This window comes from Myxocyprinus asiaticus, chromosome 42, assembly GCF_019703515.2.
Source record: "Myxocyprinus asiaticus isolate MX2 ecotype Aquarium Trade chromosome 42, UBuf_Myxa_2, whole genome shotgun sequence".
NCBI classification, from domain to species: Eukaryota; Metazoa; Chordata; class Actinopteri; order Cypriniformes; family Catostomidae; genus Myxocyprinus; species Myxocyprinus asiaticus.
Window position 1 is genome coordinate 21,733,163 of NC_059385.1, and position 144,179 is coordinate 21,877,341.

Below are 144,179 nucleotides of genomic sequence, written 5' to 3' on the forward strand. Positions count from 1 at the left end.
CATTGTAAGTGCTTCAATGTAACCCTGTTTTTACCTTTTTCAAGAAAAGGATGGACCAGTTGAATTTATTTTTGTGGTAATCAACATATTACCACAAATGCTGTGGATTGAGTTTAACTTGGGTTGAACACAGAATATTCCTTTAATAGCTGCACAGAACTACAGCGAGGGACATGTAGTGATTCCAGACCTGTAGTCAGGAAATCCACAAATAAATAATAATTTGAATAATAATTACATAATTAGCCAGTCAAACATTTTGATATTTTTTCATTGTTGACCATCAAAACGTATTCTAGGCTAATATTTATTATTATTATTATTATTATTATTATTATTATTATTATTATTATTTACACATATTGCACTAAGCAGTGGAGGTGTATTTGTTAGCATATCCCATTCTATTTGCTGGACATGTATTTCCAATTGTGCTCACACAACTGTCACTTTTCAATTGCAAATTGAACACAAGGACGTCTCACAGTAATGACCGTCCTATGGGGTACGTCGATGCCCTTGTTGCACTCCAGCCGGTGCGTCGCTGTTAGATTCGTGTGGTGATATGTGGAAAGCCGGGCTATTTTCATTGCGTCCGCTCTGACGTAAAGAGCGACAGAGCCCCGAGGGTCGGACATGTAACTTCAATTCCGTGGGAGAAAAGCATTTTTCTCCGCCACAGAAAACAGAGAGGACGATAAGCGGAACTGGAAGTGCTTTATTTCTTCACTATCATAGAGGCGATACACTCGGATAAACTACGGCAGTTCTGAAGCCACAGGCACGCGGGTGGACACATTCTTGAGTGAAGGATTTCTGATTAAAGTCAAGGTTGTCCAGTTTAAAGTCGAGGCTATCAACCGCGGAGGATTGATCTTTTCTCACATAATTCCACACAGAGATTTGAGAGATGTTTAGTTTCAACTCATGTTTGAAATATGTGTCTGCACAATACAGGGATTGTCGGGAATAATATTAAAGAAAACAACTACTTGTGTTTTGTTTATATTATTTTGCCTTCGAAGTTTTTTAGTAGGTAGTGCCGTACTATTCCTGAAATAAAAGTTGTGCGTGCGTATTTTCGAGGTTATCTAACGCTTGTAATTAAAACAGTATTATTCACGTTTTGAAACGGGGACTTCACGTGCTCGTGCACTGTTCGTTCCAACTCGGAGAAATGCTTCGACGCTCTCGTGGAAAGTATGACATGTTGGACAATTTCTTCAAATAAACATCCATTCGTATTTTTTCACTAGCTTGTTTCTCAGAAGTTGCAAGTGGAGCTATTCACGTAGCTATTGGATTTGTGAGGTTTCAACCACATTTTGACTGACCAAAGGCTGACTGACTGTTTGTTGGAAATGAACCTGTGATGTGAAAAAGACATCCGTTAAATAACCGTTGGAATTGTGCTTGAGCGTACCGGAAATTATCTGCTTTAACGGCAGACGGATCGTAATACCTAACCGGTTGTTCGTATGGGATCTATCATGGTTTTACTGAATATTCTGAGCGTCCTGTTTTTATTGGGTGAGTATTAAAGCCAATGTTTCATAAATGACACGAGGAACAGAAAGTAATAACCCGAGGAGAAAATGGTGTTTCGTCATAAAAGAATGATGAAAAGAGTATACAGACAAGCATACATCATCTTGAGAGAGTTGCATACAGCTTAAGTACCGATTTGACGGTAAAAAAGACGCTTCACATAATGCACTCACTAAATTCAAATATTGTCATTGTCTTAAATGCTTAATAGTCTTTAAATACAACATCACCAAGTACGATGAAAATGACTAAATTAACGGTATAATACTAGAGAAAACATTTTAACATTTTACACAGAACCCCTACAATGAACTGTCCATGGTGCTGAAAACATGAGGGGGAAAGCGCGGGAAGCTATTTATACAATTAAATCACGTTCTGGATTTCACGTTTCTAGGTTTTATTGACTGAGGATGTCTTGTCACATTGCTTTAAAACATTTTTAAATATATTTTTTCTTAACAGGATTCATTAAACTGATTTCCCCACAGTCACTTTAGCCTACAAATTCATTATGAACTGCGCATAGCGAACGAGGCTTCGAGACATGTTTTTTTTTTTTTTTTTTTCCTAGAAATGAAGATGGATCGTGTTTGACATGTCTTCAAACGTAACTTAAAGCTGTCATATCCAGTCGTGTTGAGTAATTCAATTTACTGCCAGCTGGAGTAGTTCTTTGCCCAGCAGACAGGAGTCGCTCTCAATAGACTTTATGACATTCGCTTATTGCTTCAGGCATTTATATAATATATCACTGTGAAAAAGGCTTGGGAGTCATTTAAAATATGCTGAGGCAAAATAATTTTAAAAGACAGTTCCTCTCTTCCCCCCTAAAATTAGGTCAGAATTGAAAAAAAAAAAGAAAAAGAAAAAGAAAAATAAAAAAAAAGAAAAATTGCAATTCCCAAAATATCATTTCCACTCCAAAAGCTGATGGACAGATGTTATGCATGGTTAAGCCATAGAGTGCATACACCAGACATGCCTGTGTATACCCATTTCAAGGCTTCATGTGTATGTGTGGACTTATTACTCAGCAAAAGTCTTTCACACTGTCTCTAACCCAGTCTAATGATGCCCATGCCCTTCCCACAGATGAGGTGGTACTTTCCATGGCCAGCCATTCTGCCTTGTCAGGGCTGGGAACGCATGGATGGAGAGCCCCCATGGACTGTCTGCGGGCCAGCGAGGTGTGCAACCAAAACTCACAGTGCAGCTCACGCTTTCGCATCATGCGCCAGTGCTTGGTAGGTCGTGACCGGACTACCATGCTGGCTAACAGGGAGTGTCAGGCAGCCCTTGAGGTGCTGCAGGACAGCCCCCTGTATGACTGCCGCTGCAAGAGGGGCATGAAGAGGGAGCTCCAATGTCTGCAGAGCTACTGGAGCATCCATATGGGTCTTAATGAAGGTAAGGTTGCAAGGCTGATAGGTGGATTGGGAGGTTGACATCATTTGGAGTGCTACTAAGGGTTAATAACTAGAGGAAAAAAAAAAAAAAAAAAAAAAAAAAAAATATATATATATATATATATATATATATATATATATATATATATATATATATATATATATATATATATATACTGTATATATATATAAAACTATCACAAAAACTTTTTCGACTCCCTCCTTTTCATTAAAAAAGCAAAAACCGAGAAAAACAGTGTGGCATTCACAATGGAATGGGACTGATTTTTGGAGGGTTTAAAGGCAGAAATGTGAAGCTTATAACTTCATAAAAGCACTTACATTAATTCTTATGTTAAAACTTGTGTATTTTTTGAGCTGTAAAGTTGTTTAAATCATAATTTTTAAGTGGTTTAGGGTTAATGGCATTAAATTGGCATGGCAACGAAGTTGTAAATTTAGATATAACTACACTGAAAAGGTTAGCAAGTGATTTTATAAAAAAATCATGTTAACACTTACGTACATGGCCGTATGCAGGGTTTAAAAAATACAGAGGTCCAAAAACTAAGTTTGCTAGTGGGGTTGGGGGCGAAAAATATTGATTTCCCTGATCGACATTGGAGACGTTGGATAATAATAGCTTTAAAACCATGTCAGTGTGCAGTAGCATAAATTATCTTTTTGGATTTGAATTATAAAAATGTGTCTCAAGTAGTACATAAATGTAGGAAAAATGTGTTTTATACAAAATGATATCTATATAATAGTACTATACTGTATTATGACACTATACTTATGAAATTAAATTGAACCTATAGGCTTCACTGTAATTACCAAAGAACATATATCTCTGTGGTAATTAGGCCTACATTGTTTGAATGAGATCAGGTCAGTTTTTGTTTGTGTTAAACAGCACAGTAACATAATGCTAATCATATTCTGGGCACAGTGGGTAGTACCTGCTCTTCCTCTCTCATCTCCATCATCTTCTCTTTTTCTTTTTCTCTCAGTCTCATCTTGTCCGCTGTTGCTTCCCTTCCCAAAGCTGAGCTTTAATTGATGCAGTCTTTTCATTTTCGTCTGTGTCAGTAAAGAAAGTAAACACAGGGTAAATTGATATTTATTGGCAAATGTTACCAGCCTCTGCTAGGATAATCTTGCAATGAAAATAAAAATATATAGTGGTACCTCATCATTTTAACATGCATTTCAACCCTACACAAACTGATATGAAAGAAAAGCATATCATTATCAGTACGTTTCTCTAGTTACCTCATAACGCTTTAGCGGATTAAGGTGCCTGCCCTGCCCGGTTTGTTGACATAGTCCAGCACAGTGGAATGCAAAGCCTGTCCCCCAGCCGATTTCATTGGTCAACTCAAGCAAGCAGTCACCTGAGAAGGTCGGTTATCTTTGCAGCACCAAAGAGTTATTATTAGGCAATTATTTTTAATATACACCTCAGGAAAAATACCGAGGTCTGGACATATATTGTTTACATCTTGTGGCTATACTTTTGAAAAAGTAAATATTTTAATGTTTATGGATTGGCCCCATTCACTTCCATTGTAAGTGCTTCAGTGTAAATCAGAGTTTTATTTTAAGAAAAGGAGTGACAAGTTGAATTTTTATTTAAAAAAAATGGCATTCAACGTTATGCCACAGATGCTGTCATTTGAGCTTAACTGGTATTGAACCTCCTTTAAAGGTGATTTGTGTATTTTTTATATGTTAGCTTAACTTGCAGAGTCATCTATAAGTAAGTAATTCACAGGTTCATTCCTCTGAAAAGTCTAAACTCTGTGGCTCTGTGCAATTTCTAAACATTCTTCTGTTTGTTTGAGCATCTCGGTCAATACAACATACTGTAGCAACATTGGCCTAACCAGTGTTGTGAGTCTAGGGGTGGGTCTATCTGTTTACTTGACCAATGGATGATTAACAAGAGTTTTCAGAAAACCTGTTTGATTATTGCATTATTTATGCAATTCCATTTGGTGATGCTATTGACATAGAAATTACACACGTCACCTTCAGAATATATTTGATATCAATGAATAGTGTTTTTCAGAGGGTTCTTGATGGATTCCTGTAAACAAATGGCTATGGGTTGCTTTTGCAAGTGTTGCATAATAGATTATTTGGTTTTTACTTGGCATGAGAGAGAATGGTGTTGTAGATTTAGGGCATTAAAACAAAAATTAGGCTGTTTTGTTGGTGTGTAAAGCTGACAATTAGCTTGATTGTGTGGAAAGTTAACATGTACCTGCTCTCTATGCAGTCAGTCCAACACGGAGTGTTCAGACTTCTGAAATGGCAGTTAGTGTTTGCCTTTGGGAGTGTTGGGGAATCATTATAGGATTTAAGCAGTGCAAATCGGCCTGAATTATAACCCATCTGCTTTGGCAGTTGCTGCGGGAGCCACAACAAATAGGGTCCTATTGATGCGAGTAATCAGAGAGTGCTTTTAAAGCAACTGGCCCTCTCAAGCCTGGCATTTCAATGAGGCATTGTGGACTGCTGGGCCTACTTACTGCCTGCTGAGGTAAGGGGAAAAAAATAAAATTCACACAGCTTCCTTTCATCAGAAGCTATGTACAAACAGATTAGATACTGCAGAAAGTTAATTCCATGCAAATGGACCACATACTGACCGGTCACATTAGAGGAAATGGAGACAGCCACTAAATAAACCATGCAACTGAAATGTTGTCTTAGATTGTTTATGTAAAGTTATAAGGGTACATTTTGGGAATTAAATGGATATTTGACCCAAAAATGAACATTATTTCATTGTTTACTCAGCTTTATGTTGTTCTACACAAAACATGTTAGGCATAATGTAAGCCTCAGTCACCATTCACTTTCATTGCATCTTTTTTCCATAGAATCAATGGTGACTTAGAGTGAACATTCTGCCTAACACCTTTTTTTGTGTTCTAAAGCAGAAACAAAGCCATACGGGTTTGGAACAGCATGAAGGTGAGCAAATGATGATAGAATTTCCATTTTTGGGTAAACAAGAACTTGTTGGTTTGTTGAACACAAGGCATGAACACAAGGTGAGTCCCAAGTTCTGCACGATTCTACGTCATTTTGTAGTGCAAAGGCGGTTGCAAACCGCACGCAATGTGCTACGGCACATCTCAGGAAGGACAGGACGTGTCAATGCAGTGCAGATGGCAGTCCAAAGTTGTGAATCTAGTCTCTAGTCACCATACACACAAAAGTTACAAAGGTTTTTGGACATCTTCAGGAATTAACAAAGTGACACTGATGAGTTTGCAGGTTAGTGTATGAAACTGGTATAACTGCGCAAACTAATGGTGACGTTTATTATGCAGTTTCTCTGTATGTAACCTTGAATAGGTTTAATTCACACTGTTGTAAGAGGCCAATCCGCTGGTCCGATGGCGTTTTCCAGCTGGATGGCGAAGGTCTGCACATGTTCATCTTTTCGGGCGCACATTTGGTTTTATGTCTTAAACTTTAATTTAGTTTAGACTTTTCTGATGATGATACGACGGTGGTTGGTCTGATCACTGACAATGATGAAACAGCCTACAGAGAGGAGGTGCACACTCTGACATGCTGGTGTCAGGAGCACAACCTCTCCCTCAATGTCAGCAAGACCAAGGAGCTTGTGGTGGACTTCAGGAGAAAAGACAGAGAACACAGCCCCATCACGATCAATGGAGCACCGGTGGAGAAAGTCAGCAGCTTCAAGTTCCTCTGTGTCCACATCACAGAGGAACTCACATGGTCCATCCACACTAAGGCCATTGTGATGAAGGTTCACCAGCGCCTCTTCTTCCTGAGATGGCTGAGGAAGTTTGGAATGAACCATCACATCCTCACATGGTTCTACACCAGCACTGTAGAGAGCATCCTGACTGGCTGCATCACTGCCTGGTACGGCAACAGCACTGCCCTCAACCGCAAAGCCCTGCACATGGTGGTGCGGACTGCCAGACACATCATCTGAGGTGAGCTTCCCTCCCTCTTGGACATATATACCAGGCGATGTGTGAAGAAAGCTTGGAGGATCATCAGAGACTCCAGCCACCCGAGCCATGGGCTGCTCTCACTGCTGCCATCAGGCAGGTGGTATCGCAGCATCAGGACCCGCACTGGCAGGCGGTATAGCAGCATCAGGACTGGCACCAGCCGACTCCATGACAGCTTCTTCCCCCAAGAAATCAGACTTTTGAACTCTTGATCTCTCACGATTAAAATAATCAGCACTGCACTTTATTAATCTTAATCTTACACTGGATTGTCATAAATTACATTCTCTCTTAACAACACACTGGCAACTGAATATCAACTGACAGCCTGAATGTCAATACAGCACAATACAACCTACTGTATATTTTATATATACTATTTTTATTGTATACTGTGTATTCTATATTGTGTGTATGTGTATTCTATATTGTGTGTATTGTATACTGTACATTATATATTATTATTATTTGTATATTGTGTTGTGTATAATTATGTGTATATTAGATATGTAAATTGTGTTGTGTAAATCTGATGTTTATTGTAAACTGGTATATGTCTCATCACTGTCACGACTGCTATGTTGCTCGGAACTGCACCCAAGACTTTAACCCACTGTTGCACTTGTGTATATGGTTGACAATAAAGGGATTTTATTTTGATTGATTGACTTGATCTGACTTCAGTTATTAATTTGATCTGATTCCAATTTAATAGACCTTCAATTTGGACTAAAGTTCCAATCAGTTTCTGATCATCATTTTAGATATAATCATAATGTAGTGTTTTTGATTACTTTGTCTCATTATTCGTTCATTAGGTGGCAATGTCGCTTAGGGTCTTATGCTGGCCAGATAATATGAGGTGCGAGGTTTACTAATATCACTGAATTAGGCTGGCACACAATCAAATGATAGTTTATTAGTCACGTACATACAGCTTGCTTAAGTTAGGGACATGATGGTTTGCTCGCACTCATTGTCCGCAGTAATAATGGTATCCTGACCTATGTTCTTACGGTAACATCCTTTTGCTTAATTTACTGAAAATAATGAGTTTAGAAAGATTCAGAATAATCAAAATAACTATTTATTAGTCAGGTAAATATGTTTCATGCCTATTACATAATTTAATCAATTCAGAAATAATTAATACAAAACGTCCAATGCTCAAAGATGAATCAAGAGTAAGAGATGCATACCTGAATTTATAATAGAACATTGTGTTGTTGGATTGTCACACACAACACCATGGGGTTCAATCTGGCTACAGAAATCCCCCTTACTTCAGCAAAGTATGTAGTATTGGCACTACAGGGACTTCTGGCTACAGAATATTCTACTGATAAATGTGCTAAGTTTTCTTAAATACCCAGACCAGATAATCAAATCAATTTCATCAAACATCAAAGGTCAAATGATTAACAGTAAGAATTTGGGGATGATTAGGTATGGAAGTATGGATTAGGTATGCACATCTTATCTGCATACAGGCGGTAAAGACCAAGGAGGGGTGCATGCCCCCAGGAGTGATCAGAATTCCCCTAAATTCTTAAAAAGGCCTTATTATGCTTTTTGGGATTTTACCTTTCCTTTAGTGTGTAATATAGCTGTTTGTGCATGTAAAAGGTCTGCAAAGTTACAAAGCACAAAGTCCACACCAAAGAGAGTTACAGTCTCCCACAGAAAACACTGCTCCTGAACTGCCTGAAACGCCTGGTTTGCAGTCCAGCCATTACTTCCGTGACATAGCATTCCGTGACGAGTAACACATTTGCATAATGCCTGCCTCAGGAATGCGCTGCTCAGGAAGCCTCGGGAGCTGAAACACGGTTTTGGTAAGGGCTGTTACATTTCCGACACATGCTCTAAGTGGTTGACCAATCACAACAGACTGGGCCAGCTGACCAATCAGAGTAGACTGGGCTTTTCGGAAAGGGGGGCTTTAAAGAGACAGGAGCTACAACAGAGCGTTTCAGACAGAGGATGAAAAGAGGTGCTGCAACAATGTACAGTTTGAGAAAAATAATGTGTTTTTTGAACATTAAAGCATGTAAACCTATTCTAGTAGACCCCCAAAATAAAATTATGTACCTGTAAATGAGCATAATATGGGCTCTTTAAAACGGTGTTAGCATGTATTTTACAGCTGTGGGAATGAGACCGTAGTACCACTCACACTGAGACCTTTTGAATGATATCAGACATGAATAGTTACATTTTTTGTATACTTTAGATATGGTATTTTTGTTCATACAGATCTTAGGTGGGTTTGAGGTAATTCTGTGATGAGAAGGAGAGAATGAGAGGGGGTAAAGGTAAAGGACAACAACGAGGCAATTCTTGCTCAGTTGGGTGTGCTTTGGGATAGAGATAGTGTCTTTGCGAGAATGTTTGTATGCAGATTTTCTCAAAAGTTCAATGTTGACTGTCCCAGGCATTCTTTTTCTCAGAGGGTTGTGCTCCCTGGCTCCAGATGACTTGGCACCACCTTACACTGTCAAAATACTAAAAGACATATTTGAAACTGAAAATACATTGTGTAGGCTATACGAAAGATACATACACACAATATATCATCCAGTGATGGCTAGAGTAAACAATCTCTGTCCTTTTATAATGATTTGGGTTGCGTTTAATGGAAGACTTTGTGAGTTGTGCTGCAGGATTTTGAGCAGGCAACACATCATATCCGTCAGCTGTTAAACGGCGAATGTTTCCATGTAGTAAATTTGTAGAATTCATACACTACATGGCTGAGTGCATAGTGTATTTTGTAAGTGCATAGTGTATAGTGTGTCATTTGGGATACAGCTACAGACTTGCTTGCATTAATGTAGTTATGGTGATCATGTAAAACATATTCAAAAATAAACTCAACATCAGTACATGGACAAACAATCTTTCTTTGTTTGCTCAAGAGTATTTCTCTATTGAAGTTGCTATGGCACTTGAAAATGGATGGACCTAGTTTTGTGTCCTACTTTGGACAGCACCACCAGCCCTCATTAAGATGTTTTCTTATGACTTTGCTCTTCAGTCCACTAAAACTATTTTTCTGTGCCTAAGTTCAGGAAAAATACAGATTGCTCTCAAGTTGCAAGGGACCATGCAGCAATGATTGCACCTTGACAGAACTCTATCAAATCCACTGAAGACTGAATTGGATGGTCCAACAAACACTCCCAATAATCACCCAAACTAAGAACAGTCTCATCACAGGTTTGTCTTTCTGTCATTCTGTTTGAATAGAGTGGTAGGGATTTTCTACCTCTAAAGAAATAGGCCTACTTAAAAACAAAACAAAAAAGGCCAAACTTGCCACATTGTGATAGGACATTTAAAGAAAGGGCAGATAAAAAGAAGCAGAAACAGTGAGAGTGTAAGAGAAGGGTAAGACCAGCCATTGGATGTAGGTAGGGAGAGAAAAGGACTGACAAAGCAATAGAAAGCATGAAGTGGGATACACTTGCTCTTTTTCAAAACCTATTGAACTCCCTATAGGAATTCTAAATGTGCTCCTAACATGAAAGCAGTTTCAAAAGGAAGACATCTTAAATGGTTAGTTCACCCAAAAATGAAAATTCTGTCATCATTTACTCACCCTCATATTGTTCCAAACCTGTATGACTTTCTTTCTTCCATGGAGCACAAAAGGAGATAAGCATAATGTTAGATACTGACAATAGCCTCAGTCACCCTTCACTTTTATTGCACCTTTTTCCAGACAGTGAAACTGAATGGTGTCTGAGACTGAACATTCTGTCTAGCATTTACTTTTGTGAACCAAGGAAGAAATAAATCATACAGGTTTTGAAAAAATTGAAGATGAGTAAATTATGACAGAAATGTCATTTTTGGGTGAACTCTCCCTTTAATTGTGTTGTTTAAGCCTAATTCTTAATTAAAGGTGCAGTATGTAAGATTCAGAAACACTTGTTATTAATGACACCTGTGGCTGTTAAGTGAACTGCAGCCAGCTACCTGTTGCTCATGCTCGTGCACACACTCCATAGGGATGCGAGCGAGCGAGATTCACCGACATCATGCTGACAGATGAGGTAGCATAATTAAAATTACATAGTTATGATTGTTTTACTACAAACTTTGAGACTGTATATTATATTTGACTCTCCAGTGCTGGAACAGGGCTAAAACAAAGTGTGGATATAGGTCTGACTCTGCGAGACTGTAGTTTGAAGTAATCACTTTTCTTTGCATGATACATTGACTGCATTTATATGATAGCCTATGTCGGCGTTAGCTAGCTAGCCAGCTTTATCAATAGCTGTTAGCTAAATTTGGTGGATGATGACAGTAACTGTTTATAAAATAGACTGTACAATATAAATATGTTGACACAATTCAGTATTGATGTGATTCCATCAAAACTGTCATTTTGATATATTGCGCTATTGTTTTATAATAATAGATTGTATATATTTTCTGTATAACCAAGTTACGTTACAGGGTCTTTTTGCATTATCTTGAACATTGTCTAGCATTCATTTCATGTGTTATTGTAGTTTACCTTGCTGAATAATTACAGATTAACATTGTTTATGTCAGATACTGGGAATCAGCATACCTGACTTTTAGTATAAAGAGAAGGTCATTGAAATGATTTATAGGTAGCTTACAATTCGTCAGCATTAGCAGGCAAGATCAAGTTAGCTAAAATTACACAGATCAATCCTTATGGCACTATATTTCACATGCTTTGCAGTTATGTAAGCTTACCTGTCCAATAAGAAGAACGCCAATTCAGGGTCAGTTTTGATCCCCAAAACCGAATGAAGGTCCCTCCAGGAATCAAATGCCCTGACAATGTTCACTCTAATTTTCGCTCGACCACGATCACGGTCCCGCTTAGCCAGACTGGATTCAGTAGCTTAATGTTTTTTTTTTTTTTGGGCTGGTGTTGGGCTGGGAGCCAGACGTTTGCTGGATGCCATCTCTAAGATAATGTTACTTAGTGTTGCAGTTTGTTGTCGCTGTTGAATAGTGGAAGAGAAGCACTGAGGCAAGGCTCTCGGGAGCACGCATAAACGTCACATCCTTTGGATTTTCCCGGCAAAAGCGACCCACTCCCTTCGCATGAAAATCAGTCTACAGGCTTTAATAGGCAACCTAGGAAGTCCGTGAAGGGCTTATTTTTTAAGTTGCATTACAAGCCGTTCACACGTTGGCAAAAAAAAAAAAAAGCAGAATATTACATGAAAATTGTTACATATTGCACCTTTAAGGGGAACAAATCCATCCAAGTTCGTGGACTAAGCAAGATACTTTTTTATAAATATTCTTATATTTCATTTAATATTGAAAAGTATGGATAAAAATAGTGCAGTGTAATACAAAAAGGTTTGTGGGTTTTGCCAAAGCAAGCAGGACGCTAGAGAGATCCTCATTGTGATCCTGAAATGACTTAGCGCTCTGTTGGAGCATAACCCCTTCCACTCTATCACTCCCTCTTGCAGTGTCAAAGCCCTCTCGGCATGGGCAATATTCAGGCTGATCCATGACACAGACAAGCATATTGTGGCATTGAGAGAAAATCACCAACAGACACTCTGCCAACTAGGATGCCTGGGATGTCTGCACCAGATTTAGAAACGCAAGCCTCGGTTGTGCTTTGCAATTCACATGCAGCTCTCCATCTCCACTAAAAACTCCTGTTGACCATTAATAGTCTGACATATAGGATTTACGAAACCCACATGCATGCAGGATTTGTGAGGCCAAATGTCAGGTGGAGAAAACTGCACCCTCGAGCAAGCATACGTATCAGCATTAGAAATCTTTCTGATGTTCTGTAAATGTGAAATGACCCATGGTGTCCACAGAATCTCAAACTACACTTGCTTTGTTATTTCAAATAACAAGCATGTGTTCGTTGTACATGTTATAGTAAGCTGGAGGCCTTGTTTGCACTCTCAGCAACTACGAACCTAAAGGAATGCTAATGAATACATTAATAGGAAACATTGAGGTGTAATGATTGGTCTTTGCTAATGGATAGATAATGGATGCTGTTATAGAAAATAATTCAGAGTAATTAAGCATATTTGTTCTTTTTATTGGAGAAGCATTGCACTTTCTGCACTATATTTCTTTATATATGTATTTTAAATACATACAGGTAGCATATAGTCCAGACAGAACATAGTATTTTAAATAGCATATGCATATACTGTATCTTTATTTTATAGAAATATATATGTATCTAACAAACATGGATTGCAATAATAGAACATCATACAATGCAAGTGTGAATTAAATATACCTTATATAACAGCATTGTTATATAGACAGTACTATACACTGAACCTAGTGAATTCCCCCTCTGCCATGGTTTCATGACAAAATTTTGAATGCACATTTTTGCTTGCAAGTATTCTGCCTGTATCTCTGTCAGTGAACATCAAGGGCAATTATGTAATTACAGAGAGATCTGCAGCCAGTGACCCTAGCCTGAGCCTATGCAAAGTTTTATTATAGCTGTCCATGTTAATCAGGTGATTATAATCCACCCCCCGAGCCTGCAACTACTCTTTAATACCAAGACTATTAAATTACATTTAACTTACTGTATAAAGCCTATAGAAACAAAGTAAATTGAAAATAATAATAATAATAATAATAATAATAATAATAATAATAAACATGCTCCTGGTCTTGCTGTGCACTATTAACTGGAACACATTATTTTAAATAAAGGTAAATGTTTGTAATAATGTATTTAAATGTAATATCTCGCTCTGCCTCTGAAACAACTTAATGTTCCACTGACATCACAAATCCCTTTGACTTTTCAACCCCTTCCCTCCAACTACTTGATTTCATTTTGGTATACAACAACCACTTTTCATGATCCAATGAAATACTGATGAAAAAACTAAATTCTTGCCCTAAAAATATTCTCCTTGAATATCCAGTTTCACTCAGAAACACATCAGAATACAGATGTTTCCCACTGAATATGCAGTCTCATTTCTCAGTCTCATTGTTAGTGATCTACCATAATAGTATCTGCATTCATAAGTGCTTCAGTCAATAATTACATTGGCAATCAAAATATTGACATATTGTCATATTGTTCCAATAAAGTACTCATTTGAACAACATTCTCTATGAAAATGATTCATCAGCAACCCCATTTCATTACTCAGAGTCAATGAGTCAAACAAAATAAAAAAAAACATAAAAAATAAAAAATACCATCATTATGAATTTAACCAGCTTTGCTTGCTGATTCTGTACTAATTACACTCCTACAGCTTATCAGAAGATTAGCTTTAACCAACCAAACATTTTATATGAGCTAAATTGATTGAAGAAAATTAGCCAAGTACCGTAGATAGTCCAACATTTAACCGCAGTGGAGGTGCGTGTTTTAAACAGCATGCTTAATCAAATATCAATGTATTCCACCCTCTCTCAGAGCTTTAATTAAACAAGCGTGTAGATATGAGGATGGGAAAAGGGCAGAATTCATTAGCTATTGTGCACCTGACAAATTTTGAAGCAAAACCGGGCCCTCCGCTGCCAAGTCATTTGGTATTTGCGGATTAATGAATATGCTTAGACTCCACAACAGATTTACTTTGTTCCATAGAGGCAATGTATCAGGCAATTGTTCTTTGTCTGCTAATTGCATCCTTTGATTTCAGGCACAACATGGGGGAAATATAAGCCTACCTTCCTCATGAAAATAAGATAATAACTGTCCCCTGACTCTTTGGAGCGATTTTTATTATACATCATACCATAACTAACCATTTTTCATTGTACCCACCTTGAGCAGCTCACTTTGGCTTGAATATTCAGTTGCCCATGCCATGCAAAATTACATTTACAGTGCATTCAAGTATACATTTTATCAGTTGATGTGTTCCCTGGGAATCGAACGCCAACCTTGGAGTTGCTATTGCCATACGTTTCTAGTTGAGCTTCAGCAACAACATTTAAACCTTCAAAGAGCATTGAGGTCAATTGTTTTTATATATACTGTAAATAAATATACTGTATATATACTGTATATATTGAAGACCGGGGCTAGTTGTCATACTTTTTCTCCAGTGAATATTTCCGAGGGTAAGTTTATTTCTGAAAGTCAATTTCTGTATAACCACATATCTTGACATCTTGGCAACACACACACACACAAAAAGCTACTGAACATTTTCACCGTTATAGACCAGGTTATAGACCAAAAAGATACTGTTTATTGAACACACATTGACATTTTCTGACAACCTGCCCCAATAGTAGGGCATAATGTCAGACTATATTGGTTAAGCTGTAACATTGGAACCTACCATTAAACTAGTGGCATTGGGTTCATGTGAACATTTATGATTTTGCATGTCAAAATCGATGCCTCGCTTTAAAAATACACCTGTTGTAAAGAACATTTCATAAGCTTTTCAGCAAAAATCAAAGATTAAACAATAAGGCACAAAAGGATTTATGAAATAACAAACAGAATAGGTAACGTACAAAAATATAAAAATATTGTTTTTTCCAACAAATACTGTTATTGATAAACTGGATAAATTAATGACATTTAAAACACGTGACAACCTGCCCCAATAAAAATGTGACAACAAGCACCTGAATTTCATGAATACATTTATACTTAGAATACATTAACTTCTGTACAAATCTGCCTTTATAATATAGTTGACACATGCCTTGATGTATACCAGTGTGGTTATTTATGTTTGCTTGTTTACCCAAGAGCTATAACAAATATATGATAATAGTGAAAATTTACTTGAGGGTAGAATTCACAAAATTATTCAAATTTAAGAGGGATTTGAACTAGGTGTTTGAAACCAACTGTAACATTGGGTGTCTAGGAGTGGAGTAGAACATTCGCTGGAGTGGAAACAAACTATAAATCTAAACATCAAGACTTAGCGCAACATAACACTTCACAACTTAACACTTCAAGGACTGACAAAGGAGTGGATAAGGGTACGTTTACATGACAACGATGTACTAAAAACGGAAAAGTTTTTCCTTTGCATTTTTGAAAAGTTTCGCGTACAGAGGACAATGTTGTCAAAACGATGCCCGTTCACACGAATCCGCGAAAACAACTAAAAATGCTGTATTATGCATGCCAGGCCAGTAGTTGTGATGCCACTTTGTAAAGAAACACTACGCGCCTGCGCACATAAGCATTCTTCCAGAGCGGTGAATACAAACAATGAAGATGGCGAAAGCATCGAGCAATTTTGTCTGGACAGACGATGAGGTTGCTTTATTACTATAATTACTTTGCTGGAGAAGCGTCAATAAACTCAAAATCTTGAGCAGCACAAACACAGTCCTGTAGTCTGCCATTGTAGTTTTGAATGTCTCGCACGTTGTTTTGAAGTACTCGCGCGCATGCTTATAGACTGAACTCTCAAGATTATTCAATAAACTCTGCTCATTTTTACCATCACTTCATCTCCTGCCTTCTTCTGTATTCCCCCTGCTGACTCTTGGGCTGGTAGGAGAGTTAACATAACAAGCTGTTGATGTTGACTGGTTTTGGATATCAGACAGAACTCTGATATATGGGTATCTTCTGATGGAGAGAGAGGTCTTGTGTACACTGGATCTAACATAGATTTTCACTGCCTCATGTTTTCATATTCTAAGCATATCATTGAATACATAGCATCACATCTCTGTCTATAGGGTATATATGTATATATATATATATATATATATATATATATATATAAGCGGTGGGTGAATGAATTGCAGGGTAAAGGTACATCAAATAAAATTAAGTAAATAAATAACATTTAAAATACAAATACATTTTTACAAAAACACTCCAAATGAATAAATTGTTGATTATTGTTATTTGCACAGACACCAGTATTCATACTGATAATTATACATCTCAAATTGATGCCTATCAATCCATCATTCTTTATATAACACGTAATAAGCGTGCGTATTACATTGTTTTAACAAATTCACGTTTTTGTATGTTTACACGGAGATGATAACGGCATTGTTTTCAAAAACTTGCACTTTGAAACCCGTTTCAAAAGTTTGCATTTTCAGGCCCTAACGCATAAAAAGTTTTCCGTTTTTAGTTGAAACATTGTCGTGTAAATGGCCCCCAAAACTAGAGGACATTTATACAAAATGAACTAATGAGGGAATAGGATATGTTGTGGCTTCTGCCATTTCTATGAAATATCACTCTTGAAGTCTTGGGGTTTTGATGCCAGAAGATAGACATTATTATCAGAGATAACAAAGCCGAGTTGCTCCCAGCACAACTAACTTTCTGTATTCAAATAGGCCTATATACACATATTCACCAAGGGCGTGACCAATACACCCCATACATTTTGTTCTGTGTCTTCAGTCTGTTTAGAGAACATGAAACTATTTGAGGGGCCCCTCTCCATCTGGAACCTATTTACGGGGCCTTATCCTATATTTTCTCTAGTGATAAAACATGAGACTCAAGTTTACCATATGTGAGGGGCCTCCTTCCCACAGGCCTCTACACACACACACACACACACACACACACAGTAAAATACATGCTATACCATCAGAAATAATTGTAGAATAAAATGTCTATATTCACATTGATTATACTTAATTAATTTATATTTAACTTGATAAAAATATTCCACATATCCCCCCTCTGTGACTTTCAGAAGTCACACCTTCACTTTTTTATTCAGAGTGCAGTTTCATTTACATTTATGCATTTGGCAGATGCTTTTATCCAAAGCAACTTACAGTGTCCTTATTACAGGGACAATCCCCCTGGAGCAACCTGGAGTTAAGTGTCTTGCTCAAGGACACAATGGTGGTGACTGTGACGATTGAACCAACAACCTTCTGCTTACAAGTTCAGTGCTTTAGTCCACTACGCCACCACCACTCAGTTTCATAATTCAGTCACCTCAGCTATGCTATCTAGTAACTAAGTTAAGTCACACAGCTTCTTTACCAATGACCAGATTATGCAACCGCACTCCGGTGGAGATTTGCAGAACCAAACGTCACCATTCAAGTTTGATTAAGAACGGAGTAAAAATATTCTGCCTCCTTATATCTTCATTCAATAAATGAAACCTATAAGCATGTTATACTGTAATCATGAGCATGCAATTGGTTCAGCCTTGCCTGTGGTTGTCACAGTCATGTAGAGTATATCAAACATAAAACAAATATTCATCATCATATTAAGAGTTCTCTTTTGTAGTGTAGATATCTTCAACCCAGATACTTTGCACATCGTAGAGGGTCACCTCCGGGGAGAGGTTAGGCTAGCACTTTCATCCCGGGGCATGGCTCATCATTCATTTCATCATAAATATTCATTGGAGGAATCAATTTCCTTTCTGTCCATCCAGGGTAGCTGTAATTGCATTGCATTGGATCATTCACATTGACCAGTGTCATCTGCTTCACTGTTGCTTGGATCAAGAATGATTTTACTAATGGTAACACACAACAGAATATTATTCCTCCCACAAGGATTGTTATTACAATCATTATATTAATTTTAGCCAACCATGCACCCCATTTTTTTAAACAATTCTATTTAAATTTATAAACAAACAAGATAAGCAATGTTAATCTTTAGTCATCACCATGTTTTATTTTTCCATTCTTCATTCATATTAAAATGTACATGAGTTCAATAAAAGCATAAGTAACAGTAATAAATCATATTTCAATCTTAATTCTTCATCATACAAATATTCCCAGGTTTGTTTAATACTTCTTTAATAAATCAGGCACTCGTTTGTCTGCAACGGTTCTCAAAACTTTACCCCCAAATTCTATAATTTATCTTCCACACAGGGTATGATACCCTGATGGCACAGTGACAGAATGCTTGGTATTTAACACTATGATAAGATGTTTTAATAAAGCGGTTATTAAAATGCAGCCGGGTTGAGTGGAACTCAAATCTTCTGGCAGGTTTCTTCTATACCTCCCTTTTGATGCTTCCGACCTAAAAGCATTCATCCACTTCCTTAAACCTATATCACCCCTTCCAGGATGGTGATGCCCTGCCTTAGGTTGCCCCCCCCCTTCTTGCCATTGGAGAGTCTTACCCGTCATTGGGCCATCACCTCTTGCCACTGATCTTGATACCGCTCAGTCCTATTAGCCAATCCTTAATTATTTGGTATCAGTAAACAGATATTTTCTGTTGTTTCAGGGAGTATCACCTGAGAACCATCACAGCCAATGGAACCATCTACAACTGCTTAAATATGGATACAGTTCAAAACATGGTTCAATTCACATGGTTAAAAAACATTATTCAAAATTTAACAATCTATTAAAATTGTCCAAATTAAAAGTAAAAGTAAGAATGCTAAAATTGAACTCATTTACAGATCATTAATTTTCATTCAGGTTGTATTTCTGCTCCTTTAGCAAACTTCACAAAAGGCCATGTATCATGGTGGGGACTAACATCAAAACAAAACAAAATAAAGGGTAGCCTCTGTCAAACTTCTAGGAAGCTTAATTAAAAAACATCACCTTAATTCAATAATAGTCTCTAGATAGTTTTTGAACATACATTTATTCTTTCAGATGAACGTTCAGCTGAATCTCTTATCTTTAGTATAAACACAACTTCAAATTGCCCTCTGAATATATAAAATCTTTAATCATAATGAGGAAAGCTGTTTGAACCTCTCCTTCATATCACTGTATCTAACATCATTGCCAAATCACATCATTTTACATATAAAAATAAAAGAAAATAAAGCAATTTAGAGATGTGCCTTTAACACACACTTCAACGTCTGCTTTTGTGTTTCTGTCTCAAGCAGACACTTATCAAACTTAGACTGCGAGTGTGAAAGAGTGCCAGGTGAGGGAGGAACTCGGAGGGGACACTCCACTCCCCCACACTGTCTCCACTGTCATTACAGTCACTCCTTCTTTTTCATTTTACATCTCACAATAATATATTTAATTTACTCTTCAACAGTAAAAATAGTGATAATTAAAATAATTCATTATATTAACTGCTTTCAAACTTTCCCAACTTAAACCATCTTCAAGAAAACTTCTTCCAGAACTTTCAATCTACTCATTCCCTACTTTCTTTTGTCCATTCATACAACATACATCTAACATTTTAGAACCTTTTGGTATTCCGAATCTACAGTGCATCCGGAAAGTATTCACAGCGCTTCACTTTTTCCACATTTTGTTATGTTACAACCTTATTCCAAAATGGATTAAATTCATTATTTTTCTCAAAATTCTACAAACAATACCCCATAATGACAATGTGAAAGAAGTTTGTTTGAAATCTTTGCAAATTTATTAAAAATAAAAAAACAAAACAAAAATCACATGTACATAAGTATTCACAGCCTTTGCCATGACACTCAAAATTGAGCTCAGGTGCATCCTGTTTCCACTAATCATCCTTGAGATGTTTCTACAACTTGATTGGAGTCCACCTGTGGTAAATTCAGTTGATTGGACATGATTTGGAAAGGCACACACCTGTCTATATAAGGTCCTACAGTTAACAGTGGATGTCAGAGCACAAACCAAGCCATGAAGTCCAAAGAATTGTCTGTAGACCTCCGAGACAGGATTGTATCGAGGCACAGATCTGGGGAAGGGTACAGAAAAATGTCTGCAGCATTGAAGGTCCCAATGAGCACAGTAGCCTCCATCATTCGTAAATGGAAGAAGTTTGGAACCACCAGGACTCTTCCTAGAGCTGGCCGCCTGGCCAAACTGAGCGATCGGGGGAGAAGGGCCTTAGTCAGGGAGGTGACCAAAAACCCAATGGTCACTCTGACAGAGCTCCAGCATTTCTCTGTGGAGAGAGGAGAACCTTCCAGAAGAACAACCATCTCTGCAGCACTCCACCTATCAGGCCTATATAGTAGAGTGGCCAGACGGAAGCCACTCCTCAGTAAAAGGCACATGACAGCCTGCCTGGAGTTTGCCAAAAAGCACCTGAAGGACTCTCAGACCATGAGAAACAAAATTCTCTAGTATCTTTGGCCTGAATGGCAAGCATCATGTCTGGAGGAAACCAGGCACCACTCATCACCTGGCCAATACCATCCCTACAGTGAAGCATGGTGGTGGCAGCATCATGCTGTGGGGATGTTTTTCAGTGGCAGGAACTGGGAGACTAGTCAGGATCGAGGGAAAGATGAATGCAGCAATGTACAGAGACATCCTTGATTAAAACCTGCTCCAGAGCACTCTGGACCTCAGACTGGGGCGAAGGTTCATCTTCCAACAGCACAACGACCCTAAGCACACAGCCAAGATAACAAAGGTGTGGCTACGGGACAACTCTGTGAATGTCCTTGAGTGGCCCAGCCAGAGCCCAGACTTGAATCCGATTGAACATTTCTGGAGAGATCTGAAAATGACTGTGCACCGACGCTCCCCATCCAACCTGATGGAGCTTGAGAGGTCCTGCAAAGAAGAATGGGAGAAACTGCCCAAAAATAGGTGTGCCAAGCTTGTAGCATCATACTCAAAAAGACTTGAGGCTGTAATTGGTGCCAAAGGTGCTTTAACAAAGTATTGAGCAAAGGCTGTGATTACTTATGTACATGTGATTTTTTTTTTTTCTTTTTTTATTTAATAAATTTGCAAAGATTTCAAACAAACTTCTTTCACGTTGTCATTATGGGGTATTGTTTGTAGAATTTTGAGGAAAATAATGAATTTAATCCATTTTGGAATAAGGCTGTAACACAACAAAATGTGGAAAAAGTGAAGCACTGTGAATACTTTCTGGATGCACTGTAGGTATTACCTCTCTTGTTATAAATTTGATTAGTGTTCCTGACCCCTGATCTGCTGATGGCACTGCTTCCAGCCATCTGCTAAGTCTGCATATTACTACAAGCATATAATTCTTTCCATGCACTTTCTTTATTATGTCCACATAATACATAACCAAATGCTTGAATGGTCCTTCTGGCACTGGTATGTGACCTATAGGTGTTTTTATTTATTTTCTGACATTGTTTTGAGTACAGACTTCACAAGTGGACAGATAATCGTCTATAATTGTATATAAGTATGGAGACCAATATCCCTGCTCTTTAATTTTCCTTATCACTTCCCCCCTCGCGCAATGGTCAAACCATGCACGTCGTAAATAAAAACATTGAGAAATGTAGTTGATGCAACAATCTGTCCTTCATGAGAATGCCATATACCTTGTGAATTTTCTTTGCACCCCTATTTTCCCATGTAGTATGTTCATATGGACCTTTATTTTGAATTTGAATTATATCTTCCTATTGTGGCTGTGATTCAATAATACTTCAATTGACAGCCAGAAGCCTTCTTGGCTTCTAACTCTACAGCATTATTTCCCTTAATGACAAAGTCATTGCCCTTTTTGTGGGCTTGACATTTAATGATAGCCAATCTTTTAGGTAACATCATTGCAGAAATCAACTGTTCAATCTGTTCTGCATGTTAAATTAGGCTTCTATCACTTTTTCTAAAACTTCTTTGTTTCCATATTGCTCCAAAATAGGTGTCAAACACCATGAGCATAAGCCAAGTCAGTGAAAATGTTAACTGTTTGTCTTTTAGGTAACTGACATGCAGCAGTCAGAGCTTTTAATTCTGTTAGTTGAGCAGAACAAGGTTGAATGCAATATTGTAAAATACAATACACATTTTTCACAACTGCTTATCCTGCATGATTTCCCAAATGATCCCTAAAACAAAAATGGTCAAATCTTTAATAAAACACAAACTTTGCCTTTCTTTCCCCAACATTCTCTTTACATTTAATACAACTTTCTTTTTCCCTTCATTTTCTTATTTATTTTTTTAATATCTACTGTTTCAGCATCATTTAACAATAAGATTTTTCAAACCCAAGAAAAAGCATCACAATGTTGGTAAAGTTGTCACACATAAAGATCATGAGAACAGATATTAAGAGCACAACTTCAGCAAATTGAAAAAACAGAGAACATGAAATGATCCAAATTATTCTTAATGTTCTTTCCTTTAATTTTAGTCTCAAAGGCATCTTCTCAGTGTACCCATGATCAACCAATGCCTACACTGTGTATATAAAACAAGAAAATAAAAGAAAAAATATCTAATCTTAACTAAAACAATCTGCTATCTATTTTTAAATTTGGGGCACCCCTGTCTGAGTGGAGACACCAAGAGAGATGAGTTCTCCCATTCAAAGTCTGCAGACGCCATCCTTAAAGAGTAAGGGGTATAAACCCTCCGGCTCACTATTCTTTCAGAGCATGGGGTCATAGGTCCTTGTTTATTGAAGGCTCTAACAGGTCCCACTCAATCTCTCCACCAGACAGTCCCTAACAAAAATAATAAACTCTACCTATCTTAGTTTTGTTGGTTGATCAAGTTTACACCGATAAAGTTGCAACTCACATGTAAATTTGTTCTCCAGACATATTTAAACACATAGAAAATCAAAAACAAAACAAATAATCATGGGTTCTTACATTTAGATATCAAGACTTTATAGTGTTTAATTTAATATTGTTAAAAATTGTATTCTCTCATAAACTGGACCAGACAGAACATAAAACAGACACATGAATGTGAAGTTTTCACATTTATGGTTTACTTTTCATACTCAAGTTACAAAATATAATTTTCTTATTAGTCATTTTCACCCTTATTTTTAATTTCTCTTCCTCATTTTCTTGACATCTTGCATTTCCATTTGCTTAACCGTGGCTTTGATAACTAGTGACCTCAATAAAGGAAGTACACAACAAAACAATAGCCCTCCTATCATTATTGCAATTCCCAAAAACATTCTCAATTTACATAATGCATCTCTCCCTAACACATTAACAGGAGTCTGATTTGTAGCCTTTTTCTCTTCCCTGTGCCCACCTTCCTCCATCAAATGATGACTCCTTTTCACTTTTTCTCTCCCTACTGTCTAATAGTCTACTTCTATTTCTCACCAATTTATCTGTGTCTCGTATTCATTTTTCTGTTTCTAAAATTTTTTTCTATCCTGTCCCTTCTTCAGCTCCCCAGCCCTGCCTGTTTCCCTTTCCTTTTCTAACTCCACATGCCCCTCCATCTGCATTTCTCCTAAAACTTCTACAGTTTCCTTGAGTATTGGGAACTGACCTTCTGAGGGCACATATGGAGGTGATTTGACAAGAACCTCTCCTTCAGTATTTTTCTTGCCTGTCTTATATTTTTCTGTGAATTTTCTCCTTTCAGTGCTAGCACTTTTCTCTTTTTCCTTTTTGTTTCTCTGTTTTTATTTTTTACTCTTATCTTTAGTTTAATCTTTTTTTTTATCAAAGTTTCCATTTCCTCGCACAACTCTACATCAAATGTCCCTTCCTTTGGCCATTTTGTCATCATATCTTTGGTTCTTTTTTGCCATTTGCTTGAAAGCTCATCTATAAGTTCTTTACATAATGGATATTTTAATCTTAATATGTCCACAGGAGTGGCTGCCATGATTTTTCTTATAATACAACAAACCCTATCTTCAGGAAAAAAATTATCACTGTATCAATATTTGTGACAATTTTTATTTTTGGATTTGTTTATAACCAGTTTTTTTTTATCTTCTTTTATATCCTGCACTTTAATTTTATTAATTATTATACCACATACATGTACAAATTTCCTATATATTGTCAATTTACTTTTAGGATCATTCTGCATCCAAATAGTGCCAAACCACTATAACAGTTACTTTTTCTTAGAGCCTTTATTTCTTTCACTGTTATTTCTACTTGGCATACAAAGAATGAAAAATTATTTTATCAACATTCATTTAGATAACTCATTAAATTTAAAGGATAAACGTAAATCTTACTATATTAGTTTATTTGCTACTTCAATAATCTGCAAAACCAATATCTTGAAACAATTTTTCTAATTTGTTTCACCTTCACTATTCAATACATAATTTCATAAAAAGCCCTTTATTGTTGTGTGGGGCTCAAATTTCTCATACTTCAAATTTCTCATTCATATATGTTCTCAAATATACTTGTCCCATTTATTTGGGCTCATTATTTCTCATACTCTCCTCTCAAGTGTGACAATAAATTGTCCACAAGATACAGAACTCATTTTCTCATACATCCACATTCACACCAACACTCTCACAAACACAGAAACTTTCACACAAACACAAGGCCTTTATAAACACAGAGCTCTCAAAGAATACAATAACATTCTAAAATGCAACTATTCTACCACCCCTCTTAGGTGACCTGCAGGATTTGCCTCTCTTGCCTTCCTGGCTTTCTGCTTTCATCTGCTTTCATTTACTGCTATCCATCAAGGCCCCCTTAACAGTAAAAACAGATAATTGCAGGATTTGCCTACCCGGTCAAGAACCTGTCTCTCTTGCCTTCCTGGCTTTTTTATTTTTTTATTTTTAAATTTTATCTGCTTTCATTTACTGTTATCCATCAAGGCCCCCTTAACAGTAAAAACAGATCATTGCATGCAATTATTTCTTCTGGAATCAGAACCCTTTATTCTTTTTGTTTTTGTTCTTTGAATTTGGAGGAGAATTTGAATGTCCTTACCACCACGGCCAGATTCTGGCAAGCAACACAAACTAATTATATAAGCAAAAAATGCTTACCTTTTTAAGTTGCCACTGTTTGAGTTGCTCATCCAGCTAGCCCATTGTGGCTTCCACTCTGCTCCTTTCCAGTGCCCCACATTGGGCGCCAATTTGTTGTGGCTTCTGCCACCTCTATGAAATATCACTCTTGAAGTCTTGGGGTTTTGAGGCCAGATGATAGACTTTATTATCAGAGATAAAAAAGCCGAGTTGCTACCAGCACAACTAACTTTCTGTATTCAAACAGGCCTATATACACATATTCACCTAGGACGTGACCAATACACCCCATACATTTTGTTCTGTGTCTTCAGTCTGTTTAGAGAACATGAAACTATTTGAGAGGCCCCTCTCCATCTGGAACCTATTTACGGGGCCTTATCCTATATTTTCTCTAGTGTCAAAACATAAGACTCAAGTTTACCATATGTGAGGGGCCTCCTTTACACAGGCCTCTACACACACACACACACACACACACAGTAAAATACATGCTATACCATCAGAAATAATTGCAGAATAAAATGTCTATATTCACACTGATTATACTTAATTAATTTATATTTAACTTGATAAAAATATTCCACATATACAGGTAAGGATAATAAGGAACAGATGGAAGTGATTAGGGCAGTGAACTATGGGAAATGCAGTCCAGTGGAAAACTTCAAAATAAGAGTCCTTGAAGAAAATGAAGAAAATGAGGGAGAAAGACTGTGACACCAACATACAAAACCACAGCTGGAGAAGACACACATTAATGCAATTGGACTTTTGACTCCAAAATCTTATCGTTCCTGAGAAATGGCCCTTGTGAAAATGTCAACGAGCCACGTATGACAACATAACCTGGTCTCCCTATATAGTATCTAAACGTCCTGGTTACTTTCGTAACCTCCGTTCCCTGATGGAGGGAATGAGACGTTGTGTCGATGTAGTGACACTAGGGGTCACTCTTGGGAGCCCCAAACACCTCTGCTTTTTGAAAAATGGGAATTGGCGAGTGGAATTTGCATGCCACTCCCCCGGACATACGGGTATAAAAGGAGCTGGTATGCAACCACTCATTCAGGTTTTGTGCTGAGGAGCTGAGACAAGGTCCCAGCCATTTCAGCGGGTAGTTCAGTGTTGTGGTAAGAGGGACACAACATCTCGTTCCCTGATGGGTTATGAAAATAATCTATCTGTAGTCCCTATCTGTCACTCACTCGACAGTGTGTTGATGTAGTGAAACTAGGGGTCCCTATACAAAATTCCACAACTAGCTGAACTGTGTTACATGGACTGGCGGTGCGAGACGGGCAGACCGCTGTGTGCCTCGTAGCCAGCGCACCAGGCCATCACGTAACCTCCCCCAATGCTCTTATGAGCGTTGAACGGTCCTTCGGGAACAAGTCGACTGCCCAACAAATAGGGACAGGCTAGCCCAGCCATGGCCTATTTTCCTCTTTTTTTCTCCCCAAAAAGAGTGGAATTTGTTAACCGACTGAGGGCCATAAATGTCTACATTGGGGGGGTGTCCCTCCCAAGGGGAAGACACCGCGGAGATCACAACCCGCCCAGAGAAGGGGTATTTTGAGTGGAAATACGTCACATGGTCTTACCGAGTCTTGTCGGAAGTATGTCATGTGGAGAATTCTAATGGTAGGTCCTACCCAAGGGGGGAGAAGTTTCTACAAGCATGGTGACCGGGGGCAGAGGGGCCTCTGCCCAAGGAAGATGCAGTTTACCGACAGGGAAACGATTTAGTGGAAGATATATCACATGGGGTCACCTATGGGGAACCAGTGCATTTTGGAACACCTACCCCAGTACAGGGTTTAGTTAGCACATGTACTGGGCCGGCAGTGAGTTTCTCCGCAAACTCGTCTGCCACAGGGCTAAGGAGGAAAGTCATCCAGGGATCACAACTTGTGAACATGACTGGGAGTCAAAGGCGCACGTCTTCACCTCTTGGGAGGGTAAAGGCACTATACGCAAGCGGTACATCCGGCCAGCTGTCCCGGAACTTACCTGTTCGGACCTGACAACACACGGGACGAAACCAGCTCAACCCGGAGATTATAGAACCTCACAAAGGTGTTGGGTGTCACCCAGCCCGCTGCTCTACAGATGACTGCCAAAGAGGTGCCACTGGTCAGGGCCCAGGAGGCGCTACACTCCTAGTAGAGTGGGCTCGTAGCGCCATGGGGGGCGGCACGTCCTGAGCGTGATATGCCATCACAATGGCATCAATGACCCAGTGGGTGATCCTCTGTTTGGAGACAGCGCTTCCTTTCCGCTGTCCACCAAAGCAAACAAAGAGCTGCTCGGAGCTTCTAAAGCTCTGTGTGCAATCCAAATAGATGCGTAAAGCACTCACCGGACACAGCAACTCCAAGGCTGGGTCTGCCTCCTCCTGGGACAGTGCTTGCAGGTTCACCACCTGATCCCTAAATGGGGTCATGGGAACCTTGGGCACATAGCCCAGTCGGGGTCTCAGGATCACGTGAGAGTAACCCAGACCAAACTCCAGGCACGTTTCGCTGACAGAGCATGCCTGCAGGTCCCCTACCCTCTTGATGGAAGTGAACACAGTCAGGAGGGCAGTCTTCAGTGAGAGTGACTTAAGCTTAGCTGACTCCAGGGGCTAGAAGGGGGCTCCCCGTAGAGCCCAAATGACTACAGAGATGTCCCATGAGGGGATGAGACGTGGTCTGGAGGGATTCAACCTCCTAGCGCCTCTCAGGAACCTGATGATCAGGTCGTGCTTCCCTAAGGACTTATCGTCCACTGTGCCGCTATAGTGGCTACATACACCTTCAAGGTGGAGGGAGACAGCCGCCCTTCCAGCCTCTCCTGCAGGAAGGAAAGCACCGATCCGACTGCACATCTCTGGGGGTCTTCGCGTCGGGAAGAACACCACTCAGCAAACAGACGCCACTTCAAAGCATACAGGCGCCTCGTAGAGGGAGCCCTAGCCTGAGTGATCATGTCTATCACCGTGGGTGGTAGGCCACTTAGGTCTTCCGCGTCACGTCCAAGGAGCTCACGCTGGGTGGGCCAGTAGGGTGCTACTAGGATGACCTGCTCCTCGTCCTCCCTGACCTTGCACAGAGTCTGTGCAAGTAGGCTCACTGGGGGAAATGCGTATTTGCGTAGTCCAGTTTGCCAGCACATCTATACTGAGGGGTGCCTCGGTCAGGGCGTACCAAAGCGGGCAGTGGGAGGATTCCCGGGAAGCAAACAGGTCTACCTGTGCTCGACCGAATCAACTCCAAATCAGCTGGACCACCTGGGGGTGGAGTCTCTACTCTCCCCTGAGCGTAACCTGTCATGACAGCGCGTCCGCTGCGGTGTTGAAGTCGCACAGGATGTGAGTGGCTCATAGCGACTTGAGGCGCTGCTGACTACAGAGGAGGAGACGGCGGGCGAGTTGTGACATGCAACATGAGCGTAGACTGCCTTGACGGTTGATGTATGCTACCATCGCCGTGTTGTCCATCCGGACCAACATGTGCTTGCCCTGGATCAATGGCCGGAACCTCCACAGGACGAGCAGTACTGCCAACAACTCGAGAGTGAGCTAGGATCAGCCAGTCATTGAGGTAGTTGAGTATGCGGACGCCCACTTCCCTTAGCGGGGCAAGGGCTGCCTCTGCGACCTTCATGAAGATGCGAGGGGACAAGGACTAGCTGAAGGGAAAGACCTTGTACTGGTACGCCCGGCCCTCAAAAGCAAACTGCAGGAAGGGTCTGTGTCGAGGTAAAACCAAGACATGGAAGTACGCGTCCTTCAGGTCTACTGCCGTGAACAAATCTTGATGCCGGACACTCGCTAAAATGCATTTTTGTGTCAGCATCTTGAACTGGAGTCTGTGCAAGGCCCAGTTCAGAACTCGCAGGTCCAAGATTGGCCGCAACCCACCGCCTTTCTTCTGTACGATGAAGTAAGGGCTGTAAAACCTTTCTTCATCTCGGCTGGAGGGACAGGCTCTATCGCGCCCTTGTGCAGAAGGGTCGCAATCTCCGCCAGCAAGGTAGCGGCGCTCTTGCCCTTCGGCGGGTGTGAAGATGCCGTGCGCACCTGACATGTGACCCAGAGAACAAGGAAACCACTCTTTTGTAGAAATTTTGGGTACCGCAGCCTCTTGGGCATGCGGCGAAAAATGAAACAAAAGATTCTCCTCCTGGCCCTCCACTGGGGGATGGAGTGGTCTGTCTACCAGCTCTGTAGAACCGGATCTCCTCGTCCCTGGGTCGCCCATCTCAGGGGTGCTTCGAAACCTTCCTAGGGTTCTTGGCGGCCGGCCGTGAGACGGGTGGCATCTGCTTCCTGCGGTGGGATCCACGCCGGGGCCAGGCCACGGGGGTGGGCTGTGGCTGAGCCGGTGCTGTTGCTGCAGGAGGACACCCTTGGCGACGAGCAGATGGGGTGCGGGGTCTTGAGCTGCGCCAGGGCAGGATGTGCTGTATAGCCTCCGTCTGCTTCTTCAGCACCGAGAACTGCTGGGCGAAGTCCTCGACGGTGTTGCCGAACAGGCTGACCTGGGAGATGGGGGCGTCAAGGAACTGTGCCTTGTCAGCCTCTCTCATCTCGACCAGGTTGAGCCATAGGTGGCGCTCCTGCCCGAGAGACTGCACCATGACCTTCGTCGCCTAGAGAGTGAGGTCGGTCACCAAGCGCAGCTCCTGCATCAATCCCGGGTCAGAACTACCTTCGTGCAGTACTCTTAGCGCCTTGGCTTGGTGCACTTGCAGGAGAGCCATGGCATGCAGGGCTGAGGCAGCCTGTCCAGCGGCACCGCAGGCCTTAGTCGCCAGAGACGACATAACCTTACAGGCGCTGGACGGGGGTCTCCGGCGGCCCCGCCAGGTGGCGCGTTTTGCGGGCACAGGTGCACCGCAACCACCTTATCCACCTGGGGCATTGCCAAGTACCCCCTTGCAGCCCCACCATCGAGGGTAGTGAGAGTGGAGGAGCTCAGAGACCGGGTCCAGGCAGTGAAAGGTGCCCGCCATGACCTCGTGAGCTCCTCATGCACCTCCGGGAAGCGGCGCTCTGGGCCCAGGAACCAATTGTCAGGCTGCGAGGGTTCAGGGGGGATGGAGGGTTCCACTCCAGCCCGACACACGCAGCCGCCCGGGCAAGCATGGCTGCCAGCTACGCGTCAGGCTGCGACTGGGCGACCACACCCGAAGGTGGGAGCCCAGTAGAGTCCTCAATGTTAGACTGGACAGCCTGCTCTCTGATGCTGTAATCGAGAGCTCATCCACTTCGCGAGCGCCGAAACGAGATCACGAATTCGTCCTGAGACGAGCCGGCGGTCTCATCCCAGCGGGGCAAACAAGCGTATTGGGAAATGGGAGGTCTGTGGGGAGTTACCTGGCGGAGTGGCTCCCATTGTGGTCCCCAAATTGCCCCCAGTGCTAACTGATGCGGCCTCAAACCCGTAGGTAGAAGGACCAAGTCGGGGAACTGCTGGGGTGGTCTTTCCTTCTAATGAAGGAAAAACCATGACCGCAACGTTGCCATGGTCATGCTCTCGCAGTGAGAACATGACCCGTCCACAAACACTGTCTCTCCGTGGGCAGTGCCCAAGCACGTAAGGCCGCGATCGTGGCCATCGGAAGCAGAGAGGTAACGACCGCAACCAGGAAATAAACAAAAGGAGAGGCATCTTTAAAAATATTCTCTCCGTTAATGCCACTCTTTTAAGAAGGGAAAATATACTCTTTTAGTAGGAAGAATATACTCTTTTAGCTGCTGAAGCGCCCAGGGGCATTCTCTGCACTTCACCAATGCAAGAGGGGGAGAAGCTGCTGTAATGCACCATAAATCCAACAGCTTTTCGAGGTGAATGGATCGGCAGAGTAATTCAGCTCGCTGAACACAACCGCTCGGCTCCGAAGAGAAAATCTGAATGAGTGGTTGCATACCAGCTCCTTTTATACCCGTATGTCTGGGGGAGTGGCATGCAAATTCCACTCGCCATTTCCCATTGGCCTTTTTTCAAAAAGCAGAGGTGTTTGGGGCTCCCAAGAGTGACCCCTTGTGTCACTACATCGACACAACGTCGAGTGACAGATAGGGAACTAAGATGTTTTTCCACTTAAGGATATTTAATATGAAACATTAGAATATATTATGTGTAGTAAACATATATTTATGCATTTGGCAGATGCTTTTATCCAAAGCGACTTACAGTGCCCTTATTACAGGGACAATCCCCCTGGAGCAACCTGGAGTTAAGTGCCCTGCTCAAGCACACAATGGTGGTGGCTGTGGGGATTGAACCAACAACCTTTTGCTTACCAGTTCAGTGCTTTAGTCCACTACGCCACCACCACTCCCAAACATAATGCAAAGTTTTCATCTACCAGATCAGTTAGAGGACATAATTTGTTGTATAATTTATTTTCAAAGAAGAAAGTAATTTCAAAGGCAACCCCTTAAGTCCTCATTTTGCATAGCGTTCTTGTTGTTCTGATTACTGCTGACTTGTTTGGTTCATATCAGGGGGTGGTAAGAGAAAAGAAAAGCAGTGACAGAGTCATTGCCAGTGCTCAGCTAGACTGAACTAGTTCTGATAGTGATAATAATAGATCAAGATTATATATGCACAAACACTTCAACTCAACACCACAGAGTCCTCTCTTGCTGTTTGTGATAGACACTACACTTTCATTGTATACACCCACCTGATAATAATGCATACTTTGGTCAGCCTGATATAGTCCAAATGTGACTTTGCCTGTTTTGCATAAAATCTAAACACAGTGCATGTAGTGGCAGTAATTATTCATTGTAAGGTTTCAAAAGCTGAAATGCTTTATTCAATCAGGCCCTGTGCTTCTCAATAATGGCTCTGAGTAATGGATTCCTTTTATAAAATCATAACAGGGAAACATTTTCCTAATGACACTTACTGTTTTTGCTACCCCATAAGTGGTCATATAATGGAGTTATGTGCATTGCATATGTATATTTCGAAAGCACATATAAGAAAGTAAAATCTCAAACGAGACCTCTTAATATCTCAATATCACAATTTCTCTTAGGCAGCAATAGGATTAAATGGATAGCTAAGGGGTCTTTTGTTTAAGTCTGTTGTCTCTCAGATTGTTGTGTCTCCTCTTGATTTTCAGAAGAGATCTGAACGATGTCACAGTCTGTGCTCAGATTTGCTAAGACACCAAATTCAGCAATTAAAAAATCAAAGATTTCACTATGAACTCAAACATTTCTCATTCAGTTTTTCCAAGACAATTTATCTGAGCCTGAAATACTCAGCTTAATACTTCAGTGAAACACAAGGACTCAATTTACTCCAGAATATACATTTAATGTTCTAGACATCAGTTCAAGTTTAATATGAGGCAAAAATACAGAACAGACATTGGCAGATCAGAGGACTTTTCTATGCTGTTACATCTCTGTCTCTTCGGAGGAGAAGACAGAGGGAGTTGAAACCCTGAGATGGGGCAGTCTTTATCTGAAAGCTGTGCTCCCTGAGATAGTCTCAGATAAACTATTGAAGATGTTTCCCCAACAAAGGCCCTAGCTTTGGAAAGAGGAAAGCAGGAAGTGTGTTTTATGATGGAGAGGTTAATTAGAAATTATGCAAACTTTATTGTCTGAGGTAATTAAAATTGGGGACACAAAGACAGTGTAAAAATGTAATTACACTTAATCAATTTGGTTGGGTTGTTATTTAACTCATGTCTGAGGACAGCATCCATCCAAGATTAACTTGAATCTCAACTTGGCTACTAAAAACCCACAACCCTCATTGGCTCCTTTATCTTATTGAAGTGACTGTAAAATATGGAAGAGAATACAGTATATATTGTATATTGTGTGTGTATATACACTGGTGGCTGAAAGTTTGGAATAATGTACAGATTTTGCTCTGATGGAAAGAAATTGGTACTTTTAATCACCAAAGTGGCATTCAACTGATCACAATGTATAGTCAGGACATTAAAAACGTGAAAGATTACTATTACAATTTGAAAAAAAAAAAAAAATCAGAACTTCGTAAACTACTTCAAAGAATTCTCATCAAAAAATCCTCCACGTGCAGCAATGACAGCTTTGCAGATCATTGGCATTCTAGCTGTCAGTTTGTCCAGATACTCAGGTGACATTTCACCCCACACTTTCTGTTTTCATAGATGTGGCTGTCTTGTTGGGCACTTCTCACGCACCTTACAGTCAAGCTGATCCCACAAAAAGCTCAATGGGGTTAAGATCCATAATACTCTTTTCCAATTATCTGTTGTCCAATGTCTGTGTTTCATTGCCCACTCTAACCTTTTCTTTTTGTTTTTCTGTTTCAAAAGTGTCTTTTTCTTTGCAATTCTTCCCATAAGCCCTGGCATTCCACATCTCTTTCTGTCCTTGTTAGAGCCAGTTGTCCTTTGAAGACTGTAGTATACACCTTTGTATGAAATCTTCAGGTTTTTTTTTTTTTTTTGGCAATTTCAAGCATTGTATAGCCTTCATTCCTCAAAACAATGATTGACTGGCGAGTTTCTAGAGAAAGCTGTTTCTTTTTGCCATTTTTGACCTAATATTGACCTTAAGACATGCCAGTCTATTGCATACTGTGGCAACTCAAAAACAGTGAAAATGTGCAGTTGTTGCCATAAGGAGCTATCTCTACCTGATCTGATGAAACATTACTTTTATTGATGTACTGTTACCCAAGGATTCAAGGTTTGGCTGGTTCACATGGTGTACTTAGCTCCTTCTGGTTGATGCCGTAACTACACTATGGTTGAATTGTAGGGCTTGGGACCATGTGTTTCATACTTTGAAACCTAAAAAATGGGCTCCACAAGTGTAACAAAAATCATAATTTTCGATTGCTGCCCTTGATATTGTAATTGCAAATTTTAATGTTGATTAAAAGAAGTTACATTAAATACTTATGTTCTTCATGCCATATTCTTAATGTACTGTAGGTTAAAAATCCAAAACAAGCTGATAACTGTTAAGCTGAATTATGTTACTGCTGTTTTATACATCAGTCACTTCACATTGGGCTACTTAGTAGCATGACAACATTAAACTGTTGTTCAATGTTTGAATAAATTGTACACAGAATTTGAGCAATGCGACAATATTACAACTCTCCCATTTAAATCAGAGTTCTGTACTCTCATGAATGCTCTCACTATAAATGAAGCTGTCTACAAGCAGTGCTTGAAGTGAAAGAAAAAAAGGGCAGGTATTCTCCTTTTTAGTATTAAACTTGATTTTTTGGAGAAATACCTGTAAAATATACTCTGAGACTGTTTTTGTTTACAACATATGTTTGTTTAAAAATAAGTACATAAACTTGGGGTTTTATACTCTAGGCGCGGTTCTTCAATTATTCAGATGAAAACTGAACTGGGGCCAAACTTTTTTTCCCATATTAATCTTTAATAACACTTTTACTATAACTGTTAATGTAAAAAAAAAAAAAAAAACGAAAAAAAAAAAAACTGTTAATAATATGCGTTTATTTACATTAAAATAGTATTTAATTACAATAAAATAGGTATTTAATTAAAAATTTCAAGTTCTGGCCATAAATTCCTGGAATTTATCTGATCTGGCTGAAGAACAAACATGACCTCCCACCCTCAACTAACAAATAGGTTCCCTTTCAATTTCGGTCACTTACATCGCGTCACTGACGCTTATGGGAAAAACTCCTTTTCTCCGATTTCTGAACTCCTATTGGATCACGCCAATTCAAATGCAACTGAATTGAGCCAATGGTGTTCATGTCCACTCAGCCAATGACATTGCGCACGCGGCGCTCAGCTTTCTATATAAGCGGGCGGCATAACGCCATCAGTCAGAATTTATCTCCTATAGCGCAATGACCTGACCGCTCTCGCTCCATTGCCTCCCCGTCCCTCAAGTACCTGGGGAACGACCATGCTCAATGTGAGGTTATTGAGCAAACGGATTGTGAGGCTGTACCGCTGGCTCAAGTCCCGCATGAACCCACACCCCCACACTCTTCTTCCCCCGTGCCATGCCAGCTTACTTCAACACTAGCGGGATGTGCCTATAATACAGCTTGGCAAGCTGGTGCCACCTTGCACACGATGGCAGTGCTCCAAGTCTACCAGGCCAAAATTCATTAAAAAAATGGATAAATCCGGTCCCGACCCGACCATGTTCAAAGAACTTCGTGTCGCGACCGATTTGGGCTAAGAGCAACAAAGGCCACCGCCGGAGTGATTGGGCACTCCATGGGAAATCTGGTCGCCCTAGACCATCACCTTTCGCTAACGCTGACCGACATGCGCGATGGGGACAAGTCGGCCCTCCTCGACACACCAGTATCCCCCGCTGGTCTCTTCGGCAACACAGTGGAAGCCCTATCAGAGTACTTCCAGACAGCCCAAAAACAGCAGCAGGCTATGAAGCATTTCATGCCTAAACGAGGCAGTACCGTTGCTCAACCCAGCCGTTCATGCTCCGCTTCAACGCAGCGCCCCCCGAAACGGCAGAATTCTACTCCCCAGGCCCCTCAGGGTCCATCTGAGCCGGCTGTTCACCTAAAAAAGCCTTTGCCGAAGCGCCGCTATCCACAGCCACCGTGCCAAGGGCCCCGCCCATCGGGAAAACCTTCCTCTGATCAGCCTCAGCATTCCTGACGGCTTCAGCAGCGTGAAGAGGAGTCCGTGTTGTTCATCGCGGGGAAGCCCCGCCCCCAAGTGGACTCGCACAGAATCCCTGTTCTCTCCTCCCGCCGTTCCTGTTTGGGAGATTGTTCACAATTGTTTATCTGTGCCAATAAAGTGTATGAAAAATGTGCACTCTGCCCGCCTTGCTGGCAGTGCAAAAAAAGAAAAATACACAAACACTCACGAAAAGAGATATGTTCCTCTTCACGCACCAACACACATCCCGACAAACCGTCAGCCCCCGCCCCTGGGCCGGGCGCCGTGTTAAGCTCTTCAGTGATCTCGCTATCCCCGCTGCCCAAGTAAATTAAAGCATAGGAATCCCTTCCTGGCATGTCAAATTGGGTGTTAACAACTCTAAAGCACGGTTACACACTTCAATTTGCAAGACGGCCACCGCGCTTCAGTGGCGTAATGCCGTCCACAATGTCATCTCAAAACGCTCACATTCTGCTTGCAGAAATCTAAAGCCTGCTAGCAGTACAGGCAATAGAACCTGTCGAGCTCAGTGAGCGTCAAAAGGGCCTTTACAGCCGTTATTTTCTTGTCCCGAAGAAAGACGGTGGGTTGCGTCCAATTCTGGACTTAAGGCTTCTGAATCGCGCACTGTCAAAGCACCCGTTCAAAATGTTGACACAAAGCCAGATCATAGCACACATCCGTCAGAATGACTGGTTTGTCTCAATAGATCTGAAAGATGCCGATTTTCATATCCTGATCGTTCCTCATCACAGACGCTTCTTGAGGTTCGCATTCGAGGAGACGGCATATCAATTCACAGTCCTGCCACTCGGCCTTTCCCTCGCTCCGCGCACATTCACGAAATGTGTGGATGCAGCTTTAGCCCCCCTGAAAACAGAAGGGCTGCACATACTCAATTACCTAGACGACTGGCTCATTTTAGCACAGTCAGAGACTGTGGCGCACTGGCACAGGGACAGGCTGCTCACGCATTGAATACACTTGGCCTACGGGTCAATGTGAGGAAGAGCTCATTAATTCCCAGTCAGGAAATATACTTCCTGGGGTTGCATTTGAACTCTGTAACAATGCGCGCTTCGCTCTCGGCCAAGAGAATACACTCGATATGCAGCATGGCAGTGAGTTTCAAATTGGGTAGGGCTCTGCCTCTGAAATGCTTTCAGAAACTCTTATGGCAGCTGCAGTAGCAGTCACTCCCCTTGGTCTGTTACACATGAGACCTCTGCAATGCTGGCTCAACCACCAAGTTCCCCAATGGGCATGGCGCTACGGGCACCATCACGTTGTAGTCACCAACCACTGTCTACCTGCGATAGCACCATGGACAGCTCCAGAGTTTTACCGGCCTGGGGTCACCTTAGGTCAGGTTTCCAGATGCAAAGTAGTTATTACAGATGCGTCCAACACGGGCTGGGGCGCATTATGTGACGGCCTCCCGGCATTCGGGGAATGGACAAATGTAAACAGACCTGGCACATCAACCGCTTGGAGATGTTGGCGGTTATTTTAGCCCTAAAAGCATTCGAGTCAGAGGTGACGGGGCATCATATTCTGATTCGCACCGACAACAAGTCGGTAGTGGCATACATCAATCACCAGGGCGGTATGTGATCTCCAGCAATGATGACACTCACGCGACAGCTCTTCAAATGGAGCGGCGAGCGTCGCCTGTCGTTCCGAGCAACCCATGTGCCCGGAGCCCTGAATTTCAGAGCGGACATGCTCTCTCGACAGGGAGTGATAGCAGGGGAGTGGAAACTCCACCCCCTGATGGTCACGGAGATCTGGAACAGGTTTAGGTTTAGGGCAACAATAGATTTATTCGCCTTCCAGGAGACCTCTCATTGTTCCCTGTGGTATTCTATAACAGCACAGGCCCCGTTGGGGGTGGATGCGTTAGCTCACAAATGGCCAGCGGGTCGAAAGTATGCATTCCCCCCACTGCGCCTCATACCTCCACTCCTCTCCAAAATCAGGGAGGAAATGGAAACAGTACTACTGATCACGCTGAGATGGCTGAATCAACCGTGGTTTCCAGAAATAGTGGAGCTCCTTTATGCGCATCCGTGGGAAATCCCACTAAGACGAGACCTTCTTTCTCAGGCTCGTGGCTCAATTTGGCATCCGCGGCCAGAGTTATGGAACCTACATGTGTGGCCGTTGAGCATGTCGCATCGGATGATGAAGACCTCTCACAGGCAATAAAGAATACAATTTTGCATGCTAGAGCCCCATCTACAAGACTGCTCTATGCCTACAAATGTAATGTTTTTGTGAAATGGTGCAAAACGCAACATGACGATCCTGTTAATTGCCCTATTTCTGTCATTTTGGAATTTTTACAGGAGCGCTTAGACACAGGTCTTACTCCGTCTACGCTAAAAGTATATGTAGCCACTATTTTGGCAAATCATGCAGCTGTAGAAGGCATGCCAGTAGGTAGACACTGTTTCGTGGTCAGTTTACTCAGAGGCGCGAGGCGATTGAATCCTCCCCACCCAGCTACAATCCCTACATGGGACCTGGCCTTGGTGCTGAACACGCTGACTAAAGCCCCCTTGAACCGATCGAGACTATCGATCTGCGTTCTCTTTCCTTTAAAACAGCTCTCTTACTCGCCTTGGCGTCCGTTAAGAGGGTGAGTGATCTGCAGGCGTCTCAACGCACAGCTCCTGTTTGGAATTTGGTCCGAGCGAATCTAGAGGCACGCTGAGACTGAAAAAAGGTTATATTCCCAAAGTGCTCTTTACCCCCTTTAAGGCGCAGGTAGTCACTTTACAAGCCTTTTACCCCCCTCACTTCCAGTCGGAAGAGCAACGCTCCCTCCATATGCTCTGTCCAGCCAGAGAGCGCTACACACCTATGTGTCCCGCATGAGCCAGTTCAGAAAAATGGACCCGCTTTTTGTCTGTTTCGGAGCTCGCTCGAAAGGCATGCCAGTCTCAAAGCAGAGACTGTCACATTGGATTGTCGATGCTATAACACTGTCGTATAAATCTCAGGGAACCCAATGCCCTATTGGAATTAAGGACCACTCAACGAGAGGTATGGCCACCTCTTGGGCATGGGAAAATGGTGTTTCCATACAAGAAATCTGCCTGGCGGCGGGTTGGGCTTCGCCCAGCACCTTTGCACGGTTTTACAACCTTGACGTGCATTGGGTGGCTTCACAGATATCGTCTGTGCAGCAGCATTAATTCATTGTGTTCTAAGGTCCGCTTCGAGAACTCGATGAATTCACTTCGTTCCCAGACCGTACGCGCTTGTGCAACAATGCAAGACTCGGCCCTTCATGTTAAGCGCCATCATACTTCGTTTATACTGCCTAATTACATTACATGCAGTGTACATATGTAACCAGTGATGTTTTTATTAACTTTACTTTGAAAATAAAAACATACAATGTAGAGTCATTGTTTATGAAAACTGAGGAAGAACATTTAGATCTGCTAAAGTCTATATCTTTGACATAACTACCCACATAAATGAACAAAGGCAATCTAATGTAGAACTATCTTTATACACAAAATAAATGTAAAACTGAAAAAAGAGCATTATGTCTGTTTTTATTTTTTATTTTTTATTATTATTATCCTCCCATTAAATGAGGGCAAAATTAGCCTTTCCTTGTCCTGCACACATTAATTTGCACACAGCAGCCGATAATAATCATTAGAAACGGTGAAAAAACGGATTTGATGATGTTCAGGACAGGATTGTGAACGCTGTCCCACATCGGTATATAGAACTAAACACAATCAGTATATATGCATGTTTGCCGGTTCAGCTTCACATAATCTTTTTACGAGGACTACAGAAAAGAATGGAGAATAAAAAGCTTGGCATCACTTCTGTAATGCCGTGTTCACACATCCTCCGTGAGCAGGGTGTGAGCGGCGCATTTTCATTTCGGCGCCTATATTATCAGATGACCAGTGTTGGGTAAGGTTACTTTTAAAAGTAACTCGTTAGAATATTGCGTTACTCCTTAAAAAAGTAATTTAATTAATTAAAAAGTTATGTTTTATGAAAAGTAAAGTGTTACTTTACTTTTGTGTTACTTTGCGTTACTTTTTTCTCACAGCCACTTTCTCCTCTGCAATGCAATGCATTCCATACAAATAAGCCACGCATTGCATACAAGAGATATTACAGGTCATGCTAGCTACTGTACAACACTCATGTCAAAACTACATAGTAATCAAACAGATATTTAAAAAGAAGGTCTTCACATCATATTTATAATAAAAAATCAATAACATGAATATGAATGATTTGTTTTTCCATCAACATGGCAGCCAATATGAATAATGAAGAATAACTACTGTCTTACCTAAAACAGCAAAGTCCAACACTTGAACCTACATCATATCTGTCATCATGTGCTGTGCTCCTCAACAATGCCAGAAACAACTTAAGATGTTCTTCAGAAGTCAGGATAAAATTCAGTGGGGAATGCCATTCTAACATGTTCAAGGAATAAGTCTGATGAATAAATAAATATGTTTCACTCAGTGCACGCTTGTTTTGAGTTGATCCACGGTGCGTACAGATGCCACAACTTCAAAGGCGCATTTTGATACAACTTGAATGGAATAGTTTTTAATGCTACCAAAATGTCATTTTTTTTTTTTCATGAATCAAACTACATGTTTATTATAAAACAAAAATGTAGAATATTTTTAGAAACTAAGACATTTTCTCCATACACAATCGATGTAGAACGTTGCTCGGAGCCACTGATCCAGAGTCTTTTCTCATCCCATTCTCCTAGATACAGGGAGCTGTAACAAAGGCTGCATAAGTCAGTGAATTGAGCGAGTATTTCACCCTGTGTATCATGTAGTGTCCAGTGGAAGACTAGTCTTATAATCCCTCTGCCTAAATGTGTTTACTGATTTTTTAATGCAGTGTGTATTAACACATGAATCAACCACGTTTCACTCAACCGAATGTTGACATCATATTACTTTAAAACACAAAATGCGCATGCGCGTTAGCGAGTTGATTGACAGGGGATGTCTGTATGTAAAAGATGATTGGCTCTATTATCTGCAAGGCAGGGCTTCCATTCTGCATCCATTGACTGTTGGGTGCTAGAGCTTCTTGGTTGGGCGTTCCAATTTCTCCCATTCATTTAAATAGAAGTGACTTGTCTCTCTGCTAAATAGTGTCTGGCTTCACATTCTATAGAAATACAATGGCAGTCATGCACTACGTCTCCTACCCGAAGTTTGCACACTTTTACTCTTGATTTCTCACAATACAGGGACAGTAGAGGTGTACAAAAGCAACGCGTTACTTTATTTAAAAAGTAACTCAGATATTATGGTCTAAAATAAAAAATATTGCATTATTTACTGATTACATAACACCCGTTACTTTTATCGCGTTACCCCCAAAACTGCAGATGACACGTTTACACTGCAAGCGTGAGTCACGAGGTGATGCGTCCCAGTGAACGGATAGTTTCGACTTTGACCCTATTTTTGCCACATGGCTCATGCTGAGCTCAGTTGCTCTGGGTGCAGTACAACACTAAAATGATCAGAAGATTACTGAAAAGACACAAAAGCAAATCAAAATGATTCAAACCGAACCTATAGTACACAACAATGTATATTTCTGCATGCAAGTAAACTCAATAAAATAACTTAATAAAGGAAAGAATTAATAAACTGCCAGACCTTTTGCCATTCTGTGTATATAGGTCTACAGTATAGACACAACATTAACCAATCACAACAAAATGTGCTGATAAAGATGAAGTGCATGTGACTGCCAGCTGTTGTCCTTGAAGCAGCAATAACCTCAGCTCATTATGACCTTATTAAAGAAAAAATGTGGTGTAGGACCCCATAGATAACTTTATTTTCTGCGCAGAGGCACTGCTATTTCTCATGAAAGGGATGTGGCCAATGTGAACGTCCTACACAACCACCCCGCTCACGCGCTGCTCGTGCCTCGCTCGTGCCTCACTCACGGAGGATGTGTGAACCCGGCATAACTGCTTTGAATTTTTTTTTTAAGTCTGTAGTTTTGATTGCACCCAGCAGCTAAACAATTTGCATAAATACATTTAATACAATAAGATGCAATAAAATGTGCTCACCCAAAAATTGCTGGTTCATGTTTTTGAGAAGTGTAACTTAACTATGCCCAGACAGGCTTATACATGCATGCTCCTCCGGAACTGGACCATGGATCGCTTGATGACCACTGATGCTGTTGCACGTGTTGAGTGTTGTTAAACTCACCGCTGAGTTTTGCGCAGAGAGCACTCGGATGTTTACTGCAATTTTATCAAAATCCTTTGGAAGGTCAGATAAAAGTGAATGGCGGGCCTTATAAAATCACTGACTTACATTAAATAAAAGCATTACATCGTACTGGGAGACTCTGAGAAGTGGTGGTATGCAAGAAAAACTGCAGATATTCTGTAGAATAAATTAGAGAAGTGCAGGTACTGCATACCGCTAAGTAACTGCCCACTTTAAGCACTGTCTACAAGGCACAGTAAATTGCTTATTTACACCGTGTCTATGTCTTAATTACAGTGGGTGCATTCTTCTTTTTGAGTGTCAGGTGATGTTTCTTCAGCATCCGTTTTCGTGTACCACAGCAAATAGAGGTGAAACAATTTCGGGCATTAGACTGTACTTAAAACTTGCGCATTATGATCATTTGTCATTACTGATTGGACTACAGACTAATTTAAGCATCTCTGATTCGTCATTGCCATTTCATTGCTTAATGGACTTTTCGGAAATTAGTTAGAATACTCGACCACTGCAAAAACACATTAAAAATAGAAAAAATCAAAAAACTTCTTTTTGTGAAATGGCTTTCTTGAAAAGTTTACTTGTGCTATGTTTCTTAAAACCAAATGCCATTTGTTTTATATTTTGTTATATAATAGCAAGACATTCATACATTTTTAAGTGTGGCTTAAGTGTCCAAATAATTTTCTTAGTCACTATGGTTTTAATTTCTTGTAAATATACTGAGTAAAAATACTTATAGGTCATTTGTATGACTCTAAAATATGGCAGTTTGTGTATCTGACATTTTTCCAGCATCCCAATGCTGAGTCTAATTTTGGTATCTTCGGAGCTCTCTCCATCTGTTAAACTCTTCAAATGTCCATAGACAGCATTTTTTAACAGTGCAATGGACAAAGTCAGCAACAAGGACATTGTCAATATATGTTTGTGTTCGCTGCATTGGCGAGGTGCAATTGTTAAATCTGCTTACTTGAGTAACTCCCAGCCAATAACTGCTCTTTTGCATTTATCACGTCAGCATTTGTGTTCTCTAATGTCCAGCTAAAAACACTCAGTGGGGTCAAGCTTTTTTTTTTTTTTCAAGATTACACTCACTTAATTTATGCTAAATACATGCTATAATATTCCAAGAATGTAACTGGGACAAATGCCTCTATCTCAAGGTTCCTGTGACAACTTATTTTATACCACTACTGGTTCCCCCCTGGAACTTTGTACTATTTTCCCAAAGCATCCACAGTGGGGCTGGCATGGCAGAGATTAATGCTGTGTGTGCAAGAATAACTCATTGAGGAAAAGCACATGAAGGTGGCCACACAGCATCAGAGCTGGAAGCCAGATAGCACAGAGCTTTAGTGACACAGCAGATAAATTCTTGATCCCGGATGATCCTTTAAATGAATGCCCAGCCAAGGGGTACATTTTGGGTGCACACAAAGGCACTGCTGAGACCAAAGGGCCTTTGAGCCCAATGAGCTGGGAATAGGGAGGAATGAGTTGGCACTGATTATGTTGAGAGCCCCAGGGTGCATTACAGGGCGACAGGAAAGGAGTGAACCTGGCATTACAGAGTGGAGCTTTGACAGGTGAACGGCAACTTATCCTACAAATGCACACTAAGAAGGTCATTAATGACCAAGTTTACAGTTTATTCCAGGGTTTTAGCAGAAAGCTGCATTCTGAAACATCATGTAAACAACAACGCTGATTTCCTTATGGTTTAACACACCTAGGTTTCTCTCCAGAACACGGCTTAATGTGGCCATGTAAACGCATAAGTGGCATTCTGATGAGTGTGTGAAGAGTGTGCGTGCGTGGAACAGACCAGGATAACAAACGTCAAAGGATAGAGCCCAACAACAGTGGAAAGAATTCAACATTTCTGTGTGTACAGTGGGAAAATCACATACACAATAAATTATACCCATTTATACACACCAGTGTTAAATATTGACTGTCTCTAACGGCCGCGTACATGCTGGTACATTGGAGGAATCCCGTAGTTTTACATAAGAGGAAAACTCCACTATTACATCGCAATTCAGCTGCAGGTCGCAGTAGTAAGTGTAATGTGTAGATGAGATGGCTGGTTGAGTTCAGGGCACCCACTTGGTTTTTGGTAACGGATTTCATGTGGCGCAACTGATTGCTTGTTACATGAGCAGCCTCCGAGACACAGGTTCTTGTCCAATTGAAACCAGTAAGTCTAAAATAAAAATAAAAATATTTCACTGACGGTTAGGTTCAGGGTTGGAGTTTGGGTTATTGGGTAGGGTTAATAAAATGTACATTGCTGTTGACTATATTACATCATTTACAACTAAAAACAACTCTCTTTTGGCGCCACTCTGTGCACATGATTGCTGTGGTGAAATAATGCTGTACAGTCCCTGTAAAGAATGCCAGATCTTGGTAGTCTGTTGCATCCTTCACAACCAAGCACTCAGAACCAGCCTGCAAAATGACACATTGCACCATACAAATTTTGCAGATACAGGTTCACAATGGAGAGTGAAATTGGGAGATGAGAACGGTAAGGATCATCACCTGTCAGTGATTGTCTCTAACAGCTGTTTGTCATTGCAGTTAGTGTGGAGGCGGAGTTAAAAGCAAGCCAGACACCAGTAGAGGAGAGAGAGAGAATCCCGTCACACACCTCCTGGGCCTGTGTGGCATGAGAGTGTTGCGAAGAGAGTGTTTTTTTTGTTTGAATCGAAAAGAAATACCTTATTGAGTTGAAGTTCACCATTCCCAAATCCTCCTTTCCCACCACAAGAACCCGATTCCTTTACACTGGTGCCGAAACCCGGGATTAAAAGGAGGAAGAGTGTTGCCATGGAGTCCTCCCTGTTGGGTGAAGACATCCGTGACCTTAAGGAGATTCAAGAAACTCACCACCAAGCCCTCCTGGCTCAGGAACAGCAATTCCAGGAACTCCTCCGGGACCAAGCAGAGGACCGGCGGGTGTGGCGAAGTGTGGTGGCCCAGGATCGATCTTCAGCCATGGACCCAGAGGCAACGATCGTGTCTCATCTGCAGCTGGCAAAGATGGGACCCCAGGATGAGCCGGAGGCGTTCATTAGGCTACCTGAACAAGCGGCTACTGCAGATCTGCTGCTGTGGGTGTGGGCATGGAGTCTGGGCCAGTTTGCTGGCACTGAGGGGAGCCTGGGCATTTCCAGGACCAATGCCCACTGATGCAGGTGGGGACCGTGGTCCGGCTCCCTGACGTGCCACAAGCCACCCCCGATTGAGCTGGGATGTACTGCATACCTGTGAGTATCAAGGGGGGTACATACCAGGCCTTGGTGGATTCGGGTTGTAGCCAAACCTCCATCCATCAATGTCTGGTTCAAGACAAGGCTTTGTGTGTGAGTCACAAGGTGAAGGTAAGGTGTGTGCATAGGGATATCCACAATTATTTGGTAGTGACCGAATCGATTAAATTCCAAGGGCAAAAGCATAGTGTCAGGGTGGCGGTTAGTTCCCACCTCGCCCATCCACTAATCCTGGGTACGAATTGGCCAGTGTTTCCTACGTTATTAAGGGAAATTTCTGTGGATGGGTCCTGTAACAAAGCATCAAACTGTCTATGTCAGCTCCGCATCAGGGTGAAATAAGGGAGGGGAAAGTCTCGGCTTCCCCAACAGACATGAGACGAGACCCTTAGGCACACCTTCAACCAAGTAAAAGTGATTGATGATCAATGTCTTCAGTCAGACATCATGCTCTCATATCCGTATTTTTCTATTATAAATGATCGATTGTATCGAGTGTCGCAGGATGCTCAGACAAAAGAGGATACAACCCAGTTGTTGATTCCGAAGAGCCGCCGGGAAATGTTATTCCAGAGGGCTCATCATAATCCAATGGCTGGTCACTTAGGGAGAGAAAAAACACTAAACCGTCTAATGGCCCAGTTTTATTTGCCGGGCATTCACGGGGATGTTCACAGGTGGTGTGCGGCATGCCATGAATGTCAGCTGATGAATCCGCCGGCCACCTCAAGAGCGCCTTTCGCCCGCTTCCTTTGATTGAGGTCCTCTTCTAAATAATTTGTATTGACCTCGTCAGGCCATTAGAGCGGCCGGCACGTGGACATCGCTTTGTGTTGGTTCTGGTGGACTACACAACGTGATATCCAGAAGCAGTGCATCTACACATCATTTCAGCACATAGTGTTGCGGAGGCACTCTTCAGAATTATCTCCTGAGTGGGGATTCCAAAAGAAATACTCACTGATCAAGGCACTACTTTCATGCCACGTACGCTATGCAAGTTGTATGGATTATTGGGAATTAAATCGATTCGGACAAGTGTGAACCACCAGCAAATGGACGGCATGGTCGAACGGTTTAATAAAACCCTGAAAAACATGATTCGCAAGTTTGTGCACGAAGATGCTCAGAATTGGGATAAGTGGCTCGAACCATTATTTGCAGTACGAGGGGTCCCGCAAGCCTCCATGGGATTTGTGGGGATAGGGGGATGGTTGTGTGTCTGTTTGCAGGAGAGAGGGAGTGGTGTGGCTTGTCAAGCTGGTTGGCATAATGTCTAACAGCTGTTTCTTATTGCAGTGATAGCAGGGAGAGACCTCAAAAGCAGCCAAAACAAACATGCCAGAGAGCTGAGAGAGAATGACACATAAGTGCAGCGACTGGCGTGCCTTATTGTGTGTTTTATTGTTTTGTTGTGAAGCTGAAGATATTGAGAAGTTGATGTTAACTGAGAGTTTTGTTACATTAAACTGACTGAACTAAGAAAAGCACAGAGAAGGCTGCACTCAGGTATACTTAAGGCAGAAAATAAAAGCCTACCTGAAGCGTGCCACTGCTTCCCATCTCCTCCTTCTATACCCAAACCTTAACATGTGTTACAGGGTTCTCCCCATTTGAATTATTGTATGGGCGTAAACCTCGCGGTGTCTTAGACGCCGTGAGGGACAATTGGGAGGAAGGACCTTCAAACAGCCAAAATGAAATTCAATAAATTCTTGACCTGAGAGCAAAATGCCACATGTTGGGGCAGCAATCACAGGAGAATTTGCTACAGGCTCAAGAACATCAAAGCTGGCTAAATAACAGGGGAGCTCGGCTATGGGAATTTACACAGGGAGATAAAGTCCTTGTATTACTACCCACATCAAGCTCTAAATTACTCGCAAAGTGGCAAGGGCCTTTTGAGGTCACACGGTGAGTCGGGGAAGTTGATTATGAGGTTAAACAAACAGATGGGGCGGAGCATGGCAAACTTACCACCACATCCTCTTAAAACTGTGAAGGGAGGCGGTCCATGTGTCTTTGGCGAGGGTGGTTCTGGAGAGGGAGGAGCATGGGCTGGAGGTGAATGTAAAAGCCAATCGAGGCACCCCGGTCACTTGCGAAGAACACATCTCACTGTTACAAGTCACGGACGTGGCCCGGATGCATAGAGAATTCTTTGACATGTTCTTGCCTCTTCCCAGTCGTACGAACCTCATAGGACACCATATCGAAACAAACCCAGGGGTAGTGGTATGTAGTCATCCCTATCGATTACCCAAACACAAAAAAAAGGTGGTTCAGGAAGAATTAAAGGCCATGTTTGATATGGGGGTAATAGAAGAATCCCACAGTGACTGGGCCAGCCCGGTGGTGCTGGTTCCGAAGAGCAATGGCTCGGTCCGGTTCTGTGTGGATTATAGAAAGGTCAACGCGATGTCTAAATTTGATGCATATCCAATGGCTCGTATTGATGAACTGCTCGATCGGTTGGGCACGGCTCGTTTTTATTCGACACCGGATTTGACAAAGGGATATTGGCAGATCCCCTTAACATCAATGTCCTATGAGAAAACAGACTTCTCCACAACGTATGGCTTACACCAATTCGTGACCATTCCATTTGATTTGTATGGGGCCCCGGCTATGTTTCAGCACCTTATGGACTGAGTCCTCTGTCTGCACTCCGCCTACGGCGCTGCCTATCTGGATGACATCATTACATACAGTAATGATTGGCAGTGGCACATGCAGAATCTGAGGGCAGTTCTGAGGTCACTGCGGGGGGCGGGACTCACGGCAATCCCCAAGAAGTGCACAATTGGATGGGTGGAGGTATGGTCAAGGGCAGGTGCGTCCCCAAATTGATAAGACCGCAGTGATTGCGGCCTGCCTGAGACCCAAGACCAAAAAGGAGGTGAGACAGTTCATGGGGCTGGCTGGCTACTATAGAAGGTTTGTGTCTAATTATTTGGATGTCACCAGCCCACTGACTGATCTCACTAGAAAGGGAGCCCCATACCCGGTCCAGTAGACGGAGTTGTGCCAACAGGCTTTTATGCAGGTGAAAGCTGCACTTTGTGCAGGCCCATTGTTACATGCTCCTGATTTTTCTAGGACATAGGGTTGGGAGCTGTGTTGTCCCAGCGGGTTGAGGGGAAGGAGCGCCCAGTGCTGTACATCAGTCGGAATCTCTCGGTGAGAGAGGCAAGATAGAGCACCATTGAGAAGGAGTGTCTGGTGGCATCAAGTGGGCATTCCTCACCCTTCAGTATTACCTCCTGGGACAGGCTTTCACCCTCTGTTCGGACCACGCCCTGCTCCAGTGGCTCCATCGCATGAAGGATACCAATGCGCGGATCACGCGTTAGTATCTGGCTCTTCAGCTGTTTAAGTTCGAGGTGATCCACAGGCTGGGGGTGCAGATGGCTGTTGTGGGCTTCCTCTGTATGAATGGGGTGGTGGGGGGGGATGGCTCCCTGGCCTGAGTTGGGTGGTGGGGGTATGTGGTAGTGGGGGCGTGTTCGAGCGCTGGCTTGTGAATGGAGAGCAAGATTGGGAGATAACAACGGTAAGGATCATCACCTGTCAATGATTGTCTCTAACAGCTGTTTGTCATTGCAGTGAAAGTGGAGACGGAGTTAAAAGTGAGCCAGATGCCAGTAGAGGAGAGAGAGAGAGAGACCTGCACACACACCCGCTGAGCCTGTGTGGCATGACAGTGTTGCGAAGACAGCGTTTTTTTGTTTGAAAAAATAAATAAATACCTTATTGAGTTGAAGTTTACCATTCCCAATTCCTCTTTTCCCACCCCAAGAACCCGATTCCTTTATACATGGATTTAATTGTTATAGCTGCAACTCTGCTGGGACCAGTTAGCAGATTGGTTGCACCACTCTGTAGGCTACAGCTCAAGGCCTGGATTAGAAAACAGCAGATTTTCTGGACACAGCCAATGGGATTCAGCACTGGGGAGCTAATTTGTGATTGTTTGCCAGTACAAATCTGGGCAAAAGACTGCTGGGTTGTAATTCTTGAGAGAGTGTGTACACTTTAAAAAGTGTTGGAGTTTGTAAGAGTCTGAGTGTTTGATGGTATCTTTTAAATCAGGGGTTTTCAAACTTTGATGCCAAGAAACCTCAAATATGACGATTCTCTTGCGAAGGACCGTCTTCCAAAAATATAAATGGAGCTATACAGTTCATTCATAGTGTGTGCAAGAAAATAGTAAGACAGCATATTATTTTGAATTGAAATAATTGACTTTTGTATTGTCTTTGTACTAAGGCCAAAACAAATAAATAAAATTACCTTGAAAATACAGTATTTATTTGTTTTAAAGGGATAGTTCACCCAAAAATGAAAATTCTATCATCATTTACTCACCGCCATAGCATTCAAGATTTGTATGACTTTATTTCTTCTTCTGTTCTTCTGCAGAAAACAAACAAAGATTTTTAGAAGAATATTTCAGCTCTGTAGGTCCATACAATGCAAGTGAATAGTGACCAAAACTTTGAGACTCCAAAAGTACATAAAGGCTGCATAACAGTAATCCATACGACTCCTCTTCAGAAGCGATTTGATAGGTGTGGGTGAGAAACATAAATATTTATGTCCTTTTTTACTATAAAATCTCTTCCCTGCCCAGTAGGTGCGATATGCACGAAGAATGCAAATCGGCAAAAACAAAAGAAGAATGTGAAAGTGAAAGTAGAGATTGATAGCAAAAAAAGGAATTAAATATCGATCTATTTCTCACCCACACTTATCATATTGTGAGGACCTACAGAGCTGAAATATTCTTCTAAATATCTTTGTGTTCGGCAGATAAAAGAAAGTCATACACATCTGTGGCATGACGGTGAGTAAATGATGAGAGAATTTTCATTTTTCAGTCATTTTTCTATTTCTTTAAGTGGCGTATTTTTTTTTCTACCCACTATTAGAAGAAAGTTACACTTTGTCTACACTGGGCACGTCCATTTACGTGGCGCAATGCAGCGGCTTGAGGCTGTCTACACTGGATGCATCGACATCAACATTCTAAACTGTTTAATTTGTGTAGTAGCGCTAGCGTGTGCAACGCAGAATGGAAAGCGACACCTGTTTATTGTCAGCACGATGGACGTGCCGCAATGGACACTTCCAGTCTAGACAGCATAATTCATTATAATGGGGTTCTATTGCTTGTGACGTGACGCGGTGTAGACAGAGTTTAAAAAAAAAACGTCTTCAATTCAATTCAAATATACAGTATGTGTATAGCACTTTTCACAATAAATATTGTTCAAAAGCAGCTTTAACGAAAATATCGGCTTACAACACTCAGTGAGGAAGCTAAAGGCGACAAAGGAGAGAAGAAACTGCCTATAAAGATACAACACAAATACAAACTACACGTGAAAACGCTGTATGTACAGTACATTGCAAGAAAGGAGAGATGAAAACTTACATAAACACTAAATAAAACAAAAATATTCTTCACAAAACAATACCTAGGTTTGACATTTAATTCCTATTGTGAACATCTAGGGGTGTCAAAAGAACAAAATATTGATGATCTCATGATATCTGACATGTCTTGCAGTCAAAAAAATATATTACAACATATTTAGTGTTTATATCTTTCCATTTAACTTTAAATATATTTATGTTTGGTAAAACCATTGTCAATATCTAATATTTTCCTGTATGTATTTTGTTATTTTAAAGGAGAAGAATTGTATGAGACGTCCCCATATGAGCCAATGCATCTCTCTGATGAGTTCAGACTTGCCTCTATTATTTCTGGTAAGTGAAGAATATTACAACATTTTCTTTGCTGGTCAGTGGTTATAGAAAGCACAGTTTCTCTGTCCTCTCAAGGTTAGCGTGGTCTTTTATGCTCATCCACCTTTTCATACTCTCAGATGGTTTAAGTGTGATTAATTGATTTTTCTAGACCTTCAAGTTTCAGCAGAATATTATATTAGCACATCTAACATGTTGGAAATCTCAAATTGTATTCACTCAACAGGGAACTTGATCCACTCAACAGCAATAGGAACTATTGCTAGCATATTAAATATTCAATGTCCTTACATCTGAAATATTCTTTCTCTCTGCATCCAAACTGTGAAATCATAAAAAAGGGTTATATAATTAATTCCTGCACATCTTTTTTCTTGTGTCTGTGGCTTCATTGAGCAAATAAAAATGTTGTATTTCAAGGATAGTCTTCTTTTGGTAAGCAAAATACTTTTAGTTTTTTTTTTTTTTTTTCTGTAGGTGGCAATTGTATCCATTAAAATCCAAAGGATACTTTTAAGTTGAAATGTTTTAGAATTAATATGTTTTCATGCCTGTTTGTAATGTGTCAGTGAAGATTAACTTTTAAGGTTAATATGTTAGTATAGCATAGGTGACTGAAAAAAGGATAATAAGAATTGTATGACTGTGTGCCTCAATAAAACCTCTATATTTTTTGAACTTCCAATCCTTTAACTATCATATCAAGTCATTATCTCCAGATTTACACAGTATATATATATATATATATATATATATATATATATATATATATATATATATATATATAAGCATAAATACTAAACAATTTAATAGGCTTTTATACAAGCACATTGCTACAGAAATGCAGACGCTTAAATGAAACACCTTCCAACAAACAAATGTATTCTAGTAGCAAGGGAAATAATGGACTATACAGTAATTACACAGTGGCTGCTGTCCATTCAATGACCACAATTTCAATTAATTTTTAACAATGTCAGTGGGACTAGGTGTATTAGTCATGATGGCCATTCAAGAAGACCACCAAGGAAAATTAAATGACTTTGTATTAATCATAATTGCAGCTTTGAGAACAGTTCTAAATAGCAGATTCTATGATTCATAGGTTTCATCTCAAAAGAGATGGCATTTTCTTTGCCTTACAATGATGTGCTGAGCTGCTTGGTTATGATTTGTTGGGAGAACAGTTCACAGGATTTTAGGTAAATGAGGAATACATTGAACACAAATATAGGAAATAAAATATGCTCTGGTGTCTTGGTGACGGGAGGGAACAAAAGCTATCTCCCACACTGCTACAAAAAAAAAAAAAAAAAAAAAAAAAACAGCTATTTTCTTTCCAATTCCATATGAGACTGTTCATGTTTCTCATTTTTTTAAATCATAGCAGAGGTAATCTATAGCCTTATATAAAAACAACTAGGTTGCCTTCTGAACAAAGTACAACCTCTATTGGTTGCTGATGCTTTATAACCACATACAGGTGCACAAGGCCAACATGTGCATCCATATTGAAAATCATTTGGCATGTCAGGGACATTTAAGATAGTAAATGCATGGGGAAGAAAATGGTATGTTTTCATAAGTTATAGGCAACCACATAATTCATGAGAAACAAGGCAGTTTCAATTATTTCCGGAGTGTTTATCTTATAAATTGCTGCTCTCCTATCTTTTATTTTGCCACAAATGACAGATGATGAAATGTAAATGTTGCCACACTTCATTTTAGGTTTCATTTCATGCAGTAAACATTGTTCTTAAAAATTAAATCGTCATGGTTACTTGTGTAACCTCCGATCCCTGATGGAGGGAATGAGACGTTGTGTCGATGTAGTTACACTAGGGGTCACTCTTGGGAGCCCGAGACACCTCTGGTCTTTGATAAAAGGCCAATGAAAATTGGTGAGTGGTATTTGCATGCCACTCCCCCAGACATACGGGTATAAAAGGAGCTGGTATGCAACCACTCATTCAGGTTTTATGCTGAGGAGCCAATATAAGGTCCGGCCATTTCAGCGGGTAGTTCAGCGTTGTGGCAGGAGGGACACAACGTCTCGTTCCCTCCATCAGGGAACGGAGGTTACACGAGTAACCATGACGTTCCCTATCTGTCACTCACTCGACGTTGTGTCAAAGTAGTGACACTAGGGGTCCCTATACGAAACGCCACAACTGGCTGAACTGTGTTACGTGAACTGGCGGTGTGTGGTGGGCAGACTACTGTGTGCCTCATAGCCAGCACATCAGGTCGACACGTAACCTCCCCCAACATAGTTATGAGTGTCGAACGGCCCTTTTTGGAGACAAGTCAACTACCCAAAAGATAGAGACAGGCTTAACCCAGTCGTGGCCTCTTTTCCCCTTCTTTTTTTCCACTCCCTAAAAAAGAAAGGGGATTATCCGACTGGGCTGCCAGGTCTAGTCAGGGGGTGACCACACCTCGCCCAAAGAGAGGGGGGGATATTTAAGTGGAAGAATACGTCACATGGTCTTTCCAACCATGTGGAGAGTCTTCAAGGTAGATCCTGCCCAATGGGGGAGGAGTTACTACAAACATGGAGACTGGGGCAGAGGGGCTCTGCCCAAGGACGACGCAGTTTGCCAACAGGGAAACAAACTAGCGGAAGATATATATCGCATGGGGTTAGCCTTACAGGGAACCGCCACATGCGGAGCACCTACCCCAGAACAGGACTCTTAATTAGCACATGTACTGGGCTGGCAGCGAGTCTCTCCGAAAACTTGACAGCCACAGGGCTTGGAGGAAGTCAACCAGGGAGCAAAGTTTGTGAACACTACTGGGAATTAATGGCACACATCTTCAGTTCCAAGGGAGGTGGAAGGCGCTATGTGTAAGCGATACACCCGGCCAGCTATCCCAGGCTTATCCGCTTGTGTTGCATGCCACTACCTGGGATGAAACCGGTTCCACCCGGAGGTTGTAGAACCTTGCAAAGGTGTTGGGTGTTGCCCAGCCCGCTGCTTTGCAAATGTCTGTTAGAGAGGCACCTCTGGCCAGGGCCCAGGAAGCCGCTACACCTCTGGTAGAATGGGCTCGTAGCCCTATCGGGGCGGCATGTTCTGGGCGAGATATGCCATAGTTATGGTGTCAATGAGCCAGTGGGCGATCCTCTGCTTGGAGAAAGCGCTTCCTTTCTGCTGTGAACCAAAGCAGACAAAGAGCTGCTCAGAGATTCTAAATTCTGCGTGCGATCCAAATAGATGCGTAAAGTGCGCACCGGACACAGAAATGACAGGGCTGGGTCTGCCTCCTCCTGAGGCAGCGCTTGCAGGTTCACCACCTGGTCCCTAAAAGGGTGGTGGGAACCTTGGGCACATAGCCCAGTCGGGGTCTCAGGATCACGTGAGAGTAACCCGGACCGAAATCCAGGCACGTTTCGCTGACAGAGAACGCTTGCAGGTCACCTACCCTCTTGATGGAAGTGAGCGCAGTCAGGAGGGCAGTCTTCAAGGAGAGTGCCTTAAGCTCGGCTGACTGCAAAGGCACAAAAGGGGCTCTCTGTAGACCGTGAAGAACTACGGAGAGATCCCATGAGGGAATGAGGCAAGGTCTGGAGGGATTCAGCCTCTTGGCGCCTCTTAGGAACCTGATGATCAGGTAGTGCTTCCCTAAGGACTTACCGTCGACTGCATCGTGGTGTGCTGCTATGGCGGCAACGTACACCTTCAAGGTGGAAGGGGACAGCCTCCCTTCCAGCCTCTCCTGCAGGAAGGAAAGCACTGATCCGACTGCGCATCTATGGGGGTCTTCGCGTCAGGTAGAACACCACTTAGCGAACAGACGCCACTTAAAGGCATACAGGCGCCTCGTAGAGGGGGCCCTAGCCTGAGTGATCGTGTCTACCACCACGGGTGGTAGACCTCTTAGGTCTTCCGTGTCCAGGGGCCAGATATGGAGATTCCAGAGGTCTGGGCGTGGGTGCCGGAGGGTGCCCCGTCCCTGAGAAAGAAGGTCTTTCCTCAGGGGAATTCACCAGGGGGGAGCTGTCGCGAGGAGCGTGAGGTCTGAGAACCATGTCTGGGTGGGCCAGTAGGGTGCTACCAGGACGACCTGCTCCTCGTCCTCCCTGACCTTGCACAGGGTCTGTGCAAACAGGCTCACTGGGGGAAACGCATATTTGCATAGGCCAGGGGGCCAGCTGTGTGCCAGTGTGTCTATGCCGAGGGGAGCCTCAGTGAGGGCGTACCAGAGCGGGCAGTTGGAGGATTATTGGGAGGCAAACAGGTCCACCTGTGCCAGTCCGAATCGACTCCAAATCAGCTGGACCACCTGAGGGTGTAGTCTCCACTCTCCCCTAGAGGGTAGCATCCGCTGTAGTGTTGAGGTTGCCCGGGATATGAGTGGCTCGCAGCAACTTGAAGTGCTGCTGACTCCAGAGGAGGAGACGGCGGGCGAGTTGTGACATACAACGAGAGCGCAGACCGCCTTGGCGGTTGACATATGCTACCATTGCCGTGCTGTCTGTCGGAACTAACATGTGCTTGCCCTGGATCAACGGCCGGAACCTCCGCAGGACGAGCAGAATTGCCAACAACTCGAGGCAGTTGATGTGCCAATGCAGTCGCGGGCCCGTCCAGAGGCCGGCGGCTGTGTGCCCGTCGCAAAAAGCGCCCCAGCCCATTTTGGAGGCGTCTGTCACGACCACGACGCGCCTGGAGACCAGTTCTAGAGGAACACCTGCTCGTAGAAATGAGAGGTCGGTCCAAGGGCTGAAAAGACAGTGACAGACCGACGTGATGGCCACGCAATGTGTCCCGTGGTGCCATACCCATCTCGGGACTCGAGTCTGGAGCCAGTGCTGAAGCGGCCTCATATGCATCATCCCGAGCGGGGTGGCCACCGCCGAGGATGCCATATGCCCCAGGAGCCTCTGAAAAAGTTTCAGTGGAACCGCTGTTTCCTGTTTGAATGCCTTCAATGTCTTGGACATCTACTTTGTGCATGACACAAGTAATTTTTCCAACAATTGTTTACAGACAGATTGTTTCACTTTTAACTGACTATATCACAATTCCAGAGGGTCAGAAGTTTACATACACTAAGTTAGCTGTGCCTTTAAGCAGCTTGGAAAATTCCAGAAAATGATGTCAAGCCCTCAATTAGCCAATTGGCTTCTGATAGGAGGTGTACTGAATTGGAGGTGTACATGTGGATGTATTTTAAGGCCTACCTTCAAACTCAGTGCCTCTTTGTTTGACACCATTGGAAAATCAAAAGAAATCAGCCAAGATCTCAGAAAAAAAATTGTGGACCTCCACAAATCTGGTTCATCCTTGGGAGCAATTTCCATATGCCTGAAGGTACAACAATCATCTGTACAAACAATAGTAAGCAATTATAAACACCATGAGACCACACAGCTATCATACCGCTCAGAAAGGAGATGCATTCTGTCTCCTAGAGATGAACATAGTTTTGTGTGAAAAGTGCAAATAAATCCCAGAACAACAGCAAAGGACCTTGTGAAAATGCTGGAGGAAATAGGTAGACAAGTATCTATATTCACAGTTAAACGAGTCCTACAATCGACATAACCTGAAAGGCTGCTCAGCAAGGAAGTAGTCACTGCTCCAAAACCGCCATAAAAAAGCCAGCCTACAGTTTGCAACTGCACATGGGGACAAAGATATTACTTTTTCGAGAAATGTCCTCTGGTCTAATGAAACAAAAATTGAACTGTTTGGCCATAATGACCTTTGTTATGTTTAGAGGAAAAAGGGTGAGGCTTGCAAGCCGAAGAACACCATACCAACCGTGAAGCATGGGGGTGGCAGCATCATGTTGTGGGGGTGCTTTGCTGCAGGAGGGACTGGTGCACTTCACAAAATAGATGGCATCATGAGGAAGGAAAATTAAGTGGATATATTGAAGCAACATTTCAAGACATCAGCCAGTAAGTTAAAGCTCAGTTACAAATGGGTCTTCCAAATGGACAATGACCCCAAGTATACCTCCAAAGTTGTGGCAAAATGGCTTAAGGACAACAAAGTCAAGGTATTGGAGTGGCCATCACAAAGCCGTGACCTCAATCCGATAGAAAATGTGTGGGCAGAACTGAAAAAGTGTGCGCGGGCAAGGAGGCCTATAAACCTGACTCAGTTACACCAGTTCTGTCTGGAGGAATGTGCCAAAATTCCAGAAACTTATTGTGAGAAGCTTGTGGAAGGCTACCCAAAAGTTTGACCCAAGTTAAACAATTTAAAGCCAATGCTACCAAATACTAACAAAGTGTATATAAACTCCTGACCCACTAGGAATGTGATGAAAGAAAGAAATGCTGAAATAAAGCATTATCTCTACTATTATTATTCTAATTTCACATTCTTAATATAAAGTAGTGATCCTAACTGACATAAGACAGGGAATGTTTTCTATGATTAAATGTCTAGAGTTGTGAAAAATTTAGTTTAAATGTATTTGGCTAAGGTGTATGTAAACTTCTGACTTCAACTGTAAGCAGTTAGGAACTTGTAAGTTTTTGTTTCTGTCCTGTTTTTAAATTGTTTTCCTATGTAAACATGCGCTAGATGAATGTCTTTGACCATTGTGAAGTGTGCAGGAGTGCCAAGTTTTTTAGACACTGTGAAAAGTAAAAAAATAAATAAATAAATAAAAAAAGCTGAAATTGTTAAAAACACATCTCGAGACACTTGTGTTCTGTTTTATTCATTGCACTGCATCTAGCTTTTTGTAGTGCAAGGGCGCGATTGGCGTGAAAAATTGAGGGCTATTTTTTTCAAAATTAAATATATTGTACAGCAATGATGTAATATTTTAAAATAGATTTAATTGTTTAATTTTGGCTTTTTTATCTACAGTTGATGCAAGAGGAACAATGTAATACTCTAATAAACATAAATATAGAACACAAATCTAGGGTTAAATTGTGAGGTTTTTTTTGTTTTTGTTTTTTAAATAATAAAAAAAAAATATATCAGTACATTTCAGTATTGGGTGAATATATTATTATTATTTTATTATTTATTATCATCATTTGTCTTGCTTCTTTCACAAACTTATCGATTCATTGCCTCCTCCACAAAGGAAACATGCAATGCTGCTTTAGAATTTGGCAAAAACAAGTTATTTTAGTAAGTAGCAATTTGTGGAACAATATTAATGTTTTGGAGCAACCTTTGCATTGGGAGCAGGTACTCCTGTTATGCCTTAAAATGCTGCCTATGGTGGCAGCTTACTAGGTTTTGGAAAAGAGCAGTTGTGTGCATTTGGCTTCAGAAAGCTTCACAGATTAAGTTAAATTGGAAATATGCATTATATGCTATATGAATTTCTAACTAAAAATGCATATACTGTATATGACAAGTTCTGTCTACACACAAGGTGATTCAAGTGCATTTTAAAGAATGGGGTCTGAAATCAACAGAGTTTCTCCATTCGGTGGTGGAGCCAAAACAATATCTAATATTTTTTCTTCCACAATTCCCTCCATCCTGTTGAAGCCCTGTAAGCTGGCTCGCCTTTTCTGTTCCTCTGTCACAAGATAAGATGAATATCAGGACCAAACAACACTCTTAAAAACACTATTTTTGCTTTAAAAAGACTGGAAAATTGCTTATAAAAATAATCAGACATCTTATTACATGGCTTCCCTGTTGATTTGTCAATGAACAGATGAGTGTTCACATCTGCTTGGTCCTTTAAAGCAAAGAATTGCTGTTGAACCTGAGTATGATAGATTTTCAAGACAGGAAAGCGAGATAAGAGGATAATAGAATGGGACTTTTAAAAAATAGCCACACAAGAGAGAGCAGTGGAACATTAAAGGATGTTTTCCATGAATGTTACCAATTGATTACTGTGGAACAGTCAGCTAAGATGGAAGTGATGTTGAAAGAGTATTTACGCTCTGCAAATGCAAGCGAGAAAGCAAGAAAAGGTTGTGAGTAGTATAGATTAATTTTTATTTTAATCAAGTGCTGGATGCATAATAATCAGATTGAACTGAACTGGTTTATGGTAATGATTATAAAAAAGGAAAGACAGTTTTGGGTAGTATAAAAGGAAGTTCACCCCCCAAAAAACATAAAAACAATTTTGTCATTGCATACCATTATGTTGTTTCAAAGCCGTATGCTGTTATATTTTCTGTGGAATACAAGAGGAGAATTTTGGAAGAATCTTCATGCAACCCTTTTCTATAAAATGAGAAACAGTCTAAAAGTAGTCCATATGACACTTGAAGAGGCATGTGCTCAACACGTGCATACATTGGAAAAGCCGGTTAAGGTGTTTACATGCCATGCTAAATCGACAAAATGAGCAAAAATCTATCCATGTCGACCGATTTATTCATACGCCATTGACTGTGTTCAATGGGAGAGCATACGATTCATGTTAGAATGGTTTATGCTGTATATTACTGAACTCGCTCAGTGCTGCGAGTGGCTGAATCTGCTGGCGTGGGCCCGCGCAGCATTCAATTGTTGAACACTTGATTCTTGTAAGTGATACAGGTATATGCTGCATTTTAAAAGAACTCCCTATGCGAAATGAACGGGCTGAATCCTCGAGCATGGGACCACATGGCGATTAACAGGAAGAGCCTGTGTTTTCGTGTGAAAAGTTTATACTGCATATAAATGAGAACTCACTCTGTGATACAAATGGGCTGAGTCATCAAACACAACATTCGACGGGAGGGTGTATAGTAGGCTATATTCAAATTAAATTGATTGATGCAGAGATTCAGGCTTATGGTGAACTGCTTAGGGAAGACCTAAAACAGCCCGATTTTTGTCAATCACTAGGTGGGTGATGGTTTGTTTGGTATAAGTGGCATAATATGGGACGATTAAGCAGAAAACACACGTCACAGGTACGGAGCCATGGATGCTTAGACGCATGGCCTGAAAGACATGCCGCGGTTGCGGCACATGAATGGGTTGTTTGTGCTGCTTCGGAGATGTATTGAACCAATAGCAGGGGCGCCGCAGTTGTGGTGTCGCCAAGCTTGAGTGCACTGCCTGAGGAGAGGATTTGTGCTGAGATAGCGGCCTAGCCCAGCACTCAGATAGTAATTAAACGTAGCATCTGCAGACACTTTAAATTTAATTGTTTGCTAGATTAAATATCTGGAACATTTGTGAAGCAATGTCAGGATACATGCTTGCATGTGCATACGTACAACGTCATTTAAAGTTGTGATTTGTCATTAAATTAGAAGGCACCTGAAACTAAGAACCAAGATGAATACCATATTCTGATATTTATTTAACTTAAGCATATGGTTTGGAGCTTTGAACACTGTTCTCCAACGTAGTGCGAGTAATTCAGTGAACTCTGTATTACTGGCACGGGGTGACTCATCTCGTTTTGATGAGGACATACGAAATCATTTGGAGTCTGTGCCTGAGAATTGGATTTAATATATACTTTATGGGGGCTATTTAGCAGTAGTGTTGTGAATAAATACAACTTATTTATATTGATAACCAGTAATAAATTCTACAGAAAAACTGAAATATTGTGAAGATGAAGCAAAATGCGAAGCCGAATCATACGGTGGAGATTTCAGCCCATTACTTTAAGCTTGAGTGGAGCGCAAGATTATGACAGATTGTTAAAACCCTTTAAAGTCATGCAGCAATTAGTTTCTATGGCCAATCTTGTTAAGAGTCTGTAATCCAATGATTCGGGCAAAAGCAGAGAAGACTTGTCTGTCAAATTAAAATGATAGATTGATTTCACCTGCGTGAAACATTTTTCCTGGGTGGGAGGAGAGCTTCATAGTTATCGGATCTGCGCGACGAGGTGAGCTCGAATTCTGCGAGGATGCAAGACACATTTGCGGAATGATTCATGAATGAGTTGCGATGCGGAGCGCGACCCGCCACCTGCGGAGCTGAATTCGGCTCAGGTCTGTTCAGACAGAAGCTATAGCTGTAGTGAGCTGTAGCATGGTCAGAGCAGATGCTGCTGCTGCAGCGAGCTCGTGCTAAAATGTCTGCACTGATTTGGAAAGATGTTTGTAATTAGAGTAGCAGTTGTTTGAAAGGAAGTTCGCTTGTTGCATGATTGCCCCTGTGTTCCAAATGAAATAAATCACACTCCGAAGGGCACTTTGAAGAGAGAACAATCATGTTGGAAGATAACTTCATACTGAATTTCTGATAATAAAAGCTTAAAAGTGAGTTCCGAATTTGTTGAGCCCCCCACTTCATAGCCCTCCAAATATCTCACGGTTGATGGTAAAGTCTTCGAAGAGAATAGGGCACGGGAATGGAACACGCCCTAAACGAGCTACACGGCGAGGTAATCAGGCTGACAGGAATCACCTGTGCAGAAGAACTGGATTGAAGTGCATTGGAATAATGTCTGAATTAAATTGTTAATCTTTTGATTCCCTCGCATTAAATTAAAGCTGTAATAGAGCTCATGTGGCATGAAGCTGGAGCAGCGCCCATTCGCGGAGGTAATCTCACGCTATGGGGACCGTTCCGGGTGGAAAGATAGGATGAAATGACCTGTGTGCAGCCATAGGGGGCTGTACGACAGGTATACAGTGAAGCAGTGGCCTGTGTGGAGGCAGCCTCGATACCAGGTCTGCTTCGGTGAGGAAAGATGAGAATAAAAGAAAGACAGTGTAAAAACAATGGTTAAATTGGCAGTCAGCATTGCCACGAAATATGAATAGTAGCTGCTATGGCAGCTCAGTGAATAATGTAATGATTGCAATGGAAGAGCTTATCTGATGAGGGCAAATGCTTTGCGCAAAGTAGTGTGTCATCCAAAACTGTTGCATGGATCTGTCATCGGAAAGTGGGCGGAGCCAAATGCTGGAGGAATCGTCGCAGCATGGATGTAAGCAGCTGTTTATATATGCTTACTCTGGCGATGTGATTTGTCAGATGAAATGAACATGCTACTCCCGAACTTTGTTATGAAACTCAATTTGTTCCTCAGTGTTGGTTTAAATGCAGCTATCACAGATGGTAAAGATGTTTTTTTGGTCTAGGAATCCTCTCTGGCAAAAACATCATGAAGAGAACATTTTTTATTTTATGAGTATTTCAGATCTGCATTTAAACATTACAGCTTCCCTCTGGGCTTGTGTTTTAGATGTGCTTTGTACACAATCATTGTGTAAGCCGTTGAGGTGCTAGGCTATCTCTCCCTATCTTAGTTATAGGGAAAAAATAAGATTGTGTTTGTGTCCTCAATTATTGTGCTTGGAGGTGGGAGACCAGGTGGGGAGCTGCTTGTCTGGCAGTACAGCAAGGATGTTTTTGCCAGAGAAGCAATCAGCACACAGGTACACTTTCCACTTACATGACCTTGTGAGAAGTGAAGGCTCAATGAGATCTGTTTTGAAGCCCCTGCCTGATTCCCTCAGCTTTAATAAAACATGTGTGAGCACACTGCAAGGAAGTGCTTTGAGCCAGGGATACTGTAAAATATTGTCTGTCAGGAAGATAACAAGGTAGCTTTGTCGTAGTGGTAATTGGCCATTGCGTTCCTATATGCAAAGAATATTTATCACTTCTGGCAACCCTAGTGAGTTTTCCTTTTTTTCACTTGAATAGTTTCACCCTTTGCATACTGTGAGTTTTATCTGCGTATTTGAAGATGCAAAATTATATAATGAGTTTTGGAAACATGCAGAAATGTTGGCTGTTGTTCCGTTGGGGTAGGAGTTTAATACTTATTAACAAGCACACGCTGGTTAGATTAAATCAGAACCTTGACATGCACACTTATTACAGATAACAGTCCCAGTGCTGGGGTCTCATCCTGATTTGATCCAAAGATTAAGCTCTTCTGGTATTTGAATGGAAAGCAAGGGACACACTTGAATGTAAAAGGACATATCAGATAAGATGAGCTGTCAAACATCTTGAAAAGTACACTATGGAATCCTGAGCTCTCTTTTGACATAGGCTAGGTTGAAACATAAAATTAAAAGTCACCTGCAAAGGAACATTGTTTTTTTAAAAGTCTACATCTGTACTTCGACACTGCTCTTCTGTGTGGGTGAATCTGATGGTTTGAGGTACCCATGGTTGCCTGTGATCACCATTTCAGAACATATCTGACTAGTTACACCAAGAGTAACTGATAGTGAGAAAGTTCAACAAGACATACTGTATATGTAAAAAAGATGTCGCCTGAACAAGTAAGTAGCCTCTTTGTAAATTATTTTGTAATCATAATTATTTTCCAAAATATGCTTAAGACACTCACCGAGCACTTTATTAGGAACACCTGTACCAGGGGTGGGTTTACGATTTCTGAGGCCTCAAGCAACCGACCAAGCTGGGGCCCCATTTTGAAAATGTTTGCTTAAAAAATTACATAAAATGTATTTTAAATCATAATTTTAAATTCATCCTATCAACCATTGTAGCCAAGTACATTCAAAATGTTTCATGAAATACAAATCTAGTTAAAGATAATTCATGCATGTTTTCCAGTTTTTCCACAATACAGTAATAAAAAAAGCAATATTTACCCACATAAATTTATACGAAACAATTTTTTTGAACAGGGTGTGCAAAATTTACTATTTCACCTAGTAACATTTTGGAATTCAGTTGTTATTTATTAATTTTATAACCCAACAATTATTTAATGTTGTCCAGTTTGCCATTATAATATGATATAGTATTTTTATTACTTTAAGGATTTGTTGTATACAATAGTAATATATTCTTGTCTTATTTACTGTACTTTCACCTGGAGCTTATATTCTGATGCTGAGGCTGTATTTTATGTAAGGATTGTGGACAACATTCGTAACTAACAATAAACATACAAAGCACGGTGGCCCCTCAGCACACTAAAGCAGAAGGGAAAAAACATTGCCGTTTATCAAGCGCTGAAATTTGCTTGTTGCAGAACAATCTGGAATAATTGTAACAGTCCCCTCTTTGCAACCTGAACTTGTTCAGAATGTTAAATCTATGTGCTAAAAAAAAACAATCTAGACACAGTTCAACGGCTGATACATAACGCAGGTGTCTTGGCATGCATTTTTGAAACCCGAAGCTCTTATTAACTTGACACAGTGTCTAAAAATGTGGCAGTCCTCCGTGAGACACTGAAGAAACAGCGAGATGCGGTGCAGCAGGTATGGACATTTGTCCAGCGTGTGCTTACACAGCAAAAAAATGGCAAAACAGAGCAGACACAGGCAAAAACGTGTTCAGTGTGAACAGCCCCCAACTCATCCATTTGCACGTATCTGTGAGTGAGAGCACGTGCGTGAAACAATTTTGGACGGCCTATATATTTTTTCATAAATTACAAACCCGAACCCTACTTAAAAAAAAAACCAAACTCAGTTGTCCTGACCCTAGCGGCTTCTAACGTGAAACGCTCCAAGAGCGCTGACAACAGAATATTCGTGTACCCAGAACAACATATCACCCCTCAAGCATTTTTGGCAGAGCTTTCCTACCGGGGTGGGGGCCCCCCTGACGTCCAGGGCCCCACGCAATTGCGTGGTTTGTGTTGTGGTTAAAACCGCTACTGACCTGTACACCTACACCTAATTCATATGATTCTCTAATCAGCCAATCGTGTGGCAGCAGTGTAATGCATAGAATTATGCAGATATGGGTCAGGAGATTCAGTTAATATTCACATCAACAATTAGAATGCGGAAAAAATTTGATCTCTGTGTTTCTGACTGCGGCATAATTTTTGGTGCCTGACAGGCTGGTTAGAGTATTTCTGTAACTGCTGATCTCCTGGGATTTTCACGCACAACAGTCTCTAGAGTTTACTCAGAATGGTACCAAAAACAAAGCAAAAAAACATCCAGTGAGCGGCATATCTGCGGACGGAAATGCCTTGTTGAGAGAAAGGTCAACGGAGAATGGCCAGACTGGTTCAAGTTGACAGAAAGGCTGTGGTAACTCAGATAACCCCTCTGTACAATTGTAGTGAGCAGAATAGCATCTCAGTATGCACAACAAGTCGAATGGGCTACAACAGCAGACCATGATGGGTACTTTATTCAGACCATAGTGTACCTAATAAAGTGCTCGGTGAGTGTATACTGTGTATACTGTATATAAACAAAAAAACAAAAACAAAAAACCCCACATGGGTTTAGGTTACATTCACTGGTTCATAAACGTAGATGTAGATAAGAAATACATGCACAATGCATTGTGTTGAACAGAGGGATGCACAACTGTAAGAAGATTTAAAATCTTTTCTGTACATTCTTTGTATTTATGAAATACAGGGAGGTCTGGTTCATAATAAAAATAAAAATAATAATACTGTTGTTACTTTAATTATTGAGCCAATATGAATAAAGGATAATTTAATGTCTGACTTTTTGCAAATGCTTGCAAACATACAGTAAGACTGCTTATTATGCTTAATAAATTTGCATATCATCATGGGAACATTTACTGAACCAATAACTGAAAGATAAATTAAATCTGTCATCTATAAAGGCAGATAAATCTGATCTTTAAAACAAGCAGGCTCACAGAATTAAAAACTTAATTGTGTGTAACAAGTTAAGGACAAATAATGATCACGAGTAAAGGTGCAGTACAGTATCGTTTACCTTTTCAAGTGTATTCTCCAAATATTCCACAATATGCTTATTATATTGGGGAAGAAAAGAACAACAATTAACTTATTTTGCTTATAGAGACGAGCGCAATTGACCCTTCGTTAAGCTCCGTTCTCATAAATGGAATTGATCATATTACCTGGGCTGGAATGAAGAGTGACATTGTAAAGCATATTTATCTGACGTTTTTTATTAAAGAAATTGTTAAATTGCACAGTAATTTGATTGAAAACTGTGCAGACTGTGAACCAGTATTGAGGCAAATGATCATCACAGTCACATTAAAAGAGAAAAGCATCACTTGATAGCGATTACAAACTTCAAAACATTAGTGTTAAGTGAAAAGAACTGCTAATAACGTCTTATAACAATCTCATTTGGAAGCTGAAAACTTTTTATTTACTATCACCTGTACTAAGACCAGAATCAATACATAAATGAATTAATGTTAGGCTATTACAAGTGACCCAGCAACAACGTTTTTTTTATTTGTTTGATTATTTAGATAAAATCCCACTTAAAACTACAAAAAAACACACATTACTCCCATAGGCTCTCATTGTAAAAGGCAAATGCTTGTCAGAGTAATGACGGCGGGGCAACAGTTGCTATGACAGGATTGGTCAGAAACGCTTTTAATGCGGGGCTTAGCGAAGGGTTAATTATGAACAATGAGCCAGAAATCCGAACTAAACTTTTTTTAATTTAAAGTGCGCGTTTGTTTCCTCAGTCATGCGCGCCGCGTCTGTTGCAAGAAAGCGTGTAATCTCTGATGGCCTCTGTAACACATTTAGTATTGCGGAAAAAAATTTGATTTCTATGATTTTGACTGCGACGTGATTTTAGGTGCCCGACAGGCTGATTTGAGTATTTCTGTAACTGCTGATCTCCTGGGATTTTCACGCACAACAGTCTCTAGAGTTTACTCTGAATGGTGCCAAAAACAAAAACATCCAGTGAGCGGCAGAAGGGTCAATTATGAACAATAAGCCAGAAATCCGAACTAAACTTTTTTTCATTTAAAATATGCGTTTGTTTCCTCAGTCGTGTCTTTTGCATGTGTAATCTATGATGGCCTCTGTAAGACATTGAGTAGTATTAAAGTCATTCAAATTTATTATTAAATTCTGTAATTGATGTAGCGAAGTTTCAGCATAATACTGATGCCTTTTACACCCCAACATACTATTATTAAGCGTAAAAAATTTTATTTCATTTTGGTGTGCAAGCTTTAATTTTGGGTGGCATTTGTACACCATGGAACACCTCTGAGGGGCACCTCCACAAAAGGGCAGGGACTCTAGCCCCTAGAGCCACTCCCTCTGCACATGAATGGTTTAGAGACATGACTTAACCATGCAATGATGAACAATGGAAGCCTGGAAATTCTTGTAAATTCATTATTGGAAGCATACTGTAATGCAAGGCAAGAAAGCGGTTTTGAGTACAGTTTTTTTTATGAACTGGCTTAATAATGGTAGGCTATTTTGTTAATGTTTAACAAAAAAATAATGTGAGAAGTCCTCCATAATGCACTTTTAACCTGAGAGGTTTGGATTGTTAGCATAGGTAGTTAGCCCCTGTTGGTAGAGACTGGAACTACACCATTCTGCAGGCCAAAACATCTTTATCCATTAATGGAAGTAGCTGTGTATTTTGACAAAATAAAATGTTTCGCAAGCAATATATAAATTGCAATGTGTATAATTATATATTTGCATATTTCAGTATATTATGGAATGTAGTTTCATTATATTGGAATGCTAATTGATATCTTGATCCAGGTAGACATTCTTGCCTCAGACAAACACATTCAAATAAAAATTGTAATAACCTTTGGTAAGTTTTTTGCCTTTATACATTGAAGCCATTCCAAAAATAATATACAGTATACAATTTAATCTTTTCATATCTTGCCAGTGTGACCATTATCAGCCTAGAGCGTTACAATGAGAGAGCCATCTAAATGAGTAGTCTGTACCCATAGCATTTTAAATTCATGAAATACATTTTGCTCTTGAATGTACCTCTGAGAAAAGAAACCTGCAGTATCTCTTCATTGTACCACCCAAGAGTTCTAACAATGGTTTATCCGACAGTTCTCATTGGGTAAAATCTAATTAAACATGATTCAAAGGACAAAGGCCTGAAACTGCTTGTGCATGTAAAAAAAAAAAAAAAAAAAAAAAAAAAGACATTAGAGCACATGTTAGCTCTTATCAAAAATTTAGAAAAGGTCATAATATGTCATGGTTTTCATTCTGAGATGTGAGAACAGGCTAATGTTGTGGGTGCACAACATTTTCTATACAAATCATGCAAAATGGCTACATAACAACCATACATGTGCATTGACATTTGCAAGTCAAAAGGAGGATATTCCTCCTCAGTCAAAGCTACCTGACAGCATGTTGCCTATGTGCCTTCACTACGACTTGTCTTTGTTTAACCAAGCATGCTGACCCTCATTGTTTCTATTAATCTCTGCTGACAGCCATGGACACAGCTTCTGCAAAAGGGAATCTGTGCTCTGACACTGGCAAGCCCTGTAACCCTTGCCTGGATGCTGCTAAGGCCTGCAACCTAAATGACACCTGCAAGAGGCAACGTGCCATGTATATGGCCACCTGCAACCGTGCAACTCCTATACAGCAAGCTCAGGAACCCTGCAACCGGAAGCGTTGCCATAAGGCTCTTCGGCAGTTCTTTGACCGTGTCGAGACGGAATTCAGCTACCCACTGCTGTTCTGCTCCTGTCGGGATAAAGCATGTGCCGAGCGTCGCCGGCAAACAATCATGCCTGCATGCTCTTATGAGGAGAAGGCAAAGCCCAACTGCCTTGAGTTGAGGAGGACCTGCCGCTCAGATCCGCTCTGCAGGTAAGGTTATAAAGTCAGGGTCACAGCACCAGAAATTTGGCAAATATCTGTATTATTCAGTTGGGATGGGTCAGGATGGTTGACTAGTCAACTAGTCCAACAACAGATTTGTCTATTATTGACGTCAACTACTTAATCTACATTTTTGTCTAAGCAGCAATGGTGAAAAAAAAAGCTCACTATGTTGTCTCTAAATTCATCACTTTATATTACTGCCACCACTGCCATTAAAACACTTAAAGCAACTCCACTGCATTTAGCAATAAAATTTAAGACAAATTCTCACTTCAGATCACCAACAGTGAGCAATGTTTCTGTTATTATGCATAATCCAAAAGTCTCTGTTTTATGTGTTGACTATGATAGTTTTGTGTAGTAAAAAGTTATAGATACTTAGGCTTTACCTTACTGAAGGGTTGTGCAATCTGTGCTATTTTTTTTAAATGTGAATTTCCCCTAAGAAACATCTGATTAAATATCTAGTGGACCTAACCCAACATCAGCCTAGTTATACTGGGATTCCTTAAAACTTTTGACTAGTCGTTCAGACAACTCACTGACTAGTTGATCATGACAATGCATAGTTTTGAACATCCCTAATATTTAGTCAAAGTTGGCCTACTGGAAATAAACTATTGTTGGAGGGACAACATACACTAAAAAGTTTGGATCAGTAGGTGAACCATACACATAGAAACATTGTAGAGACTGAATCAGTAGGTGGTCAAAAAGCAATTCACTACAGATGTAACCAGTATGTAATCTATACAGCCAAGGACACAGAACCTGTGTTAGAAGCTAATGACTATCTATACAGCCAAAGGCATGCGGAAAATGGTAAGGTTTTATCAGTTTACAGTGTATCCAAGCATGGATTATGTCTTGACCATGCCTTATCAGTTAATGTCCTAATATCAAGAGAACAACGATCATTGTGTGATCATGCAACCAAGGAACACTTGCAGTCTATTAGCAACCTTTAGAATGGGTGTTTTATTGAGTGGGGAGTGTTAATTAACCTAGAATGGTGAACTACAAGAAAGTCAGTTGGCTGTGTGTCAAATGAACCATTCTCTTTTGAGCCTGCACTCACCTCTGCCCAGTTCATGTGTCATTCATCACCTGTCACCTGGGACTTCAAGAGATTGCCTGAGCACAAAACACAAACCTGAACATAGAAAAACATTATAAAATGAATGCTTAAAAATAACTCTTGTGTCACAAACAGGATTCATTTGAAATGCAAGACCTGAAGATTGTGTTGGTTTAAATGCAACGTCACTGTGATTTCAGACTTTTGCTGGTTTCAGACTTTTTCAAATTCTGTGGAACACTGGCGCTTTTCCATCATCAACTTGCATCATCACAAATGTGCACATGATGTAGAACATGGGTTGCTATAGGCCAGGGTTCCTCAATTAGTTTTCACCAAGGGCAAAATTCTGCCAACAATACAAAGCCAAGGGCCACCGACCACAATGTTATGACCACAATGTTTGGTCTGCTATTATTATTATTATTATTGTTGTTGCTGTTGTTTTTGTTTTTGTTGTTGTTTTGTTAAAAGTCACAATATACATATTCATATTCTGACATTTCTCAGTAGTCTTTTATTCAAACAGTTATGAAATTTTTTGTATTCAGATACAGAAAACGTCATGGTTACTTTCATAACCTCCGTTCCCTGATGGAGGGTACGAGACGTTGTGTCGATGTAGTGACACTAGGGGTCACTCTTGGGAGCCCCAAACACCTCTGCTTTTAAAAAAAAAGGCTAATGGGAATTGGTGAGTGGAATTTGCATGCCACTCCCCAGGACATACGAGTATAAAAGGAGCTGGTATGCAACCACTCATTCAGGTTTTGTGCTGAGGAGCCGAGACCAGGTCCCGGCCATTTCAGCGGGTAGTTCAGCGTTGTGGCAAGAGGGACACAACGTCTCGTTCCCTCCATCAGGGAACGGAGGCTACGAAAGTAACCATGACCTTCCCTATCTGTCACTCACTCGACGTTGTGTCGATGTAGTGACACTAGGGGTCCCTATACAAAACGCCACAACTAGCTGAACTGTGTTATGTGAGCTGGCGGTGCGTGACGGGCAGACCTCTGTGTGCCTCGTAGCCAGCGCACCAGACGTCACGTAACCTCCCCCAACGCTCGTATGAGCGTCAAACGTTCCTTCAGGAACAAGTCGACTGCCCAACAATAGAGACAGGCTAGCCCATCTGAGGCCTGTTTTCCTCTCTTTTCTCCCTAAAAAGAGTGGAATTGTTAACCGACTGGGAGCCATAAGTGTCTACATCGGGGGGTGTCCCTCCCAAGGGGAAGACACCGCGGAGACCACACCCCGCCCAAAGGGGGGGGGGGGGATTATTTTGAGTGGAATACGTCACATGGTCTTACCGAGTCTTGTCGGAAGTATGTCATCTGGGGAGGTCCCATGGTAGGTCGTACCCGAAGGGGGAGGAGTTTCTACAACGCATGGCGACCGGGGGCAGAGGGGCCTCTGCCCAAGGAAGACGCAGTTTACCGACAGGGAAATGATTTTGCAGAAGATATGACATGGGGTCGCCTTCAGGGAACCAGCACATGTGGAGCACCTACCTCAGTACAGGGTCTCATTAGCGCACGTACTGGGCCGGCAGCGAGATTCTCCGCAAACTCAACTAAAGTCATCCAGGGATCACAGTCTGTGAACACGACTGGGAGTCAAGAGCACATGTCTTCACCTCAAGGGAGGGGAAAGGTGCTATGCACAAGCGGTACACCCGGCCAGCTGTCCCGGAACTTACCTGCTCGTGCCTGTCAATACATGGGTCAAGACCGACTCAACCCGGAGATTGTAGAACCTCACAAAGGTGTTGGGTGCTGCCCAGCCTGCTGCTCTGCAGATGTCTGCCAAAGTGGTGCCACTGGTCAGGGCCCAGGAGGCCGCCACACTCCTGCTAGAGTGGGCTCGTAACCACGCAGGGGGTGGCACGTCCTGAGCCTGATATGCCATCGCGATGGTGTCAATGACCCAGTGGGCAATCCTCTGTTTGGAGACAGCGCTTCCTTTCAGCTGTCCACCAAAGCAGACAAAGAGCTGCTCTGAGCTTCTAAAGCTCTGTGTGCGATCCAAATAGATGTGTAAAACTTGCACCAGACACACGCCAAGGCTGGGTCTACCTCCTCCTGGGGCAGCACTTGCAGGTTCACCACCTGATCCCTAAAAGGGGTCGTGGTAACCTTGGCACATAGCCCGGTCAGGGTCTCAGGATCACGTGAGAGTAACCCGGACCAAAATCCAGGCACGATTCACTGACAGAGAATGCCTGCAGATCCCCTACCCTCTTGATGGAAGTGAGCGCAGTCAGGAGGGCAGTCTTCAAAGAGAGTGCCTTAAGCTCAGCTGACTCCAAGGGCTCAAAGGGAGCTCCCCGTAGACCCTGAAGGACTACAGAGAGGTCCCACGAGGGGACGAGGCACGGTCTGGAGGGATTCAACCTCATAGCGCCTCTCAGGAACCTGATGATCAAGTCGTGCTTCCTCAAATACTTACCATCTACTGCATCGTGATGAGCCGAAATAGCGGCTACATACACCTTCAAGGTGGAGAGGGACAGCTGCCCCTCTAGCCTCTCCTGCAGGAAGGAAAGTACCGATCCGACTGTGCATCTCTGGGGGACTTCGCGTCAGGAAGAACACCACTTAGCGAGCAGACGCCACTTCAAGGCATACAGGCGCCTCATAGAGGGAGCCCTAGCCTGAGTGATTGTGTCTACCACTGCGGGTGGTAGGCCACTTAGGTCTTCCGTGTCCCATCCAAGGGCCAGGTGTGGAGATTCCAGAGGTCTGGTCGCGGGTGCAAGATGGTGCACTGTCCCTGAGAAAGAAGATCCTTCCTCAGGGGAATTCGCCAGGGGGGGTCACGAGGAGCGTGATATCCAAGAACCACGTCTGGGTGGGCCAGTATGGTGCTACTAGGACGATCTGCTCCTCGTCCTCCCTGACCTTGTACAGGGTCTGTGCAAGTAGGCTCATTGGGGGAAACGTGTATTTGCGTAGTTCAGGGGGCCAGCTGTGTGCCAGCGCATCTATACCAAGGGGTGCCTTGGTCAGGGCATACCAAAGTGGGCAGTGGGAGGATTCCTGGGAAGCAAACAGGTCTAACTGTGTTCGACCGAATCAACTCCAAATCAGCTGGACCACCTGAGGGTGGAGTCTCCACTCTCCCCTGAGGGTAACCTGATGTGACAGCACGTCCACTGCGGTGTTGAGGTCTCCTGCGAGTGCCTTATCCTCCTGGGGGATCACCGAATACCCCCTGGCCGCTCCACCATCGAGGGTAGTGAGAGCGGGGGAGCTGAAAAACCAGGACCGGGCAGTAAAAGGTGCCTCCCACAATCTTGTCAGCTCCTCATGCACTTCCAGAAAGAAAGGGACCAGGGCAGGGCGTGGCCGTGGGTGGCGCCTTGAGCCCAGGAACCAATCGTCGAGCCTCGAGGGTTCAGGGGGGAGTGGAGGGTTCCACTCTAGCCCAACGCTCGTGGCCGCCTGGGAAAGCATGCCCATCATTTCCACGTCGGCCTGAGACTGGGCGACCATTCCTGAAGGAGGAAGCCCAGCCGAAGCCTCTGCGTCAGACTGGACGAGCCTGCTCTCCGATGCTGCGCTCGATAACTCATCGTCTTCCCGAGCTCCGAATAAGAGGTCGAACTCACCCTGAGACGAGCTGGCGGTTTTGTCCGAGAGCCCGACTGGGGCAAGCGAGCATGCTGGGGAATAGGAGGTCCGTGGGGGGATACCCGGCGGAGGTGGTCCCATTGATGTCCCCAAATCGCCCCCAGTGCTAATCGATGCGGCTTCAAACCCGAAGGTAGAAGGACCGGTGCGGGTAGCTGCTGGGGTGGCTTGCTTTCTTACGAAAGAATGCCACGACCGCAACGTTGCCATGGTCATGTTCTCGCAATGAGGACATGACTCATCCACGAATGATATCTCCGAATGGGCAGTGCCCAGACAGGTAAGACAGCAATCGTGGCCATCAGAAGCGTAGAGATAACAACCGCAACCAGGAATAACACACAAACGGAAAGGCATCCTTAAAAAGACGTTCCATGTGTGCCGCTCTTTTTGTGAATGAAAATATACTCTTTTAGAATATACTCTCTTATTTTCGCTCTGCCGAAGCGCCCAGGGGCATTCTCTGCACTCCATGGGTACAGGGGAGAAGCTGCTGAAATGTGCCATAAATCCAGCAGTTTTGAGGTGCATCTTTGGAGGGAATTGAATTCAGTGCACTGAATACAACCGCTCGGCTCCAAAGAGAAAATCTGAATGAGTGGTTGCATACCAGCTCCTTTTACACCCATATGTCCGGGGGAGTGGCATGCAAATTCCACTCGCCAATTCCCATTGGCCTTTTTTCAAAAAAGCAGAGGTGTTTGGGGCTCCCAAGAGTGACCCCTAGTGTCACTACATCGACACAATGTTGAGTGAGTGACAGATAGGGAACTAAAGAACTTTGCCTGTTGAATAATAAAAACAAATGAACAAAAAAATCTGGATTTCCATGTCTGCCATGCGAGTCAACTGCTCCTGCTCATCTCCAGACTGGATCTCTTCTCTTCACTTTCCCTAATTGGAGATTCAATTATTAGACCTTTCAGCATTAATATTTTTATTGTTCTTACTTAGATTTTATGGGGATCAAACTGTAACAGTATTAACTGACATGTACTCACCATTCAATGAGAGAAGTGACAGCGACAGGCTGAAGCAATAACTCTGATGTTGGGGCTATATTCTGTAGCAATCCTGAGACACTGATCAAGATGCACACTGGACAGTCTGTTTCTGTCCTGGTTCTTGATGATGTCCATGATAGAAAACGATGACTCACAGATGTAAGTGGAGGGGAACATTGAAAGTAGGAACATTGCAATGACTCTGCTGTCCTGGAATTTAGCTTGAGAAACCACTTTTGTCCATACTAGCCTCCTTGTGTTGCTCTCTGAGCAAATCAGACTTTGACATTTCCAAAATCTCCAGCTGCAAAGATGCTTCATCTAAGGATGAAACCAGCCGTTTGGCCTCAGCAGTCCATTGCCCATCTGCTGGGACTGAAAATGGCTGTCTTAGGAAGAGAAGTAGTTCACTTGACAGGTTAAAGCTCTCAAATCGCTCCTTGAAATTCTCTGCCAGTCTCGTCACGAAGTCACGCATTAGCGGGTCCTCTCGCATCTGGTGTTTCTTGCAATGCTGTTGCGGAAAGTGTAGCTTTCTCTCTTGAAGATCCCGTTCAAAAAGTGTCAGCTTTAAACGAAATGCTTCAACAGCTTCGTACATGTCTGCAATGGTGTGGTTCTTGCCTTGCAGTTGCAAATTAAGCTGATTTAGGTGAGACATGATATCGCACAAAAAATGCACATATGCCATCTCTGCGCTGTCGTTCAAAAACCTTAGAAATTTCTCTGCCTTTTGACTTTGAACAAAGTTCATTTTGAAGTTCACACACTCTCTCCAGCACACGGCCCTTGCTCAGCCATCGGACATAGTTGTGCAGCAAAAGATCATGCTGTTCTGCTGACATTTCCTCCAGCAAGGCTCAGAAAAGGCGATGTTGCAGACCAGAACTCGTGCAAATAAAGTTTACCAGCCTCATCACAGTATCCATTGTCTCTTTCATTTTTCCAGACAGTTTAGCGCACAACACCGATTTATGAATTATGCAGTGAAATGCTATGAGTGTTGAGTTAGCAGCAGCTAGCCTGCTTATCAGGCCTCTGTGATGTCCAACCATTGACGGAGCCCTGTCAGTGACAACTGACACAACTTTGCTTAAATCCAATCCATTCTTTTCAAAGAACTGCATCACTTCATTAAAAATGATTTCTCCCTGTATTGGCAGCAAACAAAGCAGCTCTTCAAGGAAAACCTTCCCATCAAAATATCTGACGAACACTGACAGCTGTTCAATGTCGGTTCTGTTGCAAGACGAGTCTATTGCAAGTGACATGATTTCTGCTTTCTTTATGTCGGATAAAAGATTGGAGAGACACTCAACCGCCAATGCCTCTACTCTTCTTGTTGCCATGCAATTGGATAATGGCACCTTTTGTAATAGCTCCATGACCATTTTCTTCGTTTTGTCATCGTGATTTAAAACTTCCTCCACCATGTCAATCGCACAGGTTTTAATTAATTCTGTGAACGGCTTTTTGGCCTTTGCCAGGTTCCAAGATACACGTAAGGATGCTGCATTCTCCTGTATGGATGTGGTTTTGTGAATAAAAGCAACTGATTGCTTGTAAGTTGTGTTACCTTCTGTTTGCATCTCTCAGAATGTTCTGGATAATTGCAATTAAAATTGCTGTGCAATGCATTGAAATGGCGTTTGATGTTATCAGCCTTACAGACTGCCATGGTCTGTGTGCATAACCAACACGTTGGCTTTGCGTTGTGGTGGTCAGGCAAAATAAAACAAAATTGTTCAGTCCATTCACATTTGAATCGTCTATTTTCCGTGTCCACTTTTCTTTTCTTCACACTCGCCATGTTTTTGCTGTCAGACTAATCTGTCAATAATGCTGCGTTTGAATTTTCGTGACAGCGACGTGCTTACACTGATGTTACCTTGACAACACTATTTGAAAGCGCGGGCCAAACATTTTTCTCTTTGACCCGCGGGCCGCCTATTGAGGAACCCTGCTATAGGCCTATATGTGTGGGGTTTTTTTAATTATTAATTTGGTGTCATTATGCACACCAGAGTGAACAACACTTGCTCTTCTGTGTGTCACATGCCATAATTCAGCAGATATGCATGTCCTGCAGAACTGGTCTTTTTTGAAGGGACATCTGGTTGCAAGCAATGTACAGCAGTGCTGCTCATGTTCCCCTGTCTCTCATGGTGCACGTGTGTGTGTTTTTGTGCAACTGATGATGTCATTATCCTTAAATCAGCAAAAACACATGTGCTAGTTATTTTACTTCCTCAACAAGTGCAGATCAAGTTGCTTTCTCACTCATGCAAACCATGCCACAGTTCCATTGCAACCTCCTACAGACAATCTCCTACAAGTAATCTCGGGTCCTGTACCACGGTCCGCTTCCAGGTTCACAAAACATATTACCATTTCTGCCTTACATCTCCTTTTGTGTTCCACAGAAGAAAGTCGTATGAGTTTGGATTTTACATATGCCCCCTGAGTGCAAGATGAGTCATCAGTATTTTTTATTTGATTTTTTTTCTGGGTTTGCTAGCTGTGAGTTGCTACATTTTTTTAACAGTCTAGCTGTTTTCAAGTTTGTTCAAGCTGGTCAGTGCTGGTCATTAGTTGGCTCAAACTGATCATTAGCTGGTCAGAGCTGGTCATTAGTCATTTGCTGGTCAAACCTAATAATTAGTTTGTCCAAACAGGTCATTAGCTGATCCAAATGGTGTATTGTGTATATCTGCTAAAAGTTTATTTTGACAATTCTTAGGAAGACACACTCAAAGCTGGTCATTAGCTGATCCAAACTGGTCATTAGCTTGTCAAAACTCATTAGCTGGTCCAAACTGGTCTTTAGCTGGTCAAAGCTCATTAGCTGGTCAAAGCTCATTAGCTTGTCCAATTATTTGCTGATCCAAATGGTTAATTGTGTATATCTGCTAAAAGTTTATTTTGTCAATTTTAGGAGGACACACTCAAAGCTGGTCATTAGCTGATCCAAACTGGTTATTAGCTGGTCATTAGTTGGTTTAAAGCCAGTCATTAGCTGGTCAAAGCTGGCCATTAGCTGGTCCAAACTGGTCATTAGCTGGTCATTAGCTGGTCAAAGCTGGTCAAAGCTAGTCATTAGCTAGTCCAAACTGCTCATGGTCATTAGCTGGTCAAAGCTGATCATTGGCAGATCCAAAGCTGGTCAAAGTTGGTCATTAACTGGTCCAAATTTGTCATTAGCTGATCAAAGTTGGTCATTAGCAGATCCAAACCTGGGGCCTGTTGTATAAACGTTGCATACGCACAAAAATGTTTGTACGCCGTTTCTCACGCTTACGATGAGATTTATAAAAAGTAAACTTGATGTGAAAATGTGCGCACCACCATGTAAGCTCTACCCCTTGCGTACGCACTCTTTTACTGCTGTATGTGAACTCCAGCTGGACAAATAATGAACTGAACAGACTGATTATAAACTCTGATTTTAAATTACTTCACCACATTTAGAATAAAAAAGTATGTAGTTAAGCACTTGAATCAGAAGTAATCGTTATCAAGCCAATAGTAGGCTATAATAATTGTATGTAAGGCCTGGCGTACACGGTGCGAGTTCTGACACTCAGGAGGTCATGAGCCCCTGCACACGTTACGAGTCAGTTTATCTGAGAATCGTACAGGTGCAATCGTATACGATTATACGACTTTATGACTGTCACACCTGAGACTTTTGCCCTAGTGGCCACCAGAGGTCACTAGGTGTTTAAGAGACTTTTAGTTTGAAGTTATGTTTACCTTCTTGTGTCTCTGTTCCTGGTTCCTGCCCTTATTGTTCCCAGCTGTTTCTTGTTTACCTTGTTGCCCCAATGTATTTAATGTCCTTGTGCTTGCTTGTGTCTTTGTCAATTGTTGTTTCCTGTTACCCCCGTGGATGTGACGTTTGTTCTGTTCCCAAGTTTTAGTTTTGTTTTGTTCCTCTGTTTTCCAAGTTTTCTATCTGGACTTGTTTCCTTATTAAAGTAAAGCTGCTCTTAGATCCTGCTCTCTTGACTCTTCCTGCATTCGTTACAATGACCTGGCGAATTCCAGCACAATCACATGAATTTTCGCGCTATTTATCATTATAAGACATAAAGCCAGAGGAGGACATTGCTTTAATTCCTCATAGCTTGCGATTTATAAATAAAATAGAAGGCTGGCATGGGGGCTGTATTAGCTGAAAACTCATCTGGTGATTAAAAATAATAAAAAAAGGATACCTATTGCAAATGCTGTCCAACATTTGACAGATTAAGATTTCGAAGGGAGGCTGTGTGATTTCATGACTGCATACATCAATCATAATATCAGTGTGTTGTTGCCAGTTACTGCATGATAATAAAGTGCACAAAATGTACAAGATTAAAAAGAAAGTGTGGAAAATTCTCGCACCGTTTCTGTCGATTATACTTGGATTTAATTTAAACGCAAACATGACATTTAGTGCAGAATTTGGAGTTAATTTAGTGGAGTATAGGCTACCTGTATTATTCAGCTTTAGATGTAGGCTACGTCCTTCTCATCTGTGTCACTGCTTGCATGTTGATAGCAGTCATTCTAAAGAAGATCCATGAGGTCTTGTCCATGCGAATGCGATTTAAAACCGCACAAAGCAAAGCATAAAAATCTTATTAGCGCAGTGGTTGATTGACAGATAGAACTTTCAACTTAGAAGTCATTTGTTTTACTAGACATGCACTTGGAGACTTAAAAAAAAATCTTCTATCACATATCCACTATCATGTGCATTTACCATTATAACAGATGCTATATCCCCCTAAATGTCGCCCTAGAACTGAAACGAATGCAAGGATGACGAATATAAATAGACCATGACGGAAATTTGAAAACTCTGTCCATCAGAGTGATAAAGATTGTTTTCTAGTGCAACCCGCATGGCAAATGATTTGTTTGAAGGGCAGAGAACAGCATGGCATTTCTGTAGAATCATTCCCAGTGATGTAGTCTTGAATAATATGGGAAAACACAGTTTTAACATGACCATTTTCTCCAAATGTGTAAAAGCTTCATGAACACTCAGTTTACATTCATCGTGTGAGTTTTAACACCTTCTCTTGATTGGTCAGCTTCAGGTAGATCGCCAAATCGGCCCGAATTTTTTAAACATTTGTAAAAATTATCGGGAGGTCATGATCTGCTCACAAGCTGTTCGGCTCTGCTCATAATTCCTCTCACACGATGCGAGCCACGACCACACGAGCACCCACGATTTCCACGCAATCTCTCCCGACTGGAAAAAATTGGTCGGGAGCTCGCACGACAGAAAATCGCACCGTGTATGCCCGCCTTAACTAATTGAAAAGGCTTTCAAATATAAAATAGGAAATATTGGTTTTGCGCTGCGTTTGGAGGACTTTCCCATGTCAGCATAGAGAAGGAACATACAGTAACTTAAAATAACAGCAAAGATTTCTTAGTTTGAGATATTCTCTGTTCCCAAAGGCTATTACAGAAATCATGTACTGAGATAAGAACAGCATTTGAATAAAGATTATCTGTGATGCGCACTTGACTCTGACTAAAGTGAAATGGCTTGTTAAAACAGATTGTATAAGACAGCCACTGCTGGCCACATGCAGTAGTCTAACGGACCATTGGAGAGACATGTCTCATCAGAAACAGTATTGTACAGCTGCAAACAGGTACAGCAATGCACACAAAATATGCATCAAATGTGCTGCCTACTCCTCTTCATTCCGAACCTCATTGCCGCGAAACCCCCTGTTCTAGTCTAATAAAAACATTATGAAAAGCACATTTGCCATTCAGCTTTTTTAAAATATAAAATACCAGTCAAATATAAAATCTTAGTAATTTGAAGATATCAGACAATGCTGCACAAAGAATTTTAATATTTTTTTGTTTTGTTTCCAGTATTAAATATTTAACTTCTCAATAAAAACACCCTTAAAATGATTTAAAATGTTTTCTGAGAAGCAGAATTGCTTAGGGTAGATTTATGTCTGCAACGATAAAAAATGTTTTGCCAAGGGATATTCAAGATATACTCTCTGAAATAAGTTAATATCTTATTAAATAATGTTTCTCCATGGTGCAGCATCTAACATTTGGGCACATGTGACATTTACAATCTATATGATCTCCTATAATACAGTTTCTCGTACCGTTAAACGCAGTAATCACGTGTCTGGGTGGTGAATTGCATATGATAATTGTATGCAGATGAGGATATGCATAGTAAAACAGGCATTGCGCACTCCATATATGGTTATTTTGGGGAGGAGATTGGGATGGGAATGAATCATGTGCATGCATGCACAATCTTCCGCTAGCTGGGATTTATAAAGGGAACTACACACAGGTTCTGGCGTACATACGGTTTTATAAATCTGATTTTTTTTTTTTTTTTTGTGCGTAAGTGAAATGTGACTTTTGTGCTTACGCACACTTTTAGGATGAAATCTACACAAAGCTTTATACATGAGGCCCCTGGTCATTGGTTGATCCAAAGCTAGTCGTTAGCTGGTCAAAGCTGATCAATAGCTGATCAAAGCTCGAAATATGGTCCAAATTGGTCATTAGAGCTGGTCAAAGCTGGTCATTAGCTAGTCCAAGATGGTCATTAGTTTTTCCAAGTGGATCATTAGCTGATCAACACTGGTAGTTCATCCTGAACCAGCAGCAAACCATTTATCAGCTGGTCATACCAGCTTCAGGTGGTACAAGCTGGTTTTTGAAACATGGTAGCTGGTTGACCTGCTTGCACCTGCTGGAAACCAGCTATCATGTGCCAGAACACAGCTACCATCTTAAGCTTGGTTTTCCAGGAGGAACATACTGTACATTTAAAAAGTGTATATCTGCTCAAAGTTTATTTTGTCAGTTGTAGCAGTTCACTCCCAAAGCTAAAAGGCATTGAATAAAAGCTACAAAACTTTAATTCCTGCTCTTTATTACCTGAATAGTGGCTAGGTTCTAGACTCTTTGTCCTCAGACACTGTATGATGTATAAACTGAGAGAAAAGTGAGAGTCCCCACCAGGCCAATGTGAGGACTTTGGCTGCCCTCTCTGTCTGTTGTTGGCTCCAGAAATCACCTTGCCTTTCCCCACTGTGGGAGCCTGGAGGACATCCAACAACAGAACTGCAGAACTGCTTCACTGAAGTGGCCAGACTGAGCACACAGTAAACAGAAAGACACAGTGATATGTTATAGCTAACATGACCTGAATACTATTATGTGCAAACAAGTAAATACAAAGCATTTCATTTTGCTAGCTATATAATCTAACAAAAGCTGGTGAGGACATGCAAAAGTACTGGTAACAGTAATTGATGGTGGTTAATGCATTTATTTTGTGAATGTTTCATCCCTATGACACATTATCTATGGTCCAGCTGCAATGGTGTAATGTCTCAAGTACATAAAAGGACTGGTCTCATGGCCATCACTATGTGGATTCTCTGTGGCCTTTATTTACAGGATCCAGTCTAAAAACATTTTGGAGACCAAGCCTAACTAAATTTTAAAGTTCCTTACCCCATTGTTTGCTCATTTTTTAAACGATTCTGATTCTTCAATTAGAGCATCTTTGACTAGGGTGATTTTAAAGACAGAATGCTTATAAAAATCATTCTAGTTTTCAAGAATGGATTATAGCTGTAAAGTTTCTATTGTGTCTTTATTCATTATTTTAATATCCTCTTTTATGAATTTATAAATATATTATCTTAGCTATTACTTATTTATAGAAAACAATATTTAATAAAAGTATGCATCTACATAATTTTATGTTTGTTTAACTGTGCATTTTTGAATATTTCATCAGCTTTTTTTTTTTTTTTTTTTTTACTTCTCTCATGTCATTAATTTGCACAAAAATTATTAATCTGAGCTTTGACACTTTCCAAAAGCATTTTGACTAAGCTACCACACAGATGAAGCTTAAGCTAGAATGCTGGAAAAACTTGTCCTATAGGCACTTATTTGAGTCAGGTTACATGGATTTTAGAATGCTTCCAGAAACTGTAAATGATTTGTGGTGTTGTTGCTTTTACTTTGGTCAAGGTCCTAAATCCCTCTGGGCCTCCGCAGACATTTTAAAAGATGCTAATTTATCCACACAAGTGGGGGAATAATATTCACACACAGGAAATAAATGACATTTAAAACAGATACAGTTTAAAATCCAATCAAAATTCACCCCTTTAGTTTTCTCAAAATTGTTTGAGACTCTAAGTCCAAAACCTCCAAATGAAGAAGAAAAACTTCAAAGATTTGATTACAATTCAGTCATCATTTACTCATTCTCATTCTTTCCTAACAAAAGGACTTTATTTCATGGAATACAAAAATAGATGATTAGCAGAATGTCTGTGCTGCTATCTTCCTTTCATTGAAAGTAGATGGGGCAAGGGTTGTAAAGTTCCAAACACAAAAATCACCATAAAAGCATAAGTCACCCATATGACCCATGCACAATATACAGAGTCTTCTGATGCCTTTTGATAGCTTTGTTTCTGGAACAGGCTGCAATTTAAGTCTTTATTGGTAAAAATCTTGCCTTGAAAAGCAATAGTCACCATTCACTTTCATTGTATGGAAAAGACCAGACACTCTGCCCACAAATAACAAATTTTGTGCAAAAACAAAATAAAGTAATACAGGTTTTGAAAAACAAAAGGGTTAGTAAATGATAACAGAATTTTAATTTTTTGCAAAAATTATTAATTTCAACCTAGCTTAAAACCTCATTCAAATATATACTGTCCCACAAAATAATCTAAGGGTGCAGTCAAAATTAGCACAGTTTAAAATATTCAGAAACTTTGTGGATATATATATATATATATATATATATATATATATATATAAACATGCTAAAGTCAAAGTGTACCGACAGTATCTCTTCTAACAGCCAAGGGAATATCTTCGGTCATGGCACAAATGAGCTGTAAAAAAGAAAAAGACATACCCTTCAAAACTGCTTGCCTAACATATTTGACCTTGATATTTTGCTTGTCCAAATGCATGCTTTCTATTGTTCATGGATATCCCAGCTGGGCTGGGGCCAGAGTATGAAGAGGAATAGTGCCTCAACCATCTGTTCCCAAATCATCAGTGATGAGAACTCCAATTAGGAAATGAGTGGGCTGCCATGATTCTGTGGTGATGGATGAAACATATTTGTCATCTTAAGCAGCTATGGCTGACCTGAAATGCTGCCTTGCGGGGCTGGAATGACAAATAAAACATTACTTAATATTATTGGCTTGGAACATGGGCGGTGCTAGGGGTGGGCTTCTTGGGCTTAATCCTCAAATGTTTTAGTAAAGACCTGAATGTTTTATCATCTTGTAAGGATGTCGAAAGTACCAGTGCACTCAGTAACAAGTCAGTACTAATATATGATACCAGTCTTTCTACAATATCAGTAATAGGGATGTGCCCGAAGCCGAATACCTTCTTCCAAAAGGCACAAATAATGACTTCAAAACGAATAATGGATTCATCTGAATAATACAAAAAATATTCTTATGAATGATTTTCCAAGAGGCAGAAGGATACAGTAACATCTTAAATAAACTTACAAAATTACAAATATAGCAGCTAATTATAAACCTTATGAATGAAAATGAGCACGTTGTGATTTCAAATCGGATGGGTGCGGTCTCGACTCTGTTTGCGGTCTTTGTTAATTGTGTGCATCTGGATCTTATCAAATGTAACATTAAGATACGACATCATATAAACTTTCCACTTCTTGAAATGTCTATGATAATGTATCACATGATTCACACGTGATTACCATGTATTAATTTATAATCCTAAACCTGAGCACGATGTTAAATTCCTGACCTGAAGTGATGATTTCACGTCAAAGCTCGTCTAGCCATCTCTTAAAGTTGACCACATTTATATTCACATCAGTGATTAAGGTAATTATCTTGTTAAGACTTTATTCCGAAAAAGGTTAAAATACTCTATAAAGGTTTAAATCTCCATAGAGTATTCATCTATTCGGAATATTCCTCCTTATGTAAAAAACTGAAAGATGCTCCGTCTTTTTTTCCTTCTTCTTTAAACTGTGTTACCTGTGTTTGACATTTTAGTTAAACAAGACATATGTTCCTTTTAAATCATATTTTACTGAATAAGTGGATATCATTATCATAAATATTATTTAAATGATAATTATAATACCAATTTGCTGCAAAACTTCTTTGTTATGGAAGATTAAGTTAAAACATGTGGGCAATGTTATTATATTATTTCATAATTGCAGATTTGTTTTACCTGAACAGCAAAATAAATAACTGAAGTAATCATGATTCATAATTTAAATCTATTAACAGCCTTAATGCTTTTAAATTGTATTTTCTCTTTTATAGATTTTAAGCTGAATTGTTTAACTTTTTCGCTGTTAGAACACTTTCTCCCATCCCAGCTTAATATGCAGAAATAATTTCTCAAATAATGTTCGCAAATACTGTAAACACAGTGTCTCTGTGGCATATAAAAATTCCTCTGTTTTGAGCGACCTGTCCAGTTCAACACAACAACATGAAATCAAACAATGGCATGAGTTGGGGACGGGACTATCTGTTTATTTGATCAACAATAGACGGGTGGTATATTTAGAAGGCTCTTTGAAAAGTGCCAATTCCATTTACTGGCACTTATGGCGCAGAAATAACACATTTCAGCTTTAACAAACCAACATTGAAGTCTTTCAAAGTACCCCTAGTTGAGAATCACTGCTACCTTTAGATTTAGCACAAGTATGATCATACTGGAACAAACATAAATATGAGACCAGTATAAAAATATTAATGCTTCATTATTCAGTGAATGGTAAAAGACAGAGCCTGGAGCCAAAAGTTACTTTTTATCTGCCTTGCTTGAATGCTTTTGGTATTTACTTTTTTGTTTTTTTATTTTTTTTATTTTTTAAGAACAAATGTGCATAGACTCGCCAGATTGCTTACAGGATCAGCATCACTTGCTAAATCAGTTTGGCATGCAGTTGCCTGACTTACACCAGCTGGTTTCAAAAAGAAATAAAAAACAGACCCTGTAACCCTTGTTCACCATCTGCAAGTGTGTCTCCACTGCAGGCTCACACTCTAGTTATTAATTTTATTTGGATGATTGCCACACATGACATGGGGCACAGAAAGGGTGACATCCGCTTAGTGATGTCCCTGAATGACATAGCAGGCCCTTGAAGTCTCCTGGGGGAAGAGTGGGTAATGTTAATGATGGTTTAACACTGCAAACCTGATACTAGGGGCATTAATTTACACTTCTCCCACCCATCTGCTTTCTTGAGCCAGCCAGAATGTAATTAACAATGTAGATCATCAACGCCACTGAGGGATTTGTTAATTTAGGCAAGCAGCGTTATTATGTTTCTGGGTTTAATAGAAAAACAAGTTGGTCTGTCTGCACCTTTCCTACTTTGCCTTTCAAAAAACGCAGTCCTCATTACACAGCCATAATAAGAATCTTTATCAATATGTGAAAATGCTCCTCAGGGCCATCTTTGTTATGTACTGTAGTTAATTCAGAATAGATTTTTGAGCGCATCATTTTTTTTGTTTTGTTTTTGCTTTTAAAGACTGTTGTTTCTATGACAATATGCCTAGATTTCCTAAAAGATGTGTTCATTATATACACACTACCAGTCAAAAGTTTTGAAACGTACTCATTCTTTATTATATATGTATATATATATATATATATATATATATATATATATATATATATATTATTATTTTTTTCACATTTTATAGGCCATACTAAATAAAAGGTGATAAACATTTAACGTCATAATAAAAAAGACCACTATAACATAAACACACCGGACAATGCATTGCAGAGGAATTCAGTCGTTCGATAACATCGCCGGATTGAACGGCAGCTGGTGTGTGGGGCATCCAGCACAAGAGGTAGGATAGTTCTTGTTCCCCTTCTGTCACTCACTCAACGTTGTGTCAATGAAATGACACCTGGAAGCTCCAAACACCTCTGATCTTTGAGAAAAGGCCAATGGGAATTGGCGAGAGGAATTTTCATGCCACTCCCCTGGACATACGGGTATAAAAGGAGCTGGCTTGCAACCACTCATTCAGATTTTTTCTTCGGAGCCGAGCGGTTGTGTTCAGCGAGCTGAATTACTCTGCCGATCCATTCACCTCTATATTGAGTGACTCTGGATTTACGGCGCATTACAGCGGCTTCTCCCCCTCTTGCACCAGCGTTGTGCAGAGAACGCCCCTGGGCGCTTCAGCAGCTAAAAGAGTGTATTCTTTCCTCATAAAGAGTATATTTTCTACTAAAAGAGTGGCACTTACGAAAGCGTCTTTTTCAAGATGGCTTTTCATTTATGTATTATTCCTGGTTGCGGTCGCTATCTCTCCGCTTCTGACGGCCACGATCGCTGTCTCATGTGTTTGGGTGCTTCCCACGCAGAGACATCTTTCATGGATGGTCCGTGTCCTCATTGCAAAAACATGACCATGGCAACGTTGCGGTCGCGGCTTACTTTCGTCAGAGGGAAAGCCATCCCAGCGGCTCCCTGCCTCGGTCCTTCTACCTACAGTATGGGTATGAGGCAGAGACGGTTAGCACTGGGGGCGATTTGGGGACCTCAATGGGAGCTTCTCTGCCGGGAAACCCCCCGCGGACCTCCCATTCCCTAGCACGCGCGTGTGCCCTGGTCAGGTTCTGGGATGAGACCGCAGGCTCGTCTCAGGGCGAGTTCGCAATCTCATTTGGAGCTCGTGAAGAGGATGAGTTATCGATAGCAGCATCGGAGAGCAGGTTCATCCAGTCCGGCATGGATGACTTGGCTGGGCTCCCACCCTCGTGTGCGGTAGCCCAGTCGCAGGCTGACGCAGAACTGGCGGCCATGCTTGCCCAGGCAGCTGCGAGCGTCAGGTTGGTCAGCTGCTGAACCCTCGTGGCTCGACGATTGGTTCCTGGGCCCAGAGCGCTGCTCACAGAAGCGCCTTGCCCCGGTACCTTTCTTCCCGGAGGTGCATGATGAGCTCACGCGATCGTTGCGGGCACCTCTTACTGCCCGGACCCGGTCCGTGGGCTCCTCCGCTCTCACTACCCTTGACGGTGGAGTGGTCAAGGGATACTCAGCGATTCCCCAGGTGGATCAGGCCGTCGCGGTGCACTTGTGCCCGCCACCTGGCGGAACAGTCCGAGGCTCTCGTCCAGGGCCTGTAGGCTTACGTCATCACTGGCGGCTAAGGCCTACGGTGCTGCTGGACAGGCCGCCTCTGCCCTGCATGCCATGGCTCTCCTGCAATTGCACCAAGCCAAGGCACTCAAAGAACTGCACGAGGGTAGTCCTGACCCAGGATTGATGCAGGAGCTGCGCTCAGCGACTGATCTTGCTCTCCGGGCGACGTAGGTCATGACGCAGTCTCTCGGGCAGGCGATGTCCACCCTGGTGGTCCAGGAGCGCCACCTTTGGCTCAACCTGGTTGAGTCAAGGGAGGCTGACAAGGTACGATTCCTTGATGCCCCCATCTCCCAGTTTGGCCTATTCGGCGACACCGTCAGAAACTTTTCCCGGCAGTTTTCGATGGTGAGGAAGCAGACAGAGGCCATCCAACATATCCTGCCCCGGCGTGGCTCAAGACCACGCACCCCATCTGCTCGTCGCCAAGGGCGTCCCCCTGCGACGACAACACCAGCTCCGCCACAGCACACCCCAGCAGGCCGGCCCCGGCGTGGAGCCGCCCGCAGGAAGCAGACACCACCTGTCTCATGGCCAGCTGCCAAGAACCCAAGGAAGGCTTTGAAGCGCCCCTGAGATGGGCAGCCCAGGAAGTCGGAGACCCGCTACACAGAAGCTGGTAAGAGCACCACTCCTTCCCCCGGTGGAGGGCCAGGCGGAGAATCCTTGTTTACCATTTCTTATCATTTCACCGCACTCCCCAAAAGGCTGCGGTACCCACATTTTCAAGAAAAGAGCGGTTTCCTTACTTCCTGGGTCACACAGTCAGCGTCCACGGCCGTCGTTATCATGACCGCCGGGCACCATTTCTTTTTGGCAGGTACGGTGCCTCGGAGGTGGGTCTCCTGCCCCCGCGCACCCAGCTGTGGCACAATCCCACCCTCTACATGACAGTCATGATGGGACACGAGACAATTCCCCTCCTCCCCTGTCCCAGACCGCTCCTATGGTGGGTGTAAGGAGCCAGGTAAGTGCTTTGATGTCCCTGGACTCAGCATGGCCACGATTGGCACCTCAGACTCTGCCCCATCGCGAGGCCCCACCCGCCAGTACGTCCGACGCGATTGTCCCCTTGGTCCCCCTCGCTCGGAGCTTGGGGGCATGGCTCACACTCCCCAACCCATCGCGGTGGCTGATCAGGACCGTTTGACTCAGCTACACAATTCAGTTCACCAGGCGCCCGCCCAGGTTCAACGGCGTCCGCTTCACTTCGGTGAAAGGCGAGAACGCCGCTACCTTGCACACGGAGATTGTGTCCCTTCTACGGAAGGACAAAATAGAGCCTGTTCCTCCAGCTGAGATGAGGAAGGGGTTTTACAGCCCCTACTTCATCGTACCCAAAAAAGGCGGTGGGATGCGGCCAATCTTGGACTTGCGAGTTCTGAACCGGGCCTTGCACAGACTCCCGTTCAAGATGCTGACACAAAAATGCATTTTGGCGAGCGTCCGGCATCAAGATTCGTACACGGCGGTAGACCCGAAGGACACGTAATTCCATGTCTCGGTTCTACCTTGACACAGACCCTTCCTGCGGTTTGCTTTCGAGGGCCGGCCGTGCCAGTACAAGGTCCTTCCCTTCGGTCTGTCCCTGTCACCTCGCACCTTCACGAAGGTCACAGAGGCAGCCCCTGGCCTGTTAAGGGAAGTGGGCGTTCGCATCCTCAACTATCTCAACGACTGGCTGATTCTAGCTCACTCGCGGGACTTGTTGTGTGCGCACAGGGACCTGGTGCTCAGGCAGCTCAGCTGGTTGGGACTTCGGGTCAACTGGGAAAAGAGCAAGCTCTCCCCGGTTCAGAGCATCTCTTTTATCGGCATGGAGTTAGACTCAGTCTCAATGATGGTGCGCCTCACGAGCGAGCACGCGCAGTCGGTGCTGATCTGTCTGAGGGCGTTCAGGCGGAAAACGTCGGTCCCACTGAAATTATTTCAAAGGCTCCTGGGGCATATGGCATCCTCAGCGGCAGTTACACCACTTGGGTTGATGCATATGCATCATATGATGCATATGATGCATATTGATGCAGAGAGATCTGTTCAGCCCTTGGATCGACCTGGTGTTTCTATGGGCAGGGGTTCCCCTAGAGCAGGTCTCCAGGCTCGCCTCAGCACAGACGTGCTGGCACACAGCTGGCCCCTGGGGCTACGCAAGTATGCATTCCCCCAGTGAGCCTACTTGCACAGACGCTGTGCAAGGTCAGGGAGGACAAGGAGCAGGTCATCCTAGTAGAACCTTACTGGCCCACCCAGACTTGGGACCTCGGACCTCATGCTCCTCGCGACAGCCCCCACCCTGGCGAATTCCTGACAGGACACCATCTGGCACCCGCGACCAGACCTCTGGAACCTCCATGTCTGGACCTTGGACAGGACGCAGAAGACCTGCAGTGGTAGACACAATCACTCAGGCCAGGGCTCCCTCTATGAGGCACCTGTATGCCCCCAAGTGGTGTCACGACATCGACACAGCATCTTGTTCCCTCCATCTGGGAACAGAGGTTATGACAGTAACCGAGACGGTAAGTAACGATACTTATTTGTATCTTAGAAATCGACAGTAATGAGCAGTAGCGGTTCTAGCTTGTATGGCGCCCTGGGCGAAACTCGCTTCAACGCGCCCCCAAAAGTTGTTGACCGGGGGGGAGTCTGTGTGGGTGCCTCGTGCTGCCCCCCCGCAAGATGCTGCCCTGGGCAACTGCCCATGTCGCCCATGCCTAAATCCGCCAGTGGTAATGAGCTAACTTGTGTGGCAATACCAGAATGTAGTTTATCTGTCGAGAAGCAACATAGCAAGAATTTAACCCCAAAAATTCCCTCAAATTCCTCCACCTTGTAAATGTTCACTCTGGTTTTATTCCATTCGCTATCTCTTTGTCTTTTGGCAAGTTTTCAAATTTTGGCAAAGATAAGTTCCATTTCCTCTGTAACACGTCTGCCATGGACATTCATATTCTCCAGTTTGAAAAGTTTACTACAAGTAGCTACGCCCCAAACTCACGCAATAGGTTTAGATAGAAAGGGATGGATGGAGCTGAGCAGGCCCCTCAAAATATAAAGCATTGTGAAAAGATCTTGTGAAATATTCATGCATAATGTGCTTAAGTCTGTATGCACCTACTCTGGAAAATTAAGTTATAACGTAGTTGGGAATTTAAATTATTAAGTAATAATCCTTGAACTCCAAGTACCATATAATACAGGAACACATCACCAGTGGCGGGTCATGCATTTAAAGTCTAGGCCTTCAATGTGATTCATGCCATTAAGAAAACACAGTTTCACAATGAATAAGACTCCCTATGCCTTTGGACATCATATATTATGTCGCAGCTAACTAGTAATACCAATTGACATTTTAAAAACACCTCCACGCATGAAAGCCAGAACTTGAAACAACACTTAATGCAAAATCAAGCCTACACAGCATGACTGTTTTGTGAAATGAACGTCTCCCGAACAGACATTCAAAAATCATAATGTTTCATATGAATCTAACAAGGAGGTATTTAATACCTGGAAAAATCTATCTAATGATATTTGCAATTTAAATGTTGCTTGCAATAAATTTCGTTTCGTCAGGGTACACGGTTATGCTGCGTTCCATTCAAGTTGGAAGAGGGATATTCCTACTTGATATCTCTGACCATAAATGCATTATATTCCCCCATATTCGGAAGATGACGTTTAAGGAAACAAAACTGCAATGCTCCCGTTAGCTTAGCAGGGGTTTGACTCTCATTAGAGATGTCTCCTAGCAACCCAACTGATAAACAATGCTGCAGTGCTACAGGTGTACAATTATCAAAAGAGATTATGTTTTATACACCTGTTTCTGAAGGCATTTGTTAAACAAGCTTTAATATCATGTAATGTGGAAACTAACACATTTATTGATATTACTTAAAAAAGTGAATGTTTATCACTTACTTTGTATATCTCCCTGAGTGTCGACATGTTTGTGTGACATCATGCACCTGCATCTCGGCGAAACTGGAGTTGAGAATTTCTGTACGAGCCTACAAGTTGTAATTCTGACTTCAAGATGCATTCCATTGCACTTTTCCTAGGAGGAAGTTGTTAAATCTGACTTTCCGAGTTGAATGGAATGCAGTTGATCTGACACTGAATGCTCAAGCAGCCTAATTTACACTTAGAAAACTCCTGATGTTCTTATAACAATGCAAAAAGCACTTACCAATCTGCTTGAAGTGAAAATCAGTCCTCCTTTCCTGTTTAATAAATTAATCAATAACACAGTCATGCAGAATATCTGGTGTTTTTAAATCCACAAGGATCTCTTTCTCAACGGCAATACCAGCAGTGATGATAGCCGACTCGTCAGACAGCTTGATCTTATGCTTTTTGCTCTTGAATTATGTACATCACTTAAAGCGTGATTGCGTCACTCAAGGCCAGCTAGAAGGCCTCGACCGGGACATATCCTGAAGACCACACCCACAAGAACAAATAAATCAATCTGATTGGCTGATGAATCAGACAGTCTGACTTTAGTTGCCATTCATTTGCATGGTTGAGGGATTCTGAAGAAATTCTGAAGGCCTGACAGGGTGGAGCTCAGACTCACGCGCTTCTTTGTGCATGTGATTTGTGAAAAAGTTGTCACACTTTGCTTGTAAGCATCAAGGAATAAATTCTGACTGGATAAACTTTTCGTTTTTCTCTATTTGTTTGTAGATTAATTAAGAGTGGAAAGCAATCACAAATACATAGGCAAAAAGTTGATTGAGAATGAAAGGATGAAAAATATTTATTTATTTGGCATGTTAGGCCAGCAGAGAAGGCTTTGCTGGTCCTAAGAATTCGCCACTGCACTTCACTATGCCCTTTCATAGGGGTCCACTTTGGACTGCAGTCTCATCAGCAAGCACAATTTCTTGATTGATGATTTTACACACCTTGCTTCTTGTGCCTTTTCGAGTCACTGCTGCATTTATCTAGAGATAAAGTCTGGGTGAAACGACTGCACACAAGAAAGCATCAGAGGAACATGCATTTACATGTCAATAAAGCAGAGTAGAAAAGATGACCTTTTTGGCCAGTGCCCATGAGAGCGACTCATACACCATTCTTTGTTCTGGGAGGTAAACACCCAGCAGGCAACACCTTTGGGCCCAACAGTCAGAAGAGTTTGGTTAATATTCACACCATGGCCGAGCCGAGTCGGTGAGTCAGGGGTCTATATACCATGTAGGACGATTCACCATTAATCTGGGTGTCAGAGGAGGGCACAGAGCCCGAGATCTCTATCATGCTTGCATTATATTGAGGGATGGCTTCGCTGTGCTATTATTCAGAGTTTATGTGTGTGCAAAGTGCTAGGCAAGAGGGTTGTAATGTGACCCCCTGTCCACCTCAGGTCTAGTGCTGCGAGCAATCTGTTTCTGAATGCGCACAGGCCCCCTAGGAAGAGGCTGTTTGAGGCAGATTGCTTGAGTTGGAGAAAGACTACATGGAGTCAAGCAGAAAATAGCCTTGAATTGGAACCCCACTAGACCCTAGTTAGGACTGGCAGAATGTCATCATGCTCGTTCTCATCATGCACATTCACAGCTGTGTATTGTCTCTGCCTTATTTATCAGATAGCAGATATCAATAATAGCAGATGCAACAGCACTGATAAATAATTGCGAGAATAAATATATTCCTTATAGCTTTATCAAAAGGTGTTTGACTATTGAGGACCTTGCAGAGAACACATTGGGTCTCATTCACGAAAACCTGTGTGCGAACATTTTTACATAGAAATTAAGACTGATCAGTAAGTTCACACTTATTCATTTTAGATTCACGATACATTTAGAACCAACTGAAACCACACAAATACTCACAAAGAGCATATGCAGAGTCTACAGCAGAGGTTATGCAGAAAGTCCAAACATGGAGATCATTTAGGCATGTTTTGTTCAAATTACTAAATGCAGGCACACGCACCTGTTGTAAATCAGATTGTGTGTGTGAAGGAAAAAGTGCATGGAGTGGTTATTTGTGTAAATAAAATTCCTTGCTTTCTACAGTATCGTGTGATTGTAGGATTAGTAGGGTTTTTCATGCATGCATCAAAATCCTATTCTGTCAAATGTGCTAAAAATGTTCCAGGCTTCTTAAATTCTATAATTTGTTTTGTTTTTGGATTAGATCCAGACTTGCAGACTTCCACATGAATTGCCTGACGACACCACATTCAGTAACAAACTGTCCTAATGATAACTACCATGGCTGTCTGGTCTCCTATGTTGGACTAATTGGTGAGTGATTATGGGGCAAATTTGCTTTACAGCAATAAAAAGCCAGAATTTTGAATTGTATTTAAATGAATGGACTATATAATTTTTTACAACATGTATGTTTGCAATCTTTAGCAGTTTGTATATAGTAATTCATCTGAAATGTGTAAGAATTATCATAAGGCAAATATTATATAGGAAATCCTTACAGTGTCCAGATACCTTAAGTCGGGTTTTCAAACATTTTAAAGGAATATTCCAGTTCCAAGATAAGCTCAATTGACAGAATTTGTGGCATAATGTTGATTATCACAAAATGAAATTTCGACTTTCGACCCTATTTTTCTTTAAAAAAGGCACTTACAATGGAAGTTAAAGGGCCAATAGTTGTCAAGTTTAAAAGGTAGAAATATGCTTTTTATAAAAGCACGTACATTAATTCTTCTGTTAAAACTTTTTTATTATTTGAGCTGTAAATTTAAATCGATGCTTTTGCAGTTGTTTTAGGGTTTATGGGGTTATGTCGTCATGGCAGCAAAGTTGTAAAACTGGATATAACTTTACACAGAAAAAGTTAGTAAGCAATTTTTTTCACACTAAAATGATGTTAACATGCAACGTTTTTTTTTTTTTTTTTTTTTTACGTCTTGTGGCTATACTTTTTATATATTGTAATATAAGTGCCTCGATGTAACCCAGATTTTTTTTTCTTTTTAAGATATGTAGGGGTCGAAAACGAGTCGAAATTAAATTTTGTCATAATAATCAGCTTTATGCCACAAATGCTGTCGATTGAGCTGAACTTTGAAACTGGAATATTCCTTTAAAGTCCCATATATAATGATTCCCTTGCAAGGGAACCCCTTCCTAAAATATAAAGGCAGCAATGCATTTTCAGATATTTCTATATATTTTTATGTATACAGACCCATTTACAATATTAGAGAAAATGGTTAGCAAGATATTATAGAGAAATCGTTTTGTTTCTAAAATGAAATAACTGACTTTTATTTGTTACTGTACTGAAGCCAAAACAAATAATTTAAATATTATCTGGAAAATGTTTACTCAGTTAACAGTTTTTATTCATTTATTTATTTTTATTTTTTACTAATATTAGTACATTAGGGAACATTTTCAATTTAAATGTATTTGTATAGTTACACAATAAATATTGTTCCAAATCAGCTTTACAGAAAATGGTGCCATAGAACAAGTAAACAAGTTAAAGATGACAGAGGCAATGAAAAACTCCCAAGAAATATTCATGTATGCAAACTATTTTTGAACAAATATATGTTTGAAAACCCCTTTCCTAAGTCACACATTTATTACAATGACTTGGTAGTAATTATCTTTTTAATAATGATTCAAAAATAACCAATTGCGACAGGTGCTGGGTAAACTAGGCTTGTACGACATCAAAGAAAATCTTTAATTGCATTAGTTTAGCCTTTTACCTGGGATTAATCCTGGAGGATTAAAAATCTGCTGTCATTATGTTAACACATTTATCTCAAGAAGAGAGCAGACCAACAACATCTGGTGATTATACTCAGCCAAACACCACTCACTTCAGACAGTGAGATATATACACCAGCATGGTTCCCACCCCATGAATATTTATGAGAACCTCTGCCTTGGCCTTACAGGTTCAGATGTGACTCCTAACTACATGGATGCCAGCCACACTAACATAACCATCTCCCCTTGGTGTGGCTGTCGAGGCAGTAGAAATCATGAAGCTGAGTGTGAGGCCTTCCTCCGAGACTTCCGAGAGAACACTTGCCTGAGTGAGTGGTGCCAAAACCTCATGTAACCTCATGACTCACATCCTGAACAGTCATCCGTATGGGCTTAACCTAAATAGCATATTAATGAGAAATGCTCTGTCTTACGAGCAAGTGATGTTTCTTGCTCTGGGTCTTTTTTTATTTTCACACCAAAGTTTAATGGCTGTTGTTAAGGAATTGTTTTGTCTTTATGAAGAGTGGCCCCAAAAAGTATTTACCGACTTTTGGACGATTAAGTCAAACTTTAACATTTACATGGTACTAACTATCAAAAATAAACTCCAGCTTTACATAAGATATGAAATAATATTTTTTTTTTCTCTCTGAGTAAATAGAGCTGCAGACAAGACATGCAAACATTAAAGCCACAAGAACGTGTTTACAGGTAGAGCGAAGTTGGGATAATGGGCAAAAATCTAGGTGTGCTAATCAGAATTGGCTTTAAATTTGACCTTTCCCTTATTAAAGAAAAAGGTTTTAAGGCATTAACATGACCTTACACCAGGGGTCGGCAACCTATGGCACGCGGAAGGGTAATCACTTGCACGCCAGCAATGGCGAGAGAGGAGTAGACTATTTTATTTAAATGAAATTCCGCACCTGCATTCCAATCTACATCTTGATGTAATACTTCCTCATGATCACTCGGCGTGTTTTCATGAGCTGAATGGGAGGCTAAACAAAAAGTTAAAATGTGATGAGACTGCAGTATACCCAACAGACTCGTGCAGCGCTTGCAAGCCATTTGCACATCCTGAGCTGGCAGCGCTTCACTTTTGTTTAATCACGCGAGTCAACGCGGAGTCAACGCTCTGTGGATGACAGCCTACATTCCATGTTTCATTTGTTTGTTTTTGCTTTCAGAACAACATGTGGTGTAATAAGGAAAACACCACTATTAATCCTTGAGATTTCCAACCCAGCATACAGGTACACCCTCCTTAAACCATGGCCACACTCAAAATTACATGAAATGATTAAAAGAGAAAACATAAACCCACATTGTGGGGTTCAAAAATCAGATTCTGTTCAAATATAAATGAAACCTGGAAATAAAGTTTTAGGATTTTGCAGGTGCGATTCACCGAAAGAGGCTAAATAGTTGATCGACTTGTGATGTGCAAATGGCTTACACGTGCAGCGTGAGTCTCGTCACACTTTAATAGTGTTTAGACTCCCATTCAGCTGATGAAAACACACTGCAAGATCATGAGGAAGGATTACATCAAGATAGAGATTGGAATGCAGGTGCGAAAAACGTCATATAAATAAAATAGCCTGCTCCTCTGTCGCTGTTGCCTGCATGCTAGTGATTACATGATTACAATGACATAATATAAGAAATATTTAAGACTCCACACAATTTCATGATCAGTAATCAAATAAGCCAATTTGTGACATTAACTATGTTAACTCATTTTGTACAAAAGGACAGGTTTTCTTTCATTAAACACTTAAGATGCTCTGTGAAAATTCACATGCAGGATCATGATTATATCATAATCATTAGGTTTTGCACAAAATTTTCAATTAAATTAGAACAATTAAATTAGAAAAATGCAAAATAGAAACATTTTCAGAAATTCACATAAATTTGAATTTTTTTGTTTTTGCGTCGGCACAACCATTGACCGGGAAAATTAAATAATGGCACTCCATGTCAAAAAGGTTGCCGACCCCTGCCTTACACATTGTCTGGTTATAAGGTATAATTGGTAAATAATCGTGCATGTAATTGCACTCACTGTCTGAATTTCATGGCACTAGATACAAAATATAAAACTATGTTTCATAAAGTTTGACAACCAGAAAGTGTCCAAATACATTTGGTCTACACTGCAAAAAAAAAAAAAAAAAAAAAAAAAGTTTTGTGACGTAACCTAAAAGATGTTCTTCACTTTGTAATATCTAAATTAACTATATATATAAAAAATAAATAAATAAATTAAAAACAATTGTCAAAAGTAGGGATGTAATGGTTTCAAGGTTTCACAATATACCTCGGTTTTGAAATGGAAGTTTATCATTGTTGAAATTTCTCATTGACGGTATTGCATGAATATAAAGACAAAACCATATAAAATCCAAATCAGTTTAATTAAGACAGAATCGGCGACATTTACACTGCATCATAAACTTGGCGAGATAAAATCAATCTTTAAATTGCGCAATCCTCATGTTCGACTGTCACTCAATTTTAAAGGTGACATGCAGGTGTCACGAGTGCAGCGCATCACGAGCACATCAGAAGTGCAGCACGAGTGGAGCGCAGCCAGACTGATCTCCCAGTGAGATCAGAAAGAGTAGGTTGATTTTTCTTTAGCTAAAATCGGTGTATACTTACCGAAATTCATAACACTCTCCCACGTCAGATGACACGTCTTGCTTCCGGATGCAACGTGCTTCCGGGTGCACCACAGGGGTAAGCAATTGAACTAGAACTGATGCAAACATATCTGATAGGAGATGACGGCGGTCCGTGAGTCAGCATAATGTCGCCGATCCTAGTGTACAGGAACTATTGGAAACAACATGCCGACCTCCTGTGTGATCATGTTGGTGTAGCATGAGTACAGCACGAGCGCATCATACAGACATGTCCGAGCCTGAACCTTTATTTCCGCTGCCAAAGCGGTTGAAGTCCAGTGTCTGGGATTACTTTGATTATGTTAAAGACCCATGAGGCACCATCAATGTTGATGGTTACCCAGTCCAAGTAAAGTTTGTCGCCAAAAAGTATCGGCTCAGGCGTAAACGCTTCAAACCTTAAGCACCATCTCTGTGAGCACCATCCCACGGAATTTGCGGAGATACAGGATAATAAATTATAGCCTCTGTTTCATAAAAACACCAGATTCAATGTAGTTTTACATGATTTGTAATGACTAGGTAGGCTAAAGTTATGTTCATGCTTTCTGTCACATTCACAAATGCAGCAAACAGATTTAAGCACTCTTTCAACATTACGATGTGCCAACTGTTTGTTCATTTGCCAAAGTGCAACGCAACAGTAGGCCAACAGTGTGTTTGATACTGCTAATGTAAAACATAGTCCTAAATAGGGTTTGCAAAGTGCATGGCTTTTGGTGTGCAGGAAATTGACATTGACTATATGCATGCAGGAAATTGACATTGGAACTCTGGCCGAAAACAGTCAGTATTTCAATGGCAATAAATAAACGACAAATTAATAATATATTTTCTGTAGATATTGTTTAGAAATTAAACTAAATCACAAATCCAACAAATTACTAAATGCATACAAATGGAAATCTGAGGTGTTAACCTGGGCAATTATTATTACATATTTTTACAATTAAATTTAAATCATTAAATAACAATAACAAAATATGTTTTAGTAATAATTATCTGACAACTGTACATCTTGCATTATTATTATTTTTTTATTGTTTTACCTGTTTGTGATTTTTTTTTTTTTCACCTTATCAGATTAAGAGTGTCCTGATGTTCAAGATCAAAAGTTAAAGGATTAAAGTTGAAGCCCCTTGACTGCACATTGCTCTTGGCCCCTTTCCTATTAAAAAATACAGTTTAGAATTTGTTGTGGGACCCCCTGGACATTTGGGCCCCTAGAATCGTTACCACCATTCACCCTGCTAGCTACGGCCCTGCCGTATACACCCCTAGTCAAAAGTTAATTTTAAATGTTAGATCTGATAGATTAAGTGTCTTAAGGTAACGACTGCATGGTACCACGTCGTACAGTGTATTGTTTTATCTTTTGAAACTTAACAAACTTCTTTTTGCTTGATGAGTGTTTGATCTATATTTCTCTTAAATAAATGCCAGTTGGTTTAAATATGTTGTTCTACATAATGCAGAGTCATTCATACATTTGTGGCTTAAGAGTTCAAATACTTTTTGGGGCTACATTACATAAGTTTGTGTTTGTTTCATTGTGCAGGAAATGCGATACAGGCGTTTGGTTATGGTACGGACGCAGCTCTAGTTCCCATCACTGAGTCTCAGTCGGCGGCACCATCAGTAAGAACCAATCTGCAGCCGGCTATCATCACCAAGCATGTCATCAACTCAAATGATGTGAAGCCAATCGACAGTGCATGTGTTTTCTCCACATGTGCTAACCTGCAGGTAGGTCTGAACAATTTTGTGGTTCATTGTAGTGTTATATTCTTACCCAGCAAATGCAAGTCTAAAACAGGCTAAAATTTAGGGAATTTAAAGGTGGTTTTAGATTAAATTAAAGGTGACCTTTAATTTTAAAATGAAGGCTTTTTCGATGTTAAAATACTTTCTCCTATCCCAGTTTAATATGTAGAGTCAACTAAGTAAGCCATTCGTAGGTTGTTTTTCAAGAAAAGTATAAATATTTTAGCTCTGTGACACAATCAAAATATTTGCTTATCTGTTATTACTTTGACTTGGTGTGATGTGAGTTTGGGGCTTTGATATCTATATATGGGAGGAGTGTGCAGCAAAAACAGTAAAAAAAAAAAGGTACTTTTTTCCCTACAATTCCATTTGGTGGCACAGAATTTGTGTAAAGTTGATTTAAAGTTAGTCTCAAAATACACTCATCATCCAAAATTCTCCAAGAAACCAATATGTTTTTGTTTTTTTTACTGTTTAGTTAGGGAAATGGACAAAAGTGCTTATATTCATGCCTACATTCAGTTTGGATAGTTCTCTAGTTCTCTGTGTTCCCTACTAAAACCCAAACTTGTTCTGAATGTCAAGATTAGTGTTAAAAAGGTTATTGCTCCTTTGTGTATGCAAAAAAAAAAACAAAAAAAAAAAACACTCAAATTCCATTTAACTCTGGTTAAATCTGGGGCAAACCTTGAGGAAACCAACTGTTATAATCATTACAATAACTGAGGGCAGCATGGTGATGGGGGGTTGGAATCCATATTGTACCTGAAGATATGCCTTGTGACTAGTGGAAGGTAAAATGCTTTTGTATAATTCAGTATGTAGGTGAATAATTAATAAAACGAGAGCATTTGTCAGCACATGCAGGGCTATTCAGCGTGGACTTGCGGCATTGCTCTCCACACTGGTTATTGAGCAACCACATGTTGATAGTTTGGATTACATACAAATATAGAGGTTATGACATCATTTTATGGAAATTACAATGGAGCAGTGTAGTGAGTGAAGCCCTGGTACAGTATGTAATTCTTTTTTATTTTTATTTTTTTTTCCTATCTCTCTCTGTTCTGTTTAGCTGTTCTATCTTAAATTAACTTTCTGTGATCACAATCTAAAAATACCAGCCTGGTCTCATAGTAAATGCGTGACTCTACTGTACTGTATATACACTTTTGCAAAACTTGCTTTATGTGTCTCCAGGTACAATTCGCTGTAGTTTCTAGGTGAAATAAACACTAACAGAGCTACAGCAGATTAGCTTTCACACAAATCACTCGTACAATGGCTGAATATGACTTTATAAAACACTTCTTTTGTGCTCTATTACTCAGACCCTATGTTATGATATCGACACACTTTTAATGTAATGCATAATTTGAAAAACTTTAAATTTTAATGGGAAACTGTAGCCAAACGTATTATACAGCACATAATTTTGAACTCTGAAAATGTTGCCATGGTCATGTAAATTTCATGAGATCAGGCTGAAAAATACACCTTAAACCAGCTTAAGATGGTTTACCGGTCTTAGCTGATCTGTTTGCTTGTTTTGCAAACCTGCTGAAGTTTTGCTAGAGTCCAGCTAGGCCAGCTTAAACCAGCTAAAACCAGCAGACCTGTAGGAAGGTTGTAGCGGTTGGAGCCATGGCATAGTGGTTAATGCACATGATCCCCAAATGTTAAGCCTAAGTGCTCAGGTGGGAAACATAGGTTTGAATCTGGCCTGTAGTATCCCTATCCCATTCCTTCTTTCTTCATGCCCAATAAGTCTCCTCTTGACTCTTTCTGTCTGATAAGTGAGCCAAAAAAGCACCACACACATTTCCAAATGACAGTGTGTGTTGGTTGCAGTGTTGATTTCAAGTACAGAACATGATTGTGCGGTATGATTTTGCCTACATACAGGAAGAAATGTAATTCTGATTAAGTGATGTCATCATATGAATCATTTGTTAGCTAATCCAAGTCTGAAAGGGGCTGACTTATAAAGATATGGCTTTGTGTGGCCACTTCTATCACATCATGCCATGCAGTTTTGTCTTAAGTCCTGAGGAGTCATAAGCCCCTGGGTACAGACGTAAATGACTGCACTCTCTCATCTGTGCTGAAACAAATTATGGAAATTTCACAGACAGGAATATCTTTGAGTCGCTGGGAAATAACTAGTTTAATTTGTGTCTCTGGCAATTGTAGTAGGAGGAAATAGTGTATCTCTGAACGTGGTTATGTGACATTGCTGCTGGCATATGTTTGATTACTTAGTGCATTTAGAAGTTGAATGTGTTGAATAAGTAAGCAGCCGTACTCCAGAATGTATGTATAAATAATTATTATATAGATTGTACACTGTTAGACCGTACCTTGGTTTTTCTACAGTAACATACTGGCAACACTGTTGCCAGCTAGTTAATGTAAAAATCTGATAACGGTAAGCTACTGCAATTGTTGTGTACAGTAATTTACTGATTACTGTAATTAGTAGCTGAGGTATATTACTGTAAAAATATAAATTGTACAGTAACTAGCTGTAAATATCCCTTACATTTTTATTTTTTTTATATTTTATTGTTGTTATTATATACAATTTATTAATAATAAAGAAAACACATTATTTTTATTTTTTTTATTGGAGCATGACAAGAATAAGGGAACTGGATCATGACATACAGTAATTCTATACAGTAAAATATTAAAGGTATAGTTCACCCAAAAAAATTAATTCTCTCATCATTCCCTCATCCTCATGCCATCCCAAATGAGTATGACTTTATTTCTTCTGCTGAACACAAACAAATATTTTTAGAAGAATATTTCAGCTCTGTAGGTCCATATAATGCAAGTGAATGGTGGCTAGAACTTTGTAGGTCCAAAAATCACATGAAGGCAGCATAAAAGTAATCCATATTACAGTTAAATACTGTATGATTATATTATAGTAATTTACTGGTCATTTTACAGTTATATTTACAGTATGTTTACAGTAGAACGGAGCATCCTTTTTCTGTTCCAGCATGATAATTTGCTGAGTTTCTATCCACATACATGTGCATCTCAATAAATTAGAATGTCATGGAAAAGTTCATTTATTTCAGTAATTCAACTCAAATTGTTAAACTTGTGTATTAAATAAATTCAATGCACACAGACTGAAGTAGTTTAAGTCTTTGGTTCTTTTAATTGTGATGATTTTGGCTCACATTTAACAAAAACCCACCAATTCACTATCTCAAAAAATTAGAATACATCATAAGACCAATAAAAAAAAACATTTTTAGTGAATTGCTGGCCTTCTGGAAAGTATGTTCATTTACTGTATATGTACTCAATACTTGGTAGGGGCTCCTTTTGCTTTAATTACTGCCTCAATTCGGCGTGGCATGGAGGTGATCAGTTTGTGGCACTGCTGAGGTGGTATGGAAGCCCAGGTTTCTTTGACAGTGGCCTTCAGCTCATCTGCATTTTTTGGTCTCTTGTTTCTCATTTTCCTCTTGACAATACCCCATAGATTCTCTATGGGGTTCAGGTCTGGTGAGTTTGCTGGCCAGTCAAGCACACCAACACCATGGTCATTTAACCAACTTTTGGTGCTTTTGGCAGTGTGGGCAGGTGCCAAATCCTGCTGGAAAATGAAATCAGCATCTTTAAAAAGCTGGTCAGCAGAAGGAAGCATGAAGTGCTCCAAAATGTCTTGGTAAACGGGTGCAGTGACTTTGGTTTTCAAAAAAAACACAATGGACCAACACCAGCAGATGACATTGCACCCCAAATCATCACAGACTGTGGAAACTTAACACTGGACTTCAATCAACTTGGGCTATGAGCTTCTCCACCCTTCCTCCAGACTCTAGGACCTTGGTTTCCAAATGAAATACAAAACTTGCTCTCATCTGAAGAGAGGACTTTGGACCACTGGGCAACAGTCCAGTTCTTCTTCTCCTTAGCCCAGGTAAGACACCTCTGACGTTGTCTGTGGTTCAGGAGTGGCTTAACAAGAGGAATACGACAACTGTAGCCAAATTCCTTGACACGTCTGTGTGTGGTGGCTCTTAATGCCTTGACCCCAGTTTCAGTCCATTCCTTGTGAAGTTCACCCAAATTCTTGAATCGATTTTGCTTGACAATTCTCATAAGGCTGCGGTTCTCTCGGTTGGTTGTGCATCTTTTTCTTCCACACTTTTTCCTTCCACTCAACTTTCTGTTAACATGCTTGGATACAGCACTCTGTGAACAGCCAGCTTCTTTGGCAATGAATGTTTGTGGCTTACCCTCCTTGTGAAGGGTGTCAATGATTGTCTTCTGGACATCTGTCAGATCAGCAGTCTTCCCCATGATTGTGTAGCCTAGTGAACCAAACTGAGAGACCATTTTGAAGGCTCAGGAAAGCTTTGCAGGTGTTTTGAGTTGATTAGCTGATTGGCATGTCACCATATTCTAATTATTTGAGATAGTGAATTGGTGGGTTTTTGTTAAATGTGAGCCAAAATCATCACAATTAAAAGAACCAAAGACTTAAACTACTTCAGTCTGTGTGCATTGAATTTATTTAATACACGAGTTTCACAATTTGAGTTGAATTACTGAAATAAATGAACTTTTCCATGACATTCTAATTTATTGAGATGCACCTGTATTTTTTATGTGCATTTTGAGATATTGCATTAAAAGTGCTGGATGGAAACACCAAGATGTGAATAAAATCTCCAAAATGTGAATTAAAATTGTATATGCTTGCTTCAGATGGATAATTTTTTTTATTTGATGAGAAGAAATGTACATAAACTATGATGGAAACACATTTGCAGAATAAATTCATTAAGAATTCAAGATGCACATAAAAAAAAGTCATGTGACTGAAGAACTCATTCACAACTGGACTAACCAGATTGGTCCAATCATCGCATCTGAAATATTGCTCTGGTCATCCTGAAATAACGGTGAAAAGAAAATCCAAAGCCTACATAAGTTGAATACAAACTTGATCTGTGCCAAAGAGCAGGTTTATTGAAAAAATATATATTATAATAATTATATATTATAACTAATATATATATATATATATATATATATATATATATATATATATATATATATATATATAATGTATCATAGATCTGTTCGGCAAAGACATAAGGAATGAGGAATGCACAGACAGACACAGACACAGCTGCAACAAGTCAAACAATTCAATACTTGGTTACAATCCCATAGCTTGACTCTCGCTTATCAGTGAATGAAGGAAAATATTTTTTAGAGAAATACCTTTTTAATGTCATATTTATGTATAAATGACAACCGGATGGAACTAATCCTAAATGTATAATACTATCCAACCATTGTATGGCTGAACTTAATTATCATCAAAGCTCAACATGAAATGCAAGTGAAACACTGTCAATGTTACGGTGTAATATTAATGTTTTTCACTCATTTCCTGATTTGATATCACAATTGTCCACAAACATCCTATTTTTTGAACCCAAAGGATTTGTAAACATTTGTATGCCTCTAAAGTTGCTTAAATGTAAAAGCACTTATGTTTTTGATGTTGTCAATACATCAATATTGTATTTCGGTGTCTCCGCAAACTTACGAAAATGTACTTGTGATAGAACCATATTTTGGGTCATTCTTGGGATTCGGAAACATTTCAGTCCCCCAGACTTTTTAAAGAGGTGGTTCACTAAAATAAAATGTCTCTGGGATTTGACTGTGCTTTTAAATAGGGCACAGCTCTTCTCTGCTTACTGGGGTATTTAATCAGTTATTAATTGTATTTTCTAGAGTCTAAGAAATTTGTCCTCAGTTTTTATTTGTTTATGTTTCAAGCAGCTCATCACCCTTTTATTGAGTTTTGTTGTAACAATTACCTTCTTTATTCAGTGATGTTAATCCCACAGGCTTGCTTTTTCTTTCTCTGTTGTTTGTTAGCATTCTAAAGCACTGCTTTCCAAACCATGAAACACCCCTAAAACATCACGGTGCTTAAATCAAGCAAACCTTTGCTTTTTTTTTTTTTATTATTATTATTATTTTTTTTTTTTTGTAAAACTTCCTAATTAGGGGCTTTATGGCAAAAAGGCTGCAGGTATTTATTTTTTTTATTTTTTTTAAAGATTATATTAGCGTTTTTTTAAACATTTCTGAACACGTGAAGTATGTGTCATATCTTTAAATTGTTAAACATCTGATAGGTTTCTGCTTTGTGGAAGATGATAAGCCCACCTGCTGAAAGCACACTGATATGACAGTAACATGGCCCAGAAGTGACACTTCCTGTATGAAGTGGACCCAGTACTACCAACTTATTGTAAAAAAATACATCATGCTCATTTAAGCTGTAGGCCTACAACATATAAACTCAAAGTTCCTAAAAATTCTGGAATTCTGAAATTAATCATAATTGCAATTTAATCTATTGACACTGGTAGTTTCTGGACAATGGGGGTCAAAAAGGTTAAGAACCACTGACACTGACAGTAATAAATAATAAATATCTTACTAATTATTTTTTCCACAGGACAGTGAGCAAACGTGTCCTCCCTCTAACAGTTTTGAATGTGCTGATGAGGTAAGCTGCATTTCACTTGAATTTTATTAAAAAAAAAAAAAAAAGAAAAAAAAGAAAGAAAGAAAAAAAGAATATAACACATCTGATTAGAAAACAAATAGATAAAAAAACTTTTAATGTTTCAGCAGAATGTGATAAATCCCAATATGGAGGGATCCATTGACTCAGTGGGCTCCCAGCAGGCAGACAACAACAGAGCCAGACATTCATCTGTGACTTCAATGAGTGTTTCAGCCGTCACAGTGATGCTGGCCTTTGCACTGGTCAATCAGCTTCTGTAAACACAGCCTGACTCTGAACACCAGGAACGATCCAATGGAAACTTCTGACCTCAATCAAAGAACTTCTAAAAAGTGACATTGATCTCTCTCTCTCTCTCTCTCTCTCTCTCTCTCTTAGTGTGTGTGTGTCTAGATGTGTACCACACACCATCTTCAAAAACAACAAAACATTAGGAGGAGTTTCCAGAAGTCTGCTTGTAACCCATTGCCCCATCAAAGAGAGAGTGAGGAAGCCACAAATGTTTTTTAAGCTGATGTGGAAGTTGTGAAGCTGACAGCGGAACTCTGAGAACGTCTATAAAGACAAAAAGAGAGCTTCTACAAACTCAGTGGGATAATTCTCTTGCAAGGAAGGAAGTAGCCAGTAATGTTATCTAACATGACGATTGACAGTTGATCATGAACACGCTAGAAAATGCAGCCATGCATTACAGCAAAGACTGATGATCTTTTGACTGCTTTGAGTGCCCCATTGATGAAGTCTCTGTATATTTACCTTGAGATCAGACATAGAATATCTATTTAAATGGATAGTTCACCTAAAAATGGAAATTCTGTCATCATTTACTCACCCACATGTTGTTTCAAACCCATATGATTTTCTCTCTTCTGTGAAATACAAAAGGACATTTTGTGGTTGCTCATTTCAGTTACAATGAATGAGGATTAAAGCTTGCAAACTTAAATTATGCAAAAGAATGATAGAAGTAACATAAGTGGTAAATTTGACTTGTGCACTATATTCCAAGTCTTCTGAAATCATATGATAGCTTTGACCAAAATTTACGTTGTTATTCACTGATAATCTAACTCTCCAGACAGCTTTTAACTGTTGCGATTGGATCGTGTCAGTTCCTGAATCCAAATATCCCCACTACTCTATAAAGTCTGCAAAAAACAACATGCCAATGGAGTAGTATCCGAATCCTCAGTATTTATAAAACAGTAAACAATAAATTCCCAGATGACCTACTATTTCCGGCGAGATTCTGAATTGCAGATCAACTAGATGCTTTACTATCCCATAATGCCTCGGAAGCTTAGGTGACGTCACATTCAAATTGATGGCAGAGAACCACGAGTCTGCAAACTGTAAGTGCTGCATATACCAAGAAAGTTGTTACCTGTGTTTAAATTGCACTTGTATAATTTTTACGGCATATATTCGGGTCACAGGACAATGCCCACATTCCAAGATGAAATATGTCAAGAATCCATTCATACTATCTAAAGAACATACTGTTTTACCTGCCGAGAAGTGCGTCCTTCATCAAATAAGTACATAATCTGACAATAGGTGATTTCGGACACAGCTAGAGAGTTCAAGAACTCAAAAACCGGTCGTGAACGAATCATTCCAACTGGTTTTCATGAACTGGATCAACTGATTCCTTGAAAAGACTTAAATCACTGAACATTTAATTCACGCTTTGGACATAATTACTTCTCTCATGAATGCACCAATGAGAGCTAGGCCGGATCTAAGGATTTTCTGCAAATAACAACGTTAATTTTAGTCTGTTCTTCACACCATGGAATTAAAAGTCTTCTGAACATGTATTTATACAATGCATTAGTCGTATGGACTAAATTTTTTATGCTTTTGCATCCTTTTTGAAGCATGAAAGCTCTAGTCCCCATTTATTGTAATTGCATGGAGAAAAAATAAAAAAATAAAACAACACCCAGTACATTCTTCAAAATTTCTCCTATTGTGTTCCATGGAAGAAAGAAAGTCGTGCGTAGTTGGCACGACATGAAGATCAGGGACATGAGGCACAGATTTTTGATTTTGGGTGAACAATTCCTCTTCGTTAATCTTCTGTGCACATCTGTAAAATAGTGCCCACTGCCTTGGTCATTACAAATTATTACATGTAAATATTTCTTTTGTTGGGAAAAAAAAAAAAAAAAAATGGATGGATGGATGGATGGATGGAGTGTGTCCTTTTTCATTTCTATAATTTTTTCATCCAACAAGGATTAATCCGTGACAGATTTTAAATTTGGCGAAACTTGGACTATACTAAGTGGACCATACTGTTGTGTGTACAATGTGTTTAATGATGTTTGTAAGTATGTGAGATTCCTTGAGAACATGTTGAGCTTTTTTCCTGTTTTATCTCTGAAGAACCAAGCATGTGCTGGAAAGCAGGGAGACGTGTGGAACTAGAAAAAAAGGGGAGCACCATGTGAAATGTAATGCCATGGAGAGTCGTCAGTGCCAATGATGTTCATTTAAGGATGTTATTATGTGTAATCATTTCTTTCTCGCCAAAAGTCTTGGATTATATTTAAGGAAAAATGCTCCAGGGAAAGTGGAACAAAAGATCCATATACGCAGCTCTGGGTCAATTGTTGATGTATTTTATAGTGTGCAATCTATCGTGTGGCCTTACTTTTTTGTCTTTGCTCTGTTCCTCTCTCTAATGTAATGGTTTGAGACCTTGCCACTTGCAGAGTGCCACCAGGACTGACTGAGATGATTTCAGACGTTCAAAAATAGTAGCTCTTATGACTCAAATGTCTTGGTTCATTTGTGATGCTTTAAAATGAAGCAAAACTGAGGCTCAAGAATGTGTCAAAAATATTTGTCTAAATCTGAATAAAAAACATCCTAGTAATGTCTTTAAGAGTCAAGACTTTTACAACATCCAACTTAGGCCAATAAACTGTCTTAAACTGAGAGAATTAGGGTAAAATAATTATCTTGAGGTACGTTAAAGGCTTTGTTTAGCTTAAAATGACATATTACATATGTATAACAGATTGACTGCATTTTATGGATTGGAGATTATGGGACAAAATTTATGCAAATGTCTGATGAAAGAAAAAAAAAAATAATAATATTTTTAATCAGAATTTTGTTCTTGTTTTCCAGATAAGATTTCTAAACATCCCTAAAACAGATTAAATTGTGCAGGACAATAAGATTTTTTTCTTTTAGATAACATGCATATATTTTTTTTTTTCTAAATAAAACTAAATATTATTAGGTTTATAGTTAAAAGAAGAAAAAAAAAATTGCCAATGGGGTAAGAAAAATTAAGCTTAAATGAATAGATAACCAATAAATAAATAAATAAATAAAATTTGTTATCATTTACTCACCCTTATGTTGTTTTGAACCTTTGTGACTTTAAAGCTTTTTTTGCACTAAAGTTCCCGCGTGAGGGTTTGTAAATGCTGCCAAAATGTTTAACTTTTTGGTGAACTGTTCCTTTAATTCCAAATATATTACATGCAATTAATAAACAAGCCTCACTTTTTTTTTTTTTACATTTTATGCAGTCTGGCTTATTGGGTAAATGTATTTAGTTTTAAGGATGCTTGGATATTGTTAATGGAAAAAAGGCTAAATACTGATTTTTTTAAAAATTATTATTATTTATTTATTTATTTTTTTTTTTTTTTTTTTTTTTGCAGTGTAAAACTATGTGAAATTCCTTCATCAGTTTTTTAACACTATAGTAAAAATCAGTGAAAAGTGCCACTGCCCCTTGGAAATCAGCTAAAGTTTGAATGATAATCCTTTGGAGTTACTGAATATGGATGGAATCAACACAAACACATGGGTGTGTTGTCACTGCAAGATGTTTGCTGTCACAGTGCCTGCCAGCTGTAGCAGTTCAGCTGCCTGTATTATTTTATGATGCCACAGCTTATCTGCTGCTAGAGTTTCATGGGTTTGTTTCTCTAAGATCATTACTTCATATTATCTTTCTCATTTGTCATTTAGCTCACGCCTTTTTCTAAAGTAATAAGGCAAGAAAAATACTCTTTGCAAAAGTACACAAACACAGATACGAATGTTTGGCCCATGCATCGCAAGAGTGAAGAGAAAGATTCAGTTTTGGTCCGTTCCTCACACGAAGGTATAATATGGCTTAAGACTTAGTACAGTATATTGTTGGGCCTCATGTAGTCAGATAGAAGACAAAGGCAGGCCTAACACAGTCATAAAACCTAACTCAGGCCCCCACATAAGTCATAAATTATACTGATAAATATCGCATAAAAATCAAACAAAGAGAGTCCAAAACAGACTACAAATCCCATGAAGCCTTGCTCACTAAAGGATCGAACGCTCAACTCCTATTGGATGAGGCACACAACAGAACGCACCTCAACCATGACATCATCAGGAGTAGAAATACCTCTGAAATGCTTCCGGGATTTGCTTCCAGCCACTTTGCTTGCCGTGTATAGATGCAGCTCATCGTTGCTCTCAGGTGCAGTCTCGTGGCACAAGGAAGTAACATCTGACTTGAAACTGTGGTCATACAGTCTCCATCTCACTGGACGAGTTGAGATTACTCTGTATTCAACCGAACACTCTAACAGATCTGAAGGAGACCGCCGAGCAATCCACATCTTCATCCGTTTGCCTGCAGAAGTGAAGAGATTAAAGATTTCTCTTCCATCTTCAATCAAGTCAACGTTTCTGATTTCTCCGCCAGCCCGCCGAGAATTAGCAGCCACACCGCCTGCCGACAGAGCGAGGAAATGGCCTCCCGTCATCACCCAAGCCTCGAGGAACCAAGTCTGAGTTAAAGGACGGATGAACACACATTCCACCTGCATCCTCATGTGACTCAAGTAAGAGGTTTGCGTCTGGGCAGAGATAGAATATTATAGAGTGTTATTCTTGTGTTTCAAGGTTTTTGCTTGTACAGTTTACAGACCGCCATGTCCGCTCATTATTAATACTCAGGGTATTAATTATCACGAATTTGATTTGCTGTATTGTGGTCCAACCAAATTGGACTGTTGTGCATTTTCGCCATCGCGGGTGAGACCGGCAAACTGAGTTTATCCATTAAAGAATCAAAGAACGCGGGACTGTTTACGAGTCTCTGAGTGATAAACTAACAGCTGCTTTCTCTCCCACGATCACGAAATCGGCTTTGGGGCCATCACTTAATTTTCTCTCTCTCGTACTAACCACACGCACACACACACGCTACCCCTCACAAACATTCTGGCACACATTTTTGGCTAGTAGATAGCTTTGTGATAAAGTTCAGCTTTGTCTCTAAGCTACCATTGACTGGTTTCTCTCCGCCCACATTCACGGTCATATTCCCTGGCCGGAAATCTCGCGTGACATACTCTCCACGAGAGTCATGTCCGCCATTTTGTGCACGTCCCTCCTTACACACACACACTCTCTCACACACACACACCCTCATGTGTTATAGGATTATTTTGATTTCCATATCTAATCATATCACTGTTTAGTTTGTAGTTGTAAGTCGGAAGTTTATTGACTGCAAATCATTAATTGATATTCCTGCATAAATAAACTTTGTTATTATTACAAAGAGAAGTGTTTTGGTTTGTTTTGCATACACCTGTGTCATGCTGATGGGATGTCAGTGCTCGGATTCAAGCCTTCATTCATTGTTTTTTTTTCCTGAAAATCGATATTCTTCGGATGTCGATTTTCCTAAGAAAACAATCTAATATTGAGACTGTTATACTATCTGGTTATTAGTCCCTGATTCCAGGGTGGTGCATCAATGTTAATCCTTATTAATATTCTGTTGATTTTTGATAATTGATAATTATCTTTGATGATTGTTGAATTTGAATGATCAATAAGCTAGTGTTAATTTTAATTAATGTTTCATTGATGTTAACAATTAACGATTATCTTTGATAATTGTTGATTTAAAGGATTAAAAAAAAGCTAACATTGATTCTCATCAATGTTCTATTGATTTTAATAATTATCTTTGATAATTATTAATTATTGCTAATAACCAAACCCGCTCCTAAACGTAGTGCACTACATTTACTGGAGACCCATATGAGGTTTTAATGAGTTAGATTCAATTAATTAATTTAAAAATGAATTAATAACTAAAGAAATAATTATTAATTATTTCTGATAGCAACACTGATCTAAACAACCAGTAAAGAATTACAATATAGTCATATGGACCACTTTTATGGTGCTTCTTTTTCTTTTCTTTTCTTTTTTTTTTTTTTTTTTTTTTGGATATTGATAGCCCCAGTCTCTTTTCACTTTCATTATATGGAAAAGAGTAGCCTGGATATTCTTCATAATTTTTTTTTTTTTTCAGAAGAAAAGTCATGAGGGTGAATAAATAATCATAGAAATTTAATAATCCATACCCACAAGTTGTGGATATTTATTTCATTGCTGTTTGCCATTTTGATGTCCTTCATCACTGAGTCTCCATCTGCTCCTCTTTCCTCAGTCATCCAGACAATCACTTGTCTATCTATCATTGCTAACTTGTCTGAAAACATGACATCTAATTAATATGTTCTATAGGCCCTCATCTGCTGTTTGACTACAAGGGCAGTACGGAAATAGATCCATCCAGCAAAACTCAATCTTCTCAATATGCCTTGGTATCAAACCAAAACCTTGCTAAACAGACCAGCTTAGACCAGCATGAATTTCCATGCCGGCTCAGGTGGGTTTATACTGGTTAGAGCTGGTCTTGCAAGTCTGTCATCATTTACTCACCCTCATGTTGAGGTTTGGATCGAGTAAATTAATTACATTTTTGGGTGAATTATCCCTTTAACATCAATTCATTCTGTCTTATAAAATCAGGATATAGTGTATTTGCTCAACATTGTGCTCATTTTTAACAGTCCAATGAGCTCTCCAATGAAAAAATATAGACATAAGAAGTGAATGTTTTTGCATGGAAAATGAAAATCCATGAAGCTTCTCCACAAATCTGCCTTCCTACAGTTGTAATCGCATCATATTCAGAAATGTGTGCACTCACCCATTTAGTCTCCATTCAGCCACAAGGACTGCCCACGGCCCTCAGGGAGCTCATCATACCTGTTGATTAAAATGTCGCTGAGATTTGCATTGCACTGCATAATAAAGTGGCAAATAAGAGCTAAAGTAAAGAATAACAAGCTAATGTCCAACAGAAACGCTGGGAAGATCATGCAATATCTCACATAATTAATATGCATTAAGTACATATTTGACAGGGAAAGTAATATAGCATTAACCGCCTACATGTGAAGAGGGTATTAAGGCCATTGTTTATACTTTGACATGTAGCCTGCAAGCTAGCAATAGTGGAAGTGTAGCATATTCCTTTCTTTAAAACCAGTTTCACTTTATTACTGAAATTGAGACTTTAAGGGATAGTTCACCTAAAATTATTTACTTTATCATTTTACTCGCCCCTTGTTCATCCAACCCAGTAGCCTACTGTTTTCTTTCTGACATACACAAGCAAATCTTAGATGTAGAATGTCCAAGCAGCTCTCTTCCATACAGAAAAAGTGAATAGCTATTTTAAATGCCAACCTCCAAAAAAAAAAAAAAAAAAAAAAAAACACACAAATACAAAAAGCACCATAGCAGTATCATAACCGTTGCCCATGCATTCAGTTCAAGTCCCTGTGGTGGCAGTCAACCTGTCTGTGAACTTTGATTTCTGAGTCTCCCTCAGGGAGGGTTATGCTCAGTTTTGTTGACTGCCAGTTATTCTATTCTATTGACCTTGTGAGGAGGCAGGCAAGGAATGAGGATCTAAATGCAGATTTGAATGGAAACCAAAGATAAACAAAAGTACTCAGAATAAAATGAAACAAAGCACGGGAAACCAGGCACAGAACGTGACAACACATGTGAAGACTGACAAAGAAACCAGGGGAAACAAGGGCTTAAATACACATGGGCAAACAAGGAAACTAGGAACACCTGGGGAAAACAATCAGGGGAAAACCAATCATAAAATGAAACTACAAAAAGGACTACAAAATAACAGGAACTAAACAAGAATTTCAATAAGTCAACACAAAAACAGGGAATGTGACAGAGCCCCCCTTTTAAGGAGCGGAATCCAGATGCCCCCAAAACAAAACAAAACCAAATTGTTGCGGGGTGTGGGGGAAAACTAGTAGTTCAGGGGGACACAAGGGGCAAGGGGAACAGAGGAACAAGGCAAAGTCAGGGAGGCTTGGAACCAAGGCAGAGACGGAAGGATGGTGAGCCAGGGTGACGCTGCAGGCTTGGAGGACCAAGTAGACCAGAGCAGGTCAGGCGGACGGCCAGGAGACCAGAGCAGGTCAGGCGGACGGCCAGGAGACCAGAGCAGGTCAGGCGGACGGCCAGGAGACCAAGGAGATGACCTCAAGGTGGGAACTGGGTCAGGAGGCCTGGGAGGCGGCCGCAGGGCCGAGACAGGGTCAGGAGGCCTGGGAGGTGGCCGCAGGGCCGAGACAGGGTCAGGCGGCGTAGCCGCTGTAGGAGGAGTCTCTGGGGGATTGGGCGGAGCCGCAGCAGGAATAGCCTCTGGGGGCGGAGCCGCAGCAGGAATAACCTCTGGGGGCGGAGCCGCAGCAGGAATAACCTCTGGGGGCGGAGCCGTGGAAGGCTCGAGACAAAGAGTCCTGGATGAATGGCAAACTACCTCTGTGGTCACGACCTCCGTGGGCGGCGACTCGGGAACGACCTCCGTGGGCGGCGACTCGGGAACAGAAACTTTTCTTCTTCTCTGGATGTCCGAAGTTGACAACACTGGCTCTGGGACAGACAAGGCTGGCAACACAGGCTCTGGGACGGATGAAGCTTCTAGCTCGTTGGCCGTGGCAGGCGTGGGTGCTGGCCCGTTGGCTGTAGGTGCAGACATTTTGAGGTAGGGTCTTCATAGACCTATGCACCGACATCAGTGGCAGATCATACAACTTCGAGACAGGGGCCGTGGAAGGCTTCGAGACAGGGGCTGTGGAAGGCTTCGAGACAGGGAGCCGAAGACGAAGGTTTTGGCCCGGGGTTCCCGCCATAATCCACTGTATAACGGGAACCGCAAAGTTCCAGAGCCTTCTCCACATATTTGCCGAGCATCCAGTGAGGATCAGCCGGAGGCATCAGTTCCCTCAGTGCACTATTCAGACCGGCCTGGAAGAAAACCACCAGAGAGTGGTCTGGATAGTGCACTTCATTTGCCATCTCTAAAAACTCACGGACATGATCCTCAACTGGACAGTCCCCTTGTTGGAGTAGAATTCTGACAGCCCCTAGATCCATTCCTTGGTCAGTCTTTCTGTGAGGAGGCAGGCGAGGAATGAGGATCTAAATGCAGCTTTTAATGGAAACCAAAGATAAACAAAGTACTCAGACTAAAACGAAACAAAATGCGGGAAACCAGGCACAGAACATGACAAAACATGTGAAGACTGACAGAGAAACCAGGGGAAACATGGGCTTAAATACACATGGGCAAACAAGGAAACGAGGAACACCTGGGGAAAACAATCAGGGGAAAACCAATCATAAAATGAAACTACAAAAGGACTACAAACTAACAGGAAACAGGAACTAAACAAGAATTTCAACATAAAAGTCAACACAAAAATAGGGAATATGTGACAGACCTCAACTAGAAAAAAAAACTAATAAATTCTGTTTTGGTGCCACATAAAAAAATGATCAGAAATGCCGCATCATTATCACAACAATAGAATGCCGAGTCAGCAGCTTCATCAATGCAAGAAATGGATGTGGATGATTTAGTTCAATCATACTTTAGTTTAGGATTTAGCAACAAACAAATCCTTTTTCATCTTCTGGCACATCAGCACGAAGTTATTATTGGGATTCGGACACTGTAGCAGTTATAAATTGCATTTATTCTGAAGAAAGAACCAGACAGACGTTCGCGCAGTCCCACTCGGCATGGGTGATGCTTGGGCTGGGTTTCCTGAAGCTCTCAGTTGAACATTAGTAGCACTTAAATTGTACTTACTACAGCACGTTTCCCAAAAGCATCGTCATCTAAGTAGCACATAAAAACGCTCGTAAATTAACTGGAGCTACGATCCACTCTTAAATCCATAAATTACTACACGTATTGTTCTCACATCTTTCACAGTTTATAAGATACAAAGGGACATTTAATAAATTATATTAATATATTTTGATAATTGGAAAGCCATTGTACAGACTGTGTTGTTTCAGACGATCAAAAAGTGTTGAAAAAAATCGCATTGAAATCAATAGGAGGTCTCCGCAGTTTGTGCACATCACGTGATAGGTGTAAATAAGGTCTAAAGATAGATCTAATTTTACTTGACACATAACACAGTATAATATTTTATTGGGCTGCTTTGATAAGCATAACTGTAATAGCAACATAAAGATATGTTCTTATTGAGCAGATTTGCTTAGAAGGCATATGTGAGTAATGTGACCCTGTAGTTTAAAACTTAAATAATAAATAATTAAAATATGGTTAACAAAGGAGACTAGGGTGAGAATGTGCAATGAGTGATTCATTCTCCCTCTTCCTCCTCCTCTTCCTCCCTCCAATGGATGATTTAAATAGTCCTAGTCTGTTTACATGGCAGTCACAAATTGCATGCTGCATAATGGCAGTCAGGCTACAAGTGCACAGTAGGGCTGGGCGATATGAAAGAAATATATTCATGATATTTAAAAAAAATATATTTATAAATTCCACTTACACTTCAAAATTATATTTCTACTTTCAAACTAAACTTCAAACGAAACGAAGTGGTCAAAAAATATAAAAATACAAATTAAGAGCCGAAGACAATTATAAATTTAAACATAATAATGATAATTAAAATATAAATACATTTTAGGTTCAAAATGAACTTGTTAGGTTGTATATAGATCTGCTATATAAAGTGGCGCTTTACATGTGTTCCAGGAGACACACTCCCGCTGCACTCCTCTGAACAAGCAGTGCATCAGAGACACACATCGACGGCTTTTCTGTCGTCTATTCTTCAAAATATAATAAAGTGTGTTTCTTCAAGTGCTTTGTGTCTGCGGTTCAACCTACTGATGTCCGTCATTTTAATCCTGTTCTTTGTGCATCTGTTCAGGTCCCAGTCAAGAAACAAAACTTTAGACTATGTGAGAGCCCCTTATGATGCACATTGCATACATTCATGGTACATGCATTTTTTGCGTCACTTTCTAATCTCTATGAAGTTGAGAATTAATACATTTGAAACCCCATCTTACTAAAGCCATCATTATTTCTGTAATTAAATTCTGTAATAGTTAATTCCTTTCAGCGCCTTGACAAGGTTACAAACAACTTCCATGTTTGTCAGTATCTCCAGGGGCGGGTTTACGATTTCTGAGGCCCCAAGAATCTGACCGAGCGAGCACACAGGGTTCCGGCATGGAGATCCGTTGAGGGAGACAGGCCCCAAGCAATTCTGGCCAAATTTCTGAGATCATCCGATCAAGATCTCGTGTTATGCAAGGCGAGGAGTAAAGGAAAGCTTTCTTGGAAGAACCACAGCATTTTCTTGTTCCCAGACTTTGTGAATTTGACGAGAGAACACCAACAATTCAGGGAATGCAAGAATCTCTTACATCAATGGAAGGTCACTTTTGCTTTGATGTTTCTGGCCAAACTGAGAATAGATACTAAGGATGGCCGTAGAGAATTTACATGCCCACAGCAAGCATTGTCCTTCATAAAGAAAATTTAAAATTTAAATTTATCGGCTTACTGATCATTCGTTTGACTGCCCGAAGAACTGAACAGCCCCCTTTTTTTTTTTTTTTTTTGTGCTGGTTCCGCTAGCGGCTGGAGCTTGTTCTGTGGAGGAACACACCTTCGGGACAGTTATGTGGATGAATCTACAAGTTTTTTGTGTTTATTCTGCTTATTGGCTGGAGTTTGTTTTATAGGTTCTTTTTTGCTGTGTAATTCTGTCTCACAAAATTTGTATAGAAGCACCAGACTTGAGCAATCCGACGGCAAAGTTGTCGCGGGGACTCTTGTTGGCGTACATGGACTGTTTGAGTTTAGAGGGATGGACGCCGGTTGGCACTGTCGTGCATGGGGTTAATGCACATGTTTTTCTTTTTTCTGTTTGTTTGGTTTGGGGGGAAGTTTGGGGTTTGATTGTTGGAATGTTGGAATGTGGTCTTTATAATCATGTTTTTGACACACAATTTATTTTTTCTAATATGTCAAATGTCAAATGTTAATATGAGTGGATTATCTCTCTCCACGTGGAATGTGAATGGGCTGGGGCACCCCATAAAAAGAAGGAAGGTTATTTATTTTCTTAAACGTTAGAAATATGATATAGTGTTTCTTCAAGAAACGCATCTTTCCCTGCAGGAAGCTGAAAATTTTGGGAAGATATGGGATGGGCATATTTTCTTTAGTGCTGGCTCGAGTAAGAGCAGGGGAGTCATTACATTGATAAGTAAACATCTACAATTCAAATGTCTCAAACAGATTAAAGATAAATTAGGAAGAGTCATTATTGTTTTAGCAGAAATTCAGGGGCATAGGTTGATTTTGGCTAATATTTACGCACCTAACAAAATGATCAGGGCTTTTTTTATAGATCTTCAAGGGATGTTGCAAGCCGCTGGCACCCCTCATGATATAATATTGGGAGAAGACTTTAATCTTTTGATGGACTTAGTCCTTGATCATAGTGAAGCAAATGTGTGCAAGCCCCCTAGTGTAACATTGACGCTTCACAGGATGTGTAAAAATCTTGGCCCTACAGATATTTGGAGACTTTTGAACCCATCTGGTAGGGACTATACATTTTTTTCATCAGTCCATAAGATTTATACTTGAATATATATATAAAGTCCCTCATGTCATCTGTTGTTGATTGCTCAGTTGGAAACATCTTAGTCTCAGCTCACACCCTGGTGAGTTTAGAGGTGTTGCCACATACAGAGAAAAATAAATCATATAGTTGGTGCTTTAATGGATCCCTTTTGCAAAATCCAGAATTTCAACAAATGTTAAAGGCTGAAATTAATGTTCATATGGAGACCAACTGGTCCTCAGTATCCTCTGTGGGCATGGCTTGGGAGGCACTTAAGGGGCCGGATCATACAATATGCCTCATTCATCAAAAAATCCAAAGCACAAGAACTCCTGGAGTTGGAAGGGAATATTAAAAGTACCGAGGCAGAGCTGAAGCGCCGAATGACGTCTGATGGCCTCAGATAATTGACCCGATTGAAATACAGATATATTATTTTGTCACGGAAGGTGGAGTTTTGGCTATTCAGGGCAAAACAGTCATACTTTGAGTCGGGGGACAAAGCAGGGAAGCTTTTGGCTAGATACATAAAGCAGAGAGAGTCTTTTTCTACCATTCCCTCAGTGAAATCTGCTGGTGGTGAAATATTTACCTTGGCCATTGATATTAATAATGCTTTTAAATAATTTTATCTTGATCTTTATAGTTCCACGTCTTTGTCTACTGATGAAGATATTAGGAACTTTGTGGAACCATAAGAACACCCTAAACTGATGATTGAGCAAAAAATCTCTTGATTCCGAGATAACCTTGGGGGAGCTTGGCGAGGTAATTAAGGCCTTGCCTACAGGCAAGGCTCCGGGGCCAGATAGCTTTGCTGCTGAATTTTTTAGATCTTATGCTACATAATTGGCTCCACTTTTGTTAGAAGTTTATATGGAATCATTAAAGAATGGAAAGCTTCTGCCAACCATGATGCAAGCCCGGATCAGTCTGATTCTTTAAAAAGGATAAACATCCAAGCGAGTTATCATCCAATTTCCCTGATCCAGCTAGATGTAAAAATATTGTCAAAAATACTGGCTAACCAATTAAGTTATGACATCTCTTATACATATAGATCAGGTGGGGTTTATTCAGTGCCGCAGATCTTCTGATAACATTAGATATCATGTGGTCAGTGGTGAATGATCAATCTCCGGTCGCTGCCATCTCACTTGATGCCGAAAAGGCGTTTGTTATGGTAGAATGGGATTATCTTTTTAAGATTTTGGAAATATACGGGTTCGAGAAAACTTTTATTGGATGGATTAAGTTACTTTATAGACACCCAGTAGCGGCGGTACAAACAAATTGATTAATTTCAGATTATTTTAATCTGGATAGGGGCACCCGGCAAGGTCTGTCTGGCCCTGGAACCATTAGCAGCCAAAAAAGAAAGGAGGATGATTTTCCAGGGGTGGTGGCGGGAGGTATGGTGCATAAGCTTTTGCTTTACGCAGATGACATTTTATTATTTGTCTCTGACCCTACTAGATCTATGCCTTGCCTCCACAGAATTATTAATTAGGGATGCACCGATACCACTTTTTCTCTTCCGATATCGGAAATCTCAGTATCGATCGATCCCGATCCTGATCCAATACCAGTGTTGTTTTTTTGCATAATCAGTTTAGAATATCTTTACATTATTGTGTGGAACTAATTGGGAGTACTCTTTAATATGTTAAGAAACACAAACCTCTAACTACACATTATTTCAATATAAATGTATAGCTTATTAAGAAACACTTTATTATTAACTAGTATACTGGATAATGTAGCAGCAAAGTTAACAGTAATTCCAGTATAAGTCATCAGTAGAAAAGAAGCCGTTTTTTTTTTTTTCAACTTGAATCTGGACTTTGTAAATAAATGATAATAATAATAATATATTATAATAGTAATATATAGTAATATATCTCAATCGTGCACCTTTAACTTTTAAACCCTCATGCTTTTATTTTGATATTCTGAACTCTCCAGGAAATCCTATATGTGTCTGTATGTAGGCAAGTTCACAGTAGTTTAATGCGCTTCTTATTCAAATTCTGGTAAAAATGCACCTCCGGTTCTGTTCTAAATGCATATTATAAGTGAACCGAACTATTGAGCATCTACATCTGAGATGTTGTTCATTAGTAGCACTCAAATATTGTGCACCGCGTGAAGGCTAAAAATAGCTGCGAGTATGTAAACAGAGCAGCGCCATTCAATAACACGCTGTGTGTGCATTTTATATATTTACTTATAAAACACAGCCTTTTGTGATTCACAGAGCTATTGCACGTCTTCAGGTGGCTTTGAATAAAATGCACGAGTCATATGAACTACTTTAACTGTGTTTTTATGGTTCTTTTATGTCATTTTTTGAGCTTGACAGTAACGAACATGACTAACACACAGTATTGGATTTAGATTGGGCTTGTCAGACCGATTCCCGATCCATTTAAAAACGTCAGTATCGGAGCCGATACCGATCCATGTATCGGATTGGTGCATCCCTATTATTAATTCCCCTTAAGTTCTCAGGATACAAAGTCAACTGGTCTAAATCTGAAGCTTTGGCTCTGACAGCCTACTGCCCAGTAACGGCTTTCCAGCCAGGCGCCTTCCAGTGGCCCAAACAGGGCATTAAGTATTTGGCCATTTTATTCCCAGCAAATTTGTCTGATTTAGTTAGAGTTAATTTTGACCCTTTAATAAAAAGGTTTTCGAGCGATGTGGACAGGTGGGCTTCATTACATTTATCTATGATTAGGAAGGTTAATGTTAATAAAATGAATTGTATTCCAAATTTTAACTACCTGCTACAATCTCTCCCTGTAGATGTCCCCCTCTCTTATCTCAAGCAATTTGATAGCATAGCGAAGTCCTTCATTTGGAATGGTAAAGTCCCAGATTACACTTCAGTAAGTTACATAGCCCAATTGACAAAGGTGGGCTAGGCCTACCCAAGATTTTGTTTTATTATTATGCATTCGGTCTCAGGCATTTGGCTCATTGGTCACTTCCACCTAAGAGAGCCCCTCCCTGGTTTTGTAATGAACAGGAAGTTCTTACCCCTATTTCACCATTGCAAAGCCTTTCTATCAAACTAATCAGAGAGGTTAAGTTACACCCCGTTATCTCGCATTTGCACTCGGTATGGTCAAAAGTGTCCAGAGTGTTTAATTCAGACCTTTATTTAAATGTTGCCTCAAGCATATGGCTGAACTCTAAATTATATATTAATAAGTCCCCTTTCTGCTGGTCATACTGGATTGTGAGGGGTTTTACTACACTCAATGGCCTATATGAGAGTGGAGTGTTGAGATCTTTTGAAAATTTGGTTCAACATTTTGGGATTCCCAGATCTCAATTCTGTAGGTTTTTACAGCTTCGCCACCTACTCTGTATTGTTTTTTGGAGTAGCATACACCCCCCTAAAGTGACAGATACTCTGGAAGAGGTGATTACTGCTTTTGGAAAAGGTCATGAGGCATCAGTGTATTACTCCCTGCTAATTCTGAGTCTGGGGGATGGAGCTTCAACTTCTCTCAAGAGATTATGGGAGAAAGATTTATACTTGATATTGGAGGAGGGAGTGTGGGCTAGGATTCTAAAAAACATTAAGTCTGCATCTAGAGATGCAAGGGTTCGCCTTATGCAGTTCAAGATTTTACATAGATTCTATCGGACATGCCAATCAGAAGATGGAGGCACAACCCATGTTTTTGGGGGGTGTGTTAAGATCCAAGAGTTTTGGTTGAAGGTTCAGGGTTTCATATGTGACGTTTTGGGCACTCGAATTTCATTTTGCCCCAGACTCTGTATTCTGGGCAATGGGGCGATCATAAATTTGGGGGATGACACACATAAAAAATTGGGTCCTGACAATTTTATGATTGGCAGGCAAATTATTTTAAGGGGATGGAAGTCAGATGGGGCTCTCTCATTTTCGGAGTGGTGTGCGGAGATGGGAAGAAAGTGGCTTTTGATGAGATGTCGAGCAGAGGGCTGGGGGTTCAAGATATGTTTGATAGGAAATGGGGCAGGTATTTGGTGTTTTTGGGGGACTCTTAGGGAGGGGCTGTGAAGAGAGAGGTTTAGTTTGAATTCTATATGATATATATATATATATATATATACTACCGGTCAAAAGTTTTGAAACACTTGACTGAAATGTTTCTCATGATCTTAAAAATATTTTGATCTGAAGGCGTATGCTTAAATGTTTGAAATTATTTTTATAGACAAAAATATAATTGTGCCACCATATTAATTTAATTCATTATAAAACGAAAATTTTATTTAAAAAAAAAAGTTTTTGAAATTGATGACTTGGACCAAATAATAAAGAAAAGCAGCCAATAAGTGTCCAACATAGATGGGAACTCCTTCAATACTGTTTAAAAAGCATTCCAGGGTGATACCTTAAGAAGTTGTTTGAGAAAATGTCAAGAGTACATGTCTGCAAATTCTAGGCAAAGGGTGATTACTGTGAAGATGCTCAAATATAACACAGTTTTTATTTATTTTGGATTTTGTTTAGTCACAACATAATTCCCATAGTTCCATTTATGTTATTCCATAGTTTTGATGACTACTATTATTCTAAAAAAAAAGTGTTTCAAAACTTTTGACCGGTTGTGTGTGTGTGTGTGTGTATATATATATATATATATATATATATATATATATATATATATATATATATACACACACTATATTGCCAAAAGTATTCGCTCATCTGCCTTTAGACGCATATGAACTTAAGTGACATCCCATTCTTAATCCATAGGGTTTAATATGACGTCGGCCCACCCTTTGCAGCTATAACAGCTTCAACTCTTCTGGGAAGGCTTTCCACAAGGTTTAGGAGTGTGTTTATGGGAATTTTTGACCATTCTTCTAGAAGCGCATTTGTGAGGTCAGACACTGATGTTGGACGAGAAGGCCTGGCTCGCAGTCTTCGCTCCAATTCATCCCAAAGGTGCTCTATCGGGTTGAGGTCAGGACTCTGTGCAGGCCATTCAAGTTCTTCCACACCAAACTTGCTCATCCATGTCTTTATGGACCTTGCTTTGGCACTGGTGCGCAGTCATGTTGGAACAGGAAGGGGCCATCCCCAAACTGTTCCCACAAAGTTGGGAGCATGGAATTGTCCAAAATCTCTTGGTATGCTGAAGCATTCAGAGTTCCTTTCACTGGAACTAAGGGGCCAAGCCCAGCTCCTGAAAAACAACCCCACACCATAATCCCCCCTCCACCAAACTTCACAGTTGGCACAATGCAGTCAGACAAGTACCGTTCTCCTGGCAACCGCCAAACCCAGACTCGTCCATCAGATTGCCAGATGGAGAAGCGTGATTCGTCACTCCAGAGAAAGCGTCTACACTGCTCTAGAGTCCAGTGGCGGCGTGCTTTACACCACTGCATCTGACGCTTTGCATTGCACTTGGTGATGTATGGCTTGGATGCAGCTGCTCGGCCATGGAAACCCATTCCATGAAGCTCTCTACGCACTGTTCTTGAGCTAATCTGAAGGCCACATGAACTTTGGAGGTCTGTAGCGATTGACTCTGCAGAAAGTTGGCGACCTCTGCGCACTATGTGCCTCAGCATCCACTGACCCCGCTCTGTCATTTTACATGGCCTACCACTTCGTGGCTGAGTTGCTGTCATTCCCAATCGCTTCCACTTTGTTATAATACCACTGACAGTTGACTGTGGAATATTTAGTAGCGAGGAAATTTCACGACTGGACTTGTTGCACAGGTGGCATCCTATCACAGAACCACGCTGAAATTCAATGAGCTCCTGAGAGCGGCCCATTCTTCACAAATGTTTGTAGAAGCAGTCTGCATGCCTAGGTGCTTCATTTTATACACCTGTGGCCATGGAAGTGATTGGAACACCTGAATTCAATTATTTGGATGGGTGAGCGAATACTTTTGGCAATATAGTGTATTTAAGCAATATCACATGAGCAAGAGTGCGATACAGCCCTACATCAGCACTGCTGTGATTTGGCCGCAGGCACGAGGCTGCAGGCCGAGTGTCATAGGTAATCACAGCAGTGCTGATTTAGGGCCATATAGCATGATTGCAAGTGTGATATTGCTTATATACAGTTCAATGAACAAGTAAATTAAAAAAAAATATTAGGAAAAACTGAGTACGGTCATAAAAACTAATTTGTGCATGGAACTACTTTATTACGCGGTGGATCAGGATCTGCCATTGCTGGTTCGAACCAAATGATGCATCCAAGCCTCCATTAGTAATTCAAAAATTTCACTTCAGAAATAGTATCACGGCTTGTGCTTTTTCTAACAAAAAGCCAAATGTCCCCACAAGGATAGTAAAACCTGAGATCACGAGGGAAATGGCTTATTAAACATACTAAACGATGTTTTTTTTTTTTTTTTGAAAATGTAAAAATGCAAAAAGGTTTCTGTGAGGGTTAGGTTTAGGGGTAGGGTTAGGGTTAGGGGATAGAAATTATCATTAGATCTGTATAAAATCCAAAAAATGCATGGAAGTCTATGGAGAGTCCCCACAATGATACAGTGCATTCAGAAAGTATTCACAGCGCTTCACTTTTTCCGCATTTTGTTATGTTACAGCCTTATTCCAAAATGGATTAAATTCATTATTTTCCTCAAAATTCTACAAACAATACCCCATAATGACAATGTGAAAGAAGTTTGTTTGAAATCTTTGCAAATTTATTAAAAATAAAAAAAAAAACGGAAAACAAAATCACATGTACATAAGTATTCACAGCCTTTGCCATGACACTCAAAATTGAGCTCAGGTGCATCCTGTTTCCACTGATCATCCTTGAGATGTTTCTACAACTTGATTGGAGTCCACCTGTGGTAAATTCAGTTGATTGGACATGATTTGGAAAGGCACACACCTGTCTATATAAGGTCCCACAGTTAACAGTGCATGTCAGAGCACAAACCAAGCCATGAAGTCCAAGGAATTGTCTGTAGACCTCCGAGACAGGATTGTATCGAGGCACAGATCTGGGGAAGGGTACAGAAAAATTTCTGCAGCATTGAAGGTCCCAATGAGCACAGTGGTCTCCATCATCTGTAAATGGAAGAAGTTTGGAACCACCAGGTCTCTTCCTAGAGCTGGCCGCCCAGCCAAACTGAGAGATCGGGGGAGAAGGGCCTTAGTCAGGGAGGTGACCAAGAACCCGATGGTCACTCTGACAGAGCTCCAGCATTTCTCTGTGGAGAGAGGATAACCTTCCAGAAGAACAACCCTCTCTGCAGCACTCCACCAGTCAGGCCTGTATGGTAGAGTGGCCAGACGGAAGCCACTCCTCAGTAAAAGGCACATGACAGCCTGCCTGGAGTGTGCCAAAAAGCACCTGAAGGACTCTTAGACCATAAGAAACAAAGATTGAACTCTTTGGCCTGAATGGCAAGTGTCATGTCTGGAGGAAACCAGGCACCGCTCATCACCTGGACAATACCATCCCTACAGTGAAGCATGGTATACACACAGTGAAACTAACTGTTGTATGTGTATATATATATATATATATATATGTGTGTGTGTGTGTATTCTATTTGTGACCACAGGGGTGTTCGTTGGGGGTCGGGGTAGGGTTGGTGATTGGGGAGGGGTAATAGTGGGGGTTAAATGTTAAATGTTGACTCAATTTATATATGTTGTGTTTTTCTTTGTAATGTGTTTGAGTCATTAAAATATTTTTATTGAACAATTACAGAAATAATGATGGCTTTAGTAAGATGGGGTTTCAAATGTATTAATTCTCAGCTTCATAGAGAATAAAAGTGTCACAAAAAATGCATGTAACTTGCAATGTGCATCATAAGTGGCTTTCACATAGCCTAAAGTTTTGTTTCTTTTGCTGGAACCTGAACAGATGCACAAAGAACAGGATTAAAATGAAGGACATCAGTAGGCTGAACTATAGAAACAAAGACACATGCTTGAAGAAACACACTTTATTATATTTTGAAGAACAGACGACAGAATATGGATCGGATATGGCTATATTTTTTTCGAGAAATATCATGAATCAATGAATCACTCATTGCACACTCTCACCTTCCTATGTTAACCATATTTTAATTATTTATTTTGGTCTATTTATGTTTTAAACTGCAGTCACATTACACACATACGTATGTCTTCTAAACAAATCTGTTCAATAAGAACATATCTTTCTGTTGCCATTACAATTATGCTTATAAAAGAATCACAATAAAACGTTATACTGTGTCGTGTCATGTAAAATTAGATCTATCTTGTGGCGTGCACAGACTGCAGAGACTGCCTATTGAGTTCATTGCGATTTTTTTCAACACTTTTTATCCTCTGAAACTGTGTAGCAATGGATTTCCAATTATCAAAATATATTAATATAATTTATTAAATGTCCCTTTGTATCTGATAAACTGTGAAAGATGCGAGAACAATATTCTCATTTTTATCAAGAAAATTCACGTTAGATCATAATTTCTTTTTTTTTAGTAAGATCTTTGATATTAGGGCAAAAAATAATATTCTTGATAATAATTTTTGTATTGTTTTTCTGTAAAAATATCAAAAAATTCTTAAAACAAGATCAATTTGATTTATCTTGTTTTAGAAACAACACTGCATAAGATATTTAGGTTTTTCAGAGAATGCATTTTTAACGTGTGTTTTGTCTTACTGTACTGGCAGAATTTTTATAGTCAAAACAAGTGAAAAAATCTACCAGTGCTGAAGAAGTAATCCAAAGTATTTAGAATACGTTACTGACCTTGAGTAATCTAACGGAATACGTTACAAATTACATTTTACAGCATGTATTCTGTAATCTGTAGTGGAATAGAATTCAAAAGTAACCCTCCCAACCCTGTTTATAGATTTAAGAGCAGATCATAGCTCTAGTTAATTTACAAGTGTTTTTACATGCTACTTAGATAGCGATGCTTTTGGGAAACGTGCTGTAGTAAGTACAATTTAAATGCTACTAATGTTCAACTGAGAGCTTCGGGAAACCCAACCCAAGCATCAACCATGCTGAGCAGGACTGTGCGAACAGTTCTTTCTCCAGAATAAAGGCTTTGTTCAGACTGCAGGCAAATCTGATTTTTTCTCAAATCATATCTTTTCAGGCAGACTGTCCACACTATTAATTTCAAGTGATCAAATCAGATTTGCGTGTTCAGACATAACCAACCTATCTGCATGGGTTGCTTTTGTAACGACGTAGGCGTACCCACGTGACGATGCTTTCAAAACAGATGCGGGAAAAATGGAGGTGCATCATCTCGCTCTCCAAATAAGCGCCCTGTCCAGTCGCGGTGCAGAACTCCTCCGTCGCACAAGAAAAACACAGCGACGGAGGAGACTGGTAAATATTGTGATGTTCCATGCTGCAGTCACTGATTTTTGACGTCATCGTTGCGTGTCACGTTAAGAGTGACGCAAAAGACCATTTGAAATCCGATTTGAGCAGCCAGAGCGTCCGGACTGAGACGCATCTGAAAAAATCTGATTTCAATCACATTTGAAACCACATCCCGATGTGGTTTGAATCAGATTCGGAAAAATCAGATTTCATGTGTTTTTTTGCTGTCCAGGCTATCAAAAACTCTGGATACAATCTGGGTATGCAAAAAATCGGATTTTTAGTGGCAGTCTGAACAAGGCCAAATTCAATTCAAAACCGCTGCAGTGTCCGGATCCCAATAATAATTTCGTGCTGATGTGCCAAAATATGAAAAAGGATTTCTTTGTTGCTAAATCCTAAACTAAAGTATGATTGAACTAAATCATCCACATCCATTTCTTGCATTGATGAAGCTGCTGGCTTGGCATTCTATCATTGTGATAATGACATGCTGTTTCTGGTCATTTTGGCTTTATTCTCAAAATATTACAACTTTAATCTCATAATGCTACAACTTTATTCTCATAATTTTGATTTAATTCTCAAAATAATAAGACTTTAATCTTGTAATTTTGAATGTATTCTGAACATATTATGACTTCATTCTTGAAATCATATATATATATATATATATATATATTATTTTTTTTTTTTTTTTTTTTCTTTTTTTACGTGCCACTAAAACGCTGTCATAATACTGAATTGCTGCTACCCAGAAACTTAACTGTCAACTGAAAATAAGTAAAAAATAAAAGTTGCAATAAAAAATAAAAATAAAAACCTGGTATTATCTATTTATTATGCATGTACAGTATATTAACATGTAACATGTACAGTAATTAGTTTATAATGCATTAGAAAATTATTATGTATTTATTAAATTAAATGTATTTTTTTTTTCAGTTTTATTATTCAAAATGCTAAAAATACATTTATTAACTTAATTAATCTTATTTATTTAGTTCTAATTTTTTAAATAAGCTTAGATGGATAGTTCACCCGAAAATGAAAATTATCTCATCATATACTCACCCTAACGCCATCCCAGATGTGTTAGATTTTCTATCTTCTGCAGAACAAAAACAAAGATTTTTAGAAAAATATCTCAGCTCCGTTGGTCCATACAATGCAAGACAACAGGGTCCAAAACGTTGAAGCTCAAAAAGGACATAAATGCAGCAAAAAAGTAATCAGTTCGGCTGCAGTGGTTAAATCCATGTTTTCAGAAGTGATATGATAGGTGTGGATGAGAAACAGATCAATCATTTTTTACAATAAATCTCAATTTTCACTTTCACATTCTGAAAGTGAAAGTGGAGATTTAGAGCAAAAAGGGACTTAAATATTGATCTGTTTCTCATCCAAACCTATCATATCACTTCTGAATACATTGATTTAACCACTGGAGTCATGTGGATTACTTTTATGCTGCCTTTATAAGTTTTTTGGAGCTACAAAGTTCTGGCCACCGTTCACTTACATTGATTGGACCAACAGAGCTGAAATATTCTTCTAAAATTCTTCATTTGTATTCTGCAGAAGAAAGAAAGTCATTCACACCTGGAATTGGATGAGTTTGAGTAAATGGTGAGACAATTTACATTTTTTGGTGAACTATCCCTTTAAGACATGTTATGTTTGCTTAAATATCTTTTTGACATATTACATTATAAATATAACACAGCTTCACTCTGCAGTCAGGGAAAACTAATTTTTGCCTTGTATTGCTAAGCAACAAGAACACAGGGATTATAGTAATTGTCTAATCCATGCAGTTGTACCATCTTGAGAACCTGAGGTAGTTCAGACAGACAAAAATGGGTGATTAGAGAATACCAAGATGTGGTGTCAACTACTGCCAGATCTTGAGGACACAGGGTGTTCAGAGGAAGTTATAATTTTCAAAACAATTTAATTTTTTTATTATCTGTTTTTGAGAGCTGATCCATGGTTAAAGGATAGTACACCGTTTTTTTAATTAAAAAAAAAAATAAAAATAAAATACATGGAGATCAAAAGCATTCTAATGTGTCATAGTCAGTTATGTGTTGTTCCAAAACCTAGTAAGCTGACTACAAATGCAGCATTTTAAGGCATCATGCATGCACTCCCAAACAAGGGCGTAGCCAGAAAATTACTTTTGGGTGGGCCTCAATAAAAATGGATGGGCCAAGATTTTGCCCAATTTGTTTTTAACTAAATTTTCTTTAACAACAGAGAAGGGCCACATTCAAACAGTTCTTTCACACTGTCAGAAATCAGAATTTATGCATTTTTGAAACTATTTTATAAATATATATTTGAAGTAAAAAAATTATCTTTAATATTCTGGGTGGGCCTGTGTCTAATTTGGGTGGGCCTGCCACCCTTGGCTACCTAATATGCTACTGTATCTCCAGACTGATCTCACAGTGAAATCGGAAACAGTAGGCTGACTTTTCTTTAGCTGAAATCAGTCTGTGATTACCGAAATTCGAAACACTGCCCCCAGCGGTAAGTGTTGTTGGGCGTATAGGCATGTGTATGGGCTGTAAATCAGTGACGAGCAATGCATCTTTTATAAACTGGCACTGCAAACCCCCCTGCCAAACCAAACCTAAACCTAACCATCAGTGGAGTACAAATGCAATGTTAGAGGGAAAAATGCAACCTCAGAAGCGTGCTAGTCACTGATTATGTGAACACGATTACTTCCTTGTTTCAATGTGGTAATTGATCCCATACCTCTCATGCTGCTGACGCAATGCACTTTCGGTCACGCAACAGGGAATGCTGGAGCCGATGCAAAAATGTCTGACAGGAAATGTCACTTGTCAGTGACAGTGGCATAAATGTGGCCGAACCTAGGGTACTGGAATTGTTGGAAAAAACAAGCCGACCTTCCGTGTGATCATTTTGGTACCTCCTAAGGTACAGTGCATCTGGAAAGTATTCACAGCGCTTCACTTTTTCCGCATTTTGTTATGTTACAGCCTTATTCCAAAATGGATTAAATTCATTATTTTCCTCAAAATTCTACAAACAATACCCCATAATGACAATGTGAAAGAAGTTTGTTTGAAATCTTTGCAAATTTATTAAAAATAAAAAACGGAAAAAAAAAATCACATGTACATAAGTATTCACAGCCTTTGCCATGACACTCAAAATTGAGCTCAGGTGCATCCTGTTTCCACTGATCATCCTTGAGATGTTTCTACAACTTGATTGGAGTCCACCTGTGGTAAATTCAGTTGATTGGACATGATTTGGAAAGGCACACACCTGTCTATAAAAGGTCCCACAGTTAACAGTGCATGTCAGAGCACAAACCAAGCCATGAAGTCCAAGGAATTGTCTGTAGACCTCTGAACAGTATTGTATCGAGGCACAGATCTGGGGAAGGGTACAGAAAAATTTCTGCAGCATTGAAGGTCCCAATGAGCACAGTGGCCCCCATTATCCGTAAATGGAAGAAGTTTGGAACCACCAGGACTCTTCCTAGAGCTGGCCGCCCGGCCAAACTGAGAGATCGGGGGAGATGGGCCTTAGTCAGAGAGGTGACCAAGAACCCGATGGTCACTCTGACAGAGCTCCAGCATTTTTTTGTGGAGAGAGGAGAAACTTCCAGAAGAACAACCCTCTCTGCAGCACTCAGGCCTGTATGGTAGAGTGGCCAGACGGAAGCCACTCCTCAGTAAAAGGCACATGACAGCCTGCCTGGAGTTTGCCAAAAAGCACCTGAAGGACTCTCAGACCATGAGAAACAAAGATTGAACTCTTTGGCCTGAATGGCAAGCGTCATGTCTGGAGGAAACCAGGCACCGCTCATCACCTGGACAATACCATTCCTACAGTGAAGCATGGTGGTGGCAGCATCATGCTTTGGGGATGTTTTTCAGCAGCAGGAACTGGGAGACTAGTCAGGATCGAGGGAAAGATGAATGCAGCAATGCACAGAGACATCCTTGATGAAAACCTGCTCCAGAGTGCTCTGGACCTCAGACTGGGGTGAAGGTTCATCTTCCAACAGGACAATGACCCTAAGCACACAGCCAAGATAACAAAGGAGTGGCTACGGGACAACTCTGTGAATGTCCTTGAGTGGCCCAGCCAGAGCCCAGACTTGAACCCGAATGAACATCTCTGGAGAGATCTGAAAATGGCTGTGCACCGACCCTCCTCATCCAACCTGATGGAGCTTGAGAGGTCCTGCAAAGAAGAATGGGAGAAACTACCCAAAAATAGGTGTGCCAAGCTTGTAGCATCATATTCAAAAAGACTTGAGGCTGTAATTGGTGCTAAAGGTGCTTCAACAAAGTACTGAGCAAAGGCTGTGAATACTTATGTACATGTGATTTTTTATTTATTTATTTATTTATTATTATTATTATTTTTTTTTATAAATTTGCAAAGATTTCAAACAAACTTCTTTCACGTTGTCATTATGGAGTATTGTTTGTAGAATTTTGAGGAAAATAATGAATTTAATCTATTTTGGAATAAGGCTGTAACATAACAAAATGTGGAAAAAGTGAAGTGCTGTGAATACTTTCCGGATGCGCTGTAAATTATTTTTACTAAATTCTAAGGTAGTATCGTATGTGTCCTTCACAAAGACAACAATCCCAGAAAGTTTTGTGACAAGATCGGTGAAAAATAAATCCAAGATGGAGGACAAGACGAGGACGATAACTGTCGATAATATTTATATATTAATTCAACACCAAGAAGTATTGATAAAAATAGCTCAATCTAATTTAAAATTAACTACTGAATGCAAAATGTGTGTGCTGTTTTTATGCCTATTAGTCTATTGTGTCATTAGCATAGCAATATGCTAATGTCAAACTCTGTTGAAATCAATTGCAAGTTGAGATTTCTGTGAGGAGTGCCCGTGTTGCTGCCTACATGTTTCAAATCAGTCACTTATGAGGTTCCATGATGATTTGGATGGTGGCAGCTTCCTACCCTGCTAACAAAATCCAGTCTAATCCAGCCTAGGTTTGCTGGTCTTAGCTGGTTTAAACTGATCTAGCTTGTCTCTCAGCTTGGCCAGTTGACAAGTGCCCAAATAATCCCACACTCTAAAACCAGCCAAGCCCAGCAAACCAGCTTAGACATGTAGGCAGTCTGGCTTTTGGTGACAATTGCAGGATATTTTAATGAAGCACCACATCTAAATAACAGCGAAAATTTCTGTCCCTGAGTGCAGAAATCTTGAACACAATTATATTAGGTCCTTTGTTATGGAGACATGAAAAATGCATACACCTAATACAGCTGGTAGAAAAAAGGTGACACTGAGAAAGAACTCAATAGGCTAGAAATTACCCAGCTCAGAGGGCAGATGGGCTTTTGACAGAAATATTGAAACCCCAGCAGTCTGAAATGGGTGCAGCAAAGCAGGTAAAACTACAGCAAGAGAACCCAAATACAAAAAATCAAATCAACAGCTGTCAGGGTTGCAGTCCCCAAGGAAGGACAGCATACACAAACACAAGAGAGCAAATATTATCTGAGTAGGTGGGTGGGAAAAACATAAACATAGTCCATGATAGAGATATGCTGTCTGCTTGATAGAGCTATGCACACTGCACTGACATGTCAGTAAGAGCTTGTTTCTGGTAGCACACTTGGCGACCAAAGGTGCCTTCAGGGATGACAGCAGTAATTATCATCATGTCACTGCCCTGTTTTATGGTGGAGATGGATATGGCAAAAAAATATCTCTGTGAAAAGAGGGTCTCAACTATCAAGCTGTGCCGAAGAGTGTCGGCAACTTCACAGCAATCTTTGCAGGGAAAGTGTCGGCTTAAAGATCTTAAAATGGGTTAATTTTATTGAAAGAAAGGTTTGATATACCCACTTCATTCCAGATTATCAAAAAAAGAGAAAATGTGAAAATGGATCCCAACAGAGTGGAAATTATTAAAACATAAATCAAGCCTGCATATTTATTAGCAGTCTAACATCGGTCTTGAGCTCTGATTGGTTATTCAGATCAGACATCAGTGGCTGTGGCTATAGCTGTGTTCCAAATCACAGGGTCCCTATGAAAGGTTCACTGTTCCTTTCACACTGAGCAGGGGATATCTATAGAAGTTCGAAATTCAAAAGTCATTATTGTGTCATGGTGTCATGACGTTTGGTCACGAGACACACAAGAACCAATAAGGTTTGATGTTACTGATGTGTTGTTTGATTTGGGCAGTAGTTGATCAATGATTTGATTTGATTTGAGAGTGAACAACAACTCAAATTTCGGCCTGTTAATCATACAAAGTGCACTGTAAAAAATTTGATGTAAAATCAACAATAAGTTACTGGCAACAAATATCCAGCAAGCTGCTGTATTCCATACCACAGTAAAAAATACTGTAAAACTATCTACAGTAGTTTACAGCATATTGTATAATGATTTGCAGTATGTGCCGTACTGTAAAATTAATTACGGTGGTTGTTTGTATGACGTATATTAAAATACAGAACATTAGCTGTCCTGTAAAATTAATTACGGTTGTTGTTTGTATGTTGTATATTAAATTGCAGTGTCCATACCATAGAACTAGCTACACTGAGCACAATTTTAGCTTACAGAGTTAGAGTAACTAACTTCTATCTATTACAAGTAAAAAAAAAAAAATAATAATAAAAGAAGAATGAAACAATTGAAGCCTTTTTGCAAACTTAACATTTATGCATTTGGCAGACACTTTTATCCAAAGCAAGTTACAGTGCCCTGATTATAGGGACAATCCCCCTGGAGCAACTTGGAGTTAAGTGTCTTGCTCAAGGACACAGTGGTGGTGACTGGGGGGATTGAACCAACAACCTTCTGCTTATAAGGTCAGTGCTTTAGTCCACTACACCACCACCACTCCATTACACAATGACAACTACAAAAATCACATAAATGTTACTCAAGGTAAATTATGACTACACACATACAATTCCATTCAAAAACTTCAATATTAAGTTCACCAGATGTTCAAATGACTGAAAGAACACTCTCCAATTCTTTGCCTGTCTAGACTTCAGTCTTGTTTTTATATCAACATGACATATAAGCTTCAAGCGAGAGAATCCACTCTAAACAACCAAGGTTGTGCATCATTCAGAAAGGTCTGAGATAGAAGTTACTTACATATATATTGAATAAAATTCACAGCAAAACATTTACTCATGTTATATTTGTACATAGCATAACTTTATTTTAGATGGACAGGTTAAATAAAGTGGCTGGTATAACTCTGCAGCACATCAAAATAAAAAAAATAAAAATAGGGCGTCCAACGGGTTGCGCACGTTCGACTAGTGTAAAAACTACATTTGTTCACACACAAGGTAATTTGGTTACTTAGTACTTCAAAACTTGCTTAGTCCAATACTAAACAGAATGGCCATTTTAACTAATGCTAGTATCTGTTTGAGAACGTAAACCTGTAAGACTGTCGCAAAAATTGTCTGCATCACTTCCGGGAAGTCAAAGAACTCTGCGAGAACCAACGTCATAAAACTCTCACACAGAGGAGCATCTCCACCTGAGAAAACACACCCCACTGATTGGGGACCATAAAACACAAATCACACTCACATCTGCTCTCTCTCTCTCTCTCTCACCTCAGGTCACTTTAAGGACACTAAAAACTAAGTTATGACTTATCCTATGCTGTAATGTAAAAGGTTTTTTGATCATACATGTTTGGTGTCAACAGTGCAACTGGTAAAACGGTCTCATTCGCTTTCAGCAAAATCAAATCGCAAGTAAGATTTAAGAACTTAGTAAAATACTGTATTCAATCCAGGGCACGACCCCTCCCAAGTCTCACACAGAGACCAGATGCTGTATGCAGATTAGGTGCATTCTTTGTAAACATCAAACAACCTACTCAATCAAAGGTCGACTTACAACTCCCTAAATTGTAAACCAAATCCTAAATAACATCAAACATACACATCTGAAACAACAATAGAATCGTTTGGTACTTAAGGAAGGATGGCAGAGGAGCTCTGGGAATCTGTAAGCCAGATCTCCCATGCTTTGCCGTTTGCATGTAGTTTTTCTCTACCAGGTATTTCTTATTATTGATAAATGTTTGAAGGAATCTGTAAGCAGATCTCCCATGCTGTACCGCTGCATGCAGTTTATATTTATCAAGGTCTCTCTGTAGCCAGAAGATCCACACAGTAAACATTGTGTGTAGTTTTTTCTCTACCAGGTAATTGCAATTTGTATTTCTTATGTTTGGTAAATGTTTGAATGGAATGCAACTTTAATTATATTATTTTGCTTGGTTCACTGATAGCTTTGAGTTTGATTTATTATTTTAATTGGATTGTTTGAATATATTACTGTTACCTGGTAAATAAATTGTTATTATGATTCATTCTGAAGGACTGTTTTCTAGTATATTTCTTATTAACTACAAATCTATGGTCAGAGTTGGCTTAACTAAGCTACTTCAGAAGTAACCCATTAGTTAAGTATGTGCTAAAAGGCTAAACGGTGAGTCGAGTATCTATAATAGAACTTAGCCAAGTAGAATTAAACGGGAATATTAAGAGTAGGACTGAGAATCTGTAAAACAGAACTTAATTGACTGGGGCTAAACGGTGAGTCGAGAATCTATATGAACTTAGCCAAATCAGACTAAACGGATAAAGCCGAGAATCTATAAGGACTTAGTCTAAAACGTACTAATATCTGAAACTGATAAATTTGTAGTTAAAGGACCTGTGTCCAGCCGGCACAGGACCCAAATAACATTGAAATAAAAATGCAGTCTAGAAGAGAGAATTACTGAAATTCAGAGCATAGATACATCAACAAGGTTTTTTCATAATTGGAGTCAGATGAAATAAAGAAAAGAATTAATGATAAGATTAATAAAACATGGAACTCAAATCAATTAATCAAGTATTATTTAATGTCGCGAACGATAAGACAGAACATGCAGGAGACCTTCAGCCACGCCATTGGATACCGTCCTTGGACCAGTGGGTGAATTCCCCCTTACAAACCTCATCGTTACAAAGCAAAATTACATGCAGATCTTCACTGTCAAATGTTTGAAAAAAGTATTATAAACTGTTAAAATATGTTTTGTGCGATTTTTGATGCTCACATGGTTTAGTTGGAAAGAGAGCGCTTTGCTTCTGCTCCTCTCAAGGCTGAAGTGACAAGGAGTTGAGTGCAGACTCAATGTTAATAGGCTGCCAGGCACAATTCTCATACAGTTCTACTTTTTATTTGATTGTGTGAGTAAGTCCAATGCAGAGAAGAGACCTCCTGGGTTTCGTCTTTTTGATAATAGATCACTGAATAATACCACAAATGTCCCCTCTTAATTGTGTACAGTTTTGAGATTGGGCCAGTTCTCATGCAATTTAACAATAAATGAATATGATTATTTTCCCACTCATTTTTTTTCCTAAAGAATACAGCTCAGTTTGACAGTAACATACTTTAAACAGTTTCTACAGTAAGGAATGGTGGAAAATATACCAATAATACTGTAAAATCAACACAATTGACAGCAACATACTGTAAACAGTATCTACAGTAAGTTTCAGTTGGAAATACAGCAATGATACTGTCAAAACAACAAAAATCATTTACAGTGTGATCGTATGGCTTCAGAACTTTTCCTAACTTTTGCATGAGTCGTATAACAACTTTTACTGTGGTTTTATGGTGTTTTTGTTTGTCTTTTATGGAGCTAGACAGCCTGGAGTCAATATTAAAGCTGAAGTGTGTAATTTTTTGAGCCACTAGCACCACCAAACAGAATAGCAAAAAACAAACCAAAAAACTTTCAAACAAGCTTTCTGAATACACCCCCAATCTGCAGTGGGGGGGTGTATTCAGAAAATTTCATTATCAAAATGTGGATCATGTTGTTTTGGTGACTCGATGCCTCCTGGATGCCTGGAACTAATGAAAATTAAAGTGTTTAGATCACCAAAAAAATGCAAATGGACGCATGAACCGCTGGAGTGAATGGTGACGGCTGGACACCTGCAGTATTAAAAACTGTAGCACACCCCTTATCTCTGGTAGAGGAACGAATTTGAAGCCAACTAATTGAAAGTTTGATAAGTAGAGCTCTAAAAGTGACGATATCTCACTCCCATTATAATGAATGAAGTTGTGCAAGTCATTTACTATTACATTTAGTCATTTAGCAGACACTTTTATCCAAAATTATTTACAAATGAAGAAAACTAAATAAGAAACCCTTACCTTGTCCGCAGGTCATGCAGACATTGAACGTCTTCTTTGATTATAACAGGAGCGATACAATAAGTATAGAGGAAATAGTTGTGAGCATCTAAACTACGATACAATTTCATCGCCTCTCTCTAGATGCTCAATATCAACAACATGTCTGGATAAATCACATCAGGTAATGTTCTTTGAGAAAATATGTTAACTCAGAGCCTTATTTAAAGGATCCGGTAATGATACCAGAAGTGCTCCCAGGCCAGTAGCGTTCTAATTCCTTTTTTTATTGTTTACATGAAATGGCCTGTAGGAGAAAGTTTTACACCGAAAAAGTTACACACTTCAGCTTTTACTTATTAAAGTTACTTATTACATGGTTTTATTACCAGACTGAAGAATGAAATCATTATATGGTTTATATATAAATACCATATACTATATATGTCAAATTAGAAAAAATGCAAAACAAAAAAAAACCTGATGGCATTGAACACTTAATAACATCTGTTATAAATACAATAAAATCAACAGATTAATTCCAGGAATTCAACATTAATGGATTCAATAAGGATTTGTGACCATTTGTACGTCTCTAAAGTTGTTAATATGTTAAAATAATTACATTTTAGATGCTGTCAAAATGTCAGTATTGTACGTTTCAGTGTCTGTGCAAATGTACAATACAGTATGCAAATGTACATTTGCTAGAACCAAACTTTACGTAATAATAAATTTCAATACTAATGAAATCATGCTGATATACATTACATGAAAGGGGACTACAAATGCATAGTTAACATGCCCAAAACTTTTCTGACTCCCAGTGCCCTTTTAGTCCTGTAATATGTTCGAAGCAGAGTCCTCCATTTGTAGCCTGTCAGTGACATGGCAGTTACTGTGATCGTGGAGGATGACTTTGTAAAGTCAATTAATGGTCGAGTATTTGATCAGAGCTTAACCATCATTTATCACTCCCATACTGCTCTCCTAACCCTTCCATTAATTAGCTTTTATTAATGTGATCAGTCAGGGGACTGCTCAGCCCCCAGGGCTAAAGCATTTAGAGTAATCAGCAGTCGTGAATGTGAATGATGTTGAGCCTAGATGAATAATTGACCAAGTACGCGTAAGGACAAGATAATTTTTGGCCTGGCTCATCCTGCAGAAGAATGTTTTTGTCATGCCGACACTACAGCCTGGACAAAATTCTCTGCTATTGCAGTTTTTGATAAAAAAGCAGGTGGAGTTATTCAAGGATGCCCTCAATGTCAGCTTCTAGGAAACCATTAAACGTTTGTGTGCTAGTGTAGGTGGCATCTCAGTAGCCAGTGACTGTTTGCCAGTGTTGAGTGTACAGCAATATAATTGCAAATTAATTAATTACTGTAATCTAATTACTTTTAGAAAAAAGTAGTGTAACCATTTAATTTACAAATTACTTACTTTCAATTAAAGCAATAGTTCACCCAAAAATGAAAATTCTCTCATCATTTCCTCACCCTCATGCCATCCCAGATGTGTATGACTTTCTTTCTTTTGCTGAACACAAATGCAAATATCTCAGCTCTGAAGATTAATACAGTGTAAGTGAATGGCTATCAAAACTTTGAAGCTCAAAAAAAGCACATAAATGTAGCATAAAAGTAATCCATAAAACTCCAGTGGTTTAATCCATGTCTTGTGATTTTTACTATAAGTTCTCCTCCCAGCCCAGTAGGTGGCGATATGCATGAATAATGTGAATCACCAATAACGAAAGAAGAAGAGTGTGAAAGTGAAAGTAAAAGTGGTCATATTGCTCTTAAAACATGGAATTAACCACTGGAGTTTTATGGATTACTTTTATGCTGCCTTTATGTGATTTTTGAGCTTCAAAGTTTTGGACCCTGTTGCCTTGAATTGTATGGACCAACAGAGCTGGCATATTCTTTTAAAAATCTTTGTTGTGTTCAGCAGAAGAAAGAAAGTCATAAACATCTTGGATGGCATGAGGGTGAGTAAATGATGAGAGAGTTTTCATTTTTGGGTGAACTATTCCTTTCATTACATAACTTGGGTTACACATATTTCCTCTTTACACATGCCTGAACACGCAAACTCAAATCCAAGGTTTGCATGATATGTTTGATGTCTGGACATTCAGCACTGCACATTTTCTGATTTCATCACTTGCCAATGTTCCTTCTCTAAATTAGAGAATTTAGGTCTGTGGAAGCTCGGATCTGCCTTTTTGTGTGTGTGTGTGTCGGTCAAATCATGCTTGCATAACAGAAATATGCTTTTAATGCGAGTCAGCAGAGGTACAATACATATTTTAAAGTGTGTAATTTAGCAGCCACTTGCACCACCAAACAGAATTTCAAATATAATCACTGTTTTCAAACAGATTCCAGAAAAGTTAATGGGTTATCCGGTTAGACACTGACAGCTGCTCTCATCTGACTAAAGCAGAGACAAGAGGTGGGAAAAGAGAGAAGTCTGAGAGGGTGACAAAAAGTGATGAGGTGCAGGAAGAGGTGCTTCTTCTCAAAGGATAATGAAAGGAGAAAAAAAAAATTGAAGGAACAGTTCCCTCCTCATTTACTCAAACTCTTGCCATTCCAAATCCAAATGTCTTACTTTATTTTGTGGAACGCAAAATATTTTTTTTTTGAAGAATGTATAGTATAGTAAATTAATGTACAGTACGAGTAAATTATGAGTAAATTATGCCAGAATTTTTATTTTTTTATTTTGCTCTGTATGCACACAAAGCTATTGTATGACTTCAGAAGACAAGGAATATAGCACACAAACAGGGCTGCCAACTCTTTACCGGCTTAGAAGCTCCAGTCTCCATTCTTTGTAACTGAATGGAAAAGAGTGACCATTAAATTATTCAGAATGTCTGTGAATTTTGGGTGAACTAATACTTAAAAAAAATTGTGCAATTAAAGAAAAATCTTAGTTTTAGTCTAGTCAACAGAGCAAAATATTGCTTTTTGCAGCACTATTGTGCACTGTTGACTTTATAGATTAAATTAGCAGGGTCAAATTTGAACTTGTTAATTTGAGTGAGTGCAAGAGCTGACCCTCTTTAATCTTGCTGCAGTTTAATTAAATTAAATCAGCCATATAATTGTTCTTAAGCATGTTTAACAAATGTAGGGAGAGTGTCTTGAAAGTTCACTGAGTTTTTGTAGGTCAAAAAGAATCAACTGAGATGTTATTCATTACACCTAACATGCAATATCACAACTGACCAAATATATTGCACAAAAGATCAATTGCAGCCATTCAATGTCTTAACACAGTACTCCAGAAATAGGATGAAAGACAACTTACATGAGGTAATTTAGGGGACTGTGTCACAGACAGGCAACATGAGTGTTTGAGATTCTGGGGAAACAGGTACCTTGGCTTAGAGATACACCAACTAAAACCCTCAAATTTCTAGGAAATATTCTAGAAAAGGAAATATCATGCAACACTTTTTTTTTTTTTTTCTCAGTATTGAGATCTCATTTGCTACTTTACAATTTTCACCTTCTTGTAATGTGATAGCAGAAGCCAAAAGATGTTCACTAGCTTCAGTACATTTAAAATAATTAATTAGAGCCAAGGCCAGTGCTCATGTGCGAAGCTGATGTAACATTTTCAATGTTCAAATTCTCTCTCGTCTTCCAGCATAGGAGACTTAAATAAGAAAGCCATTTGTAGATTGATTTCACCTAGAAGTGCAACACTGTGTCTCTGTGGCACTATTAAAACAATTATCTTAATTTAAGTGGCCTGTCCAGCCCTACACAGCAACATTGGCTTGACCAATGGTGTGAGTTTGGGGTGGGACTATGAGTCTGTACAACTAACGGAGGACAGGGGATTTTTCAGGAATCTGTTTGAACACAATCATTAGTAGTGCTTCATTTAGCAAGGCTAGCAAGCAGCCTTTAAGTTTCACCCTGTCAACTATCTAGCCATGTCCTAGCAACCGTATGGGAACACCCATATCTCAGCAGCAGAACATCGTAGAGACATGGGGATAGGCTCTTTTGACCCAGGCTAGCAAGATTTCTTTTTAGTATGACCCCGGCAACTGCCTTGTAACCATCCAGAGCACCCTAACAACTGTCTATTAGCATCCATTTTCTGCACAAGAACATTGCAGAGACATCCAGTAGGACTTTTTTAACTGAGGCCCTTGGTGGGACAATGTGGTGATGAGTTTTCCTACAGCAATCACCACTCATATTTTCTTTGGAAAATGTACCCATCTAGTTATTTATGCAATTGCATTTGGTGACACTAGTCGTGAGAAATTACACTTACATAATATTTACACTTTAAATATTTATTTATTATTTTTTTTGTCATAGTTTTCATCTTTAGATAAAAATATCCTTCCAGTTTAGTCAATATTTGTCTTATTTTTATTTATTTTTTTACTATTGTACTGTATATAACTAAATTGTACTGTATATAACTGTAGTTTATGAAAATTTGCAACTGCATTTTTAGTTGATTATAATTTGCAAAATGTTAAAAACTTGGGCGTCAAACTTTATTATTTTAATAAAAAAATTTTTTTATAACATTTATTAATTTAAACGTTTCAAACTTATAAAAATGTATATGACAAAACACGTGAAACCTGTCATTGTCTGAGCTTCTGAAATAATAGCAAATAATGAGTTTATGTGAGGGACTCGACATGGAGGCAAAGGTAGAATCCATATGCAGGAAACTTATTAAACACAGCAAACAAATCCAAAACGCAGGGCAGAGACGTAATCGTTGAAGCAGGCAAAGTAGTTTTTAACAAGTAATCAGTCCAACCAGGCAAACAGAGCAAAACAGTCCAAAAATCGGTAATCCAATAAAGCAGGCACAATGGTCATAACATGAAGACAATGAAAACAGACAATGAGAAAAATGCTTGGTAAAGCAGCAAAACTGGCAGTACTTCACAAAGTAACAATGGAACGGCATGGCTATTTATATAGTGCAAACAG

General features: G+C 40.3%; 1 protein-coding gene across 4 annotated transcripts; it reads left to right on the forward strand.

The window, feature by feature from the left end:
* The first annotated feature begins 769 nt into the window (after positions 1-769).
* On the forward strand, positions 770-109,639 carry LOC127433005 (GDNF family receptor alpha-2-like). Of its 4 annotated transcripts, none has more exons than XM_051684585.1 (9): positions 770-1,530; positions 2,644-2,958; positions 51,493-51,570; positions 68,643-69,027; positions 94,147-94,256; positions 95,888-96,028; positions 99,954-100,141; positions 106,680-106,730; positions 106,856-109,639. In XM_051684585.1, exons 1-9 carry the CDS (start codon positions 1,479-1,481, stop codon positions 107,009-107,011), a joined length of 1,476 nt encoding a protein of 491 aa, XP_051540545.1. In that variant the 5' UTR covers positions 770-1,478; the 3' UTR covers positions 107,012-109,639. The 4 variants fall into 4 exon arrangements, with proteins under 4 accessions (XP_051540545.1, XP_051540546.1, XP_051540543.1 ...); XM_051684586.1 differs by having other exon boundaries at positions 106,859-109,639; XM_051684583.1 differs by lacking the exon at positions 770-1,530 and having other exon boundaries at positions 2,243-2,958.
* The last annotated feature ends 34,540 nt before the right edge of the window (positions 109,640-144,179 follow it).

Excerpts from the sequence above, each read along its gene's own strand:
- LOC127433005 (XM_051684583.1), top strand. The coding sequence starts at position 2,559 with ATGTGTATGTGTGGACTTATTACTCAGCAAAAGTCTTTCACACTGTCT. Across the intron at positions 2,959-51,492 it reads CCATATGGGTCTTAATGAAG|GAGAAGAATTGTATGAGACG; the intron begins GTAAGGTTGCAA and ends GTTATTTTAAAG. Across the intron at positions 100,142-106,679 it reads CCACATGTGCTAACCTGCAG|GACAGTGAGCAAACGTGTCC; the intron begins GTAGGTCTGAAC and ends TTTTTTCCACAG.